The sequence below is a fragment of the Polypterus senegalus genome, chromosome 12, assembly GCF_016835505.1.
Source record: "Polypterus senegalus isolate Bchr_013 chromosome 12, ASM1683550v1, whole genome shotgun sequence".
Taxonomy (NCBI): Eukaryota; Metazoa; Chordata; class Cladistia; order Polypteriformes; family Polypteridae; genus Polypterus; species Polypterus senegalus.
The window spans coordinates 111,564,075-111,666,108 of NC_053165.1; the positions used below are offsets into that span (position 1 = coordinate 111,564,075).

Consider the following 102,034-nt stretch of genomic DNA (forward strand, 5'->3'; position numbering starts at 1 on the left):
TTTACATCCAAATGATTTATACAAAATAAAAGTCTATTACAGTGATCCCTCGCTATATCACGCTTCGACTTTCACGGCTTCACTCTATCGCGATTTTTTCTCATACACGCTTACGTCACTACGCATGCGCTTTCTGAGAACTTTTATCTAAGCCCCACGATGGCTCCTAAACGTGCTGCTTTTTCTAAGCCTTCTGACAATAAAACTAAGTGCCGAAGGAAGATGCTTGCTATCCAGGAAAAGGTGAAAGTCTTGGATATGATCAAAGATGGCAATACCCTACAAAAGCCTCCTCACGCATATGAAAAGACAGCGCCAGCAACTGCCTATCAAAATGTTCTTGAGCCACGCACCAAGATACCCACTGCCTACTCCTAGTACTCCTTCAGCCGTAGAAGACAACGATGCACCTCCTGAAGATACTGCACCACCTGAAGACTCTCCTACTGAGGTTGTGCCTTCATAGGTTAGTGGTTGTGTGTAAGAACTGTGTGTGTGTGTAATTAAATGTACAGTACAATAATCTACTTTATAAAAGCGGTCCTTCCGTCCCGTGAGTGCAAAGCGTAGTGGTATTCAGCTTATCACAGACTTACTACTTGCGGCTTGCGGTACAAAGCAACGCGATGTGAGCAGAGTTCTGGTGCTCCCATCGTTCCCTTGCTTTTGTGCACAATGCGCTAGAAAAATAGACTCTGGAAATAATTAATGTTAATGGAGTACAAATGCCTCACCGCGTAGTAAATATCAGGGGAGATGGTGCTTGCTTATTCTCATCTATAGCTTATTTAGTGCATGAAACTCCATCTTTAGCGGTACAGATTCGGGCTGACATTGTACGACTTTGGACAGGCACTTGAGGGGATAAAAAAAAAAACGTAGGTTTTCGGGAGATGTTATGAATGGGCACTTTAATGTTCTCATTCCCTACACTTACATGCCTGATGTACACATGGAGCGCACACAAATTGAGGATAAAAGTCGGTCGCCTTAAAAGGCGGGTGAGCCTAGTAATCTATACTAATAAAAGGCAAAGCCCTCACTCACTCACTCACTCACTGACTGACTCATCACTAATTCTCCAACTTCCCGTGTAGGTAGAAGGCTGAAATTTGGCAGGCTTATTCCTTACAGCTTACTTACAAAAGTTGGGCAGGTTTCATTTCGAAATTCTACGCGTAAGGGTCATAACTGGAACCTATTTTTCTACATATAATGTAATGGAGTTGAGTTGAGATGGCCGTGGGGGGCAGAGTTTCGTGTGACATCATCACGCCTCCTACGTAAGTACGTAGAGTACAAGGAAGAACTACAAACAGCGATGAGCACAAAACGCCATTTCACAATTGAGAAGGCAGAAAAACATTATGAAGCAAATGATGCATACAAGCATATTCATAAGTACAGCTACTGCGGAAACAAAGCACGGCGTGAACCGTAAGTTTATATTAAATTAAGTTCATAGACAGGCTGCCACTAGCGTTTGTAATTTAGTGCCTGCCCATATAAGGCCGTCCATCAGCGGCAATCCAATACAAACACTGCCGGTAAATATTCAGGTGTGAAGGACTGTGCTTATGCAGAGGAAGATGAGATGGTCAGGGTGGTGTTTGGCACAAACTCAGCGAAACTGTGAGAGAAACTTTTAAGTGCCGGGTCTTAGCTGACATTACACGAGATGGCACCAGTACAGCTGGGAACCTTCGATGCAAGAACACCAAGCGGCTCACGTGAACTGACGCAGTGCACAGACAAAAAGCAACAGTTCCAAAGAGTGCTGAACAAAACCAATTACACAATTGAGAAGGCAGCAAAAAAATATGAAGCGTCTTATACATAGAATCATATTCATAAGTGCAGCTACTGCGGAAACAAAGCACACGGTGGAAAAAGTGAATGTCCTGCTAAAGGAAGACAGTGTAAAAAAAACGTGCATGCAGTTTGTCACATCTCAGATAAAAGGAAGACGAGCTGTTTATTGATGCAGTAAGGAACTAATCGATGAATGAAACCTCTTATCTTTACAACGATTGACAAACACGGAATGTAACTTGAACACATCCTACAAATACGAGCCTGATTGAAAGAAATAATGATAATCAAATCCTTGATGACAGCAACATTCAATAACACTCACAAAACAATTACTGTATATTGACAATCATGTTACGTTATTTTTAAAATGTTCCCTTTTCTTTTTCATAACTTCTACTTCTCCACTGCGATACACGGTATATATATATATATATATATATATATATACCCATCTACAATACATACTTTAGCATAGACAAGCCACACGCTGTGGCTAATTGTAGAGTCTTAAGCCTCTAACGCCGACATTCGAGGTTCGATTCCCGAGAGGGGTGTACTGACTATGTACGCTACCGATTCATTTTACCTTCAGATCTCCTTGGTTTGGGGCGTATGAAAAATATTAGGTTAACGCAGAATCATGTTACGTTATTTTTAAAATTTTCCCTTTCTTAGCACAAGCACAGCTGAGAAGCTTCGATGCATGTACTCCATAACGTTAAAAATAACGCATTTAATCACACTTTCAATTCCAAGCAAACGGGAACTTTTGTCAATGCATGATTTCCTGGTACATCCATTACACTGATGCACACATCACAGCTACAAAAATGTTAGAGTCGGAATAAAGCGCGTCCTACGACTGATCATTTCGACTACCCGAAAGCCTTGATAAAAGCATGGTTTTGTGCACACTGAAAAGCAAGCAAAATTAGATGCATTACAGAAAGCGGACTTTGTGGCTCTTACTGGGGATCATTGGACTTCCGTGACCGTTAGTAATTCTAAATACATCTAATTACAAAATGTTCAATGATCACACTGTTTTAGCCTAATGTACAAAATAATTTTGGCTAATGTTACTCAGAGTTTAAAGAGTAAGCTGGTCAAATTACCTTTTATGTTTCTGACTTATTTTTTAAGAAGAAAACTGCACTTTATGTTGAAATTTTGGTTATTATTATTTAAAGACAATACTATTCTGAAAATGTACTTAAAGTACTTAAACTACCACTTTATTTTTAAGTCTGCCCAATTTTAACCAGGGATGATATTTTTGTTTCTGTTTTGAATTCAAATGCAGTTTAAAAGCTTTTTTCAGAAATTAAAACAGCTTCAGTTTACAATATTCATGTCCATGTCTATTATTTGATTCTGTAAGCCCACTAAAACCGTTTTAAATTAAAAAAAAAACATTTGCGATTTGGGGCAAATTTACGTGTGCGATTACATACGATTAATCAAGATTAATTCTTACACAGCCTCTAATTAATTGGATTAATTTTTTAATCGAGTCCCACCTAATATATATATATATGTAGATATATATGTAGATTTGTATATATATGTGTATATACAGTATATATGTAGATATGTATATGTTGTATATTACAGTATATATGTGTGTGTGTATATATACAGTATGTGTATATATGTATATGTATGTGTATAGATGTGTGTGTGTGTATATATATATATATATATATGCCAGCAACACTCATGACAATGACAAAACAATTACATTGTCAATCATGTTACGTTATTATTAAAATGTTTCCTTTTCTTTTTACTTCTCGCTGCCAATCGGGTATTTGGCTATATATATATATATATATATATATATATATATATATATATATATATATAATATAAATAGATAGATATGACAACAACACTCATATCAATGACAAAACAATTACATTAACAATCATCTTACGTTATTTTTAAAATGTTTGCTTTTCTTTTTCATAACTTCTTTAACACACTACTTCTCCGCTGCGAAGCGCGGGTATTCTGCTAGTCTATACTAATAAAAGGCAAAGCCCTCACTCACTCACTCACTCACTCATCACTAATTCTCCAACTTCCCGTGTAGGTAGAAGGCTGAAATTTGGCAGGCTCATTCCTTACAGCTTACTAACAAAAGTTGGGCAGGCTTCATTTCGAAATTCTACGCCTAATGGTCATAACTGGAAGGTATTTTTCGAGAGACTGTGTTTGTGGGGGATTGACAGTTAAGGCGGGTGGGGGAGTGACGTCATCATCTCCCGTCCCATTCATCTCATTTCGCTCTGAGCTGAGCTCCGCGGCTAACGCCGTCTTCCGAAGCAACTTCGTCAGACTGCCACCAAATACTCACAGAAAAATCCACAAGTTAATACACACGCTGTCTCTAGAGTTTCTCCACACTGAATCCTCCAGGCACTACGTACAAAAGGTTACATTGACAATTGTGTTACGTTATTTTTAAAATCTTTCCTTTTCTTAGCACAAGCACAGCTGAGAAACTTCCATGCATGTGCTCCATAACACGTTAAAAAATAATGCATTTAATCACACTTTGCATTACAAGCAAAGGGGAGCTTTTGTCAATGCATGATTTCCTGGTATACCGATTACATTGATCAGCGCATCCCGATTCATTTTACCCTCGCACCACCTTAGTTTGAGAAGAAGTATGAAAAAATATGAGGTTAACACAGAAAAACAGATCACCAATTCAAGCTTTATGAATAATCGATTAAGCCATCAATAATTGTTTTGGTAAAGCCATCCTCCTTCCATTTTATAATTTTACCGCCACTACCCATGATTAAATGAACGGTAAAAAAGTAAGAGCAAAGCGAGGGTGACTTATTTAGGCAGGCATATATATGACAGCAACACTCATGACAATGTCAATCATGTTACGTTATTATTAAAATGTTTCCTTTTCTTTTTCATTACTTCTTTAACACACTACTTCTCTGCTGCAAGGCGCGGGTATTTTGCTATATATATATATGAATGACCTCCAAAGAGCGCTGAGACTTTTGATATCATGAACGTGTCTGCAAAAACTGTGGTCTCCTGCCCAGCAAAAGTCGAGCAGCCAGCTCGCGTGCATAGCTGTGCCGGCCTTTGAGACCCTGACTGCGCTTCCGCCTTAAGTCAAAGTGAGCACTTTTAATTTTTTTCATCTTCCTCCTGCGCTATAGCCCAGACAAGTGCAAACACGGGACCCCTTTTCTACACCACGGCAAAATAATATTAAGGCAATTCACACTTTCTTTTGCACGTATACGATTATGAGGTCCTCAGCTCGGATTATGAAGACACGCACACGAGTGGAGGACTGACAGTGCCATCACAGCCGATTAATGGCGGGGACGTCTCACCAGTCTACACAAGACCCACCCCAAGACTGTCCCCAAAAGGCGATCATAACGTCAGCGAACACATCTCTCTATACTATATAAAAGAAAAAGGCAACTTTCCTTTCTTTACACCTTTTTCCTTTTATCCCAAACCAAAGCCTTTCTCTCTTAACACTGCAGAGGACACAAAACTAATTTTCTTTAAATGCCGGTAAGGCACATTACCAGAGGCACAAATTTGAACGTTCACATAGAAAATGTAATTTCTATACCACAGCCGTCGTGTAGCGCCTTTCAAAAGGGATCTACTACCGAGAGATGATCCATATACATTTTAGCTGCTGTTAGTTACTTACCTGTTGTGTTACACCGTCTTTAAAATGTAGTTTACCCCAACCACTCCAGTAGTGCTCAATGTACCTGTACTTCTTAAAACATTAATGTTTTACTGTTTAATAACTTATAGACTATATTTTATTATTTTTCCCTTGCACTCAGTGACCAAAGCTATACACACACATATAGACACATACAAACATACAAGTATATGTATGTGTATATATATATATACACAAACACACACACCCCAATCTAGATTATATATATATACACACACACACACACACACATACATACACACATATATATAATTTGTGTGTGTGTATGTATGTATGTATGTGTGTGTATATATGATGTAGATAGGTATGTGTATATATATATATATATATATATATATATATATATATATATATATATATATATATGTGTGTATATGTAGATATCTATTCTCTGCTGCGAAGCGTGGGTATTCTGCTAGTAATATGATATTTGTAATGTCTAATATGTCTTATTTTCACTGGGTAATACGAGTGTAATGGTGACTAAAGTGTGTTATTTCATGTCTAGAGGGCTCTAATAATGTTAAAAAACGTATTTAGTAGGTCATAAACAGGATTTCTATACTCTAACTGCAAAAATATTCGATTTATAAATAAAGAATCCTACTTCGTGAAAATTCATTTATCACGGTAGAGTCTGGAATGGATTAACCGAGATAAACGAGGGTTCACTATACAGTATATTATACTAGCTGTGTAAGACTGTGCTGTAAAAAGCCCGGGGTCCTCGAAACTATTGACATTGTGAGAAAAAAACCTGAAATGTAGAGAAGTCAGGTAATTGAAAGAAACTACTCTTGGCATTTCTCTCCTAGGAGGATTCATTTTGCCGACGTGCTTGCATCGTTTGTGCATTAGCGGGAGAGAAAGTAAAAGGGATACCGCTTTGCCGATGTTAGCAACTAAGCGAATTTGTCTTTCTTCTGAGGTTTTGTTTTGCTGACGTGCTCACCCTGCTTGTGTTATTAGTATGAGTTTTCTGTTTCCTCGGAGGCGGAGCCTTTACCCTGACTCCGCCTCTCACCTCTGGGCCACACAGACACACACACTTCCACACGTAGACGTTTATGTATACGGTTCTGGTTCTTCTTATACCTTTGAGTTGCGCCACCACCCTTGAAATTTCTGTGCATGTAACAATTCTGGTTGTTTATAGGACTGCTGATTTCTTAGTCATCTCTTAGTCATCCTTCAGTACATTTTGTATATTACTGCAACATTTCTTCTTTATTTACTTGACCATGTTAGTATTTTTCCTAAACCAGTTCTTATATTTAAGTGTACATTTTGTTGTTCACTTGACCTTCATCTAGTTTCCTGGTGTGCCTGAACAGGTTTCTGACATTTATTAACCCTTTATGTTATTTGTTTAAGATGAATGCTATGTTACCCCAAATTACTCTTCCACAGTAGGTGGGTGTAAAATTAGTGTAAAGACCGGGAACAAAGTGATGTGGTGAGAGGAGGATAAACATTCTGTCCTTCAAGGATTACTGCTGGCGCCGCTACTGTTGTTAATATTTTATATAGGCAAACTACATAAGAATATAAATAACAAGTTGGTTAAATTTGCAGATGATTCCAGATTAGTTGGAAGGGCAAACAATGTAGAAACAATTGAATCACAACAGAGGGACTTGGAATAAAGGACTGCACAGATTACATTTAATTATATTAAATTTCAAGTATTAAAAGGAGGAAATGAAAATGTTAGATTTGAAAACACAACGTGAAACTGGAAAAATACATCTAATGATAAGGAACTAGGAGTCATGGTGGACTGGTATGATCTATATCTAGACAGTTTACAGAAGCAATTAAGTAGGATGCTAAAGGAAAAAGCGTGGTATGTAGAGTACAAGTCGAGGACGGCTTTGCTTATGCTGCTCCACAGGGATTTGGCAATACGGTGGAACAACAGCACAGCCACAACCAGCCATCGCCCCAGCGCTGCAGGAGATATGAACTGGAAAGGAAGGAAAAAACAAAACAAAACGATGTGTGAATTAATGAATGTGTGTGACAAATTTTGTCTTGCTGATCAGACATAAAAAGTGCAAAGGCACAAGGTGAGGCAGACAGTACTGTGCCACATTGAAGGGGGCGGATGTAAGCCCAAAAGGTGCTTGTTGCTGCTGTTCTTCTATGAAGAAGCTGCAGGTATGAGGGGCCAAACGGGCCGTAAATCATATATTTCTTTGTGTAATCTATTGGTTTACGTGTGAACACTATTGATTTATGAATATTTACTATCGGTTTGCATGCATACTTAATTGGTTTGCATGCGAACAATACTGGTTTCATTCATATGAGCTATATAGGGTGGTACAGATCTAAATATGCAATTTTCATTACGCTATAACTTATTAAGTTTATTACATAGAAAATCAACCGAAAAAGCCTGGACTATCGAGAAGTGTGCAAACTGATGACATGAAGAATCGTCTTTGTGCTGAACTGGAATCGTTCCCGCATCAATCAAAGTCATCCAAACGATCTGGATCTGCATAATTAGATCTGGACCACCCTGTATTGGTTCGTGTCTGTATATTATCAGTTTGTGCATGAACTACATCCATTTGTATGTGCATGCCACTGGTTTGCATATGAACTATACTGATTTGTGTGTGTATATCTCTGGTTCCAGTACGTATGTTAATGGTTTGTGACTGAACTGCATTGGTTTAAGCTTGCATGTTATCGGTTTGCGCATGAACTATATTGGCTTGCGTTCTGTGTTGGTCTAACAATGGATTTGCGTATTCACTATATTGGTTTCAGGCACGTCTTATACTGGTTTCATGTGGGTAGCCTGTTGATTTTGCGCTTGAATGCTATTGGTTGTACGTGTGTACTAGGTCGGTTTCGTGTATGAAACATATTGGTCATGCGTGCGCACCCTGTCGCAACTCTGTGTATGAACTATATCGGTTCTGCGTGTGAACTATATTGGCTGTTCATGTGATCTTAGGCAGAAATGGGCAGGGCAAGAAACAGGAACTCAAGGGCCGGTGGACTCATGGAGTGTAAAGAAATGCGTCTAGAAGATGCATTTGCGTTTAAACAGCACCATATATTTTTTCTGCACAATACGTTTGCAAAAGGACTTGGTGGTAATTGTTACTGTTTAACAGAATCTACCCTTGAGGCTGTAATGAGCACAAGGCTGAAGTTAGGTACGTACTCGGCCCTCTTTTTATTCGGTCCCATCTACATGCTTGCTTGCAACCCGCAGCTGTACTTGTTCACACAGCATTTGCAAAACAGTTACTTATTCTAAAGGCAAAATATTCAACATTTACGATTGACGTCTTTATGCAACATAACATTTAGTTACTACTAGTTAGATTTATTATGCCCCGTGACAACGCCCCGCGCTGCACAGACAGTTGAAGTGACTTGGTCAGGGTCACACAGTGTCAGTCCCAGGACTTGAACCCATGAACAAAGGGTTGAAAGTGCAAAGCCCTAACCGCAATACTTGCACATCTATAATGTGTACATTAAATGACTAAACGTGTGAATTCTTTGAAAAACTAAATATTTAACATTTAGGACCTGCATGGGTCAGTTATATCATATTGGGCCGCTTTACCTTTCACAGTTTTGTGACAAGGCAGAGCAGTGCAAGTACCGGGGTGAAACTGACAAAGTATTCCCACTCCAATATCATATAAATGGGATTTACTGTGATATTTAATGGGCAATGTAAAGTGTTAAATCACGTTGGACCGCCTTAATTTTCATAGTTTTGTGACATTAGCATATATAAACTTGTCCGGGACAGATTCCTTTGTTAAATTAGAGTTTAAAATTTTTGACCAGTGCAGGACCAAAATGTGGAATATTTATTTTTTCAAACTAGCCAACCTGCGGCGTACCATATGCCACATAATCAGGCCATTTTTTTAATGATGTTTAAGCACAGGGAGAAAATTAACATTTGAAATATTGGTAATGTAATAAATCAGCAAGAAAAGCAACATTGTAACAATGCACGGAACGAACCAACACACAATCGTTCGTGCGGCGCTCAGGCACGGAGGGTGGAACGGGAAGAGAGGAGAAGGACATCCACCCCGCTCCCTCCATCATGCTAGTCTGCTGATTTCTCGGCCAGTATGCACTGCCCGCTCATTGTCTTTATACAGTCCAGGTGCACCTGTGACTCACGTAGACTTTTCATTGCTCTGTGCGGTTTTGGCTGCCTTTCTATATATAATCCACCAAGACACCCGACCATGGTAGTAGCGAGGTGGGAGGGGGGTGTGTACAGTGCAGGAGCATCTAAGAAGATGCATGTTTGTCGTGGATGCGAATTGCTGTATGTAGCGTGTAAAACAGTTTGTTATGGTCACACGGTCATGTGTCGTAACCGAAAACTCGGTTTTTAAAGACTGCTTACTTCATTGTGTATACGACTGTAGGTGAATGAAAAGATATAACTCTGGAGAGGGCAACATACAATACAGCGTTGTACACGCTGCACACAGCGATTCACATCCGCGACAAATGTGAATCTTCTTAGATGGTGCTGTCACGTACACCCACGCTCTCGAAGCACACACACTGCCTGGTTATGTGCCCGCTCGCAAGAGCAACTAATAGAGACTCGCCCACCAACTGTAAGACCATGGAATACCCCTCGCAAACTGCTCTACACGCTGCATACAACGATTCACATCTGCGACAAACAAACTGTTTTACACACTGCATTCAGCGATTCACAGCTGCGACATGATTTTTCTTAGATGGTCCTGTCGCGTCCACCCTCGCACTCGAAGCACACACACTGCCTGATCATGTGCCTGCTCGCAAGAGCAACTAACAGAGACTTGCCCACCAACTGTAAGACCATGGAATACCCCTCGCAAACTGTTTTACAAGCTGCATACAACGATTCATATCCGCGACAAACAAACTGCTTTACACGCCGCATACTGCGATTTACATCCGTGACAAACATGTCTCTTAGATACTCCTGCCGCGTCGTGTGGTGCCTCTGTGTGAATCGGTCAGGCACAGAGAAGTTCAGCTGCTGAGAGAGCGTCTCGACTGTTGCAGGGCCTGCATTGGTGAAGCAGGTGAGACGGTAATGAAACAGAGGCACAGGTAGCGAGGTGGGTGTGTAGAAAGCGCAGGAGCATCTAAGAAGACGTATGCTTGTCACAGAAGCGAATTGCTGCATGTAGTGTGTAAAACAGTGTGCTATAGTGCACGTGGTCGTGCACCGTAACCGAAAACTCGGTTTTTAAAGACTGCTTACTTCATTGTGTTTTAACCTCAGTTGTGAAGGAATGTTTTAAGGATCCCATGGGATACCCCTCGCAAACCGTTTTACACGCTGCATATGGCGATTCACCTCTGCGAGAAACATGCCTCTATTAACAGTCAGCGTGGGTCGGAGCTGCATGTTGCCTCTACGACAGACGAATATAAATGACGCCATTTTTTCTGTGCCATCGCGTCTGAGTTGGTGGTCGTGGCTCTGCGAGTTGTCGTCGTATACAATGGTCTTGGAGTTGGTGGGCGTGGCTCCTTCCTGCGTGCGCCATAGGTGTCTCACTTGTCAGTGGCTTAGTGAATCCACGCCCCTTCCGGCGTGCTTTCTATGGTTGTCTTTCTTAGTGAATTATATATATAGATAATGGATCAGTTTATAATGATGCCGATTAATGTACATGCTGTAGAATATTTTGCCTTGCTATTATAATAGAATAAGAAGCTGGTTTGCAAAAGCTGTGTGAATAAGTAGCTGGCTGCAAGCTTATACTGGGAGTAGCCGGGAGTGAATAAAATGCCAGCCGAATGCGTACCTAACTTCAATCCTGTGATCATTTCAGAATTAAGGGAAAATACTGGTAAAAATAATTACCACCAAGCCCTTTCACAAACATATAGTGACGTGCAAAAGTATTCAATCCCTTTAAAAGTCATCCTAATTTTCTGCATGACAAAAGATTTGTCCACATAATTATCCATTTAGTATTTTTAATGTGAACTCTTGTGCTGTAACAAAACATTATCAAACTCCAAAAAACTAAAGAAAATTCCAAAGTGATTGTTTGCCTAAGTATTCAAGCCCAACACATTCATACTTTGTCAAGAACCTTTTTGCTGCAGTAAAAGCCTTCATTCTTTTGGGGTATGTAAATACACCCCAGTTCTGCACATTGCTCAGGCCCGATTCTTCCCTATTCTTCTTGGCATTATTCCAAGGTACCCTGTATGTTGGTGGGATGGTGTCTCTGAACAGCAGTTTTCAAGCAGTGCCCCAGATTCTCAACAGGGTTAAGTTCAGGGCTTTGACTTGGCCATTCCGAAACATTCACCTGTCTGTTTTTGAGCCATCCCAGTGTCACTTTGGTCTAATGCTTAGGGTCATTGTCATCTTGAAAGATGAATCTTCTCCCGAGCTTTACATTCATAACAGAGTTGAACGAGTTCTCCCACAGTATTGTGTGGTATTTGTGCCATCTATTGTCCCTTCAACTCTGACAAGATTCTCAGTCCCAGCACATGAAAAACATCCCCACAGCAAGATGCTGCCACCACCATAATCCACGGCAGGTCTGGTGTTTCTTGTGGCATGGGCAGTGTTTGTTTTACACAACACATTCTGTACCTCTTTGAAGTCTGAGAAAAAAGTTCTATTTTGGTTTCATCTGACCATAAAACCATCTCCTCACATTTAACTGGAAAAACGCCATATGTGCTTTTATGTGGACTGTCTTAAGGAATGGCTTGTTTCTTGCCACCCACCTGTAGAGGCCTGTTTAATGGAGAGCTCTTGAAATTGTGGACCCCTGCACCTTCACTCCAGTTTCTGCCAAAAAGCATTGCAAACATCTGAGAGTGAAGGTTGGATTTCTAGTCTCCATTCTCTCCAGTTGATGTCCAACTCCGATGTTCAGTCTTGAGGGATGGCCTGTTCTAGTAAGAGTCAGGGTGCTGTGATGAACCTTCCACTTTCTGATGATGGATCCAGCAGTGTGCAATGGGACATTCAAACTCTTGATATTTTTATAATTACTTGTGCATTTCAATAACTTTGTTTCTTACATCAGCAGAATGCTCCTCTGTCTTCATTTTTTTCAGTGATTGTCCACCAAAGACTACGGCCCCTACGAAGGAGGCTTTTTATATCCAGAGAGAAAGTAGCAACTCATTATGTTTAATATGATTGTCAAATGACTGCCACCTTTGTAATTAATTTGTCATTTGTGTTATGTAAGCACTAACTTTGGAGATTTTTCTTCTTCAATTAAATGTCTACATAAAATAGTTTATTTTGACTTTGAAAATGTTTTGTTACAGCATAAGAAAACATACTGAATGAATAAATATGTGTACAAATATTTTGTCTTGCATAAAATTATGACAACTTTCAAGGGGACTGAATACTTTTGCACATCACTGTATGTTTTTTTAAGTTAGGTGCACATTCAGCTGCCTTTTTATTCACTTGCAGCTACATCCAGTATAAGTTTACAGTCAGCTACTTATTCATAAACCAGCTTCTTCTTCTATATTAACAGCAAGGCAAAATATTCTACAGTGTGTACATTAATCTGCAAACTGACCCATTATTTGAATAAATAAATATTTCAGATTTTCACCCAAAACATGAACGGGTTGAAAATGTTAAACTCAACTTTAACAATGGAATCTGTACAATCTGGACAAGTTTATATTTTTATTTATTTATTTTTTTTATTTATATTTTAATTAATATACACGTTGTAGATGTGCAAGCATTGTGGCGTAGTGTTTAGGACTGCACTTTTAAACTCTGAGTTTGTGGGTTCAAGTCCTGATAATGACACTATGTGACCATAAGCAAGTCACTTCACCTGTCTGTGCGGCGCGGGGGGCACTGGGCGAATGTAACCAGTAGCATCTAAATGTTGTATGTTGGATAAAGGTGTTAGTAAATGTAGAATATTTTGCCTTCAGAATGAATAACTGGTTTCAAAAGTTGTGTGAAAAAGTACTGTGGCTGGGTGCGAGCAAACATGATCCTGGTAGCGAATAAGAAGACGGACGAATACGTACTTAACTTTAGCCTTGTGTTCATTACATCCTCAAGGGTAGATTCTGTTAAATAGTAATAATTAACACCAAGTCCTTTCGCAAACGTATTGTGCGAAAAACAATATACAGTATGGTGCAGTTTAAACGCAGATGTGTCTCCTAGCCACTTCTGTTTACTGGCCCTTGAGTCCCTGTTTCTTGCCCCGCCCATTTCCACTAAAGATCACGTGAACAACCGATATAGTTCATACACAGAGTTGCGATAGGGTGTGAACTCATAACCAGTATGTTTCATGCGCGAAATCGACAGGCTACCCGCATGAAACCAGTATAAGACGTGCCTGAAACCAATACAATAGAACCTCTGGTCACGATCGTTTCTGAACACGTACAAATCGGGTTATGACCAAAAAGTTTGCCAAAATTTTGCATCTGTTCACAACCACATGCTCTGGTGACGAACAAAACACTGGCAGCCAGTTTCCCTACGCACGTTCATAAGCGCCAATGATTTCCCATTCTCCGTTTTCCGTTTTCTTTTGTTTGCATATACAGGGCCTAACAAAGCAGCTGATGTTGCAAAAGGAGTTACAATGTTAACCAAGCAGAGGCCTCAAGTGCTGGAAGAGGTGGAAAAACTGTTGCTAGTGTGTGGCTGAACGAGAAGCACCTTGCAGGGGATAGTGTAACGAGGTGATCATATTCAAGAAAGCCAGGAAGATTCATGGCGATTTACTGAAAATACTTTGAGTGGCGAATGTGAGGAATTTAAACCCAGTAGGGGATGGTTTTGAAAAGTTTCGCAATAGAAGTGGCATTTAATTTTTTTTTCCCTGTGCTTAAAACTCAGTGAGTGGTTCATAAGGGTTTAGCACAAACTCTTACAATGTTAGTTTTCTCAGTGTTATTCAATGTTTTTACATTTAACTTACTATTACACTGTGCATTCTATGTTATAATTAACTATTTTTGTGCTTAAAAAATACAAATTTACATACATCTGGAACGGATTGATTGTATTTACATACAATCTTATGGGGAAATTATGTTTGGGTCGTGTCCAGAGTTTTGGAATGAATTACGGTCGTGACCAGAGGTACCACTGTATAGTGCATACGCAAATCCATTGCTAGACCGGAACAGAACGCAAGCCAATATAGTTCATACGCAAACCAGTGGTATGCACGCACAAACCAATAATATACAGACACGAACCAATATAACCCATATGAATGAAACCAGTATTGTACGCACGCAAACCAATTAAGTATGCACGCAAACCGATAGTTAATATTCGTAAACCAATAGTGTTCACACGTAAACCATTGTGCCTTAACCTATCTGTGTGTAAAGAATGCTGATGAGATATGAAACATAACCAGTAGTCATTGTACATGCTGCTAACTGAATAGGGAATAAGCTACTCTTTTGGGGTCATACATTTGTAACTCTGGCTCTGAACGAGTCAGCGCCTCACCGCACGTCACCGTGTCACGCCAGTATAAGAAAGCTGCTCTTTTGTAACACACACCAGCTGGGAGCTCCACCCCAGTATAAAACAAAAATCCATCTTTGGAGACAAATTTCTCTTGTCAATCCAGCAAACTCCCAGTAGGAAGCTTCTATTTCGTTTTACCGACGTGTGTCAGTGAACTCTGCTTCTCCTCCAGCTCCCATCACTCTCTGCTCAGTTCTACATCTGTGAGTTAAATCAGCTTCTGAGGACGTCCTCCCCAAGCTGCAGAATCGCCTTAGAGGTGCAGCTCCCAATCTCTCTCACAGTAAGATAAAGTGGTAAAAACATAAAGGAGTTTGGTGAGCCCCCCACCCAGCCTACTGTGTACCGTTTTGGTCTCCAGTCTCAGTCTACAAATAAGACACAGCAGGGCAACACAAACTCCAGAGGGGGAGCGACTGGGCCGATTCGGGGAGACGGAAGCAAACAGATTAAAGGATAAGTTTGTCATTTTTCAAACCTACATTATTTCTTCACAATCATGGTATATTTTAAATTGCCACAAAAAACTGTTTAATAAAGTTTAAAAATAGCTTCTCTGCTCCGTAAAGTAATCCACGTCCAAGCATGAAAAAAAAAGGCCTAAACTTATCAAATACGTTCATTTTTTAAGGCTAAACTGTTACTTTATATTTATTCTCACCTTGAGATTGCAGAAATATCGTAAAGCTGTTTGTGGTATTCAGCCATTTAAAAATAAAAATCTGTCTGTACACCTCATCTTGTCGATTGTGTTTCCCTCTGCAGAGGCCTTTGACCCCCAGGCGTGTTTTCTTCCTGCTTGTTTTCATTTTGTGAATCAGCTCCTTACAGGAACATTTTCTTTCAGGATTAAACCAAATAAAGCATCGTTTTAGACTGGCAAAATGTCCATGAAGTGGAGGATACATTTAGCATTATCGCTGAACTGTATTTGTACGAGTCAGATTATACTGCTGAAGAGATCCAACAGACTGAGAGGAGAGCAGAGCTGAAGAGACAAAAGCAGGAAAGGTATGGTGATACAATGTTGCAAGAGCCACATGGTGGCACACATGTGGAAAATGTGAAATTATGGCCACTCAGGAAGAGGGCCTCTGGGGGAGGCGAGTGGGCTGTGCTGCTTACGACATGGCGGGAGATGAGCCTGTTTTGTTACGCAAGGCTGCAGTATGTGCAACAGATAAAGTCAAATCTTCAGCTATCATCAACCAAGGAGTTCTGGAGACATTTTCCCCACTTTCCAAAGTTAAACTGCAAGAAACTATAAACACCTGAACAAGCACATGGGCAGCTTTCATTACAGTATATTTGTTTATTGGACTTATTATTTAATTTAGTGTGCAATGCGTACTTAGTGTTAATGAGTGACAGGTTGGAGATTGCTATTATTTACAGGCACGGGATTTAAACCCAAGGAGCTCTGAGGCTAACAATCTGCGCTGGTATCTAGAAGGTTGTCAGGTTTCATATCCCATTACTGGCAGAAGGGATCCTACTCTTTTGGGCCTTTAACCTGAACAGTGGCTGACCCTGCACTCTGACCTTCAAAGCTCCACATTTCAGTCTGCTTCAGCTGCAATGAAATGGCTCACCTGAAATAAATTTAGAAGACACTACAGTTGGCTTCAATATTGGCCGATCATGAACACTTTTATTTCAGTTTTTTAGCTGCAAGTAGTCATCCCTGGGAAAATGAGTGCCACAGACTCGAAGATTCAATTTCAGTTGGTCTTCCATCCAAGTGTTCACATCCAACCTCAGCATTACAAGCCATAACTTTAAGGCATTGTGGTTACCATAAGGAAGTCAATGAAAACAGTAGTTTGTTTTCTAAAATGTATGTTCACTTACTGGATATGAGCATTTTCAAACCATTCTTTTGAATGACAAAATTGCTCTGAGCAGCTTCAAACACGCGTTGCTTTCTTGCTGATCAACGTCTTCATTCATGATGGAGGCTACGAGCAGATGAGCAAACAGGACATGGATTCTTACCTCAAAGGAAATACTTCTAAGAATATGCGATAAAATAATTATTTCTAGCTTCCTTTCATTATCAGAAGGACGCCTCATAAGAAAGAAAGCAAATTTGTCTAAATCAAAACCTTTGCTGGTTCAAAGTGGACGTCTTTTTAAGATTTTTTTTTTTCATTTTTGGACATGGATTACTTTAACCATGAACTGTAAGAACGGAAAAAAGTATTTTCAAAATTTATAAAAAACTTTTCACTTTACAAATTAATATATACCACGATTGAAAAATACCAAATGTGTCCTTTAAGGGGTGACATGATTGAAGCTTTTACACTTAGTACAATGGATCCCAGCCATTACTTTACAATGAGTTCTTCAAAAAGAACACAAAAACACAGATGGAAACCTGTTAAGGGCAAATTCCGTGCAGCATCTGAATTAGTTTCTTCACACAAAAAGATGACACATGGAATAAGTTGTCAATAGGTCAGAGCGGGACTTTATGGACCTTACAATCTTGAGTCGATGTTATTTTGAAAAATTAGGTGAACACGACTGGCAAGCTTGTTGGGCCTGAATGGTCTGTTCTCATCAAAGTTGTTCGGGTTTTTCTCATGGAAGTTTTCTTCATAAAGTTCTATGCAATGCAATTGATCCGACTGCTTGCTGGGCTCTTTGCCACAAGAGTACCCCCCCGTGACCAAAAACCAGAGAGATTCCGACTCATTCTCTTTCCTTCACCGGGATTATTGTATATTACATTGAAAGCCCAAAACAAGAGGCCCTCCATTTAGTTATTCTTGTCCGTTGGATGACTGTAAATTTGCTTTCTGTTTTCTTTCACATTTCAGTCGGAGATGCTGCTGCTAACTCCTCGTACAGTATAAGACGGAAACACAGCGCTGAATGGGGGTCTGGTTCTTGAGTGTTCTGATCGCTGTTGTCCAATGCCAACCTCTGGACACCTGTACATCACCCCAGAAATCAATACAATGTGATAGATTAACAAAGGCCAAAGAAAAAGAAACAGACAGCAGTATCTATGATCATCAGAAGTAGTTAATACACTTTAATTATGGGATATCTATTCAAGTTCCCTATAGCACATCCTATTGGTGGGTGGCATTTCAGATTTCATTCGTCTACAGGGTGGTCCAGATCTAATTATTCAGATCCAGATTGTCTGGATGACTTTGATTTATGCGGGGACAATTCCAGTTTGGCGCAAAGATGATTCTTCATATCGTCATTTCACACACTTCTCGATGGTCCGGGATTTTTCGGGTGATTTTCTATGTAAGAAACTTAAGTTATAGCGTAATGAAAATTGCATAATTATATCTGGACCACCCTATACATGACTAGAGATGTCAATAGTTTCATTCAAGAAAACCTGATTAGCAATTAACTAAATTTCAGCAACTGGGAATTTATGAAAATAAATATACTGTAAAATTAATTTGAAATTTACAATCAGTTGAAAAAGTACCCCCCCCCCATGAAATGTTTTTTCTTTTTTAACTTTTTTTAACATATGTGGACATATTATGATTTGATCTTCATTTAAACAGTACATTTAGATAAAAGTGATATTTGAAAAAAAATGAAAATTTGGATTTGCAATAATTTCATTCAAAAACAAATAAACAAACCTGCATTTCTGCCTGAGGAAAACCTAAGCCCACCTTTGGCTCTAACAGCTTGTATTGCCCCCGCAAGCAGGCATTTCCTACAACTGTCTAGCAGTCTCTGACATTGACTGGGAGAAAGTTTGTCCCACTCATCCATGCAGAATTCCTTCATCTGTGAGATGTCTGAAGGGTGTGACTGCACAGCTCGTTTCAAAGCCCCCACAGCATTTTCAGGGGGATTCAAATATGGGCTCTGAGTTGGCCTTTCCAGAACCCTCTCTTTCATTCTTTTCAGTCATTCCTTGGAGGATTGATTGGCAGGTATGTTTACAGTCATCTTCATGTTGCAAGGCCCACTTTTAGGTGAGCTTCAGTCTTCTGACAGATGGTTTCATGATATCCTCCAGCAGTCTCTATTACAGTAATGACTTCATGGTGGATGCTGCAAAGCAGCCCCAAACCATACCCCACTACCATGCTTTACAGAATATATCAGGTTCTACTTGTCAAATGCTAACTTTGGCTTTCACCAAACATGTCTACTTCTACTGTGGCCAAACAACTCTTGATATGTCCAGAACACATCGACCCAGAAGTCCTGGGGCCTCATGTATAAACGGTGCGTACGCACAGAAATGTTGCGTAAGAACTTTTCCACGTTCAAATCGCGATGTATAAAACCTACACTTGGCGTAAATCCACGCACTTTTCCACGGTACCTCATGCCTTGTCGTACGCAAGTTCTCCGCTCGGTTTTGCAAACTGGCGGCACCCAGCGTCAAAGCAATGGTACTATTCTTGTGTGATTACTCATTATTTTCATGACGCGGCTTTATAAATACACAGAAACTAACCGCATATTGTTTATTAGTGTAACGCATCTGATTGTAATTAACTTGTAACAATATAATGGTCCAGGGAACAGCCATAGTATTCCAAATACCATAACTGCTTTAGCGTTGTTACTCTAACTGCACCTTCTTCTTCTTTCAGCTGCTCCCGTTAGGAGTTGCCACAGCGGATCCTCTTTTTCCATATTACTCTCACTGCACGACTCGGAGTATTTATATCACTGTATCTGAGTGTGAATCACAGCAGCAGCTGATCGGAAAGAGAATTATCGGTATACGGCATTAAGGACACGCTGTCTCAGCCACTGCAAAACGTTTTAAAGCCTTTCCTGTACGGACCTCGCGGTTCAGAAACAGTTTAATCCCAAAAACTTTAAATGCACTCAATCAATTGCTCCTTGTAGAACGGTTTGTACTTATAAGTACAATCACCCCACTGTATACTTGCACTACAGTTATAATATTACACAACCTGAGTCACTTTATAAAGCGCGTATTTACATATGATGACGATATCATTTTTAAGGTGAAATGCAGCAAAATATGTTTGTTAAATTATACACATAAAACTTTAACTTCATTTAAATAATCTATATTCTTCACTGGGAGTGTCGTGAAGGATAGAATAATTAAACATGTACTACGAAGATATTTCAATGTTCTTTAAACGTTTTGAAGAATCGGCTAAGCTTACAGATGGCTTAACGTCTATTACAGAGCTGATTTTATGGCGATCGGTTACTTGGAGAAAGAAAAGCAAGGACTCTTGGGGCGGCCACGCCAATATATATTGAATATAAAACAGAAAGAGAAAATAACAACACAGCTAAAAGCATGCGAAAATTTCGACAAAAGATAAATGCTTGTCATGAGCACGAGGCTCATGAAACACATGTTTAATAATGTGCTTTAGCTCCTATCATCATGAAAATGATACCATGTATACATCTCAGTATTTTAGTTATTAAGAGAGATGTAATATCACAAATGTAATGGACTCTGTGTCCAGTTGGAGGAAGAGAGCCAGTTTAAGAAGCAAGTAGTGATTCACACACATACAGTAGATCACATACGAGTAGAAGATCAAATACAAAACAAAGCATTTAACGTGCTACTTTAATTACGATGTGATTTGAGAAACTGGTTAATTAAACGATTTTAAGATGAAGTTTATAATGTTCTACTAAATGATAAAATATACTATGTGACTAAAGTGGAAATGTCGAGATTGAAGTTGACATTTCGTGCTTTTTCCCCACCGTGTGCCTTTTTTCTCTGTACCCTAATAAGCTTTCACATGACACTAAGACAGTGGGCTTACAACTCTTCTTTTCACGGCAACTTTGATATGTGACTTCTTTTTTATTTACGGCACTGTGCGATTTTGTGGATGTGAGCTTTCAAGTTTCTCCAACACGCTATGTCACTCGATCAACTTCATTTTGTTGATTATACCACGGTTTATTTGAACAAATAGTATGTTTTTCCTTTGCCTCCACTTGGTATTCGCTGAAATTCTTATATTTTCCCCGTGCTTTTCTCATTGTCTTTTCACAGAAGGCTGCGCTTAAGGGCGATTTATATTGATTTGCATATTCAAAGAGGCGTAATTCTGGGAGGATTTGGGGCGTTACAAAATGCGCGTGCACCAGCGTTAGTTTTCACGCTGATCGGGATTTATGTAGCGGAAGAACGTGGAAGTTGGAGTACGCACAGATTCCTGCATCTGGATTTTTCTGTGCGTAAGCACATTTCGGCTTTTGTGCTTACGCCATGTTATAGTGCGAGTTCTACGCACGGCGTTATACATGAGGCCCCTGGTCTTTGCCTAGGTGTTCTTCAGCAAACTTTATGCTCTTTCTGATCAGCACTGATTTTAGTACCTCAGATGTTGATCAAATTTGTGCAGCCTCTTTCTAATAGCAAGGTCAAATAAACTTTAACATCAACAATGGCAAGTGCTACCTGTAGGTTCCATGATGAAATTCTGGAGTTCTTCAAGACTTCAGTATCTTGTGTTGTACTCTCAGATCAGACCTGCTTGATTGGCCTTACCTGGACAAGTTGGCAGTTGTTTGAAATCTTCTGTACTTGTAGATTATCTTCTGGGCAGTGGAATGGCTGATAGCTAATTGTTTGGAGATCTTTATAAATCTCCTTCCACACTCATAGGCATCTACAACTTTATTTCTAAAGGCTACAAAGAGCTACTTTGATCTAAGCATGGTGATAACACACACTTCAACAACAAAAAGCAAACTAAACTAAATGTCAGATTTTAAATAAGACTGGTTCTGACAAGATCCTATCTAAGGGCCGGTTTATACTTCACTCTCAGAATGCGTACGCGCAGACATCATAGCTGCCACGCATTCCCAGAATTCATTTGACGCGTCGTCTATGCACGTCCTCAGAAATTAGTGCAAGAGTTGCAGTGCCAGCAAAAATTTGGGGGGCACCGTGTGATAAAAGTTGGAATGTGAAGTCAAATACTCTGTTCACTATCAACGTGTGACAGTAAGCCGCTTTGCAGATCTTATAGGATTGATGTGCGCGCTTCAATGTTTGATGAATGGTTTGATGTGGTGAAGCAAAATGCTGACATACAAATGCACTCGTGGTGCTTTTATATTCAAGCGCCGCATATTCCCTAAATGTAATAACATGATACATTTAAAAAGTCTCATATAACACCTTCTGTGCCGTTTGTTTTTTTTTTTTTGCACCTACACAGCAGCATCAGAATGTATGGCAGCGTATTTGAGCCACAGAGAAAAAATTAGGGACACAATGAAAAGGTCTATTTTGTGATTAAAGTGTAAATATTGTCTTTAGTCTCAAAATTTCCACTTTAATGTCGTAGTTTATTTTCTTATTAAAGTAAACTGTTGTAAACGCCATCTTAAAACCTACCTGCTTCTGGGGCTTCCTACTGAACTGACAGCAGCGGCAAGCAGCAATTGCCACACAGAACACATTAAATTTATGTTATTCCATCTTTCTGCACATTTAGAATCCTTAAATGTATATTTGATGTAGCTTTCATGATGAAATGCATTAAAGTATGTTATTACATTTTACATATACCCCGTTACCTTCATTTAAATAATGAGTACTGTTAATAATTACACATCGGGGGACGGCATGGTGGCGGAGCAGTAGCACTGCTGCCTCACAGGGAATCACATCCTTGGTGTTCCCTGCCAGGAGTTTGCATGTTTTCATGGTGGGTTTCCACAGTGTGCTCCAGTTTCCTTCCAAAGCCAGGAAGGTTTTGGTATTTGGTGATGCTAAAATGATGCTAGTGTGTGCTTGTATTCACCTTGTGATGAGCTGATGCCCCATCCAGGGATTGTGTCTATCTCATACCTGCTGCTTGCTGGAATGGACGCATCCCTGGATTGATGGATGTACTCATTAAACATCCATCCTTTTCAGAGATAATTGTGGCAAGGTGTCCTCCAAATTTAATGAATGTTTCAGGCAATTCACAATACAGCAAAGCTGAACGTTTTCTCAACAAGTCAAGTCAAGTCAAGTTGGGGAGTATGCACTGGTATAGTGCATTGCCGCACCCACCACACGACGAAACAACTCGGGATCCCAGTTGACAAACCCCCAGGTAGTCTCACCCTCCGGAAATGACCCTCTATCTGCCGCAGCCAGGTGTTATGTGGGTGACCCCTTGGTCTGGTCCAGCCACTCGGGTCCCCTACAATGAGGATCTTACGAGCTGGATCACCCTCGGGGAAATGCGCCACATGGCCGTAGTGCCGTAACTGATGCTATCTCACAATGCAGGTAATGTGTGTCATTCGGGACTCCATGAGCAACACAAAGTCAAACAAACGGTACCCAAGAATTTTCTGCAGAGACACAGTAACAAAGGAGTCCTGTCTTCATCTCAGGTCATTGATAGTGTCCATGTCTCGCAACCATGTAGCAAGACAGGAAGCACCAAGACACCAAGATCCTTTTGCAGAGATATCAGGAACGCCACACATCCCTTTCCAGCAACCTCATGACCCCCCATGTTCTCCCAATCTATCTACTCACTTCATAGGAAGAGTCACCAGGAGGAGGCAAGGACTGAGTGATGTCATTTGAATTAAGGAAGACAACATAGAAAACCTGAGCAAAACTGAAAACTTTATCCAAATCCATTCAGTGCCAGACCTGGTCATCTCCATCCTAGACAAGCAGCCAGTCCCAAAGTAGTGGTCCGCTGATACAAGACTGTAATGCAGGGTGTGTGTTATGTCTCCATCACTAACTCAACACAACCCTGACCAAAGCCCAGACACTTCTGATATGGAAATGATTGTACTATGCACTTGATGCCCAGTTTGGATAAAAGCATTAGCTAAATAAATTAAATGTATCCACGTCACTTCTAATTACTTGTGAAGTACAATTGAAATTGAAAGCCTTGTACTTACTTGGACAAAAAATCAATGGTCTTCTGTGTGTCTTTTGTCTTTTTGTGGCTGGGGCCAAAGTGTAGCATCTGGATCTGCAAGCACTGCAAAAAGGACAGACAAGAACTGGTAAATTATAAAATTGATATAATATTCTTTATTTACTCCTACATCTTCATGGCCAGAACCAAGAATGCGCCTTTGCAGGCCTGGCCTGCCTCCTAAGTTTGCTGTGTTCCTTTCAAAATATCAATGGATCACATATACAACACTGAGTCCCAAAACAACAACAGCAGCAACATTTATTTATACAGCACATGTTCAAACGAATGGCGTAGCTCAAAGAACTTTACAAGATGATGAAAGAAAAGTTTATAAAAAACAAAAATAAGATTAGGCAATACTAAATAACAAAGAATAAAGAAAGGTTTGATGGCTGGGAGGACAGGAAAAAAAAAATCTCCAGAGAGCTCTGCAGGGTTTCCAAGGCCACGAGACCATCCAGTCCCCACTGGGGATTCTGCCTAACATATATGATGGAAATCAGTCCTCATGGTCTTCAGACTTCACATGAAACATGTTTGGAATTATACAATAAAGCATTTCAAAGCCAACAAAAGTAACACAATTTAACTACAATTTGTTTTTGACAATAGTTTTCCATCTATTTGAAAAGATTGGTCTATTTGCCATTTCCTTTGGCTGTGTAGGCATTCAGTTGTTGGCTGTGTCAGAGTGCTATTTAGCTAATTATCTGAATATAATATGTACATGTGGAAAAAGCTAATGAAAGTCTCTGGTTCTTTGTTCGCTACAGCTAGTCCTACAGGCCAACAGTCTGTCATATTAATTTCGATGGTGTTTCCAATGAAACAGCCCTGTCAGCTCAGTATGGTAGCCATGATGGACAGACCTTGTTATCCCAGCTCGTCCATCTACTCAGCACCCCATCTCTGTTCAACACAGTTCATTACCAATAACACCCTCCACACTGGTGCGTGGCCATGGGGTGGTAATCAATGGCCAGCTCTTCTTCATGGACCATGTTGCTAGAGTCTCTCTGTCTTGCAGTTCAACTCTTTGCAATATCTGCAAGATCAGACCATATCTGACAGAGTATGCAGTACAAATCCTGTTCCAGGCTTTTGCTGGCAGGAGTACTAGCATGTGTCACCAAGCCGCTGGAAATGACTGAAAATGCTGTGGCAAGTCTGAGTTAAACCATCCAAGGTGGTCACACGTATATCACTGCTCTTTTCAGATCACTGCATTGGCTTCCTGTAGCAACATGTATTAGGTTCAAATCCTTTATGTTTCCCTACAGAGAACTCATTGGATCAACATATATAAAGTGCATCTGGAAAGTATTCACAGCGCATCACTTTTTCCACATTTTGTTATGTTACAGCCTTATTCCAAAATGGATTAAATTCATTTTTTCCTCAGAATTCTACACACAACACCCCATAATGACAACGTGAAAAATGTTTACTTGAGGTTTTTGCAAAATTATTAAAAATAAAAAAATTGAGAAAGCACATGTACATACAGTAAGTATTCACAGCCTTTGCCATGAAGCTCAAAATTGAGCTCAGATGCATCCTGTTTCTCCTGATCATCCTTGAGATGTTTCTGTAGCTTCATTGGAGTCCACCTGTGGTAAATTCAGCTGATTGGACATGATTTGGAAAGGCACACACCTGTCTATATAAGGTCCCACAGTTGACAGTTCATGTCAGAGCACAAACCATCCCTACAGTGAAGCATGGTGGTGGCAGCATCATGCTGTGGGGATGTTTTTCAGCAGCAGGAGCTTGGAGACTAGTCAGGATAAAGGGAAAGATGACTGCAGCAATGTACAGAGACATCCTGGCTGAAAACCTGCTCCAGAGCGCTCTTGACCTCAGACTGGGGCAACGGTTCATCTTTTCAGGTCGACGACGATATCAAAGGAGTGGCTTCAGAACAACTCTGTGAATGTCCTTGAGTGGCCCAGCCAGAGCCCAGACTTGAATCCTATTGAACCTCTCTGGAGAGATCTTAAAATGGCTGTGCACCGACGCTTCCCATCCAACCTGATGGAGCTTGAGAGGTGCTGCAAAGAAGAATGGGTGAAACTGGCCAAGGATAGGTGTGCCAAGCTTGTGGCATCATATTCAAAATGACTTGAGGCTGTAATTGCTGCCAAAGGAACAAAGTATTGAGCAAAGGCTGTGAATACTTATGTACATGTGATTTCTCAATTTTTTTATTTTTAATAAATTTGCAAAAACCTTAAGTAAACTTTTTTCACGTTTTCATTATGGGGTGTTGTGTTGTTTTTCTGAGGAAAAAAATGAATTTAATCCATTTTGGAAGAAGGCTGTAACATAATAAAATGTGGAAAAAGTGATGCGCTGTGAATACTTTCCGGATGCACTGTATATATATATATATATATATATATATATATGGAGACACTTGGAAGGTCCTGTGCTCCTTCTCCACCACTCAGGTCTGCTTTTGAATGGGGTCTGGTGATGCCACCTCTGTGTGGTATCATATCTCAGTGCAGTCTCTTTTTGTGTATAGAGCTCCTAGCTGGTGCAATGAGCTGCCTGACTCCATCTGCAATGCTAAATCCCTCAATATGTTTAAGAAGTGTTTGAAGACCCTCTTGTTCTGTGAATTTCCAACTGCTTAATATTAGCTATTAGATTTTGTAAACTAGGAATTGAAACATGCTTGTTTTTTGTTTTGAGCTCTTCACTTGTGATGATAAATTTTGACACATGTCCTGTAACACTTGTTCCCAAACAGTTCGTTAGACTAATGCTTACTGATTATGTTGACATCTTGTGTAAATCACTTTGGAGAAAGTGTCTTCTAAGTAAATAAATGTAAATTTAAATGTGATACGACTACGAGCCAAGTTTCAAATGCCACTTCTGACCAATAAGCAACATCTACAGTATGGGAACAGCCCGGCCCATGGCATCAACAAGGCATTTTCACCCAGAGAACTGGTGCTCACTGGATATTTTTTCCTTTTTCAGACCATTCTCTGTAATCCCCAGAGATGGTTGTGTGTAAAAATCTCAACAGATCAGCAGTTTCTGAAATACCCAGACCAATCAGCCCATCTGGCACCAACATCTATGCCATGTTCAAAATCACTTTAGTCACCTTTTTCCCCCATTCAGATGCTCGGTTTGAACATCAGCTGGTCATCTTGACAATGTCACACCTCATGATGCCTAAATGCATTGAGCTGCTGTCATGCGATTGGCTGATTAGTTATTTGCATTAACAAGCAGTTGAGTAGGTATGCCTAATAAAGTGGCCAGTGAGTGTATATTATAGATTAACATAATCTGATCAGTAGAGAATGATCTTGATACCACCCTTAACACAGAGAAGACACTATTGAGAACAAATTACTAACATAACTCGGTTTATGTTAAGATGAATAATACAAGGGACGGGAGAGCTCAAAGTACCAAAATAAATAGTCTAAACAATAAACCTGCTGGCCTCCATGGCCCTACCTAACAGCTACCTGATGAGGTACATTTACTTACTGGGTCACTTCTGGCCCAACAGAGACAATCCTAAGCCACAGGCTAGCCCGGACATCAGGTTAGAGCACCCCCATTTTGACCCAAGCCAAATGAAAACCCCTGTCCCTGAGAGCCTACAGCGCAAGGACCCCTTTCTGTCCCCAAACAGGCTGACCCTCGCATTATTTTAGTGTATACAAAGGCCTTATGCTTTGTTCTTCTACTTGCTAAACAAGATATTAGTCCACAAAAAATGAAATGGCCAACGTATGTTTGATCGGGGTTGGGCCAGTATTGCTTTCTAGTGTATAAATTGATTATCATTTTGAGTGGTTGTAAGACATGTACAGTAAATAAATCAATACACCTCAAAATTATGGGGAAAATATAATGTTTTCTAAACAATGTAACACAATAAGATGTATCTGTTCTTGTGATCATTTTTCCTCTGCTGCTTAGTGAATGGCTATCTGCTGTAGGCCGGCACCAAATACAATTTTTAAATGAATCTATAAAACTACTGCGTCATACATGGAAGGTCGCAAGCACTCTGCGCTTGTCCCCCAGTAAACTAAGGGTCAGTCTGTCTGTGGTTTCCAACGGGCAGTGACAACAAACAGACGTAACTTGCTATTGGTTTCTTAACACATCTGTAAATCTCTACTCCTTTATTTAACAGCCATCTCAAGACACTAAAAAGTTAAAACTTAGTGATCTGATACAAAGAGTATCTGAAGCACATCTGGAAATGTATTTATATAAAACGGTAAAACTAAGCTTGAGGTGGCCATATATTGTACCTTAAACTCCTCTCATGAATTAACTGCAGATGGAAAGGAGACTCGCATACCAGCATTAGCACTTTCTTCTGTTTTGTTCATTGCGATGCACCCTACTTATTTTTAGAATTTGAAACGGGTAGCACAGGTTTCTCACAGTGCCAAGGATGTGCATTTGGATGCTAAGTCTGGTTGCCCCAGCTGTGAGGAGTTTACATGTTCTGTTTTTTCTATGTGTTCCCATTTCCTTCTGTATCTCAAAAGCAGGCAGGATTATCATTATGACTAAGAGTGTGTGTGTGTGTGTGTGTGTGTGACAGAGAGTGACTGAGTGAGTGAATTATCCCTCCCTCACACCTCATGATGCACATTAAGGTCTCTGCAATCATGAAGCAAAATGGAAAACTGGGTTAAAAAAATTGCCAAAACATTTACTACACAACTTCATCCCATATGCTAGTAGTACATATGAGAATATGTTGAAGTCACAATAATGTTACCATGAGGTAGTAATGTGATCTGGAAAACTGCCTTGACTTGACAATTTTTTGTGGGTAAAAAAAAAATTCAGCATGAATGCAGGGGGAGTCTATCCAAATGTAAAACCTATCTTCACGCTTACACGCTGACTTCCCTCTGTAGCAGTACACCAGAAAATAGAGTAACAGTGTATCAGGTTGCACAACTGGGAGTAGAGCATCTAGTTAAACAATCTCCAAAAAAAACACACACACACACACACACACACACCCTTCTGTTCCCATGATGGACATAAACAAGCTCATGCCCAAGGCAGATAGATAGATGTATCAAGTGACACACAAAACATGACAGATGCATATGGCCAAAAGGTCAGTCAATCAGATCATGGCTTAGAAGGCTCTGGAGAAACTACAAGGTCAATGGAATGAGAAGTGCGCCCTCCCTTCAGCACAATGCCCAGAATTCCCAGGTGAAATGTCTGAGCTCTGTCACCAGCACCATGAAATGGAGCGAGTTATGCTTAGTAAATGGCCTTCCTTCACCTGCTTCAATGTGCATTTCGTTTACTCTCTGGCTTATTTTTCTTTCTCTGAACAGTAAGAATAAATGTAGAGTAGCATTAGAATCAGAATGTCTCTTTTTGTCATCCATCTAAATTGCCAGTATGCGTTTCCAAAACAGAGGTTAATGTTATGTGTGGTTCTAGACAAATTCCATTAACTTTAGAACTAAATGAACTAGGACAGAAGCCATACTATACACTTCTAAGAGAAATGGTGGTCAGCATACCCACGAACATACTTCCTTAGAAGGCTGGCATCCTTCAACATCTGCAATAAGATGCTGCAGATGTTCTACCAGACGGTTGTGGTGAACACCATCTTCTACGTGGTGGTGTGCTGGGGAGGCAGCATAAAGAAGGACGACGTCTCACGCCTGGACAAACTGGTGAGGAAGGCAGGCTCTATTGTTGGACAGTTTGACATCCGTGGCAAACCGACGGGCGCTGAGCAGGCTCCTGTAAAACATGGAGAATCCACTGCATCCACTGAACAGTGTCAACTCGAGACAGAGAAGCAGCTTAATTGACAGACTGCTGTCACCATCCTGCTCCACTGACAGACTGAGGAGATCGTTCCTCCCCCACACTATGCGACTCTTCAATTCCACCCGGGGGGGTTAAACGCTAACATTATTCAAAGTTATTGTCTGTTTTTACCTGCATTTTTATTACTCTTTAATTTAATATTGTTTTTTGTATCAGTATGCTGCTGCTGGATTATGTGAATTTCCCCTTGGGACTAATAAAGTATCTATCTATCTGTAGCAAATACAAGAAAAGAATCCAAAATAATGTTCAGCCTTTTTTCTTTGATTTTTAATACTGTTGGCGGCAGCAGAAGATGCCCAACTCTGTGCCAGCTTTGCTTGTGTAAGCTTCTGTGACTCCAGTCCAGAACTGTCTGCTTAATGGCTGATATATTGTTGGTAACAGGGCTGTTCCCCTACCATATTCAGCAAAGAACAACAGGGTGCTGTTATCCATTTTTGTGGCCTGACAGTGCCTCAAGAGTACCGATCCACTGTGTCCTTTTAGAACAGTACAGAAACAAAGTTTTGTTTCAGCAAAGAGTCTATTTATGGATGGAAAAGTTGAAGAATGGTCATCTGTCCACGTCCACTAGTGGTGACAACACACTGAACGGTGCCATGACAGGGATCTTGGAAACAGGCGTCTGACCACTGGATGAACCTTGAAGACAATGTCAATAAATGATGTTCACGTAAACTTTGTATTTTTAATGTATTCATTCTTATAAATGTATTATGGATGCTTTTTGACTTTTTAATTAGTTATGTAATTAGTAATTTTTAATGTTTGCAATTGCATTTTATCTGAGAACTTGTTACATCCCTCTGAGCCTACACTGAGTGAAGAACACTATACAAAAATACATTTATTTGAACTGATCATACCTTTGGCTCTGCAAAAAAAAAGTCAAGATATAACATAATGACATTAGTTTTCTCATACCTTCATTTTAGTGTAACCCTGAAATTCTGTATATGCACTTAATTATCATTTATTTTATGGCTCCAAAATCCATACTAACCCCTACTTTCTCTGCTGTTTTTTTTCCGGTTTTCTGTGGTGACAACCTGAGCCACCACCACCTGATCAATGTGCTGTGCAGTCCACCATCGTCTTAATTCTTTCCCGTGAAGCCAGAAAACCATGAAGACTAATTTAGATCTTTGATGTTAGGTAGAATGCCTAGAGGGGGCTGGGTGGTCTTATGGCCTTGGAACCCCTGCAGATTTTGTTTTTTTCTGTTTGTTTTTTCTGTCCTCCCAGCCATTGGACCTTCCTTTATGCTTTGTTAATTAGTATTGCCTAATTTTTATATTTTTTCCTCATCTTGTAAAGCACTTTGAGCTACATCATTTGCATGAAAACGTGCTATAGAAATATAAATATATAAATGTTGTTGTTGAAAAGGAGAAGCTAGTTTTAAGCATTTAACATGCTGTCAGTTTTAAAACTGGAAATTTTAAAGGGTAGAATCAAACAGGACGATCCGTCCACATTGATAAATGTGTTTAGAACAGAGAATTTGTGCAAAAGGCTTCATTGGCAATAGTTTGGAGGCGCCTCATACAATCTATCCTGCTTTCTTTTTAGGGATGACCGATGATGGCTGTAAGCTTTAAACAATGGCAGTTTAAAGCTATGTCAGTAAATTTTGTGTCCGCATACTTTTAAGCAGCCTTCGCTGCATAGGCTGGACACAAGGCGAAAACACGGTAAAGGTCAAAGTACTCTGCTTTAAAGGGAAGCCGTCCACAGAGGAAAGAAGCAGGTCCTGATTTCCCTGACGTTTTACCAAGCAGGTGCTACCCTAACTTTTCGGGTGACGGCTATTCAGTTAACTTGGCACAGACTTTGTCTCATACTGTTAGACTTCAAATGATTAGTCAGCTCCCTTTTTAAAGTCTGTGGCTTTTAATTATGAGGTGTGGATGATCCCTAAATAGTAGAAGATAATTAATTAGCCCTGCACTTTGTAACATCATCCTCTACTTGTTAGTTAGTGTATAAAATTCAGGTTTAATAATCGTCAGCGAATTGGTGAACTGATGGAATACAAAAATGTAAGCAGCCAAGAAAAATGTACTTACTTAAAACCTAAAATAAAAAAAATAAAAATACTTTAATGGATCTGGTCTTACATTGACCCTCCTAGCTTGGACCAGAGAACCAATGCCTAGCTTTAATCTGTTATGCTGGCAGCACTTCTTTTTTTGGTTCTCCAATAAATCAAGATGACATATTTGCTGGCTGATACCCATCGGTTTGGAGCCACCTGTCTCCTTTCAGTATGCTTCATGTATCAGATTATTAGGGTCTTTATTTAAAAGCACTTGCCTAGATAATCCATATTATCTGTGCTCTGCCATTTCACACTGAAGTAGACACTTTAAGGTTAAGCGGGTAGAAACATTCTCTGAAATCTTCAGGTAGTGTATGTACCCTTTGACACTTTGAGAGCTTATAAAGCACCAAATGTAGTTAAAACCATAAGTAGCAGAACTTTCACAATCCCTAAATGGTACCACTTTGTTGGACGGGGTCTCAGAGGCCTTTTCCATTCTATACCACTAGTATGAAAGCGCAGTTCCTCAGTATGTATATGTACATTGATTTATTGGTTTGAGGCCTGGAAGGCCCCATATTAATGCAAACACTGCTCAAGAGCATTAGTAGCATCAGACCTTGTTGGACATTAGCCAGGTACGGAAACTGTGTGGAATTACTTTATTTTTAATCGCTTTCTTGAATAAAGAGAGAATCAGTGGAAAATACGACCAGTCAACAAGTTGTTGAAAGTAAAACTCTGTTTCATCGTCCCAGCACGCAGCAAGGCTACTCATCTCTACAACTCAATCATTATCGCAAAGTTTAAAGACAAAAATAGCTTTGTGCTCATTTCCTGTCTTCTCTCATCACACTACAGGGTCTTAATAATCTGGCAGGTTTCCCAATTTCTGAACTGAAAGCTCTCTAAAGCAGCAGCAGCTGCCGCTCACCATTGGAGAACATGATATCAGCACTTGGCTTTATAGCCGCTGGCCTGTAGAAAGTTTCTGGCCGCAGTCTTACAAACTGAGAGAACTGGCATTCAGGTCAGGATGCTTTTATCTTTGCTGCCTGGATACAACACAGAAACACCACGCGCAATGCCAAAAGTAACGTCTCAGGAGTTCCCCAAAATTCGCCACTGATGATGCTGAAAATGGCTCAGAACAGGGAACATAAAACTTTTGTTTTATTTTTTAACATCACAGGCATATAAAAAGGCTTATGGACATATACAACAAATCCCTTAGGTCACTGAGATATTTTAAAATGCTGGAAGTCAAGGTCTGATGTTTTTGTGAAAAGAGTAGTAAAAATACAGATTTTTACATTTTCAAAGGTTTAAAACACAATTGTTGTCTAGCCATTGTAAGCAAATTTCCTAGTTTTATTGTTTAACTGTGCAAAAAGTTTCCATCAGCTTCATGGCAATGCAGGTTTTGAGAACCTTTTCACCAACATCATGTACTATTTGAAGCAACGCCACATAATACGACATAGGATTACTGTTAACCTATTGAGACAATAAGTAGTACTGGATGAACAAAAAAAAAAGAAAAAATCAAAGAAACGTCAGTGAATAAAGACTAAATCAATTGTCTTAAGATGTTCTGAAAATCATTAGCAAAAAAACAAAACAAAAGATGAGTAAATATACACAGAGGGCATTAGTGGGGATGCTACAAGACAATAACTGGAATCAAAGTAACATCCTCTGCATACACTTCCTTTTATACGACCGTTTCATTACAGCCAGAAGTGAACTGGAAGAGTCATCACCAGGCAAACAACACTGGTGGAAAGCCAGGAAAGAAATATATAAAAATGCATTTTAATACTGTGAGATTTTTGAGACCCCCAGCAACCCCTTCAGCTGTGATGTATGCCGAAACTCTGTTAACACAGGCAGGGATTGCTTTTCCATCACCGAGGCAGCTGCAGGTTCGCAGCCTCACCGTGTAACATGCCTGATGCCCTATGTTTGATGCAGTCTCACCCAGCCATTGACTTGGCCCCATCACTGCTTGTTTGCTGTGTCTGTGTGTATTAAAGTGGTAGCTCCCATTTGAATAAAGACCCTGACTGTCCCTGTTTTAATTGGAATAAAGTTGACTTTCTTGAAGCCTTTGGACTCAGTGTCTCTTCTCGGGTGCAAGACAAGTGACTCATGCGTCATGTACCTTAAACATGATGAACGACATTAGGCACAAATACTTCTCATTCTGAGACAGAATTCTTTGGAATGTTTTGGCCTGAGCCAAATTTTAATTTGGATAGAGTGCTGATATTCATCTCATCACAGATGAACAAAGGGAGCTACTTATCAACTTTCTTCCCTGGTCTGCACTTAATATGTAGTAGGAAGGGAAATCCCACAGTCTTTTTCTATTTCTTAAAAGCAACCAGCATGGCTATCGTATATACACATTTATAATATATTTATGTGTGGTTTGAAAGCAGGGGTAGGCTCAGGATTAAAGAGATTTGGAGATAGAATCTGATAACTCTGTTTTGAGACATTAATTTGGCTCACTTTGTAGCAGTGCTACTTAAACTGCCTAAAACTCCCAGCAGCATTTGGGCAGATTCAGAGGGTGCAGGGAAGAAGGATCATTAAGCAGTCTCTTTAAAAAGAAGCCAAAAAGACACAGAGGGATCGTTTCTATTATTTCCTTAATATAAACTATTATTCATATTATATCTTTATCATTTGACTGATTCAGAGGGATCATGATAATCTGTGTATGCATTACAACCTCAATCACCCTTGGATTACAGTTTCATTCTGGATTTGTGTGCTTCTCCTGTTTGTTTGTGTGACCTCATCTGAGTTGGTAAACCTCTTCCAACTTCTGTGATTCTTCACAAAACACCTAGAACATGGTAGGACAAAACTTTCATAAGATTCAGGAAACTGTTCACTTGGCATCTCAATTTATTCTTTCTATCGTGTTGCACTGGACTGTGTCATGTGTTGATTGTCTATTGCTTAGTGCGGAGTATTTCATTAGGATTTTTTTCTGTAGTGTTTGTAAATTATCGCTGTCAGGGGAACTAGGGTGGACTTTTGTATACTTTTTAAATTTTTTTTAAATGTTTCTATTATTTCCTTAATATAAACTATTATTCATATTATATCTTTATCATTTGACTGATTCATATAAGTGTCTCTGTGTGTGACTGCCGGGTCAAAGCTGAATGTGTCCCTGGGATCCCCATAGTAAAATTAATAAATCAGTGTCTTTGGACTGTGTGAATCTTAGCATCCTTGCGACTGTAACAACTTTTTAACATGTGACAGACGTCAAAAACTGTCATTGATGGTGACATATAAGCACAATGCCAATTCATGACACAGAAAATGCATTGTGGTTGCTGGTGTTTCTTTGATGGAGCTGTGTACAAGTACACAACAATACACAGTTTTGATGGTGAAAATCTAAGGCTACATCCACACTATGTTTTCATTTAAAAAAAGAAGTCACATATCAAAGTCGGCATGAAAAAGCGAGTCGTAGCATACCGTCTGAGTTTCATATGAAAGCTTATTAGGGTACAGAGAGAGAAAAAAAGGCACACAGTGGGGGAAAAGCACAAAATGTCAACTTTAATCTCTAAATTTCCACTTTCATCACGTAGTTTATTTTGTCGTTAAAGTAGAACATCATAAACTTCATCTTAAAATTGTTTCATTTACTAGTTTCTCAAATCCCATCGTAACTAAAGTAGCACATTAAATGCTTTGTTTTGTATTTGATCTTCTACGTGATCTATGTGTGTGAATCACTACGTGCTTCCGTTCTTTCTCTCCCTCTGACAGGACATAGAATCCATTACATTTGTGATATTACAGCTCTCTGAATAATTAAAATACTGAGATGTATATGTGATATCATTTTCATGATGATAGGATTTAAAGCATGTTATTAAACATGGGAACACGGTGGCGCAGTGATTGTTCATGCCTCACACAAGATGCTTGCTATGCTGTGTGTGACCTTCGATGAAATAATTTTTTGAAGCAGTACTTTCTCTTTCAAACGTACTAACCTCCAATTCCTGTCCTTCCTTTTTTTTCTCCAAATACCCAATCGCCACACAATCAGCTCTGTAATAGATGTAAAGCCATCTGTAAGCTTAGAACACCGATTCTTCAAAAATTTTAAGGAACATTGAAATATATTCGTAATGTTTAATTATTCTATCCATCTATCCTTCCAGTGTCGCACCAGCCACAGGAAGAATACAGCACGAGGCAGAAACAAACCATGAACGAAGCTCAAATTACTCGCTAGCGCTGCGGTACCATGTAGTTAAAGTTTTATCTGTATAATACAATAAATATATTTTGCTGCATTTCATCTTAAAAATGATATCGTCATCATATGTAAATATGTGCTTTATAAAGTGGCTCAGGTTTTGCAATATTATAACTGTATCATAAATATAATTACCTCACTATAAACTTGCAAGTACAAACAGTTTTACAAGGAGCACTTGATGAACTGATTGAGTGCGTTTATAGTTCTTGGGATGAAACTGTTTGTGAACCGCGAGGTCCAAACAGGAAAGGCTCTGAAGCATTTGTCGGATGAGACCAGTTCAAATAGCGAATGGCAGCGTGTGCTTGATGCTGTATACCGATAATTCGCTTTCCGATTAGCTGCTCTGAGTGGTGCAGTTAGAGTAATATGGAAAAAGATGATCCGATGTGGCAACCCCTAATGGGAGCAGCTGAAAGAAGAAGAAGGTGCAGTGAGAGTAACAACACTAAAGCAGCTATGGTATTTAGAATAGTTTGACCATTCTGTGGACCATTATATTGTTACAGGTTAATTACAATCAGATGCATAAAACTAATAAACAATATGCGGTTAATGTCAGTGTATTTATAAAGCTGCGTCAGGTATGTGAATCTGAAAAAGAATCGGAAACCACACAGGAACAGTAGCACTTCTTTGACGCTGGGTGCCGCCAGTCTGTAAAACCAAGCGCAGAACTTGCATACGACAGGGTATGAGCTACCGTGGAAATGTGCGCGGCTTACGCCAAGTTTAGGTTTTATACATTGCGATTTGAACGTGGAAACGTTCTTACCCAACATTTCTGTGCGTACACACCATTTATACATGAGGCCCCTGGAAATGTGAGGTGGTACTTGCCAAAGTTTGCCTCGTGACTCCTCTTATTTGCTATATCATACAGGATCTCTCATGATTGATGCGTTGTACAATAATATGTTTGGATTTGTTTTGATAAGGAGAATCTACTGTAAGTACTGATGTGCTGGTTATAGATATTTGCTGTTGCTGTTGTTTTTTGAAGTTTAATGCAAGAGCAAATGAAAAAAATCAGAAGAGTGCTATAACGCTGCTTGCGGTTTTCAGCCCATAGCTCACATTTGCATGGTCAATGGGAGGGTTCATTGCATTGGTTGAAATCTATTGGTTGGGACTTTTTGATTGATGCGCAACACTTGGGTTCCTTATACAGAATAATTACTACAATTTTTCCAATATTTTTTGTGACAATTTATGAAACATCATTCATACAAGATTAAAAGTCAACAGTAAATATTATAACAGTTTGATTACTAGGAGTGTAAAGTCAGCACCCATCACTTGCAAACAAGGTATTGTTTGTGTCTGTGTGTGGCATACTTCACCTGTATGATATAGCAAAAGATTTTTAAACAATCGCTCGACCCGGTTACAGGATACTCAGGGTGTTAGAAGGTCTACGAAAGTCCATCAAACAATGTTCTTTTTGCATCAGCTCAGGAAATTCAATCTCCCTCAAGCAATATTGGTCAAATTCTACACAGCCATCATGGAGTCCATTCTGACCTCATCTATAACTGTCTGGTTTGGTGCTGCCTCTATTCAGGCTAAAGGCCAATCTGTAATGCATCATCAAAACCTGTGAAGGGATCAGAGGCTGTAACTTACTGCACATTCATGTCCTATACAAGTCCAGGGTAAGGAAACGGGACACAAAGATCATTGCTATTCTGATTCGTCCGGGGCATCACCTATTCCAAAAACTTCCCTCTGACAAACATCTTCAGGTAGTGAAAGCTAAAAAGACACGTCACCTAAACATTTTTTGCCCCATGTGTAGTTATTCTTACTAATCAGGTTTGAGCTTCCAATTAGATTTTATGTATACCTGTACACTAGACTGCCTGGAGAGTCTAATCCTTCTATTCTACTATTTCTTTATTTTGTGCATAGCCCTTGCATGCTGCATCATATTTTATCATTTTATATTTTACCTTATATTTATCTTTTGTATTCTGTGCTGTCCTTGCATGTTGCACCAACACTATCAAGATAAATTTCCAGTACACATTACCTGGCCCATAAAGTGGATTCTGATTCTTGGTCTGACAAAGATTTTCCAATCTAACAGTGCCAATCATTTCAAAACTGAAACTTGCTTATTCCAGAAGAATGAACAAAAGACAAAAGTTCCTAAGCACAAACTGGCATAAAATAAGATGACTTAGGTCAAGTAAACATTATTCTCTTTTTAGCTCGTTTAATGTTTTAAAATTACAGGATAGCAACAGAAGGTAATCATAAGTTATCACTCCACACCCGGAATGACGTCAAGAGTATCAACAATGTTATTTACTTTGAAATACACATGGAGGAATAAATAAGGGAGTATACAAAGTACAAAATCCAACTCTGTCATTAAATTTGCCACAAACACCACCATCATGGACCTGATCACAGCAATTATAAGATGACCTTCAAAAAAGAGAACTCTCTTCTGGTTCCAGGTACCAGGTCAAGAAACTCTCCATTAATATCTGTAGACCAAAATGTTGGTCATAGAATTCAGACCACACTGCCACCTACTTCAGCAGGATCATTGTGAAGTCAGCATGCAGCTTTAACTTTATTGAATCCACCATCACTGACAAATTAAAGTGGTTACAGCATATATAAGATGCCTGAGAAAGGCATGAAAGTCTTTATCTATGCTCACCAATGTCTTCAGGTATACAGTGGTGTCCATAAGCATGACGTCTTAGGACAGCGTCTACTTGGCTTAGAACCATAAAGAGTTACGGCTGGCATAGAATATTACTGTCACAGTTTTTCTGTCCATCTCAGTAAACCAAATGGCATTTTTAAATACCTTAGTCTTCTTGTACAATTGCTTTCCTTCCTTCTCAGCAATGACAAATATTACAGGACCACTAACACTTGCGCTGCTAGACTGAGAGAAGACTTTTATCCACAGGTCCTAAGGTTCTTTAAGAGTACGTAGTGATGAGCAAACCTCGCTTAATTCACTTTGCTTCAAGTTTGGCAAAAGACGCAGAAATGTTCTTGAATTTCTGTGAACTGGGAGAAATGTATTTAAGTCAATGGGGAAGAAGGAAATTAACTAGTTTGAGTGGAATGTAATAGTGCAATAGTCATAGTCTTCTAAGTGTCATTGAAGACTAGATAAGCATTTGCCAGCTATGCTGGACCAATTTTTGCGGCCAATAATGTTACATGAGGTGTAAAGCAGTAGTGCTCATCACTGCGCTCCCATGCCTCCCTTAGATACGATTTTACTAAAAGTCCACAATACTCTGAGTTCTTCACCTCCTGAACTCCTATCACTATGACTAACACACGCAAACAGAGCCTGTGGTGCAAGGGATCAGTGTTAGATACTCGAGGGCTCTCTCTGACACTACCTGATCTGCGCTAGATAGAGAAAAGCATAATATGCTTAATCCAGTAGTGAAGACTATTTGCCGTGCCACCTAGTTTAGTATCAGCAAAGTTAAAGAACATGTTATTTATACTTTTATCATGATTATCTATATAGTTTAAAACCAGCATTAGACCCAGTACTGATACTTGACATTTATAATACAAAAACATCCTCTCACCCAAACTGTTTGCTTTCTCCATTTGAGCCAGTTTTGTACCCACCTACACACTACACCTTGAATTCCTACTTCTTTTAATAAATACATCTCTGATCATATATGTTTTTGTTGCTTCCTCACAGAAATCAAGCATATTAGTGAAACACAATCTACTCCATCTAAAACCCTGCTGACTGTTCAGTAATTTACCTATTCTAGACATGTGCTGCTCAACTGTTTCCTTAATAACTGCATCCATTAATTTATCCAAGATGTATGTTAAAGGATAGGTTTGTTATTTTTCAAGTCAATGTTATTTCTTCATTATGATACCATGTACTAGTTTGTCAAACGAAACTGCATTCTGAAGTGAAACATATTTTACAAATTTTATAAAATAACTAGGCTGCTTTTGTGCTTTATATTGGAGGAGTACAATTATAAAAAAATAAAAAAAAACGTAAAATGTTCTAAATGCATCAGCTTTAACGTAGCAAAAAACTAAACTCCAAACTGAAAAATATTAGGTCATTTTGAATTTCATGGCAGCAGCACGTCTCAAAAAAGTTGGGACAGGGCAACAAAAGGCTATAAAAGTAAATGGTACTAAAAAAGACCATTTTCAACTAATTAGGCTAATTGGCAACAGGGCAGTAATATGATTGGGTATAATAAGAGCATCTTAGAAAGTTAGAGTCTCTCAGAAAAAAAGACAGGCAGAGATTCACCAATCTGCAAAAAACTGCATCTACAAATTGTGAAACAATTTCAGAGTAATGTTCCTCAATGTAAAATTGAGCAGACTTTGAATATCTCATTATCTACAGTACGCAATATCAACAACAGATACAAGAATCTGGAGAAATCTCTGTGCGCAGAGGATAAGACCGAACATCAATATTGGTTGCCTGTGATCTTCAGGCCCTCAGGCCACACTCCATTAAAAACCAGCAAGATCATGTCGTGGAAATCACTGCATGGTCTCAGGAACATCAGAAATTATCTTCTGTGAACACAATTTGCAGTGCAATCTACAAATGCAGGTTAAAGCTCTATCATGCAAAGAAGCAGCCATATGTGAATATGATCCAGAAACACCACCATCTTCTCTGGGCCAAAGCTCATGTAAAATGGACTGAGGTAAAGTGGAAAACTGTTCTGGGGTCAGATGAATCAAAATTTGAAAATCTTTTTGGAAAACATGGACACTGCACCCTTAGGACTAAAAAGGAGAAGGACTATCTGGCTTTACTATCAGTGCTCAGTTCAAAAGCCTGCATCTCTGATGCTATGGGAGTGCATTCGTGCTTTTGGAATGAGCAGCTTGCACATCTGGAAAGGCACCATCAATGCTGAAAGGTATGTACAGGTTTTTAGAGCATCATATGTTCCCTTCCATACAAGGTTTTTTTCAGGGAAGGCCTTGCATATTTCAGCAAGACAATGCTAAACAATGCTAAATACAATACTGTTACAACAGCATAGCTTTGTAGTACAAGGGTCCAGGTGGTGCTGAACTGGCCTGGCTGCCGTCCACACCTTTTACCAATTGAAAACATGAAATGAAAAATATGACAAAGACAACCCAGGACTGTTGAGCAGCTAGAATTCTACATCAGACAAGACTGGAACAACATTCCTCTCTCAGGCGTCCAGCAGCTGGTCTCCTCAGTTCCCAAACACTTACAGACTTTTGGTCCAAAAACAGAGGATGCTACACGGTGGTAAACATGGCCCATCACAACTTTTTTGAGACGTACTGCTGTCGTCAAATTCAAAATTAACTTGTTCTTTTCTTAAAATGGTACATTTTCTCAGCTTAAAAATTTGATATGTTTTCTGTGTTCTATTGTGAAAAAAATGAGTTTATGAAATTTGCAAATCATTACATTCTGGTTTTATTTTTATTTTACACAGTTCCCCAACTTTCTTGAAACTGGGGTTACACATTTTATCAGAGAAGCAGTTGGTGAATTGATGTGCACAGCTGGTCTCCTTTTAAAATGGCTGAATCTAGCAACACTGATTTGTTTTGTTTTTTGCTTTTTTACCTTCTTAAACAGCACGGATATGCTATTTTGCAATGTGTGTGTAATCTCAAGATAAGGATCCATACTCAATAACATTTTTGTGCTGAAAAATGATCATATTCAGTTAATTTCTAAGGTGTTTCATTTGTAATGAGACTCCAGTATCTTTCATCTAAATTATAATGTGCAATAGCAGTCTAGTAATTTTTAAAAATATACAAAATATGATTCGCTTTAAGGTGCAATTTAATATGGCAAACTAATATATACCATGAATGTGAAGAAATAACTTTGACTTGAAATGCACTAAACTTGTCCTTTAAGCTTACTTACCCCATGTCGCATTACATACACTACACTGTCACTATAACCAGCTTTGGTGCGGCAATACAAAGATTATCCACATTTCCTCGAGTGTATTCAAAAGCGATGGACTATTACATCTTTTTAATGTTGTGGGTGTAAATCAAGTTAACAGAGAGTTGTAGCCTAAAGAATCTGAAGGGCATAAAACGATTGCTCCTTTGACAACAATGCAACTCTCTCTGAGATTCAAGAAGTTCACAGTGCTTTTTCGTTTTCATGCATGTTTGCATGTTGTCTACAGACAAGGAAATTCACTTTCCAGTATGAGATGGAGTTACACAGTCCCACTGCTCCTGTCTTTAAGATCAGATTAAACAGTTTATTAAAGGAGCAGCTGTAGCCAATAAATATCAATTGTCTCACCTGCCAGGGTATTAAAGGGCAACAGGATCAGCTGCAGGAATGGCATCTTCTACTGCCAGTTCATTTTATATGGAAACTGGAGTGGGTCTGGGGACCCCGGAATCTCTTAATGTGTGGTATTACTAGCCTTTCCAAGCACTTTATACCCACTTGAGAATACCAAAAGGTATTTGTTATTTAGACATTTGAGTTTTACTTTCTTAAGCAGTAGCACTTTGGTGGTAGAGAAAGTCAGACATTAAAATGGTTTATGAATGCAAGGTTTAGCTGATCTGCATATACTGTACCTGTGCCGCGTGGAACACTGCTTTGTTTAAACTCTTTGCTGGATTTAACTTTGTTAAAGGTTGTGATATTCTCTTTCCCACAATAATAACAAACAGACCTATTTTGTTCAACTGGAAAAAAATCCCAATCCACCTTTTAGAACTTAATGGGAAAGTGATGTTCTATATTATCTTAAACTGGAAAACACCAAGTTTCTTTTTAGAGGATCTTTTCAAAATGTGGCAGGAATTCATTAAAATAATTTTAAAATTAGCACGCCAGGCCCTTAACTAACTCTCTTTTGCTATTAACTGTTTTGTCATATATAAAGAACTATAGCATGTTAGATGGGGCTCTTGACTCGTGTTGCTATCCCATTTTGTTCGGGTGGGGTTTTGTTTCTTATTTTTTGTACTGATTTTGATTTTTACATTATTCTTATTTACTTGATGGAGCTGTGTACTATTACAAAACTTTGTTTTTCTGAATAAAAAGCTCACTACAATACCGAGCCAAAAGCTTGATTTTTGAAGGAAGACTGACTCAAGAACATTTAATAACTCCTTAAACAGTAATTTCCTTTATTTCTGTTTAACAAAGTTGGACAGTCTCCGAAAAAGAATTTGGCTTTTCACAACACCATTTTAGCAACCTTATATGCATCGCAATTAAATGGCCTACAAAATGTTACAACAGTAAGAAATGCAGCATGTGACCTCATAAGACCTTAACTACAAAGAAGTGGCAAAATGAACACACTTTAATTACTAAATGAAAGACACAAAAATCAGGCTAACTTATTTTGGAATTTTACATTCTACAAAAAGAAATTTACTTAAACATAGCACAATATATTTTCTTTCACTTAATGGCTCTGGGGCCTCTAATTGGGTGTAGAGTTCATACAGCTCATCGAGTAGCCAGGTGCTGGTGGTGGTGATTTCACTGAAATTCTCTTTAAAGTTCTTGATAGATTTCAGACTTTTCCATATTTACCCTGACGTACCCTGAACATCATTTCTAGTTTGTCAGAATTTCCCATTTTTGCCTGTCTGGTAGCATTCTCAAAATTATAGCTACATTTTATGTCCCAGAACAGCACACAACCTTTCATTATTCTTAATTCTGACATAAATGCAATTCTTTTTCTGAACCCTCATATAGATTAAGCAGCATCAAGAAATGGATGAACAGTTGGAATATAATTCAAAACTTCACAGTAGAAATAACGCTATGCAAGTCCAAAGATGTTAACCCTTCTCTAACCACTCAAACACAACCTGCAGAAAAGATTCACTCATGCAAACCACTTTCAAACCAGTTTTACCCAATTCCAGGTCACGGCCTGTCCCAGTAGGACTGGGTACAAAGTAGGAACCAAACTTGGACGAGGTGGAATCCCATCACGTATACACTTTATGTCATATGAGGCAAACATAAAGTCAGCAATTAATCCAACATTCACATCTTTTGGATGAAGGAGGTCAAGCAGAGTATGTGACGAAACACCATTGCTGATTATATAAAAATAACTTAGGCATACTAAGCAATATGAATATAAATACATTAAATAAATACATTTAAGGCAGCGAAATATAGAGGAAGACACACAGTAATCACTTCCACAGAGGAAGAATGTTCTCTAACACATTCAGTTTGGGACGCTGTCTCCACTTTCTGTTACTTGCCAATCTCCTGTCACTAAGTCATAAACATATGCATACATAAAACATCACACTCAGGAAAAAAAAAATACGGAAGACATGTACAGTATACAGAAGCTGTATAAATATGAGACACTTCTTCTAGCAACCTTTTTCATTTTATTTGTGGATTCCAATGACATCCGATTAGCATTTAAAATAGTTAGCAGCTGTAAAAATTCTATATATGTTGCAGCTATTTCTCACTCTCTGCCTCATGTTCCTATCGACACACTAATAATAATTATAGGTGAAAGGTTTTTAAGGCCCTGGCAAAAAATAGCAAGAGCTCACCCGGATTAGATGATGGTACAAGACTGGTATGCATCAAAAGCTCATTATAAACAGTAACACAGGGACAGATTTATAACCTCTACAAATTCTCCACATTTTTTGAAGGTATTCAACAAGCTTTAGATTAGTAAACTGCCACAATCCCAGAGTTTCTGCAAACCAAGAAGCTCACAGCTACATACAGTATACTGTACAGAATCTTTGTGGCTTCTCAGAATTGCATTAATCTATTAATAAATCAAATGTACTTGACTGTATATGACTGCAGTGCCTCTACTGAGATGAAAACTACAGAAAGGTAATAAAATATCAGTGTTAAACTATAAAACCTTTATTAAAACTTCATTTAAAATAATATTCAACTAACTTTAAACTACATCAAAAGTAATTCACGGATTTCAAGGGCTTGTCCTGTAAATATAACTTATAATAACATAAAAATCATCAGTCTTCTGCAGAACAAACTTCTCATTCCTAAATCAACCCAACCATATTTCCATTAAAGATTTGGTGCTAAAAAGCTATAACCAAGAAGTTCAGAATTTAAAAAATACACCCAGAAATAGCATAAAAATGTGAAGATTTTGTAATTGGAAACCAGAAAAAGAAATCCCAACAAAAAATTAGTGTTTCAAGAAGAGGCAGTGAACAGAACCATAGAACTTGACAGCATGAGAAATATTATACTGCCAAGCCATTCACATACAGATTTTAGAAAACATGTACAATATCTACAGGAGTAACAATTAAAACAATTGTCTTAATACACAATTCTTTGGTAATACGGAGTACTCATGCACCACAGGACTTTGACCATAAACTCTCTTTTGCTTATATCATTGAGACTTTACTAACCTTGTTAAGAGAGATATAAGCTTTCTTCTGTAATCCAAGTGAGCGCTCAACTGCTCCAAGCAGCTGGTATGTTTCTGCCACCTCAGTACTCAGTTCACCAAATGTGGATTTCTTTGTTTCTAAAGACCTTTTCAGAATTTTTGCAGCATTCTGAAATTAAAAGAGACAGAATAACTGTGAGGAGATTTATGAGGTCACTCCAGTGTGGTAGGGCAGAAACAAAAAACTCTTGAACATCATCTGCTATGTACTGGTCAGTTAAGGCTACGTACGGAATGCCCATTTGCTTATCTTCCTAGGGATTGGATGATGACCAGCGCTGTGTTTTGGATCAATTATAAAAACATTTACATCTTGTAAACATACTGTATGTAATAGGTATACATTTAAAGAAAGAACGAGCACCTGAACAGTATTAGGCAACCTTATGTGACAGCAGTTTGATCTTGCATATTATCACAAACTGGATAAACCTTCAGAGCATAAAATGAAAGGGGACGGGGGGTTTAGGAGGGTGGAGTAGTGGGAAATTGGGCCATGCATGGTGAAAAAGAAAATTAATGAACTGTTAACTATGAGTGGTATTTTTCTGTTCAGACAAAACAGCAGAGAAAACCCCAAAGAGATAACAGAAAGCCGGGCCAATTTCTTGAAATAGCTGCCCAGAAGATGGAGAATTAGAGTCTTGGTTTACTCCCAGATGACTAGGCCTCTCAAGAGCAGGGGTGCTATGCCTCACAACAGTGACTACAGGGATGCACTGGAAGTAAATTACAGCACGAGGTATACATTGGTGAGCTCCCACTCACTGAACTTACACAGGAATACAAGGGAGCTCCTTGGTAAGGAAGGCAAGATGAAATGGAGGCAGTTTGCATTAATGTACTAAATAAGGGACTCTGGCACCTGCTCAGGGACATCTAAGGTGCATGTGTGTTAACAATTGCTAAATTTCCCTTTTCTTGTTAAATATGAATGTCCTTATTATTTTGTGTATTTAGGCAGTTGGTTATCCACCCCAGGCTGTAAAAGGCATAAACATTATGTATTATGGCAAGCCAAATTAATGTTTGTAGGTATTTCAAAAATAATTTCATATATCCCAAGACATTTCATGTTTTTCAGATAACTGAAACTCATTTTAAATTATTTAAAATATGTATTGAGAAATATAAAGTAGCTTTTCAATTACATTAAACATAACTAAAATGGCATCCTATTTTTTCAGCAGGACTTCCTATTGGACCGAGCTATGGCTGCCTGAGCCCAGTGACATTAAAGTCCTGATTAGATCCATCTACGATGACCTTGCCAGTCCAATCCAACCTCTTCTAGTAGCAAAATGCTAAAACTTCAGCATATCCCCTTTGTAGTAACAGAGGAACACTGGAGCACATCCTCAGCTGTTACCCACTGCATGGAGGGGAAGGCCACTACCACTGGTGTCATGAGCTGGTGCTGAAGGTAACAGCTGAGGCCAGCTTAACAAACCAACGCTCAGAACGGGTACTGTAACATTACAATAGCTTCGTCAGGGCAGAGGATTAGCTTCAGATTCACACAAAGGCAAATGCCGGCTCCTTGCAAGAAGCATAAGACTGACAGTAAGAAGTTGACATGGCTGGAAGCTTAGGATTTCCAGGATGTGTCACCAAGATTACACTGGGGCAAGACATCGTCCTGCTGTCGGAAACAACAAGGCAGGTGGTCACATTAGAGCTGATAGTGCCTTGGGAAGACAGAATGGACAAGTACTATGAAAGAAAGGAGGGCTGGTGTTCACAGTGTGCACTCATTGACACGTGTATGGGGATTGCTGGTGTGTTCTTGTATAAGGCATTCAACCTCCTGAGGATGTTTGGTGTATGCAAGAGGAAAAACATCATATTTTAGATATCTCAAAATGATATCTGGATACCATGAAAGAATCTCCTGTCTTTTAAAATACATTTTAAAATATATCAAATATACTGAAATAATAATTAGATATCTTGCACATTTTATGTCAAATGAAAGAAAAATCCTTTTACAACATCAAGAATTTGCACTATCTAAAAATGTATTCTAATTATCTCAAATGTGAGTTAACACGAGGATATTCAAAATGATAGATCAGAGGTCTGCAGCACGTCGCTCGCAAGCTACCGGTAGCTCACAACCCCTTTACAAGTAGCTCGCCAAAGGGTTAATGGATCCTACATAAATTTGAAAACTTGATTAGTCAAATTAGGGGTGGGCAATCTTTCTAAAAAATCATATCACGATCCACAATCTGAACTGCAATCTATCTTTTCAATTTGGCATACACCTAAGAGAATATCTAGACTCCAACTCATCAAGACCTAAGTAACACTTTATTTTAAATATCAAACAAAGTTGAATTCAATTGTTCTCTCGTTCGCTAGCTAAGCAGAGTTAAGGACCATGCCCTGAAGCTGGCAAGTGAGTGAGGAAGGCCCCACCCCAGCCCATTGCGTGTTTCTCAGATTTGCGCTAATAAATCGGTACCGCAAATGAACTATGATAAAGAGCGAAATGAAAGAAGTCGCAAAATCTACCGGAATGTTCAAGCAAATTATAGAAAAAAACGTGATCTAAATTCGTTAAGTAGTTCTCTCGTGAAACATATATACATTATACAGTATATTAGTAAACCTTCAAAATAATGTGCAGTTAAAGTCTCAACAGCATTCTTAGCATTTCTGGAGCTTAGTAAAGCCAGATAACTGTAAGAATCTTCACCAAGCAGCTCTGAAAATGTCTGCTTTGTTTGAGTCTCCATACCTCTGCGAGTCTGACATGAATGTCATGAAATCAAAGTTCAGAACAAGACTGACAGATGAACATTGAAATGACTCCATAAGAATGAACCTAAGTGGCTCCACTCCACCATACACCTGTCTTGTTGACTTCATGCAGTGCCAGTCATCTGACTAACTAAAAAACACATCACACATGTGAATACTCTTGGGAAGTCAAAACGGTGACATGTAAAAAATGACAAATGAATAAGTAATATCTGTGTATCTGTAATTGCATTGCTTTGTTTTGATAGCATTCATGTTTTAATTCAATAGTGTGAGATACACTAGAAAATACATACAGACATACAAAATGCACTTGCAGGTGAACTAAACATTTTTTTGTGATATTGTAATGCGAAATGTGAGTTGTGGATATCAACATTTTGTAAATGTTCAGGCAAAACAAGCTTATTCAGTTTGTTTGGGTGGAAATAAGCTATGAGAATAAACATTAGAAAACATGAGTAGCTCTCTGCCATTTTCATTTTGTAAAAGTAGCTCTCAGGGGAAAAAAGGTAGGAGACCCCTGGTCTAGATTATATTTTGGATATATTAAAACCACATCAACACCAGTTTGACATATTTCAGGAATATTTTGAGATATCCGAAATGTATTTTAAGACGACTTTAAAAACAAAACCTCTGTAATTTTAGATGTGTCAAATGCACTTCAAGATAGTTAGCTTAAAATGACAAGTGGTCCAGCCAAAAGCATAGAACATTTTATAAGGATGTAACTTTAAAGTTATTTTAAGAAAAATCTAAATATACGTGGATTATCTCAAAAGGCATGATGAGTTATTTAAAGATTTTTCAGAGTTCATTTCAGATATCACAAGGTGGCCATGACATAATTTTAGATTCTCTTTCAGATATCTCAAATGCATTTAGGATATCTTGATATAGACATGTCTTCGTGTACTTTTAAATGAATTGTAAGACTTTTAAAATGCACTTAAGACATCTTGGAAACAGTTTTTGAGGTATCACTTAATGATGATTTGGCCTGCCATTAAGTTTCACTTTAAACAGCGATTTATACCGTTTTGTTCAGCCACAATTATTAGTGTCATTCTTGTACTAGCAGAAAACATGGAAAAAAATTAGTGTGCCACCACATTGTACTTTAGCAGAGCTTGCCAAGTCCTGACTCTGAGATAGTTCCTGCCTTATACCATATGACAGCAAGAGAAGGTCTGGCTGTCTACAATCCTAGAGAAAGAATAATTCTGAAAATGAAATGACGGACTTCTATTTTTTGGTGATGTATTTTTATAAATCCAACAAGCTGAGCAGAATGAAAATTGAATCCCCGACTTGGGCAAGCATTCAGTTAAATAACCGACATAAGAAATACACTTCTGCAACTTTTTGACTCGCTCAGTAAAAATGAGATACAAGACAGGAATGAATGCCTTGCACAGCTGCACAGCAGCTAAGAGTTTGTTTAGACTTACCTCTGCTTCTCCAGTGGAGATAAGGAAGTGGCAGAAGTCATCCTGTACCACGAGATACTTGCTATTTTCAGCCCCTAAGATGCATTTGTAAGATTTTAGGCTTTCCTCAAAAAACTGTGAGGCACGACCTGACCAGGAAATAACAGGTAATAAGCAAACTGTTTTTAAAATGTATTTATTGAGATTCAAAAACTAAAACAGAAACATTAATTATGCTGCTTATAAACTAAAGAAAAACAATGAAACAGCTACCTTAAAAGATTACCTTTGTGAGAGGGTTCTGTAGAGGCTGAACAGACTTTTGCTAAACAATGGGCAATATCGGCTGCTTCAGTCCCAGTGGCAGACTGGCTCAATGCAATGTCATAGGCCTAGGCAAGCAACAGTGGAAAAAGTTGAGTTACACAGCTGCATATTTGTAACGGAATGAGTGCTTTGGTAACTGCACCATTGTCTTGGATGTGGAAAAGAGTCCATGGACTAAAAGTATTTGTCTTTATAGGCTATGCAGCTCAGCTTAAGAACAATACAAACACGTTTTCTTTCACAGAAACAGTTTAATCAACAGGGAACATTAGGTAATCTTTACTTCCTGAAAAAAGTACAAGCCACAAAATGTAACATTATAAATAATAAACTAAGGCCAAGAGAGTCAGACTCTTAAAACACACACACACACACACACAAACTACCTGCTGGAGGTGCTCTACTGCTCTGTGGAGATTTCCATTTTCTTGCTCCAGAACGGCCATCTCCTTATACAACGCAGTGCGCCGATGACATTCTACCTCACAGTCCTCAGTCAGCTCAAGTGCTTTCTCATAATAAGATAAAGACTCACTCTGCTTGCCCCGTTTCTGGTACAGCCTTTAAAATAAAAGGGATTACACTAACCAGTATAATCAGAACCTACTGGAACTTTGAGAGGCACAGTACAATGAGTTTACTTACACATCTTTCAGACTTTTGAATAAATACAGTACAACAGTCAAAGTATTAAACTGCACCAAATGCACAAGATGATAACAATTGAGGAAATTATATTTGCATACTCTCAGTAGATCAGAATGCATATCACTGATTATAGCTTGTTAAATTACTTAAAATCCAGCGATGCGTGCAAGGTAGGAGCTAAGGATAATGATGCCAGGTCAGGCCAATCTTTAATTTTACTCAGTATCTAGTAAGATTCACAAAAATTAAAACATAAGGATTGATAGATAAATAGATTATTTAATAAATAATAATTTAAACTACTGTGCAAGAACAATCCAAAGTGGATGATGAAATAAATTTGCTTCTTTTTAACTTTCCATTTCATTTATTGTCTTAATAAAAGTAAATGTTCTAGCCATACCTGTTAACCCTCATACCTTTCCATACATACTGTATGTAGTAGGTATACATTTAAAGAAAGAACGAGCACCTGAATAGTATTAGGCAGCTTTAAAACAACCTTCTACTGGTTCTGACTTTTAAATTTAGTTCCATTATAACAATATATACCATTATTCATTGCAAAATACGGTATAGTCATGTGTTGCAGACAAAATCCCCACTTGGCAAGGAGTAACTATTCACTCAAATGGACAAGACTACAGAAAACATATGATTTATTAAACCTAAATTCATTTGTAAATCCCCCATAATAGTAATTTTCTTTGCTATTATTTCATTTTCCCCCCAAACCATTTTACTTTTTCAGTACAGGAGTTTATCATGGTAGCATCAGGCACACTTGTACACACATCCACCTTCATTCATCAGGGTCCAGTTCAAAGCTACCAATTAATCTAACCTGCAGTTCTTCAGGATGTGGGAGGATTCAGAAATACCCGAGTACCAGGATACAGACAGCACCTGCCTTTGGATATGAACACTTACTAATTTAGTCTAGAGTAACCTAAACAGGGCCGCCGATTTGCTGTTCATGTTGCATCTCAAGTTGATGGTCATTTGAACGGTTACTGACTCTGCCCTTATGGTTATGGAATGGGACTCCAGAGGTTCTAGGAGCCTAGGAATCAATAATGAAAGGATTAAATCTTAATTTAATATCCTCTAACACGTACCTTGGATAATCTAGAATGGCTGGCACAAGTCATCAGAACTTATTTTTTCCAGGAGTCTCTGTTTACCTCTCCTCCATTGTCATCTAGTCAATCCCATTTAAAATAAACGCTAGATTGTCATTATTTGTTCATGTTGATCAAACTGAAACTGCCCAGTTTTTCTGTGTGTTTACTGTAGGTGGCGATTCATGTATGCTAATGTTGTATGGTTTGCTATTAGTACATCATAGTTGTGGAATGGTTAGTCTTCAAATTACTTTAACAGTTCTACACTGTACCTGCATGTAGATTTTGCCCAGAAAACATGCAAAATCGTTCATGAACATTTAAAAATAAGGCAGCAGTGCTGCAGCTACAGATGTGTACTCAAAGGAATAATTATGTAAATATTAGGAATAAACACTGTTCAAAATTAACAAAGGGAATGTCATTGCTTTTTTTGGCATGGTCTACACTTCACAAACTCACAGGGCCATATGTGTAAAAATAGAAAAGAATTATATAATTAAGAAAGACGATCAGTTGTGCTTATATATTAAATACTACTGTCCCGCCGAGCTACAAAGCAACTAACCCTTTAACAGGAAAAAAAATGTTTAGAATATTAACTTTACAAGACATTAAAAAGCTCTGTGCCTTTACATGGTACACTGATGTTGGCCATGCATTACACTTACTAAAACATATCTAGCCCTTCATTTTCTGAACCCACTTTACACAGCAGAGGGTCAGCCTTAGTGGTGACATACTGCAGCTAATTATTATGAGCCCAGCCGACTAAACTTCAACCTCCGACTCTGACCAAGCCGCATATGCAGGATTGTCCTGGTGCACAGCTTGTTTGTCAGGCCAAGGCTAATTGACCCGTAATTCCTCCTATAGCAGAGCTAGAGTGCATTTCCTTTTTTAGATGTGTTGACTGGCCTGACTGAAGAAAGAATGTGTGAAGGTCTGCCAGTATGTGTCTCTGGGATGCCACAGGATGTGCTTTTCTGTTCTAAACAGTATGTAGTATCTCCTATCAAAATATTTCTCTCATATCACAAAATGCGGCTGAGTTTATTGTGCATTTTACATGTCTGATTCACGATGAGGATGGCAAACACAGTCCTTGCTTTGTAGTTGTGTATAGAGTTTTAATTGTGTATTTCAGTAAATATTTTCTAACAGGTACTATTAACCACAATTAGTTTTTGCGGAAACAAAACATATTGAGCTCCATCTCTTCAACTTTAGTAACTAAATATCCACTTCACTGAGAAGATGCTAATCTGCATAAGCAGGGGAGTCGCATGTGGTAGAGAAATTCTTTGCTTGCTATACAACAGAACAAATACAAGAAGACAAGGCTTTATTTGGTAGCAACTGTTTTTAAAGAATGCCTTGGAGGTTCCTGAACGCTGAGGAATACCTTCAGCAACTGGCACAGCTTATTTCCACAAGATTTTAACCCTTAGTAGTGAAAGACCAGCTCGAGTCAGTAATGTTCACCATTAAGAGACTCGCAATTATTATGTTTATCCTCCACACACAATGAAAAAAAAAAATCATTAAATGCAGTCTGCAAAAAAATCCCATCAATTCCAATTACAAAGACAGCCTGCACTAGTCTGACGGAGATTCATATCTCCAAATGGATTTTAAATTAAATCTTACCTTCAGAAAAACAGGGCACAGGATCCTGATATCCTGCCCTCTCCCTTAATAACTCAATTAAACTTAGAGCTTAAAAGGGTAGAAAGTAAAACTGAGCAGAAATGTGGATACTGCAAGAAAAAAACAAAAACTAAGATGGCAATTCATCGCAGTGTACGATGAAGAATGCTATAGAGGAATGGGGCCCAGCACATTCTAAAGTCCTATTTTGCTTAATCAAATATAGTTTTCTATCACAGTCAGTTCATTAAGAGAAGGTCTTCAGTTTCTTTATTTATAGAAGTGCCTTGAGTTTTGTACTGATAGAACAAAAATAATTTTCTACTAAAAGATAAGAACACTGCACATTATCTTTGACACTACTGTATCTTTTAAAACACACATTAGAAAAACTATGTAAAACCCTATTTTTTCTCAGCTTAAAATACTGGAAAATAAAGATGCTTTCTAAATATGGAGGCCACGGAGAAATGAATTCATGCATTTACTTCTAGTATGATTGACTACTGCCATGAGGTTTTCCCGGGCTGCTTAAACCATTCTATATACAGCTCTCAGTTAGTTCAATATAGAGCTGCCAAGAATCGTTCCTTATAAGAACTATAAAGTATGATCACAAAACTCCTGTGCGTAAGTCCTTGCACTGGTTTTTAGTTAAGCTTAGGGTTGATTTTAAAATCTTTCCTTAAACATTTAAAGTCTTAAATGGCTAAGACCATGCTTACCAACCTAAAAATATAATTCCTTACAAAGAAGAGCACACATTAAGATCTGAAGATGCCAGCCAACTAAAGACTCCAAAGATTAAGAAAATAACAGTAGGAGGTTGAGCTCTCACTTACAATGTCCTAATGCTGTGGAATGATCTGGCTGCTTATGTAAGGGATGCCACTACAAACTCCAGGCTGAAGGCTCACTACTTTAGTAAAGTATATCCTGACTAGAGCTGCTGATTAACTGTGTGTATTACCTCTCTGTTATTATATAAAAATGCAAGAAATACAAAAACTGTGAACCATTACAAACTCTCCTCTGTTCGGTCTCTCTTCTCAGCAGCCTTCTATGGCCCTTAGTGCCACTGCTCTACTTCCAAACTGCTTCCATAGAAAGTATTGCAATCAATAGACGAAAAGATTCTTTCAACTTATTAGATGGCCCAACACAGATTTTACTATAGAACATCTGGGGGTGGGACAACCAGATGGCAGACAGCTGTGACAGGCTTGTCTGATGTAACTGACTCTGGACCCTCAAAAGGTTCGTTTTCTCCAGAGATGCTACTGACTGAAGTTTCTGTTTTCCTCTCATTCACTGTCAACCACCCATAGTCCAACAGTTACATTAATAGACAGTTATTGTTACATTTCACTTATGTTAATTACAGTATGTTTAAATTCATTACATACTAAGTAAGCATTATGTAATTGGGAATTTGTAAAGTTTGTAATTGCATTTACCTGTGGACTTGGTGCAGAAGTCTGAACCTGCACTCAGTGAAAATTGCTATACAAAAATAAAATGAATAGGAAATTGGAAATTGGAAAAAAAAACTGAATTCAAACAGACATTAAGATTGAATACAGACTAACAAGTCACGGTCGTTAAAAAGATTTACTTTTTAATAAAAATTAGAACTAAAGTTAAAAAAATAAAGTAAGGCCTAACACTACCTCGGGTTGACTCCTCTTAACTACCACAAACGTATTTTTTTTAAAACAGACCCAATATTCATACAATAAGCTGCTGTGCACCACTTCTTAAATAGGCAGAGCTTGACGACACAATGCATCACATGACCTCCATATCCCATGACCATCAACAGGCATAATAATAATAATAACCACATACAACATGACTATAGCCATTTAAAGCCCACCACAAAAAGACAGCAATCGGCCAAACACAGAATACAAAATGGTGTTGCCAACAAAATAACTAAATGAATAAATAAGCAGAAATAAACATGTACATGTTCAAAAAATACATTTAAATTTTCTCAAAAAACATGATTCATGACAATTACGAGAAGACAGAATAAGGTTTATGCTCAACCATATAATAAAAACATAGCTCCCACGGCACTCACAGAAATCTCTGATGCCACAAATGACGTCTGCATTTGTACACAACACCCATTGATAATATACATCTCTACCTCTCGTGCACAACTATACAAGTAAATAATGACAACAGAGAATCAACAAAAGACTATTAATTTTAGAATGGAGAATGTGACTGAACAGTAGTAATTCTCCAAACTGCCATTAGCATGATTTGTGAAGCATGTAGTGTGATCTTACAAGACCAAGAATTTGCTCATAAATACAAAAACAAACACTCATCCAACCCAATAAGTCTGTCTATGATTCTGCACATACCATGAAACAATTATTTAGTAAGTCATAATAAAGATTGACAAACAGTATTAGAATGCTGCTCTTAACAAGGACTAGAATTTACTTGATTCTAACATCAGTTTTTTGTTAAATGGAAAAATTCCCTAGCCAGTGATTACACCTTGTCTATTATGTGACTTGTACCAATAACATAATATAGTCCACTTAAATCAAAAGAGCCTTTTGAAATGAGTGTCGCAGTAACTGCTGAATGGGTCTGTTATCTGTCAGAGTCCCAGAGACATCCATATGTGGAAGGGCAAAGTCTTTGATTTTGAATTGTTTTAAAAATAGAAAGTGCACAAATGTTTCTTCACGACTCCGCTATTGCTGATGTACTGTAGCTTCTTTCAACTCTTCAGGAATGAACTCTCTTATAGTGTATATCTGTATTCCTGTTCCATTTTTGTTCTACCTGAATCTTGCCATAAGCCAGAAAGCTTTAATGTGACACATGGGATTTGACAGTCTTTGTCCCAGTAAATGTAAACCCACTAAAACAAAAAATCTACAATCATAGTAGGTAGCAGGTCTCTGCTCAGATCACATTTTAGATTTAATAATGTGTCCAGTAGCAGAAATGCAAGTTGTTGGTGGTAGATGCGGTTCTCTTCCAAAAACTTAAGACCAAGGATTAGCTTTATTTTAAGCATAAAACCAGAATAGCTAAAGTGGGGTAAAAATGACATCCATGCAGTAGCTAGAGAAATGGTATGTTAGCACTGACTTGTGTTTTACTTGCTTAAATCCAACACTTACAAAACTTGATTCTTGTACTCTGGACAGTCACCAATTTCACATCTTTTAACAATATCTGTCGACACCATGCTGTACAGTATACAGGGAGTACAATTGTATGCAGGATTTCTACTGTGTACATACATAAACTAGCCCTAAATACAGTACAGTGGAACTTTGGATTGCGAGTAACTTGGTTTGCGAGTGTTTTGCAAGACAAGCTAAATTTTTTTATAAATTTTGACCTGATAAACGCTGTGGTGGGCTGGTGCCCTGCCCAGGGTTTGTTTCCTGCCTTGCATCCTGTGTTGGCTGGGATTGGCTCCAGCAGACCCCCGTGACCCTGTAGTTAGGATATAGCAGGTTGGAAAATGGATGGACTTGATAAATGAGCGATGTCTTGCAATACAAGTAGTACATATACGCTTTGTCTGCCAAGCGTCACGTGATCACAACTGAGCTGATGGTTCTTCTCTCTCTCGCTGAGGGATTGTGGGTAATCATCTCCCATTCTCCGTCTGAGTCGGCGTGCCACACTCATATAGTCAACATCCGTACGAGCATATACTGTTTACTATAGCATGGTGACGACGTGTGTGTGTATTGTAAGGGCTTGTTTATACTTCATGCTCAGAAAGCGTATGTGCCCGCATCATGGCTGCCACGTGTTTCCAGCGTTCATTTGATGCGTCCTCTGAGCAGGTCCTCAGAAATTAACGTGATGGCGGTGCAGTGTGCTAAAAGTTGGAATGTGACGTCAGAGTCTCTGGTTACTATCTACATGTGACAGAAAGCCGCTTTGCGGATCCCACGAGATCGGTGTGTGCACTTCGATGGTTAATAAATGGTTCGATGTGATGAACCTAAATGCCGACATACAAATGCATTCGTGGTGCTTTTATATTTAAGCGTTGCATATTCCCGATCATAATGACACAATACATTTTAAAATTCTCACATACCGTCTTCTGTGCCACCTTTTTTTCTAGAACTTCCTCTGGTCCTGACAGCAGCAGCAAACAGCAATAGATCGTCACACTAAGCACATTAAATGCATGATATTCCAACTCTTTGCACATTTAGAATCCTTAGATTTATACTTGATATCACTTTCATGATGAAATGCATTGAAGTATGTATATTACATTTTACAGATAAATCGGTAATTTTGTTTAAATAATGAATACTGTTAATAATTACACACATGGGGGTGACACTGTGGCGGAGCATTAGCGCTGCTGTCTTGCAGGGGTCCCATCACTGATATTCCCTGCCTAGAGTGTACATGTCTTCCTGCTGGGTTTCCACAGTGTGCTCCGGTTTCCATCCAAAGATATGCAGATTTTGTGACACTAAAATGATGCCAGTGTGTATGTGTGTGCTTGTATTCACCTTGTAATGAGCCGATGCCTCATCCAGGGATTGTTTCTGCCTCGTGGCCAATGCTAGCTGAAATGGACAAATCCCAGGACTGATGGATTTAATCATTAAACATCCTTTTCAGAGATATTGCGGTAAGGTGTCATCGAAATTTAATGGCTGTTCCAGGCAATTCACAACACAGCGAAGCCGAACCTGTTCTCACCATGATAATATCTTGCACTGATACCTGGTGGATTCCTCCAGACTTACGTAAAGTATGCACGCAAGTATAAACAGTACAACGCTTGCGTAGCAGGAGCAGCCACTGCAGCATGCGTCGCGTGAAGTATAACCCCGGCCTAACGTGTGAGTCCCTGTCTTGCACCCCAAAACACGAAGCCGAGTCTCAGTATTTTAGCGACACCAGCTTTATTCAGCTTGAAACAGGAACAGCACGGTTATTTATTGTAGCAGGATCTGCCACTAACTATACACAGACACAGCAGTCAGGCAGGGTCGGGGCCAGATTAGTGGCCAAGTAATACTGTGCCCTGCGCATTTATAATGTTCCTGTATTACCCATCAACGGCAGGAGCATGTAGCATGTCCGCGATCTTTTCGGATTCGCTTTTACGGCGAACTGCTACAGCGCTTGGAGCCTGCAGCTGCTTCGGGGCGCCCTTCCACCTGTCGTCCTGTTGGGTGAAATCCCACAAGAGTCTAGAAACTCACTAACACCAGCCATGATTCTTTTCAAAGGTAAAGTGCAAGTTAATTTGTTTTATGTATTTTTACTTTATATTTTGTATTAATCATTTTTATATGAATAGTTTCGGGTTGTGGAACGAATCATCTGAGTTTCCATTATTTCTCATGGGGAAATTCGCTTTGATATACAAGTGCTTTGGATTGTGAGCAAGTTTCCGGAACGAATTATGCTTGCAAACCGAGGTTCCACTGTATTTGGAAAGTGCATATTATGTAGATGCAGTGTATTTTGTGACCATATCACACTGGGCAGTATATTACAGAGCAATAATAATATTACAGAGGAATATATAAGTTATCCTAAGGGACCTGGAGAGCCCTCTAGGCCATATGGTGAACAGTTAGATGTAATGGTGACTTCCGAAATGCTATATTCCAGCAAATATTCCTTCAATAAGTATCAACAAAAATCACTCCAACAAAAAATTCTGCAAAGGACATAGGACTTTGTGTTATGTTTTAGCCAGGGTTTCTCCCTGGCATACGTTTATATTTCTTTTCCTTGCCTGGTTTTGCAAATTTTTCAGTACTGTTCAATTGTTACAATTGTTTCTGTTAACAGTGACCTGTCAAGTTATTAGTTACTAGATATGTTTAATATATTATAGTATTTCTTACATTTAGGAATACTGTATACTGTAGACTCACCGACCACCTCATTAGATACACTTCTTCAACTGCTTGTTAAAACAATCAGCCAATCACAAGGCAGCAACTCAATGCATTTAGGTATGTAGACATTGTCAAGATGACCTGCTGAAGTTTAAACCAAGCATCAAAATCAGGAAGTTAGGTGATTTAAGTAACTTTGAACGTGGCATGATTGTTGGTGCCAGACGGGCTGCACAGAGTATTTCAGAAACTGCTGATTTACTGAGATTTTCATGCACAACTATCTTTAGGATTTACAGAGAATGGTCCGAAAAAGGGAAAATATCCAGTTAGTGTCAGTTCTCAAGGCAAAAATACCTTGTTGATGCCAAAGGTCAGAGGAGAATGGCCAGTTTGGTTAGAGGCAACAGTAGCCGAAATAGCCACTCATTACAACCAAGGTATGCAGAAGACCATCTCTGAAAGCACAACATACTGAACCTTGAAGCTGATGGATTACAACAGCAGGAGATCACACCTGGTGCCACTCCTGTCAGCTAAGAACAGGCAACTGAGGTTACATTTCACATAGGCTCAGCAAAACTGGGCAACAGAAGACTGGGAAAACATTAGCAGGACAGATAAATCTTGATTTTTGCAGCGACTTTTGGATGGTAGGGTCAGAATTTGTCATCAACAACATGATGTACGTTCAATCTTCAATGATGCATATTCAATGTTTACTTTTAAGATTGGCTGAGTTTTAGTAAATCTATAATGTAATTGAGCATTATACTCAAGAATGTTAGTGGAAGGGGTTTTTCATCCCAACCTTCTTTTAGGATGTCCAATAGTCCTTGGGGTTGTCAACCATATTATAATAGAGAAGCCAGTAGAGGCTTGCAGTACCTCCCAATAAGCAAACAACATGAGAGAGATTAACAGATCCCATTTTTGTTGATCCATACTGACCCCACCCTATGTAACATTTGTTTGGGGGTCTGGTAAAACTCCACTAAACCATCAGCTTGAGGGTGATATACTGAGGTTTTTAAATGCTTAGTTCAAAGTAAAGCAACCTCCCTGAATGTATCCAAAATAAATGGCTTCCCTTGGTCCGTTAGGACTTCCTTAAAGAAGTTTCAGTGCCATAGTTTTAGTATTAGCCACTTACAAAGGGATGACTTCAGGATATCGAGTAGCATAATCCACTATGAAAAGAATATATTTATGTCCTCTGGCCGAGTGTTCAAGGGGTCCTACAATATCAACCCCCAGTCACTTAAAAGGAACGTCTATGATTGGGACAGTAATGAGAGGAGTATGGTCCTTCTGAGAAATCTGCCTCAATTGGCATTCAGGATGAAGCACAAAAGCAACAAACCTCCTCATTCACTGGCCAAAAGAAATGGGGTTTAATTCTCTACAGTGTCTTTCTGGCACATAAGTGGGCGCCTAAGAGGTGGGTGTGCACTAGCTCACAAACCTGACACCAGAAAGTTCACAGAACTAGCAACAACGACCTCACTTCACCCTCATATTCGGCCACTCGATAAAGTAAATTATTTTTCAACACAAAGTGGGGGCCATGTGGCATGGGATTACTGGCATGGTTCCCATTGATCAGAGTGACCGCTTTTAAGGCAAACTTCAGAGACTCGCTGTTCCACCGCTCCCTTTGAAGTTGGAGTTTGCCGGAATTGGCAATGCAAAGCGGCAAGAGGTTCAGTAGTGACTTCACAGGGTGGAGTAGCAGTTCATGATGGTTTGCCCTCTGTCTCCATAGAGATATCAGCGTGAGATGCTCGGATATCGCTCTCATCCCCCTGAGTTGCTACGTCACTCTGCTCAACCACCGATTGCAAATGCGATGTGGAAACAACTTATGATGGGGTTTTGCCATCAATGACCAGGCCCAGTGTTTCAGAAGAGGCGGTGGAGATCATTCTGCTTTTCCTTTCCAACCAGTCCCATCTGAGGATCACCTCAAAAGGAGGAATTATGCATAACAGCCATCCTGATCTGTTTAGTGTCGCCTTTATAAGTAATGATACAATGGCCGGACCTGCAAAATCGAGTTTCCACATGTATTCAGGTTAAACTGGTCCCACTGTCATGGAAGGACATAGAAGCAAGCAACAATAGAAATGTTCCTACTGGAATTAATGAGTGCAGCAACTCTATGCCAATTAACAACCACCACTTCATTGTGAGGAAGAGACAGAGGATTAGCAAAAAAAACAGTACCTCTCTCCTCGTGCCCAGCTGTAGTCTAAGCGCCCGCCAAAATGGAAGTAGTTGAGAATGGTATGCCCTAGCTCCCCCCACTTAAAACTGCAGGGAGGAGTTGTGTGCTTCTCCTTGGGTCGCACAACTGATTTTGTGTCATGACAGGTTGGAGTCATATCCAGGACAGGACTTGTGGCGATCAGAGGACTGTTCCTCACGCTCGACTTGTGAAATGAGTCTAGGTATTTATGTTCCTTTCTCCAGGCCAGCCGGGTGAGGAGGTTGGGGAGGGTATTTACTAGTAGGTAACAGGTGACCATCTTGGTAATTTGCTTGGCAGAGTTTACCTCCTGTATAATTCTCAATATTAAATATAAAGAAAACACAGGTTAGAAAGCTAAATTGAGTCATCCCGACTTCTGCCTAAGGTTGACTAGTTAGGATAGCGGCTCTTCCGTATTTAAAACACTCTGGAAGGAAAAGGCAAGTCCAGGTGGATGAACTCCGGAGATGACATACAGTGTCAATCATACAGAAGGGGAAGAAGAGTGGTTGTTAGTAAACAGTGCCACCTCTTGTCTTGGCGGAGAATTACCGTCACCCAAGCCTTCAAGCTGTTTCCCATGCACATGTGTTACAACAGGCAGAACATGACAAAATGCAACAAAGATGGCATATAAGATGGAAACTACCAGTTCAGTTTCTGTCATTATGCATCTCTCTATATTGCTGGTGTAATAAATAGCAATTCTGGAAGCTTCCAAATAAACAATATGGGAATTGACACATCTCATACAAGCCTATCAACACACTTTTTTTTTTTTATATACAGCTACTTCATAATAGTGGTAGCCAATGTGTACAATGAAAATGAAACTTGCATGTCCACTAAAGAAGCAATAAAAATGCACCACAATATCTATATTTGGAAGAACAGTGGCACAACTGTTACAGTACAGTAAATGATACCCTCAGGTGTTTCAAGTAGTTACTTAGTTTAAGCATACCATCAATTAATTTATATGGAACATTTCACATAATATAATCTAATAATAGCCTTAGCACATTATCCAAAGGATGAGAATGTTGTGGCAATATAAACTTACAAATCTGGTTTACTTTTTGCATGTCATAATAATCATTTTGTTTTATAATTTATGTATCTTCTTCCTGCAGGTAGCACTTTGTACTTATACCAAATCACATTTTATGTATGTCCAATTTCAGAAAGTATTAGCTTTTCTGAAGTGTTTTTGTTAATTCCTCAGTTGTTGCTATTTCGTCGATTTTGGTGCCATCTGCAGATTTCACAAGTTTTTGTTATCCTTCTGAGTTGATACAGATGAATATAAACTTGAAAAAGTAACATAATTAACACAATTTCATAAAAGGCTTAAGACAAAACATTATGAGGAATATTCTTTTCTTTTCTCGTTAGCCAGCTTGCAATCACATTTTGTAACAGTTTCTTGCCATATAATTAATCTTTGGTGTGAAAACCTATCAATGGATTCCTGAAAGGCCAAGCAAAAAAAACTACATTCTCATTAAAACAATCAGAGTCTTCTCCTTATAAACCTAGATGGGATATCATTCAAAATATTGTTTTGGGTGCTCTAATAGTCTAATTCTTGTCCAAAATCTACATAGGAGTAAAACACATTGGTCTATAAAGTGTAATTAATGGAGCTTCATTGCATGTCTGTTCTTGAGGGCAACATCTGCATGTTCCAGTGACCAGGTGCTCCCATTTGCTTCTTTAGATTCACTAAATGTTTAAAAATAATAATTTATTTTGTTTCTTTTTAGTGCATCTGGGGCCTAAAACAAATGTATTTTAAAATCCATATATACAAGCCATTTATAATAGTTGTTTCTTCTTTTATTATGCACATTTTAATGATTTTCACTTGGATATCTCATTCCCTGACTTTTCAATTGTTTTATCTGTCAATTTCCTCTACTTATATTGCAATTATTTCATTATTCCAATTTATTGCTCAACTTTGTCCTATAACCTTAGAACCTCAATTTCCTGGAAAGCAAATCTGAAGGTCTGATATTTTCTTAATTTCTTTAATTGGCCATTTTGGTAATTAATGCCCTTTTAGCTGGCATGTCAACTATTTATAGGGCATGTGATTTTGCTTTTACATTCCTTGCTTTCTAGGTGTTTCCTTTCCTTAGTTTGGATTTTGTAAATTATAGGTCTTGAGTTTTGCATATATTTTTAAAGATGGAAATCTTTATTTTTAAACTATGAATTTCAAAAAAATCAGCTTTAAAAATCACGTACACAAACAACACAACACCAGAGTTACATGACAGAACAATACCAAGAGAAAGGTCATTTTAGATACTAAATATTAATGATAGCATTCTTTTCATATTTAGATTTCAAGGAAAATAGACTACTATCATTCAGAAATTACAATGAAAAAGAAATACAAAAAGATGCGTTACTTTCAATTGCATAGCTGACAATGCAGCAAGCAGCTCCATGAATGCTCTTTCTTTGAAACTTCTCTTTTTGCTAACATTGCCAGTATTTTCAAACCACTTGCCCTCGTAACAGTGCCAGTACAGTGGAACCTCGGTTTACAAACATCTCGGAACACGTACAAATCGGTTTACGACCAAAAAGTTTGCCAAACCTTTGCATCTGTTTATGACCACAAACTCGGTATACGAACAAGCCAGTTTCCCTTTCGGTTTGTGCGCGCCGATGATTTCCGCACGTGTTCAGTCTCTCCCTGTGCATTCCCTGCGCAGCGAACGAGAGACACACACACACACGTGAGAGAGACATACATGCACAGACACGTGTGAGAGAGACACACACACACACACACACACACACACACACACACACAGACAGACGCGCGAGTGAGAGAGAGAGACGGCTGGACGCATAAGGCGGAGAAGGCAGTTAAAGAATGGACCAGGCTTGTTTTTAAAGAGACAGATCCTAGCATTGTTTTAACCTCGTTGTATTTAATGAAGACTTTTTTCTATGGGATTTTAACCTCCCCTTCACTTCTGTTTACAGCAAACGGCTCTTAGCGTGCATTGTTGCAATGTTACTTTTCTTGGTGGTTTATTAAATTATGGATTTTTCAAATGTTCATTTTTTTCCCTGTTCTTAAAACTCATTAAAAAAAGTGTTTTTAGCGAGCAGCTCGTAGCTCTATAGCGCGAATTATTGCAGTGTTAGTTTTCACTGTTATTCAAGGTTTTTTCAGTGTTATTTAATGTTTTTACACATAGTTTACTATTACACTGTGCATTCTATGGTATAATTAACTATATTTGTGCTTAAAAATCTTAAAAGAATATATATTTACATACAGTTTGTACGGTCTGGAACGGACTAATTGTATTTACATAAAATCCTATTGGGGAAATTACTTTGGTTCACGACCAAATCGGTTTTACGACCAGAGTTTTGGAACGAATTATGGTCGTGAACTGAGGTTCCACTGTATATGGTCAGCTTGAAAATGAGCTAGAATAACTGCTACAATTCACACATATGGCACAAAGTGTAGACTTACCAGTCAATCTAGCTTCAATGGCCACAAAGCAATGTTTTAATTACAAATATGATAGGGGTATGGGGTCCACTTCAGCAAAGGTCAACCCCATTTAAAATATGTAGGATACCTAGTAAAAAGTGTGGGTCAGACTGACATTATCTATTCATTTGCTATGGTTAGAACACAGGTCCTGGTTTAAAACCCAGGGCCAGACACTCTTATTGCCAGCTACAAAGTCTTAGTCCCCATGATGGGGCCACTCATAGGAATGCAGCTTTGTACCTTATCTGATAAGATGATCGATACCAGACGATGTAACATCCAGGGCCATCTCTCAAAGGCATGAGCTGGATGCCCAGTTTATGAACAAAGGATCATAAATCAAAGATGAATAACTTTGATAGGCAGAACTTTGCACCAATGGTCAATCAAGAGGATGGGCTTACACTCTTAAAAATAATGGTTGTTTAATGGCACTATATGATTCTTTACTATGTTGCATGGTTCCTTGCAACTCCATTGCTTGACCAATCACCGTTTCATTGTGGAATAACTTCCTTGCATATGAAAATGGTTGAAAAACATTCCATTATATAGAAAAAAACTAAAATCTTTAATGTATGGGGGACTGCAGGACGCTAACAGATTAAGAAAACCTGTACTTATCCTGTGTAACTGGATGTATGCAGCGAGTGTCCTTTTCAAATTATGACTCACTGGTATTTCACAAATCTGTTACCATCTATTCTTGGTTATTCACTGTTTGGAGCCTGTTACAGTTCTAGAACCTTCAAGGAGGATGGGTCTTTTGGGAACCTAAAATGATTTCCCTATAGCATCTCTCTCAAGAACTGCTCAAGCACCCTTATTTGTAAGAGTGTACGTGCACCCAGGAAATGAATGGTAAGACCGCTATTCCTTTCATTAAAAATCTTGTAAGACTATAAGTCATTGCTTCCCACTATCATCTCAATGCTCATCCCGGCCTTAACTTCTGCTGTATAGAAGACACATCAGTGCTGAGAGTGATGTTGCAACAAAGTTTAAAACAAACCTACTCTAAAAGAGCTGTACAGAAAAATTGGAATACAGTTTGTAACAGGAGTTGGACCAGAGGTGCCATTAGTCCAAACCTTGCTAAGGACAGCAACAGCCCGAGCAGAGGAAGACAGTATATGAGAGGCCACGCATTCACCCTGCTATCAACAGGGTTGGACTGATCATCAGTCAACCCAGAATGCATCATTTTGCTAGAAGCCGAGGACACTATGTGTGTAAAAAAACTCAAAGAGAAACTGCAGTACTGCCAAACACCAGAAGGTGTGATCAAGGCAATGAAGGACACAAGCTCTGAAAACAAAAGAAAGCGCACTTAATTTATGAACCTTGTTCATGAATTTTGTTCATAAATTGTACAGAATCCCTCACTCAACCTACATTTAACTTGGCTTTCACAGGGAGGGTGTCTTGTTGATTATTTGAATTCCCAGTATTGCAGAAGGTAAGACTGATCATTAATTAATTGAGTGATCACACCTTACCCTAAAGGACACATTCAATCACACCCAATTTTTAAAATAACGAACAACTATGCCGTGCTGAGGATTAAATGACATTTTTTTTTAATATTTTCCAGTATTCTACTGCTACATTACTAATGCCGTAGTTCAGTTCACTTTTATTTAATCACAACGTCTAGTTTTCAGTTCTTCAGATGTGTCCAACAGATGTTGCTCATAATGAAAAATTCTTCCATCCCTTAATATTTGAATCTGCTCAATCCAATTCAGGGATGTGAGGAGATGGAGTCTAGTGCAGCACTCGGGGCAAAGTAGAATCCAGTCCCGGGTGGGGTTACAGTCCATTTCTGGGCACATCCACACCTAAAAATAGCCCGCTAATCTAGCATTGCCAATCATCCAAACACTCAGTTTTGGGATAAGGGAGATAATCAGAGTACCCAAGACAAAAATCCACTTGGATACAGGGAGAATGTACAAAACATCATATAGATAAGCAAAATGTGAACCATGGTGTCACAATGACAGTACAAAATTCTTCCATATACAGCTCAGAAAACTGTGATGCCTTTAACTATTTTCTCTGTTACTATAAAGTGGCTATGAACAGGATAAAAAACAAGTGTATTTTTGAAAATTATACAGTATGACTTATTTTGATGTAGTTTCCTCAAAGCACTTTTTGGCTGTTTCTAGCATTCTGTCATGACTGTCTGGTAATATAAAATGGCTTGCTGATTAATGTCAGTACTTCATGGCTGAAATCTTCTGAAATGTTTTTGTCCTTAGACTAGACTTGAGCATGGGAAAGGCGCTACATAAATAAAATGTTTTATTATTACTATCCATCCATTCGCAATCACTCCATTCACAAAGTCTCAAGATGATCTACCGCTCTTTATTTATTTTTTGAAATATAAAGTAAAACAAAACCTCATGGGGTACTAGTGAAAACAGAAGGCTACTTTAAATCTGGTACCCTCCCTCATAAAACACCGTGTATCCTTGCCTCTCTACAGTACTCCCATGTTGATCTGGCCACTGCTGTTTGTCCACTACTAAATTGTTCACACATTCTCACTCCTGCCCCAGAAGATATAAGGTTTTACCTCAGGATCATGACCTGGATGTCTCCTAAACCACTTATATTTTGAGGATTTTACTTATCTCACCACCTATAAATCACAAAATAAAAATAATACAGTAGAGTTTGGATGTGTAGCTAATGATATTAGTGTTCATAAATTAAGATATGATAATTCATCTTTCACAATAAGCTGTCACTGTGCTTTGCTGGTACTAATGCGGTGATACTTCAAACACAATTGTATAGTTCACATTTTATAGCCTTATGTAACCATTACACTGGAATTACACTTCACGTTTAGTTCTCAAAGTAACAATAACATTAGAAGGGAAATGAAATGAAAGATAAAACTTAAAACAAAGAAAATTGTCATAGGATAGTGGTCATATACTGTAGTTAGGGTGTCCCTTTATTCACAATACATACCCAGCACTTGGGAATTTAAAAAAAAAAAATACCATAACCTGAGATCCACCTGTAGTTCATCCAAAATACAATATTTTAAAGTCATTTGCTTTCTTTAAAAAAGTGTACTGCGGAGTGTACTACTCTTGCAAAAACTGCCACCATCCTTGGTCTGGTCTGATAACTAAAATTATGTCCACAACAAACTAAACCTCATTAACCAGTAAAGAGAAGCTGTTTCACTGCACGCTGACAAAAACAAATGACATCTTAGATATATACTCTTACAGACTGTGGTGGGCTGGCGCCCTGCCCAGAGTTTGTTTCCTGCCTTGCGCCCTGTGTTGGCTGGGATTGGTTCCAGCAGACCCCCGTGACCCTGTAGTTAGGATATAGCAGGTTGGATAATGGATGGATGGACTCTTACAGAAACACACACAATAATCACTAACACATACATACACACTGAAAATATTTTTTAAATTGATTAGCATATTTATAGTTAATGCATTAATCCAAACACTACTGCAAGAGTTTACACTTGTTGAACAATTTTCCTTTGAAAGCGCTATGAGGGGATTTCAGCATTCTGTTCACTTTTATTTTACACACTACTGGATTTTTTTTTGCCCAGGTTCAAGCTTGTTCATAAAATACTGAAAAAAGGTTTAACAAGACTGATGGTTTTGACACTTGAGGAAATTCTTCCTTAATACAGTAATTGCTCATATAGTCAAATGAAAACGTCATATTTAATAAATATTAAAATAATATTCTGCCCAAGATAACTGCTTTCATTATTTATCTTGCAAGGTAGATTCATAGCGTATACCATTCACTTTTCCAAATATTCACTTACACATGCAGTTTTGCCACAGAACTTATAGTAATAAGTTGAAAAATGATTAACAAATATTAACGCAAGAAGGAAATCCTCTTCAAAAAATGAGAACTATACTAGCACATCTAATAGATGTATAGAGAACAAAAACCAGGAAGACAAAATACATGTGGAGTATTTACCCAAAACTCAATCTCATTGAAGGAATAAAGTACATGGCCCTAGATAATCTATCTAAATCATGGTAATTCTCTAATAAAATAAATTGAAACTATGCTCCAAGGTTTACAGAAAATGGAAGAGGACACAGAAAACAAGTAAGTTACAGGTTTATAGAGCCATTAATGTCACATAGATGGAGAATTGTGATGTTTTTATTTGCATGTACTGATCAACATATGGTCATTCTTTTGTGCCATAATTAGTGAGTATAACAACCTTAACTTGAAATTTATGATTCCTTACATGAAAAAATCTCAGATCAGATACTTCATTACCCCACACTCATGAGATACACATACTGTAAATAATGTAAAAGTGCTAAAAAATTACCTCTTTTGGCTGTTATAATCAGATTATCATTTCAGTTTCATTTTTAGATATTTTAAGATTCAGTATTGAGGGCACATTTATATATTAAAACTTAAATATAATGATCTTTCAAAATGAAGAATTCAATATTAAGGCTCATAATATTAAGTCTTCTTTATTACATTTATTTCCATATGCCAAAAGCTGTTTGGTGATTCTAAATTGGTCCACTATATGCAAATGGATGTGTGTGCATGTGTAAGCGTGTCTAGAATTCAGATCATTTGCAGCCGAGAGCTTATTCCTGCCATGTGCCAGATACTACTGGGATGGCAGGCTCTAGCTTCCTGTGTCCGTGCAAATAGAGGGTTTCAAAAATAGATGAGTAGAAGTTATTTATAGTGTTTAAAACTTCACTGTCACTGTTTCATATGATAGTATTTTTGCTAAGGACAACAAGCGGCTTGAGAGAATGTTACAATACATGTCTAATTCCATAAATATATATTTTTTTTATCTATTGTACTGTTGTTTGCTTAGCAGGGAACATGGTACTAAATTTTTGAAATGCCTAATTGCAGGTTGAGATGAAGGGGCTATCATAACCCCAGTACAGAAGATCAATCAGTTGCAGGAACATACAAAAATGTTAGGCTTGGGTATAACAAGAGGTAGTTAGAAAGAATATTCCTGAGAAATGGACATATGGGTGTCAAAATTCTCTCTAAAAGAATTATGTTTTCAGGTGCCCTTTGACCTTTTGAAAGGCACATCTATTAATAAATGTACATAATCTAAAAAAATCAAGATTGAAAATAAAAAAATTACCATTGTGTGTGTTCTATAAAAAGAGGGATTAAAGAAGAATTAAGAATAATCTTTTCAACACTCAATTATTCATAAATCTTAAATCAAAACTCAGAAGAATCCAATGTTTATGTATTTTCGTATACTTATATCCACAAGTTAGTACATTGCTATGTTCTTTGTGATGAGCTACTTTATAAATTTGTTTTTAGCTTATGTAAATATACAAAACAGCACCATCTACGATTAGCAACATATATTATTTTTCCAAGCTAATTCGTCCGTCTTGCTTACAGTATCTAACCTTCATGGCCTGTACATTACACACAACAATAAATTTGCTGCATTTCTTGTGTGAATGCTTTATAAAACTGTTCTGAAGTGCAAGTGTGTATAACAACAAAATGTTGTAAATGATAAAACATAAAATATTTTAAAGAAAGAAAGAAATGTATGTAGTGGAAAGCCCTAGGTTTCAAAAGTTTCCTTTCACAAATTTCCACTCTATGGTAATAAGCCTTTTAGAAAATAATCAAGAAAGCCTAAACTTTCTATCTGAACCACCATTTTCTAAGAACACCAATACATTAGTGTCTTTTTGATAGTAACTACCGAATGACATTTTTTTTGTTTTAGATTAAATACTGTATGTTCTAGGATTATCCACAATAACATTTCAGTCTATTTACTGTATTTTTGACTGATTTAAATGATGTCTTAAAGCAGTTTCACATATTTCATTATCATTTTAAAAATGATTATAAACAAGAATATAGTTCATTTAGTTCAGACATTTAAATCTAGGCTAAAGAAACACTCATTTGATACCAAAATCTGAGCTTGACACTTTTTAAAGAGTACCTGCTTTACAGACTTAATTATTCTTGCGTCACACATTAGCTGCAGTTATGTACTGTATATTGAACAGAATATAAAAGACTTTACAATGGGAATGTAATAATTAAAATGACAAAACAGCCCTCCATGAATCCAGGGTCATGGGACACCATACTACACAATACAAAACAGTCGATGGACTGACTGACAAAATTAGTGGTATTCTTTTTGATTATTGTTGGGAACTATAATGTTTAGTGAAGCAAGATCACTTTGATTTTCTTCAAAGGGAAAACTAAACTAAGGGAGCCAGTCAATTTTGACAGCTATGCTTTTAAGAGAAAAATATCAGTCACTTAATATTAATTTTGAAATAACTGTCTGTTGCTTCTTTTTTGTGCTATTTGTCTTTCTCAGTGCTTGTCCTCATAAACCTAATATGTAAAATACCAATATTGGATATTCATCCAAGTAATTACACACACTATGCTAAAAATGATGACCCTCACTAAATTGATAGCATTTGAAAAAATGCAGGGAAGAACCTGGACAGCTTTTTTTTTCCATGTTCTGCTTGCTTAATTCGGCAGAGTCGCTAGACTCTCTCTCACCCTTCTGCTCTGTCAGAGATATTTCTGGGAACATGACTGTTTGTTTTAGTCTTGCAGACTCCTGTTGTTTCTGTTTGAGCTTCCATCATCCGTCAGAATCTTAAAATGGCTCAGACATCAGTGGTAAAATATATTTCAAGTTCATTTGGCCACCAGAATGCTTTGCAAGACATTCAAAACAAAGAGAAAATACATATTTATGATATAGTCTTTCCTGATGTAGGTAGTTTTTATTTTTTGGTCATATTATGAATTATAATGAGTACTGAAAACCAACAACTTCAGTCATCAGTAAGATTTTCAAACAGCTTATTTGAAGGGGGTGTAAAATAAGGCTGACATTAAGCAAATTAAATATTTTACCAATTGTTTTCTAAAATAATAATAGTTTTGAATTAATGTATGATGATTTATATCTTTAACAATAGTTACAACTGCATACTTTACAATTAATCAACAGAAAAAGAAATATATTAAAGTGGGAAAAATTCCACATCTAGTTTTCCTTAAAGAAATTCTTTTCATGCACCATTGGTCTCTAACTCACTTTTTGTTGTGCTGCAGTAGGTTACAGTAGGTTACAATTTTTCTTCAAACTAAACTAAACTAATTACTTATTTAGAAGGCACTTGTCATAATTACAGGGAGTGCAGAATTATTAGGCAAGTTGTATTTTTGAGGATTAATTTTAATATGGAACAAACACAGTGCTATCAGTCAATCCAAAATGTTAATAAACCTGAAACCTGAATGTTTCACAACGGAAATGTGAGTGTGAACATCATCAGGGGAATACATATGTGCGCACAATTATTAGGCAACTATTAGTATGCAGATTTATTATGCAACTAAAGGAAAAATGAAAATTTTCCCATCTCACTTGTTTATTTTCATCTGTTATAGTGAGAATAATAAACAAACACCTCAAAATTTACAAATAAACATCTCTGACATTTCAAAAAAATAAATCAACCAATCAATGACCAATATAGCCACCCTTCTTTCCAATAACAGTCATAAGCCTTTCCATTCATGGAGTCTGTCAGTTTCTTGATCTGTTGACGATCAGCTTTTTGTGGAGCAGTGACTACAGCCTCCCAGACACTCTTCAGAGAGGTGTATTGTTTTTCTCCCCCGTAAATCTAGCGGTTAAGAAGTTCTCGATAGGGTTTAGGTCAGATGAGGAAGAGGGGCCATGTCATTATTCCTTCATCTTTAAGGCCTTTACTGGCTGGCCACGCAGTGGAGAACTTCGATGCAAGTGATGGAGCATTGGCCTGCATAAAAATCATGGTCTTTTCCTGTATCACTGTTTGAAGAAAGTGTCTTCGAAAAACTGGCAGTAGGTTTGGGAGTTGATTTTGAGTTCATCTTCAATGCAAAAGGTCCAACTAGCTCATCTTTAAAAATACCAGCTCATACCAGTACCCCACCTCCACGTTGGAGTGGAGCTCTGTGCCCATTACTGATCCACAGGTCCATCCATCTGGTCCATCAAGAGTCACTCTCATCTCATCGGTCCATAAAACCTTTGAAAAAAATCTGTCTTCAGATATTTCTTGGCCCAGTTTTGACGTTTCAACTTATGTTTCTTGTTCAGTAGTGGTTGGGTTTCAGCCCTCCTTACCTTGGCCATGTCTTTGAGCACTGAACACCTTGTACTTCTGGGCACTCCAGGTAGGTTGCAGCTCTGGAATATGAAAGTACTGGAGGATAATGGGTTCCTGGTAGCTTCACGTTTGATTCTTCTCAAATCTTTGGCAGCTAATTTGCATCTTTTGTTCTCAACACGTTTCTTGCGACCCTGTTGACTATTTGCAACAAAATGTTTGATGGTTCTGTGATCACACACCAATATCTTAGCAATTCCAAAAGTGCTGCATCCCTCTGAAACACTTTTTACAATTTTTGACTTTTCAGAGTCAGTTAAATCTCTTTTTTGGCCCATTTTGCCTGAGGAAAACTAGCTGCCTAATAATTCTGCACACCTTGATATAGGGTGTTGATCTCCTTAGGCCACACCCTCCCTCATTACACAAATACACATCACCTGACGTGCTTAAATCCAATAAGCATTCAAGTTAATACAGCTTGGAGTTGGAATATACGCATTAAAAATGATGATACGGTCAAAATACTCACTTGCCTAATAATTGTGCACACAGTGTATTGTGGATGTCTCACACTTGCTTTTAATTTTATTGTGTCAAACATTATTAATGGTCTGTATTTAATTTTACAAGTAAATAATGTTTCGTAAATTGAGAGGATTGGTACCCTTTACCCACCATATTTTCTCTCTTTTTTTTTTGTTTTCTAATACTTTATCAAATCAGCTTCATTATTATGAGCACACATCAAGTCCGGAAACTGCACGGGTGGCTTATTTACAATTGGCACAGTGGGGACAGCAGGGCCCATACCCAGCCACAATGGAAGGACCTGGGGACAGAGCTTTTTCAGGACATTTTCTCCCCTGGACAGCCAGAAGGGACCCCCACAGGCCCCAGCAGGGTTGAGTTTCCATGCTCCAAACCTGTGCCCCGCTGTAAGCCAAGGGGGCTGCTCTCTATCGGTCCTGGTGAGAATATGTCCTGAAAAAGCTCTGTCCTCAGGTCCTTTCATTGTCAGGGCATCCCAGCTGGGTAAGGCCACACTGCTTAATCATTAACTGGCAGCTAGCTGGGCAGAGAGGAAGCAACAAAAGAGAAATGCCTCCAAAATTAAACAACACCTGCTTCTATAGCGGTCTATAAAATCTGACAAACGGATCTATTTAAATAAAACTTTTTCTGATCTCTCTGAATAGCAAGAATTAGCTTAGCATTTAAAACATTGTTCAGAATGAAAAATCACAATCACTGCAGCTCTTTGTAAATCTAGTTGTAGACTCCTTCACTAAATAATGACAATAGTGAAATAAGAAAAGATAACTTCAAAAGAAGCCATCCACTCTACTTCAGTTTGTTGATGTCATTAGAATTTTCCGACATGGCTGAATGTGAACCGAAAGACTGGGCATCTGAAAGGAAACACATGAACAGGAGTACGAGAAGATCAAAGATGCTACAATCAGGCACTGCAAAATAAAATTATAGGCAAGATGGCACTTTTTCACAACAAATCAAGAAATGACCCAGAAGAAGCCACCATTATTTTTTCTCCAGAATAAAAGTGAAAGGAATAAAATTTTATGTTTTACGCTATTTACATAATACAATGCTTTACTGCAGGCTACAATGGCATGTTTTGACAGCCTACATGTGTGTCTCTTGTTTTCATTTCTTTACAGCACTACACTCTTTCTATTCAATAACTTTGACCAGAAGTGGTGAAAAAACTACTGAGATGCAATGCTGGGTGGAGGAAGAACAAAACATTCCAATACATGAGAAACATATAATTAATAAGCATAAAAGGACGACTTATGTCAGGCTAAATCAGCATATTTCCACAACCTGTGTGTGTGCAAAATAAAAGGCTGACACCTTCAAATGTCACAGCAACACTACGGACTACAGGTTTGCTATGCACCTCCAATGTCAGACCAAAACAAAGATCTGAATGAAAACAAAACTATACCAGGGCTCCCAATGTCAAAAGATTTTCTATTTATTATTCTTATCATACAATGGTTATATTGTTGGAACCATTCTCAATTGCAACTGCAACAAAGTTCTTCTAAAGTAAGGAGACATGCATCTGTCGACATTTCAGAAGGCTCACATTTTCCAGCACATCTTTTAGTCTTTGTGGCATTTCAAAAGCTGAAAGGTGAACTTTAAAATACAATTTTTGGTGCCATTCAATAGAAAACATACCACAAATCAAGCACATTAAAATTCCATATTCTGACCCAATACACTTTACTATTTTAAAGTACCCTTAATACCACATAAAACATATTAAAATACTTGTCAATGCAGAAATATACTATACAATAGTTTATATATATTAACCTGGAGCACACTCGGGTGAAACAATTAACTCAGGGTCACCTACTTAAAGGTGGAGACTGAATAATTTTTTTTTTTTAATTATGGTTTGTAATCCAGTGACTTAGTCATTAAAGTTGCTCTTTACTTCTCTCTATCTAGAAGATGTACTGGCTCAAAAACATCAAGGCCCTGCAGCTTGAGTGTCCCATAAGTATACGATTTCATACACTTTGGTGCCCTTCTTATGCGGAATATTCGGTTAAACTCTGCCTCCATTAAACAGAACTGTACAGATGAGATTAACACATTTGTAATACTAAAAAACAAAGAGAGATCCTAAAAACAGCACACATTCATTATTTAGGAGTCTGACTCATCATGCTTTTTCCTGTGTGGGAAAATCCCTCCATTAAGAGTTACAAGGGAGGTTCAGTACTGCAGACCCAGGTGGTTTTGGAAATTGAACAAGTTGTGATTGAATAAATGGAAAATTTTATTTTTGCATATTTTCCTCTGTTTTAAAGTGAAAATAGTGATTATTATGAAATGCTATCCACAAACATGGTATCTATTTTCATAACCTGGAGAATCTTACAAATAAAAAAACTATATATTTTACAATTAAACAGCATGGTTCTAAATATTCTGGACGTTCAGTTAAGCATCATGTTACATGGAAAAAACAATAACGATCATTCCCAGACTGAAAAAGAAGGTTAACAGCACAAAATAATATTCTAATGAAAAAAATAAAATCAAATCAAAAGCATACTGTGCACTAGACTGCTGCAGAAGCTGGCCATGGAAAGTGAACAACTCTGCCCCAGCATCTGGCCTCTAGGGGATTTTTTTATGCCATCCCTGACCATAGCACCTGACTTTTCTTTAGAGACTAAAGACTGAATCTCTATATAAGGAATCTACTTTTTCTATTACTTGTACTGTACATCTATGTTATGTAAGTGTGTATTGATATGTTCTTATCTATTATTTTTGTTGGTTCTTCCATCCTGCCCAGCAAGCAGGTCCTCCAACTTGCAGGGAAAACTCTGGGGTTGGTGGCAGGATTGGCACTCCAGCCACTGTAAGAAAAACCTCACACTGTTCCATTTGATTTAAAGTAGTGTGGTGCCGAGGTGTCACCCATTGCACGGCTGTGCTCGGGTCCTAATTTGGGATCCTGAGGTGGCTCGTCATGTGGCGAGTGCAGCAATGTGCTTTATCAGTGTGTGCTCCCAACCTCAACCTCAAAAAAATAAAAAGTGATTAACCAACTGACAAGTGAACCTCCATTTGTAGCAATGTACTCGAGTTTCAGTTTTAGAGATCACAGGTCCCTAATGAAAATAAGCCATCTCAAAGTTTGAGGTATTATGTGCTACTAACCACTTACACCAAAAAGATCCACACTGGATCAACAGTTTTAGATATTAATATACTTTGAACCCAAGACTTAATTAGCAAATTCTGTAACAAAGTCTTTCAAAGAGGATTGGAGCCATGGAGTGAAGTGTGATACAGGAAGAAAAGTGAATTATCCACAAGTACAACAAAGCAATTGAACTCATTACACAGGAAACATTTACTTATTAAATATTTATAACTATAGTTTTTATTAATTGAGCTAGTGCAAGCTTATTCTGAAATGTATTTGTTTTTGGATTTTACTTGTACACCAAAAAGAATTAATAATACAATAGATATAAAATTATAACAGAAATTAATTCTGCATAATTTAAAGCCTCAAAAATCACAATACTTTTGACTAGAATATATGGCAGGAAAAAGGTAAAATGTACTCATAGTTGTGGATAAAATATAGAATTTACAGCTATAAATTCATATGTTAAAGAATGTAAAAAATACTATTTTTGAACCTGTATAAAACTTTATCATTCCTGTAACACAGTATGTTGAACATAAAACATTATTATCTCACTTTATGAAAAGGCTGTTGTATACACAAGGGATTATTATAATAAAAAATAATCCATGTTAATAAATATATAATTCTGAGGTTTGTGACATCCCATTTCCTCTGCCTCCCCCTCAGGACATATAACAGCTTGACCCAGCTGGAAGAAGCACTCATGGCTGTATCCATGGAAAAATAAAAAAGCACCACCAATAATAAAGACAGTGCTTCTAGTAAAACTAATTCAACAGCTTTAAGAATCCTCGAAGGTAAAAGAACAAAATGCTACCTTTTCAACATGAGAGGTTAACTGTGGTGATTATTTTAAGCTGTCAGAATGCACTGTTATGTTAAGATGTGACGAGGAAAAAAGGCCCGGTGTAGCAAGACGGAAAGTTACTTTTATTAATCAGCAATGTTTGAAAAATGGTTTGTGAAGTCTACAAACAGAAACACAGAATTCATTTTTTGGGCAGCAATAATACTGTGAAATTATTGATACAAATATACAAGCTTCTTGCATTTCAAGGATAATAATACCAAATGTACATGAGATTTGCTGCTCCAGTCCTATTTCATGATTAAAACCATTAAGTGCTCAGTTTTCTTTTAAAAAACATAAACGAGGTCAACATAGATTATTCTGACTTGTTGTTTTATAGTATTTTACACAAAATCAAATGGACATAGGATTTCATTCCCATGATTTGGCAGTAAAAGTAAAGAATATTAAATGAAAAGACAAAAAAGGTCACTGAAAATTCCATACAATATCCTATTAAAAATACCAAATATAATTATACAGTACACACCATAACATACATTCATTAATCCATCTTCTTAAGCTGTTTACTAGTGCAGGGTCATGGGGCAGCTGCAGACTCATCAGGAGCAAGGCAGGAATATCACCTGGACAGTGCACCAGCCCATTGCAGGGTGAACACACACAGGCACATACAGTAAGCGGGCTAATTTAGCAAAGCTAATTCACTAAGCCTGCATGTTTCTGGATAGTAGGAGGAAACCAGAGCATCTGGAGGTAACACATGTGGACACGTAGAGAACATGCAAACTCCACACAAGGAGCACCAGGGATACAAACCCCAGTCTCCTTATTGTGAGGCAGCAGCCACTGTGCCTCCTTGACCATATAAAGTGTATTGTGCCTATTATTGCATGAAGAATTATATATCTCTTCAAAATACATTCATCCCAGTTTTCTGGAAATTGGCCAAAGCTTGCCCCCAATGTCAGTTAACCTGGCACTAACAAATTAAACAGCTACTGACAAGATGTGAATCCAGAATACTACAACACCATTATAATCAAGGGAGAAAAAAACTCAAATATCAAACGATCAAAAACAATAATAGCCCTTTCATAAGGCAAAGCATTTTTCTTTAAACATCTATTCATCCAATTTGACAATAAAGAGGTGCAATATTAAATGACCACATTTAGTAATCAGAAAAATATATGAAGAACTGCAATGATGACTGTAAGCATTACTGTACGAATATCAACTTGGCTAAAAGGCAAAATTAACTGCAAAAATTGAAAAAAGGAGAAAACTTGTACTCTCTCCTTCAATTGTCAGTGTTACACTCAGAGTATGTAAATATTGTTATTATTCCAACTACTGTATGTACTATGCAATTATGTATATAATAATTTTTAAATTTGTTTTTCTTACTTTCACTTCATTTTGTATATAAACTGCTCAAAAAAATTAAAGGAACACTTTGAAAACACATCAGATCTCAATGGGAAAAAGAAATCCTCCTGGATATCTATACTGATATAGACTGGGTAATGTGTTAGGAACAAAAGGATGCCACATCGTTTGATGGAAATGAAAATGATCAACCTACAGAGGCCTGAATTCAAAGACGCCCCAAAAATCAGAGTGAAAAAATTATGTGGCAGGCTAGTCCATTTTGCCAAAATTTAATTTCAGCAACTCCAAATTGTACGCAGCACTTTGTATGGCCCCTGTGTTCTTGTATACATGCCTGACAACTTCGGTGCATGCTTCTAATGAGATGACAGATGGTGTTGTGGGGGATCTCCTCCCAGATCTGGACCAGGGCATCACTGAGCTCCTGGACAGTCTGAGGTGCAACTTGGTGGCATTGGATGGACCAAAACATAATGTCCCAGAGGTGTTCTTTTGGATTTAGGTCAGGAAAGTGTGGTGGCCAGTCAATGGTATCAATTCCTTCATCCTCCAGGAACTGCCTGCATACTCTCACCACATGAGGTCAGGAATTGTCGTGCACCAGGAGCCACTGTACCAGCATAGGGTCTGACAATGGGTCCAAGGATTTCATCCTGATACCTAATGGCAGCCAAGGTGCCTTTGTCAAGCCTGTAGCAGTCTGTGTGACCCTCCATGGATATGCCTCCCCAGACAATCATTAACCCACCACCAAACTGCTCATGCTGAATGATGTTACAGGCAGCATAATGTTCTCCATGGCTTCTCCAGACCCTTTCACTTCTGTCACGTGCTCAGGGTGAACCTGCTCTCATCTGTAAAAAGCACAGGGCACCAGTGGTGCATCTGCCAATTCTGGTATTCTATGGCGAATGCCAATCGAGCTGCATGCTGATGGGCAGTGAGCTCAGGGCCCATTAGAGGACATGGGGCCCTTGGGTCACCCTCATGAAGTCTTTCTGGTTGTTTGGTCAGAGACATTCACACCAGTGGCCTGCTGGAGGTCATTTTGTAGGGCTCTGGCAGTGCTCATCCTGTTCCTCCTTGCCCAAAGGAGCAGATACTGGTCCTGCTGATGGGTTATGGACCTTCTATGGCCCTCTCCAGCTCTCCTAGAGTAACTGCTTGTCTCCTAGAATCTCCTCCATGCCCTTGAGACAGTGCAGGGAGACACAGCAAACCTTCTGGCAATGACACGTATTGATGTGCCATCCTGAAGAAGTTGGACTACCTGTGCAACCTCTGTAGAGTCCAGGTATCGACTCATGCTACCAGTAGTGACACTGACTGTAGCCAAATGTGAAACTAGTGAAGAAACAGTCAGAAAAGATGAGGAGGGAAAAATGTCAGTGGCCTCCACCTGTTAAACCATTCCTGTTTTGGGGGTCATCTCATTGTTGCCCCTCTAGTGCATCTGTTGTTAATTTCATTAACACCACAGCAGCTGAAACTGATTAACAACCCCCTCTGCTACTTAACTGACCAGATTAATATCCCATAAGTTTCATTGACTTTATGCTATCCTCTGATTAAAAAGTGTTCCTTTAATTCTTTTGAGCAGTATATTTTGCCTTAACCCCTTATAGGCGATTGTCGCAAAATCGCTACAAACCACTTCCAGCCTGAATGCAGCCGAGGTGGCATATGTATGCCGTCAATGCCAATCGATATGTATTCAGTATGTACCAAGGATTGTATTGGAAGCACTGGTCACGCCCTCTAGTAGTCGTAGTGGAAACTAAATCCACCTGATGGAAGCGAAGTGTTGGTGTGGCTGTGCACGTGGATTTTGGCAGCTAATTTCGAGAAATTGTTCAAATTTTAGGAAAGTTGTGCTAAAATAAAAATACATGCCAGCTTATTGTTCACTTGTGTGCTATATTCAAATTAACAATCTCCCCATAATTTAGCATCTGCTTGACAGCAAAAACACACATTGTAAATAAAGTTAGGCAACAAGGGGTTAAGCTGGCCTCCTGTCTGTACTGCCATTGTGCCTTCTTGTTCTTTGCCTAGTCAGTCATGTGCACACTTCTGTAATGGTGCTGGGGTTGGTTTGATGTTGATATAAATTAAGTAAAAACAAACAAACAAACAAAAAATAAACACAACAATTTACTTTCCTTATGTGAGTTAATTCAAAACCCTCATACTCGTGTAAGATGTTGTCATCTTGTAGTTTACATAAGAACATTAGAACAATCACGACCAGAACAGGCCATTCAGCCTGTTGCTTTTGCCTACAGTCTTCACTTTCTTCGACAGGGCTGGGCTCTGCGTTTCACCAGCTCACTGTTCTGCACCGTTGAGGTATGGACTCTAGAATTTCCCTTATGACAAGTGGTGCTCAAGGCATTTTGTGCAGGGCCATGTCCTAGAAACTTGGGGTAGGGTGTCTGCTACAGAGGCAGCTAAGCCTAGCCTTTAAGAACATGCAGAGAGTCAGTTATAAAACAAAGGCGAGACATTTCTAATTGAGTTTCCAGGCATATAAAGGCACAATGTTATGAGTGACGACTCGTACTTGCTAACGAGGCCTAGATCAGCTTGAATGCACTAACAAGGACATCACTGGATTGCAACAAATTTTGAAATAGACAGCCAGATGTTGGGGTCACCTTGAATAGCAAGAGAGGCCAACTCTAGTAGTTCCCACAGACTAACGGTATATTTTTATTTGCTTGCTAAATTGTAATTGGGGCTGAGGTGAAAGTTTACGTTAACTGTGTAGTCCCAGATTTCAGCTCCCATTCCTGTTAGATATAGTTGGAAGTCTCATTTACCATGCTAAAGGAAAGAGTGGACAAGGTCACTTTGTTCTACAGCACTTTCACAGCATAGTTAAATTTAATTTAGAATACAATAGACATTTAGCTCTAAATTGCCATCCTAACTTGTGACAGGGTAGAATGATCAGATTTTAAATAAAACATAAACAATGCATTGGGTTATCAACTCCCGCTCATGCTGCTTTGTATTTACCAGGTGTGACAGATAGGGGGCGCTATCGCTCCCTTGAACCGCTGTCCAAGACTCCAGACACCAAATAAAAGTCCAAATGTTGACTTTATTAATTCTGCACAGTGCACAAAGCACCCTCTCCTCCACAATACTCATAAACAAACCAATAATAACTACAATAATACTCTCCACCACTCCCAGACACGTTGCCCTCCTACCACCCAGCTCAGCTCGCCGTCTGGGAGCTCCCACAGTCCTTTTATATTCCCTGACACGGAACTGTTCCCAATCCCCAGTCCATGTGATTCTTTATCACTTCCAGGTCAGGTACAAGTCCTTTTCTTCACCCCGGATGTACGTCACTTCTGCCGTCGCTCTGCCTATGACGCACTTCCTGGTTACAGCACACATGTGACTCTTGGCTCCTCCCCAGGCCTTCCAACAACAATGCCCAATGTCACTTTAAGGATATTATTTATATGACATTTCTAATAAAAAAAATCAATAATAAAATATGGACTGGTCCAAAAGTATGTTTTTTTTTCACTCAGATCACAATCCAACATCTTACTAGAGTAAATCTTAGAAAAGAGAAGAAAGCTGCTTTTTATAATGTACTAAAGTTGAACTGTTAACATGCTACCACCTTCTAAGACTGAAAAATAACTGCGTATGTGTATAATGCATAGCAGCCAGAAACAAATTGTGCGGATATATATTGAAACTGCCCAGTGCTAAATGCTATTATCTTACTGCTCATAAATTTTGCCCACATTAACTTTATTCTAGTCAGGAAACCAGTTCCTTGCTTACTATTAATAATAAATAAGTAGCAACCAGAATGCTCATATGCCAGACTAAAGAGCTTTTTCCCCTTTTTAAAATGCTGCATTATTATCTTATGCAAAAAATACAAATCCTGTGAAACAGAATCTCTATTTCCATTTCCTTCATGCTGTAGAAAAAATAAGTTTTATATTAACTGTTTATTAGTTATTTCTGAAGTGTTGCTATTGTGCTAAAAATACAATGCTTTCTTAATATTGAAAAAGCTATTACATCTGAAATGAGGCAGTGCACTTCTGCTTTGTTTCTTTTTTATCCTTAATTATATATGAATTTTCATTCACACACATAAGAGGAGCCCTGACAATCATACGTTGCCATGGCTGTAATATATTTTGAAAATATGCATGTCTTAAGGATGCACATGTAGATGCTGCAAGTTATATCTAAAATAATGCTTTTTAATGAAACTAAAAGTCAGATTATTTATAGCTATTTTAAGTGGTTGCCTCATATTGTAGGGGAAAGAAGAGAGGAAAAGAATTTCAGTGTCACGACCAATTAGAGAATGCAGCAAAACTAATAAAATGCAGGGAGCCATTTGGTCCATCTGACTTGTTTCCTGAAGACAAGTCTCTACTTCTCAATGAACAAAAATCCTGCACATTTTTCAGAGATTTGCCTTGAGAAGACACACCTTTTACATCCGTTTATCTCAATCATATTTAAGTTGGCTAAACATACAGTAACACAGAGGAATACAATTTTTGATATTTCTTGTGTTATTTACTAACAGAACTGCACATATTATTTGATGCTTTCTTAACTTTATAAATTATATATAAATCAATAAGAACACACATGCTTTATATGCTACCTTTCAATAAAGAAAACAATCCTGTTTCTTTGCTGGCAACAGTACATATATAGAGTAGTGTTTCCACAAGCAGGTTAAGTGTCAGTGAATGAATCATTGGGACTAAACCAGCACTCTTTACAATCCAGTGCTTAGGTCACTAATGCTACTCTTCCTGTCTAAACTGCACAAATGCATGATGGAGAGTTCCTTTCTAGGGTTTAAAAATAACAAAGTTATTTAAATTAATATAGGGTGAGCTAACAAGGGTTTCTGCTATATACCAGTACTAATTTGAACTGTCAAAGAATAAATAAAGAAATATTTGCTGCAGCTGTAGTGACAGAGCTCCCTCTGCTGTTGCCGAAAAAAAAGTATATTTTTTAGAATAACTCTTACTCCAATGGTACAGACCTATATTTAATAATCCAACAATATTTCATCAGTCTCTTTTAATGTTTCCCAATGTATTTTATTATAATGGTACAGTAAATTAATTTTTACATTGTGATGGGTAGCAGAGGATTGGAAGTTAGAAAAACTGTATAACTACATAGCCATTATGGTGCTATTAAATCCCATCATTTTGAGAGTTATACATTTATCTCAATGCAATATATATTCTGAACTAAGTTTTGTTTTGTATTTGCCTTATACAGTAAACACCATTTTCTTTTTACAATTACAGCTAGACACCACAAAATGACTTGCAATACTACATAACCTTTACATAGACTATCACCAATGTCATATGGCTACCTAACAGAATTTAATGGAAATAAATCTTCACAAAGCTTGTAACTTTAGTGGCTTGAATCATCTAAAAAATTTAGGGAAAGCAGTAATTTTTCCAAAAATATTCTGCTGAGCCAAAATAATTATTTGCCTACAAGAGAAAAATGTATTTCTTCCTTAAACAACAATCCCTGGATGCTTGCCAAATTGCACACTACACAATTTAGAAAAGACTCTTTTACTTTTGTTTGACAAGATCATACAGACATTAAAGGATGCCATTTGTACTTCTCTTTAATATTCTATGAGCCTGATTATAAATAGTGGATCAGAAGTTCTTTTATTCCCAGATACAAAATGGCACTTGACAAATTTGAGTGCAGTTATTTGCCACATTCCACAAACCTAGACTCAGTTCTAAAATTAGCCTGTGCTAAGTAACTAGTATCAAGGCCTCAGAACAACAAATTTAGATGCCTTGCCTTATATATGGTCCTGAACAAAAGATTTCTTCCTTCATGATTTCAACTACTGATGATTTTCTTTCCCTACTATAAAAGGATTCAGTGACCTTACTTCTGAGACAGTACCCACTCATGCACACGCCCATACTGAGCCAATCTGGAACTGATAATCGGTCCAATTAGCAGGTCTTTGAAGAGGTGAATGAAACTCAAATAGACACAAGGAATGGGCAGCCACCACACAGACAGCAACTGGATGTCGTAATCATAACCAGGGCACTAGGTACATGAGACAACAGTACTACCCACTGACATCCAACATTAAAAAAAATAAATAAATAAGGTGTCTGCACCTTTGGTAAATGGACCAGTAATTAAATTACTGCAAGTGATGCAGAATAACTTTTAGCTATGAGGCACCCAAATCATCAGCCTGGTGCACTAACTACTGCATCATCAGCTCCAGAAATAAATCAAGGCTGAGTTTCCATTACTTTAACACAATGTTTTTGTTTTACTCAACAGTACAGTTTCTAATATTCAATTATTTTTGTTTCAATTAATTTTTATAATTGTTATAATCATGAAGACTGGCATTTAATAAGGTTTTTCATCTTATTATTGCTGGTCTGGAGTGCCTGATAATGATGGGCTTCATTTTTTGTTTTTCTTTATATTACTGCTACAAGTATAAACAGGGATATGTCCTTTTTCCTTTATTGTGAAGGACTAGTATTTCCTTTCAATCTACTGTCCTAATGAAAAGAAACTGACCTGATTTTGCCAGACCATCCAATCAGCAGGCTGAATTTTGATGAGCTTTTAAAGGAGTTGTTATGTGAAGGTCTCCCACCATAGGCCCGCTTATGCAGTATATCAATGTTGTATACACTTAGTAATTAATTACACTCTCCAAATCATGCACATGAAAATATCAGTCTTATTCAAATGGTCATCTGTCAAAGGGCCCAAACACACTTGGACAAATTTTAAAATTTTTAAAGCGCCAATGGACAAATAGTAGCTTGTTTTTCAAAGCTCTAATGGAGAGATTACTAACTAGCACTCTTAGTGAAAACTCAGAAGTGAAGAGTAAGGGTACAAAAATATTCAGCGATATTGGGAGTGTTTTGCCATACTAGATGTGTTGGACTGAAAAGTGCAGATATAAATACAGAAACCAAGCAAGAAATATTTTTCCCTACTTTTGTTGATATCAATGATAATAATGATGAGATAATCATTAAAAACATAATGAAATATCCAAAAGGTTAGCAACTGTTAAGAATGTTTCAGTAGGACAGCATTACAAAAAATGTATTCCAATGACATATAAGCTTCACATATCTCCAAAACGTGTAGCCCAGGATTCCTCCAAGTAGGATTTTGCCCAGGGTATGTCCCACAGTATGAGTAACGATAAATGTGTGAGACTTAGAGTAAGAATGTGTGACATTGTTCTTCAATTGGAATGAGTTTTATGAAGGGACAATTTCCTTTCATTATTGAAAATCTATTCAGAATTGTCATGTTTAAAAGACAATGCCAGGTAATCTAAAGGTATGTTGCTTCAAAACCACTGGTATGAGTGCAAAATACCTATTATGTCTGTTTGGCAGCTAGACAGAAATCCTCTGCAGTAGAGGGAAGGGAGAAGCTTAGGATAGTGGACTAAATCTACAGTGGTACCTCGGTATACGTCCTTAATCCGTTCCAGACCCTTTGACTTATACCAAACAGGACGTATACCAAACAAATTTTTCCCATAAGAAATAAAGGAAAATGATTCATCCGTTCCCATGAAAAAAAATCCTATTGTTATTGGCATATTATACATTGATGGGGTTGTATAAAATAATTTGAACACTGCTTAATACTAAAATACATAACTACAAAAGCAATTAGATGAAATAAATGAAAATTTAACCTCACTTTACATTTTAATAACGTCTTTGTTTTTCACAATTGTAGATACTATCATTCTCGGCATATGGTATGCAGCAGACAAGTCCCGGATATGCATGCCACCTTCATACTTTCCAACAATCAATTCAAATTTACGGGAAAAAACACAAAATTACATGAAAATTCACAGAGAGTTATGGCGCGGGTTTTTCACTGAATGCTGGCAACTGGCATACTGACACTCGTGGGCAGTCGTGGCTTTGTCTCGAGAGAGGTAAACAAGGGTAGCGCGGTGTTCTAGCATGCGAGTCGTATTCCAAACAAAGGTCGTATACCAAGCAAAATTTTTTGCATTCCAAAGCGGACGTATACCAAGGTACCACTATATTTAAGTGAAATTTCGACATTTTTATCTAATGTAAATAGTGTTTTCAAGAAAGTTGTAATTAAGGCATAGCTAGCCAAAGAATGCAAATATTTTGTCACCGTCAGGCCTCTGAAGGTTACAATACAAATTATAATTCAAATATTCAATATCCTGTAGGTATGGCAGAAATATGTTGTTATCTTGTCATGGATTCAATAAGCATCTTCTATGCTGGTAGCATATTCTAGCTGACTCCTGAACCATCAGATTGTTACTTTGCTGACAACATTTAATTGTAACTGGTTCACATATTTTAATATACAGAGAATCAGTACTAAAGGATTTCTCCTCCACACCTCACCAACAAAATACTGCTTCACACTGTAGTCAAGGCAAAAAGTCTAACTAAAACCAAAGAATAAAATCTCCCATTAATGAAATAAAAAGAAATTAAGTGATTTCTGGTCTTTTAAAGACAAATCTTTAAGCCAAACAAGGTAGGTAATTTTGGAATATTAAAGATATCTGCTGTTTCTGCCTTTTAGATCAAAATAAAACAAGTCATTCAAGCTGAAGGGAATTAAAAGTGGACAAAGAAAACTACTCACAGATGGAACTTTCAAGTAGAACAGACAGAGAGATAGTCACTTTTCCAATTTTTAAATCCAGTAAAGCTTTTAAACACGGACTAAACATGCATTTCTTGCTAAGGAGGTAAAAACCTGTTACAGTAAAAGTAGCTCATTTAAATTTTAATTGATCTGAATACAATTCTCAGAAACAGGTAAAGAGGGATAACCTATTATTGCATCAGCTATTAAAACGTTTAGTGTTGTTTGCTTTGTGTAAAATTGTCATAGAGTACTTAAAGCACAGCATGTTATTTGACCAAGACATTCTTACCTTGCAAAGTTGATGACAAGTTCCTTTTCCTTATGTGTTAATTCTTCTTTGGTGAAAACTTCAAGATCTCGAAGTTTAGCAACCAGTTTTTCGGCTTTTCCTAGACTCTGTTCAGCATCTTTCAAAGTAGTTCTCGTTAAAGAAAATATCTCTAAAACAAGTATTCTTCTGTGATTAAGCCTATCAGGTATAATCATGAGCAGGGGTAAATAATATGAACACCTCATTAACTTTCAAAAGTTGCCTGTTTCAGTTGAGTAGAGTTGCTGTTTTTTTCTGAAGTGGCTTTATCGCCACACCATACTCCGCACTGCAGCATACAGTGGTCCACAGGACCATGGTACAACATCTCAAGACAAATGCAAGACAAGTGAAAAACTATACTAAAGTATATTAAATAAACAGGTAATGAAGAGACAATGACAAATTGAAATTGAAAATAATAAATAAATAAACCTTCACAAAGGTATGCATAATAAGTAGCACACAATAACTTCAGTGACTGATTCTGCTGAGTTTCTGTTTTTCCTGGAACAATATCAAAGTAGTCCGAAACATGAATTTACTTTTGGCCAATCAACTCAGTATCTGACATTATAAATCATGAGCTGCTTAAAAAGTCATGCACAAAACCATGACCCCCACCCTCCATGGAGAATAAAAAAAATAATCCTCTTTAATAAAACCCCTGTGTGCGTCCAGGTGTCCGTGTGTGTGTGTCTTCTGGTGAAGTGCGCATGCGCGGGGCCACACGGCATGTGTTCAGTTTCTTCCTGTGCATTCCCTGTGTGTGCGGAGAGAGACACACACACAGGTGCACACGAGACAGAAGACAGACAGACACACACACACACAGGCGCACGTGCGACAGACACACACACACACAGGCGTGCATGCAACAGACACACACACACAAATGCGCGCGTGCATTGTTGCAATGTTACTTTTCTGGGTTGTTTATTAAATTACGGATTTTTCAAATGTTTGTTTTTTTTCCCTGTGCTTAAAACTCATTAAAAAAAAGTGTTTTTAGCGAGCGGGTCGTAAGGCTATAGCGCAAACTCTTGCAGTGTTAGTTTTCTCTGTTGTTCAAGGTTTTCTTAGTGTTATTCAATGTTTTTACATTTAGTTTACTATTACGCTGTGCATTCAATAGTATAATTAACAATATTTGTGCTTAAAAACTTAAATAAAATATATATTTACATACAGTTCATACGGTCTGGAACAGATTAATTGTATTTTCATACAATCCTATGGGGGAAATTACATCAGTTCACGACCAAATCGGGTTACAACCAGAGTTTTGGAACGAATTATGGCCTCGAACCAAGGTTCCACTGTATTACTGTCAGACAAAATTACAGGCATTTTACAGAAATACAAACCAGTATTACTGAGAGAGAAAATTAAAGGCACACAATACAGTGACGCATATTACAGCCACATATAAGGTCCCTTGCCATTTAATATAGACTGTTCCTACTAATGTTTATGCACTACTGTTCTAGCGTCCGTTATTGTAACAGGCTTAATGTCTAGTAAAATAATAACTTGCTTGACATTCACAAAAATGTGAGTAAATTATTCCAATCTAGGTGGAAAAATGTCATTATTTACATTTTTAAGAATATCAAAGTTTTCAGGCCGTCAAATGAGGTGCAATACTGTTGTTCCATTGTACTGTACAGTATATAAATGCCTGTTACTAAACTTTAAAGCTGATTGATTGACTGTAAATAGCTCCCTTAGAACACCAAGTTTGATGTAGTTCCAAGAAAAACAGAAACCTGAAGAAATCAGCTGGCCCACCTAAGCACATAGACCAGCCAAAGCAATATAACTTGTGAGCTTAAAACTTCAATTAATTTATCGGTATTCATTAAAATAACTGGTTCACTCCTGGTGACAAAAACAATAGCTTGGGCTTCAGCACTGAGAGAAACTAACACTTATATCAACAACAATAGCAGATAGCATAAAATTATAGAAGTGTATAAAATAAAAACAGTGTTGCTCTGACAGATCCTGTGCATTTGGCACAAATCAAAAAGGATATTCCATTAAATGTATGGCAGCTCCTGCCTCTGTTAAGAATATACAAATGAGACTTTTCATCACTTCTGATTCTTCTTGTTGGCCTATTTGGTTTAAATAATTTAAAAGTACAGAATGTGCTTTTTTTGTGTGCAGCTTTGCTTGCAGAGGAAGTCCTACAACAGATACACAAGACAATTCGGTCACATAAAACCTAAAGCCACTCGATGTGAAATTATTAGGGAAATTATTTTTCTTCATTACAATTTCCAGAAAGCAGGCACTTTAAGAAAATGACATTAAAATGCAAATGTCCATTTTTCCAAATATTAGAGGTCTTGAAGATTCTGAACATGATTCACCTTTGAATTGCAGGTATCCTTGGGCCAGGTTTGCATGTGCCTGAGCCAGCTGCCAGTGCTCATCACCGTAAGTGATCCTTGCCAGAGCCACACAACGAACCAACTCTTGAATAGCAGCAGATGACTGTAGGGGAATATGCACCAAAGAGAAATAAAAAAAAACAAAGTATACCTTTGTTAATAACACTATAAATGCTGAGTAAAGAAAGATAAGAACAATAAATGATTTTTAATAATAAATTGACTAATAAAGATTTTATTTTTCAAGTGAAAAAGACGACTAGTCTGAATTGGCTCAGGGAATTTTGGGTATCAGTTGGAAAACATTTACAAGTTATCTCAGAATTGTAAGAATTACAATGTAACAATTACCTTTCAATATTTACTTCTTTTACATTCATTAGATTTTTAGCTTCCTGAGTGATTGTCTTAATATAGTGTAATTATGACTATGACACAGTTATTTAAGTTCATAGATAAGATGTGAGGTGTATATAAATACATATCTATACATGTATTTATCAAAATACATATTAACATATATATACTAATGACTGGGATACAAATTCAACGTTTGTGAAATCCATACTTTCTCTACAAAGAATTATTTGTTTTGTTAAGTCCTTGAAGTGGTCTTGTTATCGTGGCACTGATTTGTTGTTAAAATAAACCTTTTCGGTTGCCGCAAGGCACGGGCTTCTTGACTTCTAGTGTATATATATATATATAGTATATATAGTGTATATATAGTATATACAGTGTATATATATATATATATATATATATATATATATATATATATATATATATATATATATATATATACACACACACACAAGGTGTGGCAGAAAAGTAATGAGACTGGCAACACTGCAAGTGATCTGGTAACGCTGCGCTGTTGTCCTTGATAGAGCACGTGTATCAGTACCCTCCCACGTGATTTTTGTGACTGCTATTAGCGAAGTTGTGTTTTTGAAAAGTTAAAACAGGCCAATGGGGAACATTCTTTATCCCGAGCTCAAGTTTTTCAGGGAGGCCTTCAACTTCGAAAACCAATGAAAACATCGAACGTGTGAGCACTCTTGTGAGATCAGACCGTCGTTTAACATTAAGAATGTTGAGTGAACAATTACATTTGAACAGATTTACCGTTCATCAAATTTTGACTGAACATTTGCACATGCGAAAGGTCTGTGCCAAAATGGTGCAGAAAAACCTCACAATTGAGAAGAAGGACAATCGAAAAAACGCATTCCTGTGGTTCCCCAGCCCCCTTATTCACCTGACCTCAGTCCGTGTGACTTTTCCTTTTCCTAAACTGAAAAATGTCCTCAAAGGACGTCATTTCGGGACTTTAGAAAACATCCAAAAGAGTGTAACAGACATGCTGAAGACCATACCGGTTGAAGACTTCCAGCGCTGCTACCAACAGTGGGAACAATGTCTCCATCGGTGTGTAGCTGCCCAAGGGAACTAGTTTGAATGGGATAACATTGATGTTTGAAAAGAATAAAAACTTTGGTAAATAAAAAATCAGTCTCATTACTTTTCTGCCACACCTCGAATAGTGTATATATATATATATATATATATATATATATATATATATATATATATATATATATATATATATATATAGTGTATATAGATGTACATACATATACAGTGCATCCGGAAAGTATTCACAACGCATCTCTTTTTCCACATTTTGTTATGTTACAGCCTTATTCCAACATGGATTAAATTAATTTTTTTCCTCAGAATTCTACACACAACACCCCATAATGACAACGTGAAAAAAGTTTACTTGAGGTTTTTGCAAATTTATTAAAAATAAAAAAACAGAAATCACATGTACATAAGTAATCACAGCCTTTGCCATGAAGCTTAAAATTGAGCTCAGGTGCATCCTGTTTCTCCTGATCACCCTTGAGATGTTTCTGCAGCTTAATTGGAGACCACCTGTGGTAAATTCAGTTGATTGGACATGATTTGCAAAGGCACACACCTGTCTATATAAGGTCCCACAGTTGACAGTTCATGTCAGAGCACAAACCAAGCATGAAGTCAAGGAATTGTCTGCAGACCTCCAAGACATCTCGATTGTCTTGAGGCATGAATCTGGGGAAGGTTACAGAAAAATTTCTGCTGCTTTGAAGGTCCCAATGAGCACAGTGGCCTCCATCATCCGTAAGTGGAAGAAGTTCGAAACCACCAGGACTCTTCCTAGAGCTGGCCAGCCATCTAAACTGAGTGATCGGGGGAGAAGGGTCTTAGTCAGGGAGGTGACCAAGAACCCGATGGTCACTCTGTCAGAGCTCCAGAGGTCCTCTGTGGGGAGAGGAGAACCTTCCAGAAGGACAACCATCTCTGCAGCAATCCACCAATCAGGCCTATATGGTAGAGTGGCCAGACGGAAGGCATTCCTTAGTAAAAGGCACATGGCAGCCCACCTGGAGTTTGCCAAAAGGCACCTGAAGGGCTCTCAGACCATGAGAAACAAAATTCTCTGGTCTGATGAGACAAAGATAGAACTCTTTGGTGTGAATGCCAGGCGTCACGTTTGGAGGAAACCAGGCACCGCTCATCACCAGGCCAATACCATCCCTACAGTGAAGCATGGTGGTGGCAGCATCATGCTGTGGGGATGTTTTTCAGCGGCAATAACTGGGAGACTAGTCAGGATAAAGGGAAAGATGACTGCAGCAATGTACAGAGACATCCTGGATGAAAACCTGCCACAGAGAGCACTTGACCTCAGACTGGGATGACGGTTCATCTTTCAGCAGGACGACGACCTTAAGCACACAGCCAAGATATCAAAGAAGTGGCTTGTCCTTGAATGGCCCAGCCAGAGCCCAGACTTGAATCCAACTGAACATCTCTGGAGAGATCTTAAAATGGCTGTGCACCGACGCTTCCCATCCAACCTGATGGAGCTTGAGAGGTGCTACAAAGAGGAATGGGCGAAACTGGCCAAGGATAGGTGTGCCAAGCTTGTGGCGTCATATTCAAAAAGACTTGAGGCTGTAATTGCTGCCAAAGGTGCATCGACAAAGTATTGAGCAAAGGCTGTGAATACTTATGTATATGTGCTTTCTCAGTTTTTTTATTTTTAATAAATTTGCAAAAACCTCAAGTAAACTTTTTTCACATTTTCATTATGGGGTGTTGTGTGTAGAATTCTGAGGAAAAAAATGAATTTAATCCATTTTGGAAGAAGGCTGTAACATAACAAAATGTGGAACAAGTGATGCGCTGTGAATACTTTCCGGATACACTGTATAGTAATGCAAGGGCATCAGGGGACTCCTCTAAGGGATTGGGAAAGGTATGCAATAACCCGCCGAGATGAGAGGGGGGGCTACTGCTGACTTTGTCCTGTTCTTCTTCTTCCCTCACAGCTCTGACAAGCCACCAGGTAATGGCACTTAACCCTGCCCCTTTCCTTCTATTAAAGAAGAAGCAACGAAGAAAAAGGCATCTTTGGCTGGGAGACCGGAATGAGCCGCACGGCAGAGCATGTGACTCTCATAAATCCTTTAGGAGGAAATCCCTGATCAGGATAGCGAATTGTTGCTATTTTTAGTTAATTTTTTATTTTGCTTGTTTCGTCTCGTGACAATTAAAAGGGACGACCCAATTGGTGTCCCAACATTTCGACTCTTTCCAGTCTGTCCTTTCACTGCCTAACCACAGGTGGCATAGTCGGCAAGTTAGTGGGTTGGGTAAAAGTTTTTATGATGGCTGAGCCGATAGGCCTCACGGAGTTCATACAACTGGCCATTCAAGTCGCCTAGCTACAAGACCGCCACGCGGAATTCATGAACACAGACAGACATTGTGCCTACCAAGATGGCGTATAACACCCCAGAGGACAAGGTCCTGCTCAACTATTCATCCCTATGAGACCTTGAGAAGACATAGAGGCATATTTTACCATATTGGAGTGCACTGCTAGCGGACAACATTGGCCACACCGGAAGTGGAGTCACATATTAGCGTCTTTTCTCGCAGTTGAGGCACAACATGCATATTATGATTTGGAAGAAAAAATAGCCGCTGATTATCCCACTTTAAAAAGGGAGATCCTTGCCCGCTACGGATTAACCCCTACATGCCAAGCCCAGCACTGTAGAGAATGGAAGTTTGACCTGGAGAGACTGGCCCAGGCCCAAGCCTTCGACCTGTGGGCAAGAATACACCGGAGCATGTAGTAGAGGTAGTCATGGCTGACTTCCTCGTACACGTCCTTCCTGAAAACCTGATGGTGCCTGTGAGAAGACTATCGTAGGCTGATATGGAAACCCTCGTAGAAATCATTGAATGCCACCGATCTGCCAGTTAAACCGAACGCACAGATGATCGACACTGTATCTGCTCCAGTCAAAATAACTGGAGCGAGAACCCAGTGCAGGACCCTGAGAACCCATCGCTTCTCCCTTCACAGGCCCGGCCAGACTGAACGGACACCTAGTCCGGGCGCTCTATGATACAGGAAGCAATGTGACTGTCGTTGCTGCCCGCTTTGTCCACTCGGGACAATATGATAACAGAAGGACCAGCCATGCCTGTATCCACAGTGAGAATAAGGAGTACCCCACTGTGATTTGTTGGCTATATATAAACCCAGCAATCCTCTTGTTCCACAGTCACGTATATGACTCAGTCCAGAGAGATAACTCTCTTGCTAACAAAGCAATCTCTTTTCTTGCAGCGATCCTGACAATATACATATATTCATATATATATTGTGGTCCCCAGCTGGGCTCGCCCAGGAGGACCAGAGGAGGGCTTGTGCCTCCTCCAGACCACGAGGGGGTGTCCGTCCTGGTTATGTTGGGGGCCTCGGGTACAGGGCTTGGAAGCCCAGCCCTGTAGGGACCCGTGGCCACCGCCAGGCAGCGCCCCGGTGCCTGTAGAAGTCTGGAGCTGGTGTGGCGGAAGTGCTGGGGGGAAGAAGACAGGGGACACCCGAAGGGCTTCCGAGTGCGCAGTCGTGTGATCTGAACTTCACTCGCATACCATTCCCCCCCCCTCCCCAAGCGCCGTTGTGAAGAGTGTGGCTGAATACACACCAAGGTGACACGTTCGCTCCTCTGAAAACCCTCTTAAACAGTGATACATTGGGAAACAAGTAACAGTTGTTTTTTTACCTCCTCTTTGCTTGATCAGCTATTTGCTTGCTGCTGCTTTCGTTCCATGTGATCTGGATTTTGGGTGGCGCTTCGAACGTTTAAAAGGATGTACAGCACCTGTCCTTTTGTCCTCAAACACTATGTGATCTCTTTTCACTTTTCCATTATTTCACCAAGTAATATTTTATCGTTTGTTTGTGCTAATGTGAACTTTTCACTCATTTTTTTGAGACTTTTGAATTTTCCTACTTCCATTATCTCTAACCTGCTCTGCATGTGTATTACGGGACTTGCTTATGAAAGTTGTAAGTATAACGTGACATGTCTGTCTCACGGGATGTGAAAGTGTCTCTCTTCAAAATATCTCTCTTCCAAAGTGTCTCTGTGTCTCTTCCAAAGATCACGTCTCGTCCCAAGATTTTTTTATATAACAGAGAGACATAAAAATAACAGAACTTTTCCACTTTTCAAAAAAAATTTTTTGTACTACATAATTCTAATGACTGCATACTTACATTGCCCTGATTAGTAAATGCTTTTGCCCTCTGTTCACATTCATTTAGCTTCTGTTCTGGAGTCATCATGATTGCTGCCTCCATAAATCCATTTAGAGTCTTCGCTGAACGTCTTCTTTGAATGTCTGAATCATGGCTTTGAGATGAATGACCTTTACAGCTTGAGTGGATTAACAATTCTTCATTGAGATCTCTAGGGTGAAATTCGTGCATTCTTAAAACTGGACTATGAAATAAATTAAAATATGGTTGGTTGAATTCACATCACTGCCTTGCTGAATGACCCTAAACAAGCCATTTAATCTTTAATAAAATATTTGCAAAAACAAACTGCAGTGTGCAGCAAATACAGTATAATCAATAACTGGTACATTACTGTAATATATGCTTTAAATTGTTATGTAGGCTTTTGCGATTTTTTTGCTTTTTTCCCTATTTTAAACATATTAAGCTGTCATACACAAATAAAAGTATATGAAACCTTATAACCTGCAAACCAAGGCCTTTTTGACATGTAAGCAATCACAGAGAAATTAGAAAAACATAATTCTAGATGTAGACCCACAATTCCTGATCTAAGTGAGAAAAATAGGCATACTGTATGGAATTTGATCATTTGGCAGATGCTGTTAACAATATTTGAATTAGATACTGTAAGTAAATGAGATACTGTACAAGGAGGAATGCTACTACACCCTGTTGCTGCTATCTGTTGCGTCTACATCTTTTAACATCGAAGTGCTGTCTTGTTGGAAGTTATCAAGCCATCCAGTCTTTGGAACTAACCACTAAAATAAGTATGAAGTCACCAGGGAACAGTAGAACAACCAAGAAGCTTGACAGGCATGACAGTAGCCCATGTTCCTGTTGAGACAGAGACCCTTGCATAATGATAGGAATGTGGTGCCCTCACAGCTATTTTTTTTAATAAGTTAAATAAGTATTAAAAGCTAAGTGCCTCTGCTCTTTCTAATGTGTTTTGTCCTTTGCTGTCTGTTTTGAGGATTGTGTGGGAGTTTTTGGGCTAGCACTCGGCTTGAGATAAAAAACTAGTTTTTAGTGAGCTTTGAACACCTTGCAAATTAGACAAGGAAACAGTTGCTCTGCTAGCCCCTTCAGATGAAGGATAACCTAGATTGACCATTGATTTGTCCTTATCTACTAACATCAATGCCTATGACCAGCGTAAAGTCCTGTCCCAGGGCTGTTTGTAAATAATCTGGACAGAAGTCGCTTAACCATCAATGTCAGAAGAACTCTCAGGGTACTAAAATTGAATTATATGTTTTAAACAGCTCTGATCATTGTGGAAAGCAATTTTTCTTCCTAACGTCTTCCAGATTTTATGTATACTTCACTTTACTGCTATAATGCAATTACATGGAATTTGACTTGGTGAAGCCCAAAGACATAGACTAAAAACAAAATCAAGACAAGCATATAAGGATATCAATAATTATTATTACCCAATGGCCTTCAACAACAATACATTTAACAAATACTAATTTCTCAAAATACTAATGTATGTATTTTCACATATCCATTGCAATGTGTTCTAATCCAAAATGCTACACTTTAGATTTCTCTTTCATGTTTTTGCTAATAGTTGTAGGGAACAAACAGAAATTGGCCAATCATAACCAACCAGAGATTATAATTTACTTCTAACCAAATTACAAGATGCACAGTACAAACTGGGCACAGGGGACTGTTGCTGTGAGGAGGGTTGGGAATGTACTGTAATGCAGCTCCAGGGTTCTGGATATAAACATTGGTCTGACTGGTGTGTTTGGACATTCCACATAATTTCTCATCATATATCCCAGTTTCCCACAAATGTGGAGGACAGTTGAATTGGCAACTCTTATTTGTCCTGGTTGGAAGGAATTAGTAAGAGCTGCAGTGAACTGGCATCTTCTTTCAGGTTGGGTACTTATTTGCAATAGCTTAATTCTCTTGTGTACAGCCAAAATACATACTTACAGTATCCATAATAATTTTATGGCCCTCAGATTATAGTTTTTTCTTCCAGACCAGTTATTGAATTAGAAGCTAATCCTAACCAATAACAAAATCTCTTTATTTGTATGGTTCTCTCTTTGATGGTTTCTTCCATTTTTTTCCCCCTACAAGGTTTTTTTTGGGAGTTTATCCTGGTTTTCTTAAGAGTCAAGGCTGGGGGGCTGTCAAAAGGCAGGGCCCGTTAGAGCCCATTGCTGCACTTCTTGTTCTGATTTTGGGCAATACAAAAATAGGTTGTATTGCATTGTGTATTGTATGGATTCTTCTATCATATCAGCTCATTATTATTGTAGATTTTTCCATCCAAATGATTTGTAGCCCAAAGCAGATTACTGATTCTCTGCCCTTCAAATTTTTCTGTTCCATTTCTCTCTAATCAGTTCACTAAAACAGATATTTCATGAGGACAATATATTGTTAAAACTGTTAAGACGGTAAACAGTCTGTTCCTTGGTCATTTACATCTCGTTAATCTGCAGCTAATCGGACAAGTGGCTACTTAAAACAATGAATGAAACTGTGTTAAGACTAAAAGAAGAAATTAATTGTTGGGAATATTAATAAAAGGAGTTAATTAAAAACTGAAGCACAAATGTAGCATGAGCAATTGCTATTTCTGTATTAATAATGAGTTTATAATTATGCAACTTGGTTTGGAACAAAAATCTGCTGCTGCTGTGGCTCCTCAGGGCTAAGCTTGATTACCCTTGAAGTTGAATCCTGTCAATCATGGTATTTTATTTTTAAGGCGATCGTTAAGTTAACTAATATTCAGTATACAATGGATTAGAATTAACCCAACAACTTCAGCCTTTGAAGGCGAATAAATGTCCATAATTTGTGGGTATAGAGTGCCATCTAGAGTATATACTTTGAAATTGTAAAGTTATATTTCCTCATTAAAAAGCAAAACCTGAAGTTGTTTTGGATTTCACATTTTGTATAGAATGACACACGGTTGATAATGCCAGATATACGGTCGTTAAAGATGTTGATCGTGGATTCTTGCTGCTTAAATTTATGTCAGGATTTACGCACCTAAGTGAGAACGCTTTATAGTAAGATCCCGTACCACTTGAGTTGTAACTTTAGTGTATATGATAGCATTATAAAGCGCTCGACCTCTAAAAGTACCGTCTTGTCTGAACCTTGAACAAGAACCAACATAAGAAAAACTTACGGAATTCCTGACAAAGAGCAGTGCTGGACTCCCCTGCTGCACTTTTCTTCTTCGTTCATCCCAGAATAGTCAGCGAGACATCGCCCAACAAAACTGCCTAAAAACACACATATTACATATAAACCAGAAAAAAAAAACGTGTTCAGGTAGTCTGTAGATACATCGAAGGTGTCTCTACGTAACTAAACCTCATAACACCCCGATTTTCTGACCACAAATCTACTTTGCTCAATCCTTGTTGTAAATTCCAAAGGCTTTATTTTCCTTCCCCTTCCCGACTCTGCGGAATCCTGAGGGGTCGATACGCGAACGGAGGCGGTCCCTGTTTCTTAAAGCGACTTCGCGCCCCAATGCTGTTACAACGAAAACCACTTATTATCGTCTAATCAGAGAAATATTAGAAGTACTCCAAACAGGTAAAAAGTAAATCGATTATATTCTCCCGAGCTGGTGTTTCTAATTTAGAATTGAAAATGAAAAAAACGGCGTTGGTGTTTTATTCTGAATCCAGTACTGGTTTCTTATCCTGGGGCACGTCACACTGAGGTAACATCTGCCAGACCAAAGCTAACAGCGGAGAGAAAAAACAGTGCGCGCTACTTCTTTCTAGGTGACATTCGTGTTGTCCCGGGCGCGATTACATTGGCGATTGGTCAAAACAATAAAGGGGCGGGGTTTGCTTTAAAGTGGCAAAGTCGAAAGGAATTGTTAGATCGGCATCCCCAACTGTAACCTGTCTTATTACAACTTGGAAACAAAATTGGCTACGACACAAGGCCAGCAGACTGATGTCTGTCTACTATTTCACACATTGTGAACGTTTTTCCAGTAATTGTTTCTCTTGGTACTTTGGTTTCCCCCATACATTCCAGTTACCTGCATGCACTTGTAGCATTAATTGGAGACTGTAAGGCAGCATTCCTGATGTTTGGACCTGGAGGACCACAGAGGCTTAAGATTTTTGTTTCTACCTTTTTCTTCTTTGGGCTGCTCCCGTTAGGGGTTGCCACAGCGGATCATCTTCTTCCATATTTTTGTTTCTACATAATTTTCTTACTTAGAAGCCAGTCATTGTCTGTTCTTTAATTCTCTGGTTTTGATCCTGACACACCTGGTCAATTTTAAAGTTTGTAGATTTTTTTCCTTTGTGGCCCGGAGCAAATTACTAAATCTCAGTTTCAATTTTTCTTTTCCATGTTTTTACAAAATAGTTTTTTTAAACAGCTGCATCACAATAAACACACATATACTTGTGTAAGTGAGGCCTACATCCACACTACCACATTTTCACAAATTATATTTTTAAATGAAAGTGATCTCTCTCCATACTAACGTTTTCATGTAGTTTATGAAAGTTTCTCCATCCACTCCACACTAAAGACACGTTAAAGCTCAACGTATCCACATCGCTGTGAGTGTGGAGAAGGATATTGTTGAAGTCAAAATGATTGACAGATGACCAAGTCCATAATGTCCTTTTTTACTCCATTCTGCAGCAATATCTACCTACAATTGTGCCCTAGGGTGCACATGACATAAATTACGTCACCAATTGTGGCACATGACCACCTGATTCGAGAATTTTTTCAGTGAATGTCACTACTCTTATCTGGATAATCCAACATTAAAAACTTACAGAGACAGCCAACCAACCAACCATTTTCTAACTCGCTGAATCCGAACACAGGGGTCTGCTGGAGCCAATCCCAGCCAACAGAGGGCACAAGGCAGGAAACAATCCTGGGCAGGGTGCCAAACCCACCGCAGGACACACACAAACACATCAAGCACACACTAGGGCCAATTTAGAATCACCAATCCACCTAACTTGCATGTCTTTGGACTGTGGGAGGAAACCGGAGCGCCCGGAGGAAACCCACGCAGACACGGGGAGAACATTCAAACTCCACGCAGGGAGGATCCGGGAAGCGAACCCGGGTCTCCTAACTGCGAGGCAGCAGCGCTACCACTGCGCCACCGTGCCGCCCCAGAGACAGCCATATATACACAAATACTTGGTGAGACATCACACAGAATCTTGGCAAAGATTAAACATTGTGCAGGCAGAAATAGAATTATCAGGTAAGGCCAGGTCAGACTGGGGAGCATGCACTGGTACAGTGTGTTGCTGCATCCACCTTATGATGAAACAGCTTGGGATCCCAGTTAGCAACCACCAAGAAAGACACATGGTCCATTCCCACCCTCCAGAAATGACTGTCTGCTGCAGCCTGGTGTTACGTGGGCGTCTCCTTGACCTGGTCCAGTCACTCGGGTCCTCGTAGCCGCACAGCAGTAGTGCTGTAATTGATG

The 102,034-nt window shown here is 38.4% G+C and overlaps 1 protein-coding gene across 2 annotated transcripts; it reads right to left on the reverse strand.

Moving 5' to 3' along the window:
* Positions 1-17,554: 17,554 nt before the first annotated feature.
* On the reverse strand, positions 17,555-100,287 carry LOC120541539 (tetratricopeptide repeat protein 23-like). Of its 2 annotated transcripts, none has more exons than XM_039773264.1 (11): positions 99,722-100,287; positions 96,520-96,712; positions 90,867-90,990; positions 90,527-90,680; positions 88,468-88,593; positions 50,626-50,800; positions 50,199-50,304; positions 49,934-50,061; positions 45,673-45,822; positions 23,997-24,079; positions 17,555-18,040 (listed from the first exon to the last, which is right to left on the reverse strand). In XM_039773264.1, the coding sequence occupies exons 1-11, from the start codon at positions 99,778-99,780 to the stop codon at positions 17,923-17,925; spliced, it is 1,416 nt and encodes a 471-aa protein (XP_039629198.1). In that variant the 5' UTR covers positions 99,781-100,287; the 3' UTR covers positions 17,555-17,922. The 2 variants fall into 2 exon arrangements, with proteins under 2 accessions (XP_039629198.1, XP_039629197.1); XM_039773263.1 differs by having other exon boundaries at positions 96,520-96,745.
* Between the last annotated feature and the right edge of the window lie 1,747 nt (positions 100,288-102,034).

Excerpts from the sequence above, each read along its gene's own strand:
- LOC120541539 (XM_039773263.1), bottom strand. The coding sequence starts at position 99,780 with ATGAACGAAGAAGAAAAGTGCAGCAGGGGAGTCCAGCACTGCTCTTTG. Across the intron at positions 50,062-50,198 it reads TACAGAACCCTCTCACAAAG|GTCGTGCCTCACAGTTTTTT; the intron begins GTAATCTTTTAA and ends TTTCCTGGTCAG. Across the intron at positions 18,041-23,996 it reads ACCATTGATTTTTTGTCCAA|GTGTCCAGAGGTTGGCATTG; the intron begins GTAAGTACAAGG and ends GGTGATGTACAG.